The sequence below is a fragment of the Aethalodelphis obliquidens genome, unplaced genomic scaffold, assembly GCF_003676395.1.
Source record: "Aethalodelphis obliquidens isolate GAN/ISIS:26980383/991018 unplaced genomic scaffold, ASM367639v1 scaffold19, whole genome shotgun sequence".
Taxonomy (NCBI): domain Eukaryota; kingdom Metazoa; phylum Chordata; class Mammalia; order Artiodactyla; family Delphinidae; genus Aethalodelphis; species Aethalodelphis obliquidens.
This window is the reverse complement of record NW_020837963.1, coordinates 16,795,744-16,939,922: the sequence shown is the minus strand read 5'-3', so window position 1 is coordinate 16,939,922 and position 144,179 is coordinate 16,795,744. Positions and strand designations below refer to the sequence as shown.

Here is a 144,179-nt window from a genome sequence, read left to right as displayed (position 1 = left end):
CAGAAACTAGGAGAGAGGCATGGAGCAGACACCCCCTCACAGCCCTCTAAAGGAACCAACCCTGCCAATGCCTTGACCTTGGACTTGTGGTGTCCAGAAGTGTGAGACAATACATTTTTGTTGTTTAAGACATTCAGTTGTTGGTACTTTGTCATGGCAGCCCTAGGAAACTAATATAAGTCCTCAACTCTACAGCTGTAAAGTAAGATACAGTGTGTTTAAACAAATCCATTCTTATCAGAGAAGTGAATAAATTGTATCTTCTAAGGAATAACCAGGAAAAAAAATAACAGTGAAAATGTTATCTAAAGACCATCTCATTTACCCAGTAATTACAGAGCTGTCTGATTTATAACTAGCCTTATTACATGAATTGTCTCTTTGTGGACCTTGAACAATGCTAGGGTCTAAAGTGTGATTATAGTAAAGCAAGTTGTGTAAAGATAATGCTTTGATTAGCCCACCTAAAATCAAGATTTAAGTGATTTTAGTTTTAGGTTTTTTTGTTTTTTGTTTTTTTTTTGCGGTACGCGGGCCTCTCACTATTGTGGCCTCTCCCATTGCAGAGCACATGCTCCGGACGCGCAGGCTCAGCGACCATGGCTCACGGGCCCAGCCGCTCCGCGGCATGTGGGATCTTCCCGAACCGGGGCACGAACCCGCGTCCCCTGCATCGGCAGGCGGACTCTCAACCACTGCGCCACCAGGGAAGCCCTAGTTTTTAGCATACTTCTATTTACTAATTCTACCATGGAACCAAAAACCTTAACTCTCACTGTTTTTTTGCTGTTTGTTTTGTTTTGCTTTTCGCTGTCCATTTACATAAGTAACAAGATGAAGGAAAACTCTTCTTTTTCGTATAGCTGGTCTGAGAATCCCCTGGTGCTAGATATATATTCCATTTGCCCCTCTAACTCTTTGGTACACCCTTCTCCACTGGGCTTTATGTCCCAAGGAGCTGATCCATCAGACTGTACTGTCGGCCCTACCTGCTGCCTTCTGGCTGGGTTTGCTAATGGGAGCGCTCACAGGGGGCAAATGTGAGGTTAGGGCCCCATCCCCCAGCTCCCTCCCTCTCAGGCCACCACTGGTTGGCTGTGTCTACAAAGGCCACAGCTCTGGTCAGGCTGCCCTCTCTTTGGATCTGGGTGACTGCTCCTTCCCCTTGCCTCTGGGGTCTTAGGAGTATGCAATAGTTATCTAGTGCTGTGTAACATATTACCACAAATGTAGTGGCTTAAAACGACATGCATTTATTAGTTCACACTGTCCTAGTCCATTTGGGCTGCTATAACAAACTACCACAGACTGGGTGGCTTAAAAACAACAGAAATTTTTTTTTTTTTTTGGCCGCACCATGGGGCATGTGGGATCTTAGTTCCCCGACCAGGGATCGAACCCTTGCTCCCTGCATTGGAAGCACAGAGTCTTAATCACTGGACCACCAGGGAAGTCCAAACAACAGACATTTATTGCTCCCAGTTCTGGAGGCTGAGAAGTCTGAGGTCATGGTGCCAGCATGGCTGGGTTCTGCTGAGGGCCCTCTTCCAGTTGCAGATGGCCACCTTCTCACTGCGTCCTCACAGGGTGGAAGGGGCGAGGGAGATCTGTGGGGCCTCCTTTATAAGAGCACTAATCCATTCATGAGGGCTCCACCCTCATGAGCCACTCACCTCAAAAAGGCCCCACCTCCTACACCATCCCGTTAAACATGCGAATTTGGGGGATGAGGGGGCACGAACATTCAGTCTATACCACAGTTCCTATGAGTCAGGGGTCTGGCTCGGCTGGCTCCTCTGCTCGGGGTCTCCCACGGCAACAATTTAGGCATGGGCCAGACAGTTAACTTCTGGAGCTTAGGGGATTACTTCTAAGTTCATGTGGTTACTGGCAGAATTCGTTTCTTGCAGTTGTGGGACTAGAGGTCCCTGCTTTCTTGCTGCCTGTCGGCCAAGGGCCACTGCCAGCACTTAGAGGCCACCTGTACTTCCCTGCTACGTGGCCCTTTCCCAACAGGGCAGCCCACTTCCTCCAGGCCAGCAGGAGAACCTCTTCTTCCATCAGCCAGACAGCGCCTCATACCCTGTAACTCAACCACAGAAGCAACAGTCTTCACTTCCGCTGTATTCTGTTGGCTAGAAGTAAGTGGCGGGTTCCATCCATATTCAAGGGCAGGAGATTCAACCAGGTTGTGACTCACTGGAGGTCATCGTAGAATTCTGCCTGCCACAGGGTAGAAAGCCAGCCCACTCTTCCTACCTTGGAATTGTTAACCAGAAACCCTGCCTACGCTTTTGTAAATGGTCCCTCAATTAAATTCTCCTCAAATGACGCCAGTGGAGTGTCCCATCTGTTCCTGCCAGGACCCTTATGATAAAATCCCTCTGTAAGTGGCCTGCTCTGGTGACGTGCCCTCCTGAGTCTTCTGCGGGTCTGGGCCAGCTGGTGGCAGGGCTCGAGGGAGCTGAGACAAGCGAAACTGTTTAGCATCACAAAGAAAAGGGCAGCCATGATTTGCACTTAGCTGCAGGTGGGGAGAGGGGCTGAAGAGAGGAAGGCTCTGAGGCTGGAAGCCAAGCAGACAAACTGGGAAACATATGACTAAGGGGGACGTGGGGAGTGAGATGCTGCGTGGCATGTGGCGTGGATCCTTCTTACACGCTGCACACTTTACATGGCTCACTCCTGCCTCGGGCTGGCATCTTCTCCACGGGGAACAGAGGGAAGAGCAGAGCCCTGTTTTGAAACTGGTTTGGGGCGTGAACAAGCGCGCCTATAAAGACAGCCACACCTGGGGCGTGTGGCACCTCAGTCCCTGTGACACCGGCAGCCACGCTGCTTCCCATCAGCACTTTGAAAACTCATCGTTTTATGGTCTTCCCTTTCTTAAAATTTTCTTTAACTTTTATTTATTTATTAGTTATTCCACTTTTGAACATTTTTCATATTTTTTAAGGAAATTTTCTTGTCAAAATGTTTCAATGTTCCTAGGTCACAATGCATAGGGAGGCTCCGGCTGGAGCTTGCAAACTTGCCCTATTACTTAGCATTCCGTATCTGAGATCATTTCACTAAGTGTCACACGTGATAATCCCAAGATTCATCTTCAAGGATCCAAGGCCAGAAAAATAAAACTACTAAAAATACAGGCAGCCCAAACAAGGTGATGGTTCACATCTTGCAATGTTACATTTATGTGAGTATTTGAGAGACGTGGAAACTTCACCTTAAATCCCACTGAATTGCTTCCCAAGGGCAGAGTGCTGTGAGTCAGTGAGGCCATTCTCAGATGGCATGGAGTGTGGTTCTCAGAACACGGTCCCTAGAGCAGCAGCACCAACTTCACCTAGGGCACTTGTGGGAAACTCAAAGTCCTGGGCCTCAGAGACCTACTGACTCGGAAACTCTGGAGGTGGGACCCAGCGATCTATGGTCTAAGAAGCCCTCCAGGTGATACTGATACACGCTGTCCTCTGAGAGCCTCAGGCTGGAAGCACAAGGACTAAGGATTTAGAGACATGCACTTGTGTGTTTAAGGGTAGCGCCCTTTATTTATTTATTTATTTATTTTTGGCTGTGTTGGGTCTTCATTGCTGCACACGGATTTTCTCTAGTTGCGGCAAGAGGGGGCTACTCTTTGTTGCGGTGTGCGGGCTTCTCATTGTGGTGGCTTCTCTTGTTGCGGAGCATGGGTTCTAGGCACGTGGGCTTCAGTAGTTGTGGCTCGCGGGCTCTAGAGCGCAGGCTCAGTAGTTGTGGCGCACGGGCTTAGTTGCGTGTGGGATCTTCCCGGACCAGGGCTCGAACCCGTGTCCCCTGCATTGGCAGGTGGATTCTTAACCACTGTGCCACCAGGGAAGTTCCAAGGGTAGTGCCCTTTAAAAACAGAGAGAGGAAGAGGGAGGGAGGAGGGAGGAGAAAGGAAGGAGGAGGGATAGAAAGAACCAGAGGACTAGTCTCATCCCTCCAGTAACTAAGAAGCAGTGATATGCTGGTAAATGTTTAAAACCAGCTTTCCAGGGTGGGGAGCGTGGAGGCACAAAGCCCTGCTCTGTGGTATTTGCCGACTTCCACGGTGGAACTAACCTATTTCAAGCTACCAGTGTGAGGCTGCAGGACACAGAATTAGGATCTGTGGCACAAGAGGGCTTCACTACTTGGTCAGGTAGGAAGGGGGCTTGTGCTGTGGTCCCTGGTAAATCCAGTCAATCTCCCTGGGTTTGTTTATAAGGTTGAAAAATTCAGGGTTTCTCAACCTTAGCACAGCTGACATTTCAGACTGCACGATTCTCTGCCCAGTGTGTTACATGATGTTTAGCAGCATTCGTGGCCTCTCCCTACCAGATGTCAGTAGCACCCCTGTCCCCACCCAGCTGTGACAACCAAAAATCTCTCCAGACATTGCCGAACGTCCCTCTGGTGGCAAAATCACTCCCAGTTAAGAATCACTGCCTCATGTTGACATTTCAACCCTTTTCAATTTTTTATCTACATCCATCCTTTGGACTATTTTAGTCCCATCCCCACAATTCCAACTCTGACGGCTTTCCTTCCTCTGCTAACTCTACTTAGATGTGGAGATGACTTTCTGGCCAGTGTGGCAGACTTGGTTTATAATTCATTCTGATGAGGCTAATGATGACGATGATGGCTGCTCTGCTCAGTGGCCCGATTCTTGTTTCAAGTTTGGTGACTTACAGGCGATGCTATTTGTATGTCTTAGTATTTCATTCCCAGCAGCGTCAAGTCATGTGTCTTTCTCCCTGTTGCTGTCTCCTTGCTCTTTTCTCTTAGCCATCCGTGGAAGATTAGACATCACTCTTCCTTCTCCTTTCACCAGACTAGGGGGTAAAATGATTTGGTTTGTTTGTCTCTAATCTCCCTCTTCTTCTCCACCCTCTGCATCTCCATATAATGTATTGAAATAAAAGCCCTTCCAACGTGTTAGACATTTACCAATCCTGAACATTTTAAAATCATTATTAACTGATCTATTAAACAGCAGGAGTGAGAAAGGCAAGTAAAATTGATGCCCTCCTGATGACAGAGATATCAGTACCTCTAAAGTAAGGTTCCTAGAATGTCAGGCAGCGGGGCAAGCCTACAGCAGATGCTGCCTCTAAGTTACTAGGCAACACCACATCTCCATGCCATACCTTATCCAGTGCTTCCTTTTGAGCTTATTTTAGTATTGGAGTTCAACAGTTTTAGTTTAGCAGGTCCAGATATTGGAAAGCTCACTGTCCAATGATGGTTTAAGACATATGAAACTATTTTTAAAGGCATTTTAAAAAATGACCATCTAAAAAAATTATTGTACTTTAAGAACTGGAGGTTGGGACAGATGACCTCTGATAATCCCTCCCAATTTAGAATTCCATAAAGGGCAAATGCTACACCTAAAAATACTTTTAATACCATGATAAAAAACATCAGATTAACTAGCAGTGTAATGTTTTCTATTTGAGACATTTCTCAAAATTGTTTCTAATTATCGCTTTTAATTTCTCTTTTCCCAATCCCTTCCCACAGAAAGGGGGGGAAATCTGCATGTCATTTATTCATGCATTCATGCCATTAACTTTGAGGACCAACAACGTGGCAGGAATGGAGGCAAGTGATGAGTATACAAGGAGCTTCCAAACCAGTCAAAGAGAAAGACACGGAGACAGACCAGTACAGAGCAGGGCAAGGGTGTCACCACAAGCATGTGGTTCCAGGAGCTTAGGGTAGGGACCTTGAGGATGGGGCCAAAAAGGCATCAAGGATGATGTAAGTAGGCGCTATGGAGTTGGAGGGGAAGGGAAGGCACGGAGGTGAGGAAAGGCGTGGCAAAGGCAGTGGGATGGCCGCAGTCTAGGGCTGCTGTAACATAAAGGCAGGAGGTGCCGGCAGATGAGGTGTTTAGGGACCTGATCAATGAAGAAGCTGAAGGAGACAGGCAGCCACTGAAGAACGGAAAGCAGGAAGGATACGATTACATTTGCATTTAAAGATTATCTCTTTGGCAGCTGAGGGAAGGAATTAGGTAATAATAGAACTGAGCAAGAGAGACTGGAGAGGATGCTGGCACAGTGGTCCAGGAGAGAATGATGAAGGCCTGGATTGGGACAATGAGGGTGGAAGAAGCTGGGCAAACCTGACAAATACCCAGGAGGCTGGGCAGAACTGAATGAGTATCTGGGTGTTGATGATGAAAGGCAGGAAAGACTTAAAATGACACAGGTTTCTAACCTAGTGACAAGTGTGATACCATCTGTGATCAAGAATGTGGGAGGAATAGTTTCGGTTCTCTTTTGGCACATGTGAGATGTTTACCTATCTATCCATCTCATAGGCAACAGGATATCTGAGTCCTCTTCTTGGGGAGGGAAACAAAAATGCTAGAGAAACAGATCTGGGAGTTATCAGTGCATAGATGTTGAAACAATGAGGTCACCTAGAGAGAGTGTAACAAGGGCTGAGAGTGGAGGATTTAGCCTTGGGGGACACTAGAGTTTAAGGAATGAGTGGAAGACTTCAAGATTATGAAACAGAAAGAGAAAAAAGAATGATAAATGTCAGGAATCATAAACCAGGAAATGTCATGGAAGTCGAGGAGAAGAAAAGAGTGTCAGAACATAGATGGAAAAGCTGTCCTTGAACCAAAAGAGAAGACAGGATAGACTTCAGATGTAAACATTATAGACTCTGGAAGGATAAGAAGCAGAGGGAAACAATTTGTGGTAAAATTTGGCCTCAATTTTCTCAGTGAAAATAAAAAGAGAACTTGTCGCCCTTTGGGCTGCCAATTAGCTATCACTAGTGGTGGTGTTGTGAGGATGGATGGGTGGCCTGGACCACAATGGTGACTCATCACTGAGCATCCTCATCTTGGAGGGAGGGGCCGTGGAGCCCTCAGTTTGACTCCTGAGCAAGGAGCAGATGATTCAAAGTGCATCTGTTTTTCTGCAGTTTTCCTTGAGCTCAAAATAAGAAAAATCTCTCAAGTGGATTTTGCTTATTCTAAGACTTTAGAAGGTACTACAGTCTCTCAACATTACAGGGTCCTGGAGGCTGTGTTGACCACTGCCGTTAGTCATTACAAAGCTTCTAGAATTTAAGATGGCTGATCTCTTATCTGATCCCCTCTGATAATAAACAGTGGGGATGCTCTGTGGCCAGGAGTTAGCTTGGGTTGTAAAACCTGTTTAATCTCTCTCAGGAAAAAAATACAAAGTGAAATAAAACAATCTCCCAGCACGGACAATAAGAAAAACCAGCCCCCTGCACAGAAATGTTTACTCTTCCACAATTGCAGAAGACTCAGGGAATCCATGGACTCAGATCATCACCATCATCATCATGTTTGCTCACCTCACATAATTTTTAGAATGAGAGGAGATAGATGAATAACTGAATGAATGAGTGATTATTATCTTTATAAATATTAGAATTAATCAATTAAAGCAGGACTTCCCTGGTGGCGCAGTGGTTAAGAATCCGCCTGCCAATGCAGGGGACACGGGTTCGAGCCCTGGTCCGGGAAGATCCCACATGCCGCGGAGCAACAAGCCCATGCGCCACAACTACTGAGCCTGCGCTCTAGAACCCACGAGCCACAACCACTGAGCCCGTGCACCTAGAGCCCATGCTCCGCAACAAGAGAAGCCACCTCAATGAGAAGCACGCGCACCGCAATGAAGAGCAGCCCCTGCTCACCGCAACTAGAGAAAGCCCATGTGCAACAAAGACCCAATGCAGCCAAAAATAAATAAATAAATTTATTTTAAAAAATCAATTAAAGCATGATCATGCCCAGCTCTTATCCTGGGTCAAGATGGCAAGTGCGTTATCCCCCAAAGACCCCTAATTTGGAAGCCTGTAAAACACAGAAGTCTTCCTTTAACATGACTGATTACATTAGCTCAGAATATAAGATTCTCCTAATGTCACCCTGGAACAACAGAGCCTCTAATTAGACGAGGTCTGTAGGTTAATAGTAAAACTAGGGGCCCAACAACTAGAGGGAAGGAAGCAGAATCCTTTCGGGAAATCAGCCTTCTTTGGACCTCGTGTTCCTTCTACAAATGGCTCTCAGCTGGCCTGTCATTTGACCTCTCTCCACCCTTGGTTCTTCCAGCACAGAAATGTAGATTCCCGTATCCCTAGATGGGGCGTGTGGGTTGTTCCTGGAAATCTCTTTGATTAAATAGCAAATTATATATATATAAAATAGATAGACAATAAGGTCCTACTGTATAGTATGGGGAGCTATAATCAATATCTTATAATAAATTATAATGAAAAAGAATCTATATATACATATATATGTATAACTGAATCACTTTACTGTACACCAGAAACTAACACAATGTTGTAAATTAACTATACGTCAACAAAAAAATTTTTTTGACTCCAAAAAAAAAAGCAAATTTTATTCCCTTGTGCATCAGTGGCATGGGTTTGAGTGAGGCCATTAGGTGTAAAGTACGCCCAGTGGCCCCACTTTGCACTCAGATTATAACTGGCCCGTCCCCGCCTCATCCCTCCCGTGCGGGGCGCTGCCACCACCAACAGGGCCCTCCCTCCTCCCTCCCAGGCCCTAGAGAGCTGCGGTCACGGTGGTCACAGAAGTAACATTCTGGCCTTTGTGGGTTAGCCTACGTGCCTACTTGCTGTGACTCACGTTATTTCTATGGGAAAATACCTTCCGAGGCTTCAACCAACAACTTATAACTTGCTCGCGAGTAGTTATACTGCCTTTAGAGTGCCTCTTCTTGGAATTTTGTGTAAATGAATGTTCATGATCATCAAAACGAACCAGCGCAAGAGCTGAGCTTAGGGCTACAGTGCTCTGGAAATCTCAGAAACAACATACATAAATGTGTCACTAGGTAAAACAGTTAAGTTACCTTACTAGTACTATCTGGAGTCGGATGGGCTTCAGTTTTCTCAACTGTACAATGCGACCGCGGGGATTGAACGAAATCAAATGAAATCGCTTTTGAAGTTGTCAAGTGATACATAAATTCAAGTATTTTTTTAATCTATAGTGCACCTGTACAAGCAAAGCCTCTAGAGGAGGAGCCCCTTGGTTCAGATCCTGGCTTTGCATCATGCTATTCGATTTGAAATATTAACCCTTTACTCTATTTGAACTATTCTAGCTACGTGAACTTGTGCGAGTTACTTAACCGCTGTGCCTTCCTACCCTGTTGGGAATGATAATAGTAAATGTAGGAGAGGATGGTGGTGAGGATTAAAATATTCAACATGCTGGGCACACACTAAGTGCTGTGTAAGTGTCAGCTTTCATCCTCACCAGCTTCATCTTTACCACCAGCAGCAGCATCTGTGCGAGGCAAGTTGGGTCTAATGGAAACACAATGACCTGGAAAGACCAGGGGCTGGGAGTCCCACAGCGCTGAGGAGAGTGAATTGTTCTTATTATTGTAACTATATGCAGCTGCTTTATTGGTCATTCAAGAGGAAACTTGGTAACTATTTTAGGTTTTTGTTTCTTTAGGCTTAGGCATCTCCAGATAAAACTGTGAATTAGATTAATGTTTTTCTTTATAACTTGCTATTCATTTTTTCAGTCCACATGGCTAGGGTGTGGACTAAAAGCCTGAGGCTTCTCCGCATAGGCGCTGATAAGAACTCACCTAGGCTCGCCTTCTCACCTGCAGCCGTCAACCTCAGGTTAACCCTGCACAACTTTATCTCTACTCCCTCTCCAAACCCACTAAGATAGCCATAAAGGAATAAAAGAAGAGGAAGCGAATGGGAGAGGAAATGCAAAAAAAAAAAGAAGTCAACAAAATTTTGGTAGGTAATAAGGCATCTAATTTGGCTTCAGCTTTCTCCATCCTGCTAAGTGTTTATGCCTGGAGAAGCCAACAAACTGTAAATGGAATCCAGGATGAATCCTCAAAAGGCTGAGGATCTGAAAGCATCAGACATCTCTGAACCCAGGGTTTGGGGTACGGCTGAAAACAAGAGGGTTCACTCATAAGAAAGAGCTAGACCCCCAGATCCTCCCCCTTGCCACCACAGCCAGGGCCATCGCTCTTCCGCCGTCCAACAGATGACAGGTTTGCTCTCTGAGGAGGCTGAACCAGAGATATTCTGATCCAGGGGACATGAAGCTTAGTAGAGGGAAGAATACAAAGCCTTACTGAAAAGAGCAAGACTCCTGGAAGTCATGTAAGACAGGCCAGTGCTACCCACCCCCTGAGACAGTACCCTGGTGCACGGCTTTCCCTGCAGGGTCACTGCACTGCAGATTCTAGGGAATCATCATTCCACAGATAACATGTAAGCAGTGCTCCCTGGAGCTGTACAGCGAGGTGGCCCTGGAGAAGCTGGCTCGCTTCTGCCACACTCTTCCCTTCTCGGGCCTTGCAGCGGTGTTTCTATCAGGAAGAAGAGGGGCAAAATCATTCATGCCAACTATGATTCCAACTTACATCTCACTGGACAGAACTGTGTCACAAGACTGCATCTACCAAAAAGGGTGGCTGGGAAACTCTAATTAGGCATGTTGCCATCCTATGCATAGATATTCTGTTAGTAAGAAAGAAGGAAAGACTTATTAGGTAGGCAATTAGCAATCTCGACTACAGAAATAAACATGTCTTCCCAAATTTAAAGGTTCCACTGAGCACCTCGACTGGAAAAAACTTACAGTGAACCATAACGCTGTAAAATTTAAGACACCAGAGAGTTTTTTTTTTTAAATCTGAAAAGCTTTCAGAGAGAACAAGCAGGTAACATACAGGAACCAGAATAAGAAACACTGGTCTCAATAGTAACCTGGGGAGTGAGCCCTTTAAATGGCTTGGTCAGAATGTTTGTTGACATTTGTCATCCACCATGGGCGTTGTTGACCTATCACTGACCACACAAAAACCAGAAGGCACAAAGCTGCTGAAGAAATATCAGCATCTCTGTCAAAGTAGTATTTGAGAAGTAATTTTAAGTAGTTATCTCCCCATACAACAATGTGACATGTGTAGCTGTCATCGACATCACTCTGTGAAGCATGACTTTTTGTTTATATCAAATAACTATTCTCCTAAGTTAATTTTGCTTCCTTTTATTTCAATTTTCTTGCAGAAATGAGAAATGAGGCAATCACTGTTAGCGTTGGCTCTATTAGCAGCAACAAAATTTTACAGAGGGTTAATGATAATGGTTTGATATGGCATCACATGTCTCAAAAAGAAAAGTTTAGACCAATAATGGATTTTTCTGTTGCTGTTGTTGTTTCATACAATTCATGGAATCAGTGTAAAGTTTTTGTAGTTCATTCTGTTAAACATGAAATGTCTGATGTTACTGCTAATTCTATTGTAAATTCAGTTTCAGAGGTCACCATTAAAAATAAAATGAATTGTTTTTGCAGAAAAATGTGAATATAATTTTTGGAGGATCACTGCACCATGGGCAAAATAATACACTCACCCTTAATACTGTTAAGAAGCCAAATGGGCTGGGCAATGATTTCTTGGATATGACACCGAAAGCACAGGCAACAAAGCAAAAATAGGCAAGTGGGACTATGATAAACTAAAAAGTTTCTGTGCAGCAAAGGAAACAATCCACAGAGTGAAAAGGCAACCCACAGAATGAGATAAAATATTTGTGAATCATATATATGATAAGACGTTAGTATCCAAAATATATAAGGAACTCCTACAACTCAACCAGCAAAAAAACCAAACAACCCAATTAAAAAATGGGCAAAGGCTCTGAATAGACATTCCTCTAAAGAAAACATGCAAATGGCCAACAAGCATATGAAAAGATGCTCAACATCACTAATCATCAGGAAAATGTCAATCAAAATCACAATGAGATATCACCTCATACCTGTTAGAATGGCCGTTATAAAATAAACAGAAAATACCAGTGTTCACAAGGATGTGGAGAAATTGGAAGACTTGTACACTGTTGGTGAGAATGCAAACTGGTGCAGCCACTGTGGAAACAGTACGGAGGTTCCTCAAAAGATTAAAAATAGAACAACTATATGATCCAGCAATCCCACTTCTGAGTATTTATCCAAAAGAATTGAAAACAGGATCTCAAAGAGATATTCACATTCCCATATTCACAATAGCCAAGAGGTAGAAACGACTCAAATGTCCATTGACAGATGAAAGGATAAACAAAATATGGTCTATACATACAGTGGAATATTATTCCGCCTTAAAAAAGGACGGAGATCCTGCAATATGTATAACATGAAGACGTTATGCTAAGTGAAATAAGCCAGTCACAGAAGCACAAATCCTGTGTGATTCCACTTATAAGAGGCGTCTAAAGTAGTCAAACCCATAGAAGCAGAGAATACAATAGTGGTTACTAGGGACTGGGGGTGGGGAAATGAGCTGCTATTTAACCGGTAGAAAATTTCAGGCATCCAATACGAAGTTCTGTTGCTCTACAACAATGTTCATATAGTTAATACTGTACACTTAAAATTTTGTTCAGAGGGCAGTTTTCATGTTATGTTTTTTTTAAAACCACAGTTTCTAAACAAAGAAGCTGAATGGAGCAAACATATATTTGAAATCGTTCATGGCATACACATAATTTGTAATTGCATCCAACCAAGCTGTGAGAGTCTTCGATTCAACTGAAGTGGTAGTTGACATAATTTGCAAATATATATATACACAGAACTACAATATTATACACACACCCAATTTTTGTGATGAAGCTGACGTTAAATAAAAAATACTTCCTCCTGGGACTTCCTTGGTGGCGCAGTGGTTAAGAATCCGCCTGCCAATGCAGGGGACATGGGTTTGAGCCCTGGTCCGGGAAGATCCCACATGCCGCGGAGCAACTAAGCTCGCGTGCCACAACCACTGAACCTACGCTCTAGAGCCCGCAAACCACAACTACTGAACCCCTGTGCCACAACTACTTAAGCCCACACGCCTAGAGCCCGTGCTCCGCAACAAGAGAAGCCACTGCAGTGAGAAGCACGCACACCGCAACAAAGAGTAGCCCCTGCTCACCACAACTAGAGAAAGCCCGCTCGCAGCAACAAAGACCCAACGCAGCCAAAAATAAATTAATTAATTAATTTTAAAAAACCACTTCCTCCTGGGACTTCCTCATTGTCCCCTAACCAAATCTCCAAATCTACCTGCATCTGTATCTATACTCTGTGCCTTTTCTCTTACTACATGGATAAACTGTCCTTGGTCACATCAAAGGGCATCTTCTTCCCTGCTGCTATTAATTTCATCCCCTCTTCTTCCTCAAGAACTTCACTCCTGCAAATTTCTCTTCTCTCTCTTGTAGCATCAATTTCTCTCCTTCTATCAGATCAGTCCCATCAACGTACAATACGTTCTAGTACTTTCTATCGCTAATCTTTCCCCTTTGATCCTCAATCCTTCCCCAACTATCATTCCTACTTCTCTCCCTTTCACGGTAAAACTTCTCCAAAGAGTTCTTCATAATGGGTGCCTCTACTTAACTCACCTTCATTCATTTCTGTGACCTACTGCAAACAGGATTCTGACCTCACTGTTCCAGCAAAACTGATCTTCTAAATGTTGCAATGACCTCTATGTTGTAAATCCAATGACCACATTTCTGACTTTATTCTATTTGACTTTCTAGCACAACTGACCACTCCCACCTGCTCTTGGACTTTTCTCCTTGGCTGTTAAGATACCTACTTGTCTGGTTTTGTCCTATTTCAGCCCCCTTGATGGCTCCTTCTCCTTGGTTTGACCTCTAAGTGTCGGAGTGCCCTGTTTGGTCCTTTATGTTTATCTACAGATGCTCCCCTAGGTAATATTAATTCGTTCCATGGTTTCAAAACTATGTATGTGCTGACAGTTCCCAGATTTATATCTCTAGCCCTGAAATCATGTACTTGATTTCCTAACTTGAGTATCTAATAGATTTCTTAAGTGCAACCTGTCCAAAAAGAAAGTCAATTTCCTCTGGCCAAAACCTATCCACCCCAGTCTTTTTCCATCTCAGTAAAAAGCACCATCACCCATGTTGCTTCTCTTTCCCTCCACCCACCACATGCCATCCATTAGCCAGTCCTGTCAACTCCTCTCCAAAACTTAGCCCGAATTTATCCACTTCTTCCCATATTCATTACTACCACCCTGTGTCCCAGCTGGTACCATCTCCTCCCTGGACCTCAACAAGCCCTTCCTGACCCGCCTCCTGCTTCCCACTCTTGCTTCTTCTACAAACCATTCTCCTTGCAGAAGCTAGGATAGCATCTAAAATCACAAAGCCAGGCTTGCGGCTCCTCTATGCTAAAAATACTCCAGTGAGAGAATAAACTTCACTCTCTGCTCTGGCCTGCTAACGCCTAAGTGCCTGAGCTCCTGTGCGCCTCTTCATCCCCACCTTCTGCCTCTCTTCCTCACTATGCCCATCCATGCTGACTTTTGGCCAATTCCTAGAACATATTAAGATCCTTCTCGCCTTAGGAACTTTGCACTAAATTGTTCCTTTTGTCTGGAATTTTCTCCCCTCAGAGCTACACATAACTGGCTCCCAGGTCCTCAGAGAGGGTTGCTCTCACCTGCCTATCCAATGCCACTCTTCACCGTATTATACCTTTTTATTTCTCAATCGCATACATCACCACTGAAAGCATTGCTTTTTTAAGTAAGTGTACTTTTTTTGGTCTGTATTCCCCACAAGAATGTAAATGCCATGGAGTACCACTGCCAGATTTAGCAGATAAAAACACGGTGTACCCAGCTACATTCAAATTTCAGAAAAAGAATAACTTTTAGGATGTTTCATACAATACTTGGAACAACATTATACTAAAAAAAATTGTTTTCATTGTTGAGATTCAAATTTAACACGGTATCCTGTATTTTATCTGCAACTCTGTCCAAGAGCAGAAACCTTGACTACGTTATCATCCCAGCAGATATAGTGATATCTGGCAAGCACCCCATTAAGTACTGATGAAATGAAACAGTGACTGAATGAACAAAAGAAGGGAAAGGAATCAATTTGTGATGCTCAATCTAAAACCCAGTTCTGGTTATTGTGACAGTTAACTCTATGTGCCAGCTTGACTGGGCTAAGGGATGCTCAGATAGCTAATACATTATTTCTGGATGCTTCTGGTTAGGGTGCTTTTTGGAAGAGATTAGCATTTGAATTGGTGAGCTGAGTAAAGTAGATTGCCCTCCCCAGTGTGCATGGGCATCATTTAATCCACTGAGGGCCCAAAGAGAACAAACAGGTGGAGAAAGGGCAGATTTGTTCTCCCTCTGCTTGAGTTGAGACATCCATCCTCTCCTGCCCTCAGACATCGGTGATCCTGATTCTAGGGCTTTCGGACTCAGATCAGGGCTTCACATCAGCCCCTGATTATCAGGTCTTTGGACTCCGACTGAGTTAACCGACTTTCATGGTTCTCCTGCTTGAAGATGGCAGGTCGTGGGACGGCAGCCTCTGTAACTGCTGAGCCAATTCCTGTAATCAATCTCCTCTTATGTATATATATAGCCTATTGGCTCTGTTTCTCTGGAAAACCCTAATACAGTTATCCAGACTGTAACCCAGTGGTTCTCAAGTTTCAGCCTGTATCAGGCTGGCCAAAAAGAAAGAAGCCCCACGAGGCCCCATTTATGTTTTCCAATGTAATTAAATTTATTTAATCAGTTGTTTCAGAGCTAGTTTTCTGTCCAGGATTGGTAGCCCATGACAACAGACAAAGAGGACAAGGGCACAGCTCTACCAGGCAGCATGAACTGTGTCTCAATATAACTTATGAATGTGCAGGGACTCCTGAGATCCCTTTATTTCCATAAAATGATTCCTCCCCCCTATTCCTAAGCAACTTTAGCAATTTACCTTGGAGGGTTTTTCACCCCCATCTTCCCATTTTCTCTTGGTCCCATGTGGCAATAATAGTACCTTGTAAACTACAGTGAGGTATCATCTCACACCAGTCAGAATGGCCATCATCAAAAACTCTACAAACAATAAATGCTGGAGAGGGTGTGGAGAAAAGGGAACCCTCTCTCACTGTTGGTGGGAATGTAAATTGATACAGCCACTGTGGAGAACAGCATGGAGATTCCTTAAAAAACTAAAAATAGAACTACCATATGACCCAGCAATCCCACTACTGGGCATATACCCTGAGAAAACCATAATTCAAAAAAAGTCACGTACCACAATGTTCACTGCACCTCTATTTACAATAGCCAGGACATGGAAGCAACCTAACTGTCCATCAACAGATGAATGGATAAAGAAGATGTGGCTCATATATACAATAGAATATTACTCAGCCATAAAAGGAAATGAAATTGAGTTAGTTGTAGTGAGGTGGATGGACCTAGAGTCTGTCATACAGAGTGAAGTAAGTCAAAAAGAAAAAAACAAATACTGTATGCTAACATATATATACATGGAATCTAAAGAAAAAACAGTTCTGAAGAATCTAGGGGCAGGACAGGAATAAAGGTGCAGACACAGAGAATGGACTTGAGGACATGGTGGGGGGATGGGTAAGCTGGGACGAAGTGAGAGAGTGGCACGGACATATATACACTACCAAATGTAAAATAGATAGCTAGTGGGAAACAGCCGCATAGCACAGGGAGATCAGCTCGGTGCTTTGTGTCCACCTAGAGGGGTGGGATAGGGAGGGTGGGAGGGAGATGCAAGAGGGAGGGGATATGGGGATATACATATGCATATAGCTGATTCACTCTGTTATACAGCAGAAACTAACACACCATTGTAAAGCAATTATAATCCAATAAAGATGTTAAAAAAATAGTACCTTGTAATAAATTTTTTTGTGCTCACACTTATTTTATTTTATGAGCTATAAATTGAGAAGATTCCTATGTTTCTGTAATGGAAATAACCATGGCTGCTTCTGTGATTTTAGCCACAACTCCAGCTGCCCCTTCTCTTCTACTTTCCCAGTTTCCCAGGTTTTCAAGCTTGAAGCTATTTTCCCACTCTCCTATCAATTCTCCTACTGCACACCCTTGACATTCTTCTCTTTCACAGCCACACTGCCCTGGTTCAAGTCTTTGTCCCTCTTCCCAGGGTTCCCTGCTTCCACCCTTTCCAGTCCATCCTATGTCCATGTTTTCATTCATTCATTCTCTCAGTATCAATTACTGAGTACACACTTCATGTCAGATTGTGCTAAACACAATGAACAGGGGAACAAGATGATGCCCCTCCCTTCTTTCCAAAGCAGTTATGTGTTGTCTCATCCCTAAGAACCAATCATGACTGGGACACACCCTGAACTCCCCTAGGGTTTGGATCTTGCCTGAGCTTTCTCCTCCTGGGAAGTTCTCTGCATCTCCCTTTGTTGAAGTCGTGTCCCAACTTCAAGGTTTAGGTTCCCCAAACCACCTCCTTCACACTCTCTTCTTTCCCTGTCCTCTACAGCACATCGTTGCCCCCTGTAACCTAAAATGCAGCCTAGTCATTCATACTGATGTTGTGTCATGTGTTGGACCTGCTTCCTGGCTCCCCGTGGTATTTATCATCCCCTAGTTCCCCAAGAAATACTTCCTCTAGGATTCGTTTTTGCAGTTGTAGGGGAGGCAAAACTTCACCTCCACCCACCTTAGATTTTCTGCTGGAACTCTAACAAAAAGATTAACATGAGAAGGAGCAGTTTACGTGCAGCACACATCACATGGGAGAGACCTAAAGGAAAAGTAACTCAAAACAGCAACTTAGGGGCTCCCCTGGTGGCGCAGTGGTTAAGAATCCGCCTGCCAACGCAAGGGACACGGGTTTGAGCCCTGGTCCGGGAAGATCCCACATGCCACAGAGCAACTAAGCCCGTGCACCGCAAGTACTGAGCCTGCACTCTAGAGCCTGCGAGCCACAACTACTGAGTCCGCGAGCCACAACTACTGAGTCCACGAGCCACAACTACTGAGCCCGTACACCTACAGCCCGTACTCCGCAGCAAGAGAAGCCACCACAAAGAGAAGCCCGCTCACTGCAACAAAGAGCAGCCCCGGCTCGCCGCAACTAGAGAAAGCCCGCGCGCAGCAACGAAGACCCAACGCAGCCAAAAATAAATAAATACAAATAAATAAAATTAAAACAAAACAGAAACCGGCAACTTAGAATTCCAGCTTTTATATATATATATATATATATATATATATATATATATATATATATATAGCATCTTCAACAAAGAACAATCAATTTGTAGAGAAATGACAGGACAGAGGAGCTTGAGCTGGGGTAGTGACTTGTGGAGCAGTAACTAGGAAGATGAGGGTTAGTTTAGTGAGGTGTGTTTGTACAGATTCTCAGCCCCAATTCCACATCACTGGTGAGAAGAATGTCTTCCTCCTGGTACAGAGAAGGAACCTTTCACTCAGGAGTTTTATCTCCTGCTTTCAGGATGAAAAGAAGGGTCAGAGCGCTCTTCTTTCCACCTGTTTCTCAAATGCCTTTAGCTCAAAACAAGCAACATGCCAAAACGGTGTATTTTGGGGATGACATGATCTGAACTCCTTCACAGCTAAAGGATTACAAAGGGAACAATGGTACTACGATCCACTCCAAGACAGGGGAGAGGTCGTTAGCATACGGTGTGTCTGGTGAGAAAAAGTCTGACAGGCACATCTTTATTAAAGCACGTGGGACGCTGCTAAGTCCTCCCCCTCCAGCACATCACTAAACAATTAAACACGTCCTCTCCACGCTTGCGCTGGAGAACCCAGTATGACAAATGGCACTTAAACAGCATTATAGTCAATTGTGTCACAAAAGTGACTCGAGCTGAAAACTTCTGAGACTGACAATCTGTTGTCTTCTTATTTTGACTTTCCTCATAGTAGTTCCAATGTTGCATTTTATCTTTTTAAATTTTTACTTATTATAAAACCTCTATTAAAATAACACGAAAGAGGGGAGTTCCCTGGCAATCCAGTGGTTAGCACGCAGTGCTTTCAGTGCCGTGGCCCCAGGTTCAAGCCCTGGTCGGGGAACTAAGATCCCACAAGTCTCACAGTGCAGCCAAAAAAAAAAACCACGAAAAGGGATTTTGAACGAAAAAAGCCCCCCACCTCAATTCTAACATCTGTTCTGATTTTCTACATTCCCTTCCAGGCTCTGTTCTTGAGATACTGGTGTTTTATATATATATACACACACACCCATATACACACATAATCTTAGGGGACAGACAATTTTGTATTCTGTTGTTCCCAACGAATACTATATTAGCATAAAATTCTACTGGATAATATGCTATAATTGATAAAGCTATTCAACTAGTATTGAATAATTTATGATATGTCCTTTATTTTCACACCTATCCTTCCTTATAGATCCACTGCAAAAAAAAATCTTTAAGCAAAAATATTTCAAAATTAACAAAATATTTCTTGAGATCAATTTTCAGGAGTGAATGGGACTATGGTGTGAAAGGGAATGAACATTTTTGTGGTTCTTGAATCCATCGCTAAATTGCTGTCCTCAGGGATGTTATCAGTTTAAGCCGTAAATGTGTAAAATACATTGTCAGGACGCCCCATAACAGTGCAGGAAATGGTCCATCAAGCCAGTGTTCTCTGATAGGACTTTCTGAGGGCCACATCCCACATATGAACTGAGGAGTATCCGCGCCTCATATCCACTCATGATCCGCCAAAATGAGGCTCAATTTGTGCAAACCTATGACATCTGTTCCCAGGCAACTTCCAAAATACTGTATAGTTATTTTTTCCTTGAATATTGACATTTCTGCATACGTATGGATATATTTCCATTGTAACTCACCCAGGTCCAAAATACCAGAGAGGGGTGTTGAGAGTCCACAGAAACTCAGAGCCACCAGATTTTCCAAGATTGGCAAGAATTCAGAGAGGCTTGGTATGCAAGAAAGCACTAACCTTTGTGCTGTGATGGTTCCATATCTTAAATATTTTCTTCTAAAATCAGATTTGGCTCAAAAAGCATGTGGGTATTTAACTGATAAGGAACAATCCAAATTTTAAAAATGTCTCCAGTGGAGAAAAGAACAACGTTGTGCTCTCTCTCCAACATTACTCCTCCCTATCTGTGCGTTTCTCACCGCATTTTCCACCTGCCCTCCAAGCTAGGTCTCTCAGAAGAGCAGCTTATGAACTATGCCACCCTCTTCATGATAAACATTCAGCTCTTCATTCCTCTTGCTATTTCACAGATATGTATGAAGGTGAGATCAATGATATACATGAAGACTTTTAAAAACTAGAAATAAAGAACTAGGGCTCAACGAATAGATATTGATTGGTATTAATGATCATTAACATTTCCAAAACAGCAAGAAAAAGAAAGATAATATGGCTAAAAATAAGAACTTGGAAAAAATTGCTCATGTAGAGGTCAATTTAAGAATAAAGTTGAACATGATTTTGGAAGCCTGGTCATAAATATATCAAGTTGGTATTAAAAGTGTTGCATTTTAGGTCAGTCCAAGTAAATAGGCTTTTTTGGGCTTCCTCAGAAAATTCAAAATTTTAGTAAAAAATAGTGGATATCTTTTCCCCCCCAAAATCCTTTCCCCCTTCAGATAAATATGTATGAAATTTCAGCTGATGTATGTTAACACAGTGTTGAGACAGACATCAAGGCAATAACCGACAGCCCACTAGTGGGTAATATTCTGATATTCATCCAATAAACAGCCTTCGAATGTTTGCAATGCTCAGTTTTCTGTGGTCAGCCCTTTGGAGGATTAAATAAGAATAAAATTATCATTTCCAGTTATAAATATAACTTTTCTTCATAAGGAAGGATTTGATATTTAGGTGATGTGGTGTATAAATTGCTTGCTGCTATATTGAGGGCTGAGGGCAGGCTTATCATGCCTAGAAGCTGGAATTGAGGCAGTGAATGAATCAGTGGTCGTTATTGTTTTAAATCCCAATTTGCCTATTCTGAGATATTAAAATAGGGAAGCAGGGAACATTACAAACTGTAATTTGCTTATTTAATGTGATTTTTGGTGCACCAGGAGAGCTTCTTTGAGCAATAAACTCTCTCACTTGTTTGCTAGTCCCTAAAATACTGAGACACATGATTCCTTTGCTTTCAGAAACTGACCTCTTTGAAAATGTTAGAGGTAACTAGTTGAGCTGCGGGTTGTTGACAGCCAGTTACATTTGGTATGATGCGGTTTCAGGGTTTGTCTTGAGAGGTATTTTGTTTGGGAAACAGCTTAAGACCCAAAATATGGGAGAGAGACTCCAGTGACAGGCTGGGGAGCTCCAGAGAAAACTGTGGCTCACATCACACCACAGTTTGGCCTAGGATCGGCATTGTAGAAACCACCACCACCAAATCTTAAAAAAGAGGTAAATCTGAAGTCTTTCTCTAACCAGGTGGAACAACATGACATTCTACAAGATGACTACGTACATAGGGAAGAAAGTGAACGAACCTCCAGGAAAAACATCTGGACTCTTCTTTAGAGAACACTGCACTAAGATGAAGTTTGTTTTTTTTTTTTTTAACATCTTTATTGGAGTATAATTGCTTTACAACAGTGTGTTAGTTTCTGCTGTATAACAAAGTGAATCAGCTATATGTATACTTATATCCCCGTATCTCCTCCCTCTTGCATCTCCCTCCCACCCTCCCTATCCCACCCCTCTAGGTGGTCACAAAGCACTGAGCTGATCTCCCTGTGCTATCGGCTGCTTCCCACTAGCTATCTGTTTTACATTTGGTAGTGTATATATGTCCATGCCACTCTCTCACTTCATCCCAGCTTCCCCTTCTACCTCCCCATGTCCTCAAGTCCATTCTCTACGTCTGCGTCTTTATTCCTGTCCTGCCCCTAGGTTCTTCAGAACCTTTTTTTTTTTTTTTTAAGATTCCATATATATGTGTTAGCAGATGGTATTTGTTTTTCTCTTTCTCACTTACTTCACTCTGTATGACAGTCTCTAGGTCCATCCACCTCACTACAAATAACTCAATTTCGTTTCTTCTCATGGCTGAGTAATATTCCATTGTATATATGTGCCACATCTTCTTTATCCATTCATAAGATGAAGCTTTTACCATCCAGAGTAAGTCAGGCCTGGGACAGAGAGATGGGCAGCAGAAGAGGGGGCCCTCTTGGGGTGAGTACGTAAGTGCCATCGCAGCTGCCAGAAGGTGGTATTAAATGGGCGAGACTTTGGTGGGAACCCAACCCTGTATCACTTGAGTGTGCGGGTTTTACTAGAGTCTTGTGCACGAAAGAGACAAGAAAGTAGAGATTGATTGCCCAGTGACTTTCTTTTTCCAAACTTGCTTTTCTATAAAACAGTTTGGGACCGAACATGCAGATTCTTAATCACCTCGTCCCCCTCAGATGTGGTGACTCAGGTAGAATGTTCCCAGCCAGGTAAGCCATGGTTCTGCCTACCCCTAGTCAAGAGCAGTGCCCAGCTGTCCTCCTGGGAGAATCTGCTTCAAGACCCTTAATTTGCAAAGCCCTCTGTTACAGCAGCCTAAGGAATTATCCTTAGGACTCAAGCGTTGTAAAACAGCCAAAGCTCCCTTCAATTCTTTCTTGAGAGGGCCCCTATTATGTGGGGACATGCCAACCCCACCCTCCAGCCTGCTTCCTGCTTGGCAATTTAGAAAGAAAGCAGAACAGTTAGCTTTCCCAGTCCATTATTCACCTCTGAAAGGTAATCAAAGGGAATGCCTTTCCTCCTATTATCCCATTGTTCAATTTTATGGAGGACTGCCTCTGAATATAGATGTTGTCAAAGCAGCCAAGAACCTAATGTAAACAAGAGTTTCCTAATAATACTTGTTCAAACTATCTTATTCCCATGGCTAGCACTGCCGAATTCCTGAAGGACACAGTGAGGCTTCCATATGATTTAACCTACTTTAATAGCTGAACATCTATCTGCAGGACACCCTAGAAGGCCATGGGGGCACAAGCTTTAAACATCATACAAATGGAATCATTCAGTGTGTACACTTTGTGTCTGGCTTCTTTGTTTGCTCAAGCTCATGTGAGAATTCATTATGTTGCTGTATGAAGCTGTAATCTATCATTTTAATTTCTGTATATAAATCCCATCGTAGAAATTTAATTCCATCATAGGACTGTACCACCATTTATTTATCCGTTTTGCCTATGATGGACATTTTGGGCTGTTTCCAACTTGGAGCAAGTATTAGTTTCCCACTGCTACTGTAACAAATGACCACACATTTAGTGGCTTAAGATAACACAAAGTTGTTAGCCTGTAGTTCTGGAAGTCAGAAGTCTAAAGTGTGTCCACGGGGTTGCACGACTTTTGGAGCCTTTGGAGGAGAAGCCATTGTCTTGCCTTTGACAGCATCTAGAGGCCACATACAGTCTTTATCTTTAGCTCATGGTTCCTTTCTCTAACTTCAAAGCCAGTGACATAGCATCTATTCTCCTCTCTGACCTCTGCTTCCATCCATACGTTTCTCTCTGACTTTGACCCTCCTGTGTCCTCCTTATAAGGATCCTTGTGATTACGTTGGGCCCACCTGGATAATCTGCCCATCTCAACATCCTTAACTTTATCACCACCACAACCCAGAGATCAACAAGTCTCCCAGCAAAAAAAGGGAAAAAGTCATCACTGCAGCCATGGTCAGAGAGTTAAGCAACTCCATCTCAGAACTGCATCCTATTTTCTCCAAAGTCCATGTTCTTGCTATTTCTAACATGCCATTTATTTCATCTGTTAACTGCTTTTAAGGTCCTCCCTGACGGACTCCACATTTTCTATCTAATCTTATTTCCCCTATATCTTACCTTGGTCTTCCCATCATACTTTTTCAATACTCTTCTCCCTCTTGTTTGCAAATACCAAATGAATGCCCGATTGTGTTCCTTTGTTATGTTATTTCAGCCTCTCCTCACTTTTCTTTGAAATGTCTGCCCTTTGATTATTTTTTGTCTAATGTATAAGAAAATAGATACATAAGTATTAAAGTAAAAAAGAGGGTCATCTCTGTGTCACTGAAATTGCCTTGAACACCAGCAGTGGTACACATCACATTCTTGAAACTCTGAGCTGGGTTGAGAAGCAGGGGCTTCACCTCACTGTGGAGGTCAGAGGATTCGCAGTGAGCTGTCTGGGATGTTACCAAAGGGACTTATGCGTCTAACAGCATTACACCACACGACCTGTACAGTCCTTTACATTTTGAGATTCTCATTCCAGTTTCAAAATCTAAAAACTAGCACACAATTCTGGAAACATTTGTTTTATTTAAGTATAACTCAAAAATTAAATATATGCTCTACAGCCCTCCTCCAAAGCTAGAAATTACAGGCCTCCCTCGAAGATGGGTAACACTCTTAATTAGAGACATAAATAACTGTAACATTTATATCAATGGGTTCCACAGGATTGCTCGTATTTGACTGGATCCTGGGGAGAAGGCAGTCTGCAGTAATCGCTGGATTCCCCACATCAAAAAGCACGCAAACAAATTAAAAAACCCTGCTTTCGTGAAAATGGACATGGTGAAATGTTTGCAGTGTGACGGGTTTATTATTTCTTTGAGACTTATTTGAAGAGTAATGCCAACCATCCCAGGTAGACTAAAATCTATGTGAACTGCTAAGCCCATCAAGAGAAGACCCCTCCACTGAGCCCCTGTGTCACCCATGCCAAGACTCAGTCCCTCTGCTGTAGCCTCAGGCTATTTCCTCTCCTTTTCTCAGCAGAAATGGACATTAGCTGGTCACTAAGTCTGTAAAATAACCCCTGAGGTGCTGGTCACCACAATCATTAACCTGCCCCTCAATCCTCTCCCTCCAATAACCCTCATCTCTGTAACCTGTCCTTAGCTGGCGCTATGTGAAAACTGAACTCTAACCCATCCCTCATCTTGGAATCTTCTCTGAATCTGTCTCACCCTAAAGAGGACAGAAGTGAAACCAGCACTGGGTGTGACACTGGGACAAAGACAGGGACTGTCTCAGAATTATGCCTGCTGTGAAAAACAGGGCTACTCGACTGTGTCTTCAGAGGATATTATTACAATGAAGAAAACACAGCTCCTGCTGGATGAGATGCCTGACAAGGTGCAGCCAGCACAATGATGTCATACCCAGGGGAGGAACACAAACATCCCAGGGGTTGAGCACAACTCCCCAGGGAGATGAAGCCAACAGGGCAGGAGGCCCTTGCCAGCCAAACCAGTTGTAAACAAATCAAAGTAAATATGAATGAGCCCTTTTGTTCAACGAGATGCTAAGCCCTGGGAAAGCTGAGAAGCATCACATATGTGTCATATATCATAGAAGTATCACACGTCAAGACACAGATGACAAATACCTGCACTGCTGTCTTATACATCACAAGCAGGAAGTAAATGCACCAACTGATAACAAGAAGCAATTTCTTCAGCCCCCTTTCCTTAGGTGAAATTGAAGACATGCAGTCAGAGCAGACAGATGGAGGATTATCCAAGTTCTGCCTTGGTTTTCTACTTCTGTTAGGGTCTTTGAGGGGCCCCAAGAGATAACACTCTTCTTTCTTGCCTGCTTTATGAGCCAATTGAGAAACAGATCAAGAAAGATGGCAGGTGAAGGCTACAATGACACCTTTATTAAGCTGATACTGAGGATGGAGCTTATATCTGTGAGCAAATAAACTTTCCAGTACTGAACTGCAGTCACAGCAGCCTGGACCATGGCAGCCTCCCACCCGGCCCTGCCCTTCCCCAGCCCAATGCTCAGTTCACGTGCCCTGAGGGCAGGGTAGCTCCCAAAAAGGAAAACAGAGAGGGGCTGAGCCAGTCACATTGGTTTGTTCTCTCTAAATTTCCTATCAGCCAAATCACTCCATCTTCTCTGAGCAGAGGGTGAGACAGCCCCGGGTGTTACATAGCGAATAAATGAATGAATATGTAAGCAAGTGTAGGTGTGTACTGCGTGCATGTGCATATGTGTGCATGCACAGGTGTACATGTGTGTCTGAATGTACATGTATGCCTGTATCGAGCACTGGAGCCAGGTGTACATATTTGGGCAGATTCCTTTCAACAAGCATTCCTTGAGTACCAATGATTATGGCAACTGTGAAGAGGAGTATTACATTTCTCTAGAGGCAAAAAGCTTGTAAGCTGGTAGGAAAGATAGATACGTAAGCAACCATTTGTAGCACAAGATCAAAGATGCTAAATGCAGTAACAGCACAAAGAAGGGGAGAGTCGTTCTGATCTGCAGGACGGCAGGGATATTTGAGATCAGCTTGAGAGGAGATGGGAGGTGCCTGAGGGCATTCCAGGCAAAGGCGTAGCAGGAGCTCAGGCCAGAGGTGGAAATACAGGGCATGTTTAAGCAATAAGTCATTTGCCGTGCCAGGGCAGAAATTAATATGAGAGTTACCACACCAGACCAGACCAGACCAGGGATAACATCTTGCCTTTTTTCACCTGATTTCATAGGATACACGGTAACGAACGATGGGAGATGGCCAACTTGTGAAGAACCTCGACTGTTGTACTAAGAAATGTGAACTTCCTTTCTTAAGGCAAAGGGAAAACATTATGTCCAAGCGGAGAAAGGCCATGACAAGAGTGGATTGGAAATTTCAGGGTGAAGGGTTATTACATCGGCTTGGGTGAGAGAAAATGAGGGCCTGAACGAGGTGACAGAAAGGAGGGATCAAAGAGGTGACACTTTTAGCGATACACTCGAAAGTATTCTATTAGCACGAGGAGGCTGCTTTCAGATTGGGTGACTGGCTGTATAATGATGTCACCCGCACCAGGAGGAAGAGGATGATAGGGTAAGAGAGATGAAGTTAATTCCGAACTACTGTGTCTGTCCTGAACTTTGTAACCCCAAAGCCTACATAGATGTTGACTTCGGAGGACTGCGTCCTCTAGCTGGTTAGGCAGCAAAGAATGAATGTTTTCTCTCGTCACTATGCTTTGCCTTCCAGAGAAAACTGTTTACTTCTGGAGGAGGCCAATTCCTCTCCCATCTGGAACCTTTCGTCTCTAATGAATTCATCTCTGTAGCTCAAACTCAAGAAAAGTCTCAATGTGCACCCTCAGCGGGAGTCCCGAAGAAGCAGAGTTCCTGGAACAGGGGATGTATTGCTCTTGCTCTGGCCTGCTCTGCTCAGCCTAGCAAAGCCACTACGGTGGGCACGTCCAGGGGTGTACGACCTGAGAGAGTGAGAAAGGGACCTAAAGCACATCAGCTGTGAATAGGCACGTCTGTGGGTCCAAGGAGAAGTCAAGTTCCAGGAGACGACAGGCTGCCTGGTGGCTCCAGTCAACAGATGAGGCTCTGCTGGGCCAGTTGGGATGCAGAAGCAGAAGAAAGCACCCTCAGTCTGCCACACCAGCCTGGAAGGATGCAGAGAAGGCCTTCAGCTGCAGGATTCAGTAGAACCGGGGTCTGAACAAAGGATGAAGGTGGAAGGGCAAACAGAATAGCAACTGAGGTGGATTCCAAGAATGAAGAGTGGTTAGCCAGAAATATGGCAGCTAAAAGCCAACAGTGGGTAGGTTCCCAAAGTAGGGACCTGAAAATTGAAAGGGATTGAAAAATCAAAGATCCAGTGATACAAAGACATATGCACTAAGGGCTGCTGCTGGTTCTAAGGGGTGTGGGGCTGTCTGCGAAAGCTCAGCGGGCACTGGGGTCACTGGTCTGCAGAAGTTGATAGCTGTTAACTAAATTGTAAGCTCCTGGAAGGCACAGAGTTCAGAGGTGAGGTCTTGACCAGCAGGCAACCAATGGATCTTGGTTGATCAATTGCTTAAATAATACTTTCAAGAGGACAGTCTCTTAATTGCTACTTTACACTTTTGGAATGGCTTTGATTTTTCTAGTTTCTCTCTTTTTTTCCCCCTGGCAGCTGTTATTGCTCCAGCAAACTGAAGCTGCTGCTATTTCAGCATCATTGCTAAGAAGGGCATCGGAGCATCTTAATGTCAGGCTGAGCTCACTCATCCAGATTAATTCCTTAGATGTTCAGCAGAATTTCAAGTGAAGTCACCTTTTGGTCGGAACAAAAGGCAGATAACTCACTTTATCCGTGAGCCTTTTATCTTGTTGACAAACTCCAATTCTCATCCATTCCAATTTTCATGGCAATCCAAGAAATTGCCAGAAGAATCAATGTGGACTTTGGAAAGATACACTTTGCTCCTTGCTGTCATGTGAAGCCCCCATCGTCCTGGCAGTTTCTGATTCAGTTCCAAGAGGACCACAGAAACATGGTCACTGTGTTCCCTAAGCTTCTCACTGGTTTTAAAGAAGTAGCTGGTTTCCACTTTCTTTATGTAAACTTTACAAATTACCTCCAAAGGCCAAGAGTCCAAGAAGACATGCAGAATCTTGGAGTTTGAGAGGACATGTGAGGTCACCTAACCCCTCCTGTGTCAGATGGGTAAGCTGAGGCTCAGAGAATGATCCTTGCCTAAGGTCCCACTAAGTGGAATGTTGGCACTTGGAACTGAGCTTCCCATGTTCTAAATAGCATGACTCCTCATTGACAGAAATACTCACAGTGGATCCAAATATTAAAAAATGAATGCAAAGAATGATTAAAATATAATAAAAAAGCAATCAAAACAAAAAACGCAAAAATAAGGGGGGGAAGTCTTAACAAAATAATAATGCATATGGCATTTGCTGCCCAGACCAGGTAATCATTCTGCTTAACACACTTATGCATCCATAAGATAAAGCAGTCTCAAGCTGTCTATACATGTAGACCTCAAAAGGCACGTTATATTCCCTTTTTCTCTGCAAAAATGACAAGCAGTTATAATCTTTTTCTGAGCAAATGATGACCCTCCCTAGCACCCAGCATCATGAAAACTCAGGTAGATAAGTGTCACCTTTCACCTCTCAGTTTTTATCCCCAGAACAAAGGAAAATTATAAGGCATTGCACTAACAATGGAAACGTAACCTCTTTTTTTTTTTTTTTTTTCCTGTTTTTTTGTTGCTAGGGTATAAGATCACGTGTGCCATAAAACTCTCTCCCGTCTGGCTGGTTTTGCAAACTTCTCTGGGACCCGGTTTTTACAGTTGAGCAATTAATTCTCTCTAACACTTGGGAGCTGCTGAAATAAAGATTTCAGAGAGAGCAGTTTATGACCTTATGCCTTTACGAGTTGTACTGAAAACTGACTTCCTGCATTACTGGGAGAGAAAAATCTATTTAAATCTCTTGGGTGAATACTTCAACAGCCTGGTTTCATTTTGAAACTAATCCTTTGTTATAGTTTAGAAGCATGATGAATGACGCCACTTCAAATATTAATATTGTTATAACCCTAGATAACATGCTTCTTCCTCGATTCAGAGCTTTTTTACAACATGTCAACAATTCCATAAAGCCCCTCCTACAACATCTGAAGTCTGGTCCAATACAAGAAAACAAAAAACCCCGTTGTTTGATACTGTTGAAAAAGCATGAAAAACTGTTAAATGTCTATAAACCTAACCCCCCCAAATCACATGAAGTTATGGAAAAAACTTAAAACTCTAATGAAGGATATAAAAGACCACCTAAACAAGCTGACATATGTAGCATATTTATGAGCGGGCCAACTTAGCACAGAATAGACGATCATTTTCCTTAAATTAATCTCTAAATTAATGCAATTTAAATCAAAATCTCAAGATGATTTTTTTCCAGCTTTATTGAGATACAATTGACACATAATAGTATTTAAGCTTAAGGTGTGCAGTGTGATGACTTGATACACATATGTATATACTGTGAAATGATTACTGCTCTAAAAAATGAAGGTTATTAAAACAGAAAGACATTCTACAGCTCCTCCCATCAGGAGGTAGGTGGAGTCTTTTTTGCCACTTCTTGAATCTGGGCTTGGTCATATGACTTGCTTTGGCCCACTGGGTACTAACGATTTGAAGAAGCAGAGGCTTGAAAAGCATGTGTACATGGGGGCTTGCCCCGCCCCCAGCTGCTGGAGGCCCCAAGATCATCACGTGAAGAGGCCTGGGCTAGCCTCCTGGAGGATGAGAGGTCCAGCCACCCCAGCTGAGGTCCCCGTGATGTGAGACCATACCTCGACCATCCAGCCCCAGGAAGCAGGCCCAGTCCAGAAGGACCACCCTGCCAGCCCATCGTAATTCATCACTGTTGGCTTAAGCCACTATGCTTTGGATTGGGTCTGTTATTACAGCAAAAGGTAGCTGATTCAAGCAGGGGCACAAAAAGTAGAAACTGCAAAGGAAAAAAAAAGAAAAGGATGAATTTAATGACATCAAAAGTAAAACTTTTTCTTCAAAATAAGACAACCCTAGACAAAGGTAACAGAGAGGAGATGTGCTGGAAGAAGATATTTTGCAAAACTAGGACAAAGGATTAAAATCCAGAACATCTAAGGAACTCCTGCAGTTTAGCAAGAAAAAAACAGAAAAATGGGCAAAAATATGAAAAAGGATGCACAGAAGTAAATGCAGAATGGCCAATAAATAGATGAGGAGACTCTCAAACTCTCTAGTAATCAGAGAAATGCAGATTGTGTTAAAAATGAGATACTACATGGAGGTGTCTCAAAAAACTAAAAACAGGACTACCATATGATCTAATAACTCCACTCCTGGGTATCTATCCGGAAAAACAAAAACGCTAATTCAAAAAGATACATGCACCCCAATGTTTACAGCAGCACTATTCACAACAGCCAAGAAGACAAGGAAACAACCTAAATGTCCATCGACAGATGAATGGATAAAGAAGATGTGGTACATATATACAATGGAATATTACTCAGCCCTAAAAAGAGTGAAATGATGCCATTTGCAGCTACATGGATGGACCTGGAAGGTATTATGCTAAGCAAAATAACTCAGACAGAGAAAGACAAATGTTGTATGATATCACTTGTATGTGGAATCTAAAAAATATAACAAACTAGTGATTATAAAAAAAAAGAAGCAGACTCACGGATACAGAGAACAAACTAGTGGTTACCAGTGGGGAAAGGGAAAGGGGAGGGTCATTATAGGAGTAAGGGATTAAGCGGTACAAACTGTTATGTGTAAAATAAGCTACAAGGACATAACTTACAACACAGGGAAAATAGCCAATATTTTATAATAACCATAAATGGAGAATAACCTTTAAAAATTGTGGATCATTATATTGTACACTTGTAACTGACATAATATTGTACATCAACTAAACTTCAATAAAAAATGAGATACTACCTTATAACCATTAGACTGGTAAAAAATATAATGTTGTGTAACAGCAAGTGCTGACAAGGATGTGGGGAAATGGAAGTCCTTATTACACTACAGATGGGCGGGAGTCACTTGCTGCTGCCATTTTTGGAGGTCAGTTGGGCAATATTAGTGAAAACATGTATACGTATATTCTCCACGTGACCCAGAAATACTGTTCCTGGGTGACTGCCCAGAGGAACTGAGACGTGCTGAAAGAGACTCATGTCGGTGTGTCTGCACTAGCGTTGTCAATGTAAATGGCTGTAAACAGTCTAGCTGTCCTTCAGTGAAAGAGTGGACATGTCATCTGTGGTACATGCACAGGGTGGAAAAACTAGACAACAGTCATAAGCAGTAAATCAATTTGACTTATACCAACATGGTTACACCTCAGAAACATCATGACGAGTGAAAAAATAAGTACAATGAGACGTATAACACAAAACTGGTTATGTGAAGGAAAGTCTACTTTATATATATGAAGCTATGCAAGGTGAGTTAGAAGAACACGTGATAAAACCCAGAATGGATGTTTATAAGAGGAGAATAATATGAGCGATTAAATGGCTATAATAAAATAAAATCAGAAATTTAGTTTTATACGTGTACCTACTGCTATGAGTTTTACTGACAAAGTTGTGATTTGGAAGACCAAGTAAAAATATATTTCTAAACCAAAAAAGAGCTTCGTTTATGTAAGTAGAAAAAAATGCAGAGTGATCTCCCCAACTTTGGCAACATTTTGCTGGTCCCACTAGCATCACTATTAGCCTATAACTCTAAATAGATGCCCAGTGGAAAACAAAACAGGACAAAAGGCATCTGTCCTCTTGTTAAAGGAAGAATCCATGTAGCTAACTCCCAGGTTTGTTGCTGAAATCATATACTAAAGGGCTAGTGGTCCCCTTCCCTCTCACCACAGGCTGGCCTCCACAGTGCATTCTGTTCTACGGCTGTGCTTTGTAACAACTATTTCTTTAAATATGAATTCAATACCTATGCAGGGCTTCCTACGCTATACCTCTCTTGAGTATAATTTCATTGAATTTACATCCAGAGGTGAAACCAAAATTATTTTATATTCCTACCTGAGAACAGCCACTCATGTAAGAAATAAGGTGTTGTTTCTTGGGTTAGTTAAGAATTTGTCCTGGCTCTGGTCTTATTACTTTGGTTATACCTGGTTGAGATTTTTACAGCCATTTGAATTTGTGAAATACACCCTCCTTTGCCTTCTTCCCCAGAGAGCAGCCCATGATGAGATCATAGGTGTTCGTGTAGTGGGTTAGGATGGGGGAGAGCGCTAAGCATGAGGAACAGACAAAATCCAATGTAATGACACATAATTAACATTATGTGTCAACGTGGCTGGGCCATGGTGCCCAGATATTTGGTAAAACATTATTCTTGATGCTTTGTGAGTGATTTTAGAGGAGATTAACATTTACATCGGTGGCCTTTCATTGAACTGCCCTCCACACTGTGGGTGGGTCTCATCCAATCAGTCACAGGCCTGAACAGCATGGAGACTGACCTCTCTCCAGCCTGATGGCCTTTGGATATGAGCCTGGCAGCTCATCCTACAGATTTTGGACTTGCCAGACAATTCTTCAAAATAATCTCTCTCTCTGTCTCCATATGTACATATCCTACTGTTCTGTTTCCCTGGAGAGCTCTAATATACCAAGGAACTCCTGTAAGGAGCTGATCAGAAGAAGACAAAGAGCGTGCGCCATCAGCTTCTGACCTCAGGGTTGGCGGTTTGGGATCAGTGATGAGGAACAATTTCAGAACAGCACAGTGGAAAGATGCTCAGATTTTGTGCAGGTAGTGCTCAATTTCCAACAAACAGAACTGTTTACATAAGAGGGGGAAACATCCCTAAAACAACAAGCACCCCCCCCCAAAACCCTATCCATTTTAACCACAACGATTCACCAGATGCCTCAGCTTGACTTCCCAGAATGTGAAACAATTCCATGAAGGAAAATGAGCTGATTTTAAAAACTGGAAATAACATAGGATTTCTTTTTTCATTTGTTTTGTTTTGCTTTTTACTCTCATCACTCAAGACGATCCAGTTGCCGTAATGTACGAGTCCTATGTGGGTCAGGTTGGATGCCAGGTTAAACATGAAGAAGTCAGAGGGAAATGTCAGGCCAGTGAGCGGAAAGGGAAGGTGGGTCGCTCAGCCTGTCGGAGAAATAGGATCACAGGGAATTTTTCCCTGTTGTAAATTTCTAACATTGCCATCATGAAACTGTTTGACCAATAAATAACCTTGTCTAGATTTAAGCATTCCTTAGGAGAAACAAACATGCTAACCTTTCCTCTCCATTGTGCTTTGGAGAAGCTTGACTGACTTCCCCACGAGACCACAATCACATCACTTTTTCCTCGTCATCGTTACGTTTAACTACAGGCAAAAGAGGACACGAACACTAATCAGAGTCATAATAGACGTGTGGACGGAAACAGAATCCTAGGGTCAGAAGGAAACTTGGAAAAGTGTTTGGTCTATCCCCACGGCTCTTGGGCTGCACCTAAACCCTTTTTTTTTAACATCTTCATTAGAGTATAACTACTTTACAATGGTGTGTTAGTTTCTGCTTTATAACAAAGTGAATCAGTTATACATATACATACATCCCCATATCTCTTCTCTCTTGCATCTCCCTCCCTCCCACCCTCCCTATCCCACCCCTCTAGGTGGTCACAAAGCACCGAGCTGATCTCCCTGTGCTATGCGGCTGCTTCCCACTAGCTATCTATTTTACATTTGGTAGTGTATATATGTCCATGCCACTCTCTCGCTTTGTCACAGCTTACCCTTCCCCCTCCCCATATCCTCAAGTCCATGCTCTAGTAGGTCTGTGTCTTTATTCCCATCTTGCCCCTAGGTTCTTCATGACCATTTGTTGTTGTTGTTTTTTTAGATTCCATATATATGTGTTAGCATACGGTATTTGTTTTTCTCTTTCTGACTTACTTCACTCTGTATGACAGACTCTAGGTCCATCCACCTCACTACAAATAACTCAATTTCGTTTCTTCTTATGGCTGAGTAATATTCCATTGTACATATGTGCCACATCTTCTTTATCCATTCATCTGTTGATGGACACTTAGGTTGCTTCCATGTCCTGGCTATTGTAAATAGAGCTGCAATGAACATTGTGGTACATGACTCTTTTTGAATTATGGTTTTCTCGGGGTATATGCCCAGTAGTGGGATTGCTGGGTCGTATGGTAGTTCTACTTTTAGTTTTTTAAGGAACTTCCATACTGTTTGTTCTCCATAGGGGCTCTATCAATTTATATTCCCACCAACAGTGCAAGAGGGTTCCCTTTTCTCCACACCCTCTCCAGCATTTATTGTTTCTAGATTTTTTGATGATGGCCATTCTGACCAGTGTAAGATGATATCTCATTGTAGTTTTGATTTGCATTTCTCTAATGATTAATGATGTTGAGCATTCTTTCATGTGTTTTTGGCAATCTGTATTATCTTCTTTGGAGAAATGTCTATTTAGGTCTTCTCCCCATTTTTGGATTGGGTTGTTTATTTTTTTCATATTGAGCTGCATGAGCTGCTTGTAAATTTTGGAGATTAATCCTTTGTCAGTTGCTTCATTTGCATATATTTTCTCCCATTCTGAGGGTTATCTTTTCGTCTTGTTTATGGTTTCCTTTGCTGTGCAAAAGCTTTTAAGTTTCATTAGGTCCCATTTGTTTATTTTTGTTTTTATTTCCATTTCTCTAGGAGATGGGTCAAAAAGGATCTTGCTGTGATTTAGGTCATAGAGTGTTCTGCCTATGTTTTCCTCTAAGAGTTTGATAGTGTCTGGCCTTACATTTAGGTCTTTAATCCATTTTGAGTTTATTTTTGTGTATGGTGTTAGGGAGTGTTCTAATTTCATTCTTTTACATGTAGCTGTTCAGTTTTCCCAGCACCACTTATTGAAGAGGCTGTCTTTTCTCCACTGTATATTCTTGCCTCCTTTATCAAAGATAAGGTGAGCATATGGTGCCGCACCTAAACTCTTAAAGCCCTCAGGAACTTACTGTGCTGAAGACCTCCAAGGACAATACCTCATGTGTCTTTGAAACTCATTCTAGTGTCTAAGAATACGTACTGTCAGGAAGTTCGGTGTTGTGAATAAGTTTGGGCTCCGCTCACACCCACTTCCTCCAGCTCTGAGCTCCGGTGGAGATGGACAGCAGCTGTGCACACAGTCCAGCCCAGTACACATGTGACGGTCGTCACCGAAACAGCCCCTGCCCACCCCCGCCCCTAGCCTTCTCTTCTCTGGGTTAAATGACTGCAGCCCCTTTAATATCTTCTCATTGGTTTCATTCTCTGGATTTAGGCCTACCTGTGCCTAACCTTGGACAAGTTGTCCAGTGGAGCGTTGGTCACTATTGGCTCTCTGGTGACCAACTGTCCCAGTTTGCCAGGGCCTTCCAAGGACATGGGACTTTCAGAGCTGAAACCAGGACACGCTGGCTGAGTTGGCTCTCTAAGGGGGAGAAATGCCTCACCCCCAAATTTCGAGGACACTGCAAACATCACAGATTTGTACCTGTGCCTTGGCTCAAATCCTCAGAGTGCGTAGAAAGCCTGGCTTCTCTCGCTCAGATTCATTGCCCAAAAGGTGTCCCTCTTGTTGGAAGGGTTACGGGCAATGAGCCGTCCTCCGGTGCTAAAACAGAACATCTCAATTAATGACGTGTCACTGTCTGGACCCGGAAAGACCAGTCTTAAGGTTCTCTTTTGTTGTTCTGTCCTCAGCACAGACCTCCGTCTGGAGGGGACACGGCAGAGTGCTTGCCCCGCAGGGCACAGCACCTGGGTGTCCTCCACCAGTCACCTGGGGGAATGGACACGTGGGGATGCAGCACATGTGACTAGAAAAAAGAATCAGGAGCAAACACAGGAACAGAAATGAAGTGTGTGAGGGGGAGGAGAAACAGAGCAGGGGGAATGAAAGAAAACAAAACAAAACGTGGGGCATGGAAGGGGGAGAAAAGGGCCAAAAGTGTACAGAAGAGGAAAAACTTAACTTTGTTTCCCTCTCCCCTCCTAGGTTCATTGGCTGGGGCCCTGTGAATTAGACTAACAAAAGACAGATTAACAAGAGAAAAACGAACAAGTTTATTAACATGTGCATCGCACGTGCACAAGGGGGCACTCAGAGATGAGTGATTAACGGGGTGGTCAGAACTTGGGCTTGTATGGCGTCTTAATGAAAGTAAAATAAACGTCTAAGGAAGTGTCAAGACAAAGGAAAAGGCCTTTGAGTTTCTAGGGTGGCAAATTGTGCGAAGGTTAAGTATATGGGGAAATAACGGAAGATAAGGGTTCGTTTGGAAGTTTGTAACCTAGGTTACTAAGAGTATAGAGTTGTCACCAGTGCTGAACTTCTGTCCTTCGTGGCAAAGAGGGGAGGGGAGACATCTTTACAAATTTATGTCCTGCTTTTAGGTGAATACGGGGAGGGTGGAGTGCTTTTCTTGTATCTGCTTCTTCTCCATTGCCTTCAGCTCAAAATAATCCTTCTGCCAAAGTGGCATGTTCTGGGGCGGCATATTCTGCTACCCTCCCAGGGCGGGAGCAAAAGCAATGGAGAAACTAAGGCTAGAAACATACTCAAAGGCAGGGAGAAATTGGCCAAGGACACAAAATGAATAAACAAGGAGGAAGAACCTGAGAAGCCTGTGTTGGTAGGAGAAGTGAGAGTCTCCCCCGACCCTCTCTGTGTTTACCTTACCTTTTAGAAGAATGGTTCCCATTCTTGGAATTTCATAGACCAGAAAAAAAAAAAAAAATCAAGGCTGCAAAGAACATGAAACTAAAAGTACCTCCTACTATGCTCGCTATTTCCAAAAGCAAAGGGCTGTACATTCTCTGAGTAGAGGAAAAAAACCTGTCCTCAGCAACCAAGTGCCAACATGCACGCACACTCAGGACACTGTCCTCACCCCTCCCACTTTGCCAAGGGATGCTGAAAACTCTGTCACAGGCTGGTGCCGGTCAGGTGTCAGCCTGGCATTTGGGAGGCCCTGCTTCAGTGAAGCTGAGTTCAGCCCTGCACTTCTTTAGAAGAGTGCTAAGAGCTAAGGTTTATCGAGCACTTACGTGCCAGCCCCTGCCCTCAGTCATTGTCATCTCGTGAAATCGCATCAATGATCCAGTTCTATTTACGGTCCTCATATTCCAAATAAGAAAACTGCGGCCTGGAAGTGTTAAGATACTTGTCCACAGTCAAGTGGTAGAGGAGGGATTTAACCCAAGTCACCTGACTCCACGGCCAGTGCTTTAAACCACGATGCTGCCCTTCGTAAACGTGCTCCTTGACTGAGGGAGCCTTCTGGACTTTCTGGACACCTCTGGAGGGTTTTCAGAAGCTTGACATCAGTTTTGCTTATGCCTCCAAGTGAAAAAATACGAGGGTCTCCCTACGGCTATCTTTCCTGAAGCACAACTGCTTAAGAGACTTGAAAGCAGCAACTGCAGCCTCTCCTTTGGTCCCACGTCCCTGCCCTGGCTGGATGTCAACGCCTCACTTTCCTCCCAGGGTGGAGCCTGTCCTCGCCAGTCGCTATTCATATCTATGTTTGTTCAGGGCCTTCCTTCCTGCCTCCCTTTTTGCCTTAAGATCTTCCCTTTTCAGCTGTGCTGGCCTTGATGCCCCAACTCCAGCTGCATTTCAAAATCAGGACCACAGAAAGATACTGTCAGGTAGAAGTTTCTCACTCTTCTGCATTGGAGACTTGGTGCCCACGGAATGAGTGCTCGGACAAAAGCTGTGGGTGCGCAGGGGCTTAAGTGACAGGACAACAAGAAACTGGATTATCCTCCTGTTCAAACCCAGTCTTGTAAGTGCAGGAACATTTTATCTGTTCACCATTTGCTGACTGTTTTATTAACAATCTAATAACGAGGGGAGCTTTCATTATGGCTCTTCTGGAAGCTTGAGGGCAACAGTCTGTATTAGTTTACTATCCTGTTGTGTAAATCAGAACATCAGCATCGGGGCTGGAAGAGAGTTTAAAGTATTCCCAACGTGGTTCCAAACAGATGAGAAGTCCTCCTAGCTTTAGAACTTTCTGGAGAAGAATCTTCCAGGATTGACTCTTTTAGCCCATCCCAATGTTTAATCATCCACTTTGCTAAGAAATTTTTCTTCCTTTAATCCAAATCCTTTCTGCTGTAAACTTGTGTCTTATGGGTGCCCTTAGAGCTAAAAGCACCACCATTCCTACTACTTTTTAATGTAAATTTCTTATCTGAAGGAGAGAATTCTTTAATTTTTTCTCATCTTCCAAGCTTTAGAAGTTAACTTCTCTATCCTGTTCTGTACAATTGGAAAGGGACAGCAAATAGGTCTGGTTTAGCAATTCTCAGACCTAGAACTCCCAATTAACCTGCAATGCCAGAGTCCCACCTCAGCGATGCCAAACCACAGTGTTTGTGAGGGGACTCCAGAATTTAAACCCCAGGTCATTCTGATACTGACACTGTTCAGACAGGCACCTGGGAACCCTTGACCCAGTCCAGTTCATTCTTAGATTTCCTCACGGCATCCAGGTGGAACACCTTCAGTGAGACTGCAATCACTACATCCCAAGAAAACCCTTCCCAGAGGACGGCCAGAGCCCTCCAACCAGAAGAACGTCTTTCCTTTTACCAAGCCAAAATTTGCCTCCTTGAAGTTCCTATGACATGCTACATGCGGCCTCGGATGCCAGAGTATTTCTAATTCTCTTCATTAACTTTTCCAACCCTGGTAGTATACAGATCACATTTCCAGGTCAACGTTAAAATAAATAAATAAATAAAAATAAACAGTCCCGTTTTCCAGGAGTTGGTTACCTGCACCGGGAAACTACGTACCCGATTGTCCAAGAGCCCTGGTTTTGTCATCAGCACGTCAATGAAAAAGAAGCTGTCGAAAGATCTAGCTCACTGGTTCTGAGATGTTAGTGTGAAGCATCCTAAGGGCTCCAGCAGATTGCTGGGCCCTACCCAGCTGTATCTGACTCGGAAGGTCTGGGGCCCGGCCTGAGAATGGGTTCTCTAACCAGTGCCCAGGTCTGCTGCTGCTGGCCTACAGGCCACACTTTGAGAACCACTGGGCTAATTCCTGCACTTACCACGCCATGGAATGAAAACCTGCTGGATCAGAATCAGCTGGGGAAGCTTCAAAACATACACATATCTATACGGCTCAGGACTCTGGAAGTGCAAGCAACATTCCACGCAAATCTTCTTGCTAAAATCTGACAATCCCTGGTCTGTGGTTTTGACACTTTAAAGAGCTTTGGGTTTGAGGCCTGTGGTTCTCAAAGTGTGTGGTCGCCGAATCAGCGGTGTCAGCATGACCTGGGAACTTGTTAGAGATGCAAACGTCATCTTGTTTTAACAAGGCCTCCAAGGGATTCTGAGGCACAAAACGCTTGAGCCATGCGCACAGGCTAAGCTCACAGACAGGGTCAATCTCTCACTACCTCCCCTGCTTCTGCTTCTTCCCAGTCTTGTTTTGTTTTGTTCCGTTTCACTGGAGAACATGTTAGTTTATTCTTTGGGAGGTTCCCAAACGTCAAAGAGTTGACAGGCCAGGTGGGGAAGGTGGCCTGGGAAAGAATTTTGAGTTTGAAGGAAGCTTTACCTACTCTATTATGGGTTAAAAAAATTTTTTTTACTATAAAATATACATAACATAAAGTTTACCATTCTGACCATTTTTAAGTGTTCAGTTCAGTGGCATTAATTACATTCACATGGTTGTGTAACCATCACCACCATCCATCTCCAGAACTTTTTCAACCCCCTAAACTGAAACTTGGTCCCCATTAAGCACCAATTTTCCATTTGCCCTTTCCCCCAGCCCCTGGCAACCACCATCCTACTTCCTGTTTCTATGAATTTGACTGTTCCAGGTACTTCATATGAATGGAATCATACAGTACTTCTCCTTTTGTGACTGATTTCAATCAGCGTAATGTCCTCAGGGTTCATTCATGCTGCAGCGTGTGTCAGAATTTCCTTCCTCTTTCAGGCTAATATTCCGTTGTATGTATAGGACACATTTTGTTTAGCCCTTCCTCCCCCCATCAGCGTGCAGTTGGGTTGTTTCCACCTGTGGCCACTGTGAATCGTGCCGCCATGAACACAGGTGTGCAGAATCCACTGGAGACGTCTGCCCAGTTTCCCCAGCTGAGTCCAAAGATGCTCTCCCGCCCAGACAGTCCCATCTTGTTCTGGAGCCAAATATGGTGAAGGCAGGAACTGATTAAGAATCTGGCAGGTTGAGAATGAAGTCACTAGCTTAGGTGTCGGTTCCGGGGCCCAGTTATAGCTGCTAAATTTTGCAGTGGAGCCCATCTCCCTCCTGAAAATCCTCCTTCACAGAACGGTTCTTCCACAAGGCCAGGAGCTGTGCCTTTCTTACTCACTGCTGTGTTCCCAGCTCCCAGGACACGGACCTGCCATGAGAGGAGCTCAGAATAGATGCTGAATGAGTGAACCATACTAGGGCAAGTGTCTCCCAATAGGGATTTCTGGGTCACAGAATCTCTCTCCTCTGCTGACGCGGATTGGCAATGCAGCCCAGCCTAGAGGCTGGTTCTCTCCAGAAGCCCTTCCTGCTCGAGGCCCATCTTTTCTTGCTAATGTTAGACCCCTTCCCTGGTCCCGATGGCCAGTGGACGGCTGCCCTGTGGGTGCTCTTGGGACTTCTGAGTGCACATCCCCCCCTCATCCTTTGACACTGGTGGGGTTCCTGACTTGCCATCTCTTTGGCCCCTGGGAGCAGTGACTCAGAGCCAACACGGCTGAGTCCCCCACCTGCTCCATCCTGCTAGGTGTAAGGTCTGGAGCTCAGGTCATGTAGAAAGTTGGGAGAAAAACAAAACAGATACTACTTGCCGGCTGACCTGAAGCTCCTTGGCCTTAGTGCAGGCAAGCCACAGTGGTCCAAGCATGACTTCTGGGCAGCAGAAGACAGCCGCGACATATAAAGTTGTCTGGACTTAGAAGGTCGTACCTGGGGCTGGTGCAGTAGAGTCAGGGGATGGGGGAAGATGTTTTGTACGACCCTAGATTCACTTCAGTCACTTAAGCTGATGTCCGGGGAGCCTACAAATGGGACAGATGATGTCTATCTTCCAAAGGATGCTTCTTCATTTGTCTTGAATTTGTGATTCAAGTTCTTTGGTGGGGAATTAAAAATTCTAGTGGACAGTGGAAGACAATTCCTGCCAGTTCAAGTTTACCATTTTATAAATGCTAAGCCACCTTCTTCATCCCTATTCACCCAACCCTTTAGATGTTTCTGTCCATCAGCAAAAGCTTGATTTTGAGCTGTAGGCTGGAGGATGGCCATGGTCTCCTGACATATTGAAGACTCTGCTAATTCAACCAGACTGCCTCCTGGAGACTTAGACTAGGAGGAGGAATCCGGGAGAAAATGTTAAGTGCTGGGGTCTGTAATAAAGTCAGAGGAATGCAAAGCATTTAGACTCAAAGCATTTGCCAGAATTCTTCCCCTGATACCTTAGATGATTTGCTGTATGGGTATGTGCTGCACTAGTACATAATTTCTAAGAGTGTTTATCATTTTCATCTTTACAATATTTATTGAAAGCTATGAATTAATAGCACTGCACTGAAAGCTCTTTATATGATCGACACCTATAGTGAATATCTTTCGCTGGCCATGCCAACTTTAATTCGTATACTAAGCAATAGCAGTGAAATCTGTGACTTTCAAGTACCACTCAGTTGCCAACAGCACCATCAAGTATTCAGAAGAATTAATTTGATAGGCAATGCTTCCTGGTTACATTATTGCCTTTAGCTTCTATGGTGCCGCACACAAAACGTTAAGGAAAATTACATTTTCTGAACCCATTTTGACACGCACAGCCCTTGGAAGAGAGAGAAGAGACCGGTGCTATTTTAGGATCTGTATTTTCAAAGAACAGCAGCTCCCTAAGTGACGAGAGAGCAAGTAGAACCAATTTTAGAATGAAAGGATGGGTAGGTAGGAGGAAACGGATGATGCAGGTTTGGAATGATGAATCAGACACAGTCTCTGCTCTTAATAGGCTCGCATTCTAGTGGAGTGGGTGAGCCAGATATACCAGAATAGTAGTAACCATACTTTCCAAATTCAACTTGGGGACACATGATCTGAAAGGAGGGGTGCCCTTTATGGGGACAACTGGACCAAATGCTTGAAATGTTAGCAGATTTAGGACACGTGGTTGCCATACTTAGAATGGAAGACAGGGGAAGGAAAGCTCTTTAGGAGCCCACACAGAGCCTACGTAGCTTCGGGCTGGAAAGGCCCAGGACACCGCACTCTCCCTACTCCTCCCACCTCCTGACTGGCTACCCTTTGCCACGCCCTGAATTAAGGGTTGTGGTGGACGCACCCTGGGTCAGCCATACACGTCCCTTCTGACCGGTCACATGCGTTCCTGAGCACGCCTGGGCTTGGGTCTTGAAGAGACTTCACTCTTTGGTTCAACACATGCACGCCATGAGGCTGTCAGGATGCAGAGGTGGCAACAGAAGCGCAGGCTATACCCTCGTTTCAACTTCAGAAATGCTAAAACAATTCTTTAATGTAATATTGCGTATCTATTAAACAAAAAAGGAAAGGAAGAGGCAGAAGAAAGAAGTGGGGTTGGACAGGGACAGAAAGAGAAAGAAAGAGAAAACTCTGTTAGGTCCGAAGAGAAACTGGTAATTTATAAATTGCTAGTGGTACTAAGAATAGGTTTATTCTTGCAGATGAGGAATCTGACAATATGGGATGCAGTGTCAAAGGCTTTACACACTTTTTCACCCAGTAGTTTCACTTTGGGAAACGGTACATCAAAATGGAAACAATTCTAGTAAAAAAATCCATTGCAGCCCTATTTATAAAACAATAATGGGAAACAGCCCATACTCAATAATAGGAAAATGTTAATCAATAAAATATTTTTAGCCACTAGATACTGTGAGAATATACCAATAAATGGAAATGTGTAAATGAAATATTTGGTGAAGAAAAGCGGAACCTGAAATTATAGGTACATGTTGATTATAGCTTTGTAAGCTGATGTGTGTATCACTATGTAGCCAAAGAGAATTTTTATGAAACAAATAGCTGTTTTGTTTCATCAAGTTTTTCTGTAAATCGCTTGCATTAATTTTTTTTTTAAGGGAAGAGTGAGTATGCAAGGGTACTGGCTGAACTATCACAGTTTTCAGCCTCACTAGGATTCTTACAGGTTCATGTACTGAGAGGGCTGTTGCAGGTAGTTTGTTACTAATAGTTAAAGTATCAGTCTTTGGTTTATTCCAATAGTTTAATAATAAGTTTAGAGGTGATTCAACCCTGTTGTCTGTATAGTAAAGTCACTACCGCATGTGACTGTTTTGAGATGTGTATGTTTTGAGATGCTTTCTTTAGCGCGGACAGAAGGGACAGAGTCACACGTCACTCCCCGGCTAAGAGTTGGCTCCTGGACGTGTGTCACACATGTGAATGTCAGCTGTCACGCGAGGGAGGTTGGAACTGATGAACTGTCGTGATATGTATGACAGCCCTGTTCCCAAAATACTAATATCTAGTGCCTCCTGATCGCTTCAGTCTTAAAAAAATTACATTTCCTCCTTCCTTGTCATTCAAATGCCTTCACTGGGTTCCCCCTGCTCCCATCTGCCTATGTCACGCCTTCTCGGCCAAGATCCCCAAAGGAGCCGTGGCCAGCTGTCCTCTGCAGAGTCTCTGTCTCGGGGACTTCCTAGTTATGAGATTTGGTAAGTGCTTCCCTGAGCTCTCTGCAACGTTGAATGCTGGGGACCACTGGTCTCCCTGAAACCTTCCCCAGCTCAGGATTCTGCCTGACTTGCTGGCACTGGGGAGAAGCTAGTCCAGAGGACCAGCCAAACAAAGGCTCCCTGGAGGGGCTTCACCGGGCGAGGCCGCAGAGCCACCCCCATGGCTGGCTGAGAAAAGAGGAGCGACTCAGTCCCCTGGGGGCTGCTTCCCTGCCAGCCCACCCCAGGACCCCGCCCCCATCCCCGCTGGGCCATAGGCAGGTGACAGCAGTTCAGGAGACTTCTGACACCAGGAGGACCCAGGAGCAGGGAGCCTGTGGAAGCGTCAGCCCTGGCCACAGGTTTCCCTGCACCTTCCTGCTCCTTTTCCCCTCCGAGATGATGGGATTGAGAGCTGGGCCTCAGAACAGTGCTCTGTGTACCTGCCGGGTAGCCAGGACTTTCTGAAGGAAGTGCTAGAAATTCCCCCTGGAATTGCTCAGCTTCTATCAGCTGTGTGTGACACGGATGGAAAGGCTTCCTACAACCCACCTCTCACCCCCCAACTCCTGCAGAGTCGCAAGGGGCTGCCAGGAAGGGATGCAGCCAGGACAGCGGAGGGGACTCCGGACTCTGGGAGCCATGGGAGGGCGGCAGGCTCTCAGCTCACAGTCTGCAGGGAGGATGCAGCTGACCCCGACTGGCTCGGGGCCTCCCCAGCAACGAACACCCCCGGGCTGTGGTTCTGCTCTGCGGTCAGAGGCTTGTTCCCAGCTGCCCTGGCTTAGTGGGAAAATCTGGGTTTGAAACGGCAAGCCCCGGCAGCTGTGGGCAGGAGGCCAAGGAGGGTGCCTCCTTCCTGATGTCCTGCGGCCGATGGCCCAGGCACACACCCTGGAGGGTGTCCACTCCTGCACCCGGGTCTGGCTCTACTTGAAGCCTCCTCTCTGCATGTAATAAAGCAGACACCTGTCTCTGGGATTCCTGTTTTGACCCTTGAACGCCAGGCATGGAGCTAGGCCAGATTTCCCTGCACAGCCCTGGTCTCCATGGGCCTTAGAGCAGGACTTGCTGCTGGTGGTGACAAGGACCACCCAGCACAGGAACCCGGAAACAGAAGGAGGGAGAGGGGAGGAGCGGGCTGGGGGGCGGGAGGGCCCTGAGCGGATGCCGGTGCCAGGTGGCCCCAGGCACCAACAGCCTCTAGGGGACGGCAACATCGTAGCCTTTCTGACCATTCGCCGGCTGCCTTGGAACCCTGAGAAAGAGCTAGAGAGTCACTTCTCCCATGTTTAGAGGTTGAGGATACCAGACGGGCAGCCCGCAGAGCAGGTCAGCTGGCAGATGGCTTCCTGCTTCTCACCTTCACTTGCTGATGGGAGCCTGGCCCGGCTGCTGTGAGGGCGGGTGGTCGGCAGCAGGTGGGCCCTGTCCGCAGCCTCAAGGACAGCCTTGAGCCCTAAAGCCTCCCCTCTCCCTGTGCCAAGGCTGTGGTTGCCCCATGATGCTGATCAGCACAAACGGCTGGAGAGCCGCCAGATCTTGGGAAAGAGCCTGCTCTGCACTGAATGCTTCTGTCCTCCTGAAATTCACACAGTGAGATGCTACCCGCCAAGGTGATGCTATTAAGGGGTGGGGCCTTTGGGAGATGCTTAGTCCTGACGGTGGAGCCCGCGTGGATGGGATCAGCTGCCTCATTACGGACGCCCCACAGAGTTCCCTCCTTCCTCCCTGCGAGGACACAGCCAGGAGCCTGCTGTCCGTGGCAGAGGGCCTTCACCGGAACCCGACCAGGCTGGCCCCCTGACCTTGGACTTCCAGCCTCCAGAATGGTGAGAAATAAACTTCTCTTGTTTACACACCACCCAGTCTGTGGAGGTTTATTACAAATGGACCAGGACAAAGCCCACCTCGGGCAATCAGCCCCTCCACGCACCCAGCTCCCCGTTACCCACCCCCGTGTCTTCCCCTTCCTCCCCCCCGCCCCCCCTCACTCCGACTCCGCCTTTGGGGTGGTCTCTGCTGCTCTCCTCTCCTCTCGTCCCCCGTCTCTCGGCTCTTTCTCCTTCCCTCTTCCCTGGTGCCGGGAACTCCTGGTTCTAACATGACGGAGCACGATGCTGTGGCCTAATGATATCCAGCCCGGGGAATGTGGCAACACACAAAACAGAGACAACTTCACACACACACTCCCACCCGCCAAACCCCATCCCAGCCACCCACAGCTGCGCCCAGGGGCAACCGCCGTGCAGACCAGCTGCTGCCCATCTGCTGTCATTCCCCCTCTTTTCCAAATGACATCTTCCAATATCAAAGACACTGCCAGCTGTCAAAATCAGGTTCACATTTTCATATACGGGACAATGACTGCCGAAGAGAGACTGATGCAAACACATAAACAAACGGAGGGGAGGAAGGAGAGGCCGCTGGGTTGCCTCCCTCCAGACTCATCGTTTCTACAGAAGCAGGGACTGAAGTGACCTCTGAGTTGTTAAAACAGCAACTGACAAGCACAGCCTCGCAGCCATCAAGGCTCGCATCAAAGGAAACTAGAAAAAGGCATAAAAGAGTTTGATCTCTGGAGGAAAAAGGCTGGGAGGATGCAGAGTGCTGGGAACAAAGGGAGGCCAAGCCTGGGAGTGGATTATTCGTTCTGCCGCCAACATAACGAACGATGTGTCATGAGCACGGAAGAAAGCAAAGTGAATTTCTAACCAAGATAATGAGGAAGCCAAGACTGGGGAGCAGAGCCATTCAGGAGGGGGGTGACCTTCTTAATTAAGCATCTAAGGATGTCATCCTTTCTTTCTTGAGAACCAGCCCTCGTGGACACATCTCCCTGCTAAAAGTGTAAAGAGTTGCTCCCGCCAAGCTAAAGGTCCAGAATAGGGTTAGAAGTTAGGAAGTTAAAGTCCTTATTCGTGCCCTGTTACCTTGAACAAATCACTTAAATGTTCTCTGCCTCCGTTTCCCCATTTATAGGATGCAGAATCCTAAATGTAGACTCGAGGATGGTTTGGAGCACGGCTGGGGAAGCAGAGCGTACAACTCCAGGGGCCCTCAGAAGGGGCGGGGGGGTGGTACCGTGGATGGAAATGGTACCCCACTGACCGCTTGCCAAAGGGACGTGTTTATTTTTAAAGGGCGTTCAATTTCATAGAACATGATGACAGTCTGCAGTGTGTGTTCCCAGTGCCTGCCCCACCCACAGCTTCTATGATGAGGCTGTCCAGCCTACAATCATGCAACAAGGTCAAAGTCAGATCCAGGAGGAAAAGCACTTCAACTGATAGGCTCTTATGCCCTTCCCCACCTCCACTAAAATGGGGAGGCCAGTCCAGGTTGTTGGTAAGCAACAAAGGCCTTAGGGCAGTGGTCTTTTGGATCTAGTTGTGGCTATGACAGCTGGTGACTCCAAAGTGTGTGGTGATCCAAACGCCTGGAGAAGCAAAATCATTCATCTATAAGCCAAGAGATTCCAGAATGGGAACTGACGGGCAGCCCCCAGGGATTCTGCAGGAGCTGTAGCATCATAAAAGTCCTCAGCCTAATAAAAAGGGGTAGGTCTCACTCAAACACTGCAGGGAATCTTGGTCCCTCAATTTATCCTGAGACCTCAGAACAGAGCTGGAAAGCCAGGTAGCTCTCCCTGTGATGTAGTGGCACAACCCTGTCAACAGGCAGAAGCTCCGGAAGTCCCACTGAGCAACCGCAACTCACTGCAGTCCAGAGAAGTGAGTTCACGTGGGGTCTCCCAAATTCTCCCACCACCCACAGGTGCTCAACCTGACAGCGGAGGTCCCACACCATGAGGCTAGGATGGCGCCTGCAGGGCTCAGGGCAGTCTGGGGACAAGTCACAATGATGGTGCTGTCCCTGCCATCACTGGAATTTGTGGGTCCAGGAACCAAGCGGAGGAGGTGGTTCCCTTTCTGCCCATGCAATGGCTTCATTTCTGTGCCACTGTCATATGGGATCTATATTGGCTGTGGTTACGTGAGCCATTTAGTACGTGGATTACAGAATGGAGAGGGATCTCTAGAAGGGATCTCAACATAGCCCAGGATGAAACTGACTCTGCTGAGCAGGTGCTTTCTGAAATGGCCCTGCCTGGTGATGCTAAGGCAATAACTAGATGTGGCTGTCGATGAGGTGTGTTTTGACAGCTGGATCATATTAGAAGGGAATATATTGAAACTACATAGTGGAAGGCGTGTCATGGGGCCTCAGATCCACGCCTTTCCTGGGAGCAGCAGGCTGTCCCCACTTCTCACCGTGCTGTATCACGTAAGCCACACTTCCGCACAGCTGACTGGAACAGAAGTGGCCTGCGCCAAGGGCAGCCCCAGAAAACTATCACATGGGCCAGTCCACCTGCCTCTCTCTTTGGAACTGGAGCTAAGAGGCTGTTGGCCATGGAAGGGGAATCTGAGGTGTGATGCTGGGAGGTCGGGAGGGAGCGTGATAGGCCACCTCCTGAGGAAGTGGCTCTGTGGACGTTGAGGCAGTGGGGCGGAGGAGAGAGGAACACCCAGCAGAGGGAGAAGCAGAGGCTCACAGCAGGAGAGCGGGGTCCTGCCGGCCACCATGCAGAGCCCTCACAACCCCCGACAGTGACCCAGGCCAGTTCTCGCTGGTCACGGGTATCCTTAAAATAAACCCCCTTTTATAAAAATAAATAAGTAAATAAATATTTTATTTTATTTCATTTTTAGTAACTTAAGACTCTTGCTATGAAAAGAGCCTAACCAGAGCACATTTCCTACTGGACTAGGAAATGATCTATTCTACACGGGTGCTAGGAATCTGGTGACATAGTAACTGCCTAGAAATCAGGCTTTGGTTTTCTCGTCAGAACACGAGCCTGGTTTCTCAGCATATCCAGCCTGAGGACATTTTCACACCCTAAGGACCTGCTTTACTTTGGCATTGCTTATTCTTGTCATCATCGATAAGATTAAGGGCTGCTTTCACTGTAGTTACTCTATGGAGAGCTTTTTCATTTTCTTAGGTGAAAAGGGGGGATAGGAGGGGACGGGGAGAAAGAAAAAGGATTGTTTCCTTTCCAGAGAAAGAATCGAGAGCGAGAAACAATGGCTGGGTCTCTCCAGCATTAAATGAAAAGACAGAGAAATCCAGGGACTCCTGTGGGATCTCGAAGAATGAGGCACTTTTGGCCAGCAAGCTAATTCAAGGTTCTGCTAATTCCCGAGGGTATCTGCTGCAAACCTCTTCAGAAGCCTCAGACAGGCTGCCCTTCCTGCTGCCCTCACAGGTGTTAAGTAGTGGTTTCCAGGTGCAGATGGCTGTTACTTTGGAGACTAGACAAGAGCATAAGGCATCCTTGGAGGAGCTCTGCCCTGGGGTTCAGGGAACGAAGAAATCCTAGCCACCCCCCAGCCAGGCCTAGCTTCTTGGAGTTGTGTCCACAGAGAGGGGTCCCTGGAAGCTTCCCAGACAGGGCTGGTCTGATGAGTGCTGACGCAGCCCCGAAGGGTTCGTGGGCAGGCCAGGGGACCTGCTCAGCACCTCTTGGGTGCAGCAGGACGCACCGTGAAGAGCCCCGAGCTGCGGCGGGTGGCAGTGGCACACCACTGGCTCCCACTTCCATCCACCGTCTCCTCCTTTGTCCCGGTGTCCAGGCAACTGCAGGGAGATCCCGACAGGGCAGCAGGGTGCCCAAGTGGCAGCTTAGCCACCTGGCCTTAGTAACTGGGTGCTGGTCGTGGTCACGTCAGAGCGGCTGGACCGTTTCGTTTCAGGATCGACGTCCAGCTCACCTCAGCTCCGCCTCCTGACAGAGGCCACAGGGCAGGATGTGTCAACCTGAGGGCTCTGGATGGGTCCCGAAGGGTCCACGGTCCCTACGATGCACAGGCTTTGTGCACTGCACACTCTTCTGGGGAAAATCCGCAGACTTTATCCAGCACCTTGAAGAGATCTGGGAGCCCAGAGAGCAACATGGGCTCTCCATAGTAGAAAAGGAAAGGTGACTGGAGTCCTGGAGTTTTCTGGAACAGGAGGCAGACAAGCGATTTCCGTGTTTCTCACAGAAAAGCCTGGACTCAGAGGAAAGAGTCCAGGCTTTGGCATCAGGACCGCTTCCCTGCCCCTGAGTAGTCTGGTGACCCTGGGTGAGTTTCTTATCCTCCCTGAGGAAGGACACTGCATTCATTGAACATCTACGATCCAAACCTCTTCCCCACTGCACAGAGCCTTCCGTGGGCCCTGTGACCCCATCTCCACCCTCCCCAATTCCCCAGTTCCTACATCTGCAACCTCTTCTCTGAATGTTCTCTTCACCTGCACATGCGAACCTCAGCCTGGCTCTGTTCAGCAGGCGCTGCGGCTCCGGAGCCTCTCAAGTGACACCTGTCCTCCCGCCTCCTTGCTCCTGCTTGGCGCCCAGGACTTTCCCCTCCTCCCTAAGCCGGCCACACCCCCCCATCACCTCCCCCAATACGCCTTGGATTAGTCAGGGTTCTCCAGGAAACAGAACGAAGAGCATGGATGCAGATATACACAAAGAAATCCATTATGAGGGCCTGGCTCATGCAATGGTGGAGGACGAGAAGCCCCACGATCTGCGCTCCGCAAGCTGGGGGCCCAGGAAAGCCGGCGTGTAGTTCCAGTCCAAACCTAAGGCCTGAGAACCAGGGGAGCCGACGGCGGCAAAACCCCCAAACGCGGTTAAATCCAGCTCTGCCCGCTCCACGCCCATGCCCACGAGGCTGCGCTCTGCCGAGGAGGCACAGCCACGACCGGGACGGGCGGGGGGCGTCCCTCCTTAAAGGCATGACCACGGCCGCCGCGGGGGGGGGGGGGCTTCCTGCTGCTCGGCGCCACAGGTCCCGAGGCCACCCGCGCCCCGCTCTCCCGCCACTCCTGCGCGGCAGTTCCCTCTCTCCTCGGACCCCCAAGACGCCTCTTCATCCTCACTCTCAGCTGCTGCCCAGGCTCTACTTTCACTCCGCACATTTCACTTGCCCGGGCTCTCGCTGCCCCGTCTCCCGGCAGCTCCGGCCACATCCTCTGCCCCGTCTCAGGGCGGTTACCAGGGGCGAAGCGTCCCTGCTGCCCTTGCGCACCAGACCCCTGCCCACGTCCCCGCTCCCCTTCACAGCAAGACCACCCTGTCCGCAGTCACATCCACTCATGTTCCCCTCCTGCTGTCGGCTGAGCCCACTTCAGTGGGACCGTCACTCCAGCGCTCCACAGGGAACAGCTCTCGCCCAGGTCACCGACGACCACCTCAGGTGTCCACCCTCAGTCCTCACCCTACTGATCCCTCAGCACCACTGGATTAGTTGAGGACACCCTCCTCCCTGAGACGTGTTCTTCTTTCTTATTCTGAGACACCACACTCTTCTGGATTTTTATTACCTCCCAGGTCGTCCTTTTCATCTCCCGGCTTGTGGCACGCACCCCTCGTCCCCACCTCTGGCCACTGGAGGGACCCAGGCTGAGTCTTTGGACCTCTCCTCTTCTGACTACATGTGCCAGCCTCCTGATAAATGCCAGCCAGATGGTGATGGCTCCCCACGTCTCTCTCCAGCCTGGACTCCTCCCCGATGCCAGGCTCCTACATCCAGCTAGTCTACATCTGTGCAGGGATTTCCGGTCGGCATCTCAAATCTACCCTTCCCAGAGCTTTCCCTATCTCACTCAGCCCACTACCTTTCTGAGAAGATTATTGCCAGAGAAATCACAAAGTCACCCTGAAAATGTCTTTGACTATGCATATAGCAGACTTAAAACATCCCTTTGGGTTCCATGAGCAGGAAGAACGCTTCAAGAACCAGGTGAGGGAGCCAAGGAGAAGGGCTTACGCCCCAAGGAGAATTTCAGGTGTAGTCAGGGAAGATGATGAAATAGGAGAAACTCCTTTGAGATGAAGCTGGGGTGCCCTTTGCAGGCCAGATCAGAAACCTAAGGGAACGTTCCCCTTGTCAGGGCTGGGAACCCTCACAAAACCTGTCTCTCAGGAAAGAATCTGTCACTTCTGTGAACGAGGGGCTACTGCGCCCTCCCTTTGCTCAATGGGAATCTGTCACTTCTATTTCAGCTCTGTACGTTGGGTGTCAGGAGGGCAGGCAGACAACTCACCTCCCCTTAGTTCACTGGTCACCAGAACACAGGATCGGAACCTAGTCCTGCTGGAGAAGAATGTGTGACCCGGAGATCCTGGATGTAACTTTGGGTTGTCTCCTGAGAGAAGGAGATGAGACTGTGTGTGGAGGGGAAGAATGAGATGGCTGGTCACCAAAATGTACTGGGGCAGAGACAACGCAATTTCCTTTCCTTCTGGGCACCCAGGAAGAGGATGTTTCCCAGTCTCCTCTGAATCACAACTTTAGGTTAATGCAATACAGGCAAAGACTGGTCCCTAAAACGATGCCCTTGTGTAATCCTCCCTTTTATCCCATCCTTTGGTGACCTTGGAGGCCACATGTTGAGGATGTCAAGTGCCACAGGATGGATGCAGCCAAGGTCCCTGAATGACTATGTCACTCAGAGTCCCCAAAGGACATAGTGTCCCTCCATAAGTCCTGCCCTTCCCCCACCTCCGCCTCAGACCACCATGGACTTGAAGTAAGCAAGCAACGTTTTTATTGTACTAGGTCATTTTTAGGGTTGTATGTTAGAGTAGTTACCTTACCCCAACTTATACAGCAGGTACTCAATAATTACGGTGACTGAGTGTTCTAATTCCAGAGCCCAAAGCTTTTAACCACCACACTCTCTTTTAACTGGCTTTCTATATGCATTTTCCCCTTTTCTTCATAAAATAAAATTCTTTCCTGATTTTATAAGTAATATGTGCCCAGAACCCAACACCAACAACAGAAGCAAACAAGCTGATGAAAAATGGACACAGGCCTTGACTAGACATTTCTCCAAAGAAAATATACAAATAGCCAACAAACACATGAAAAGATGCTGTCGACATCATTTTTCATTAGGGAAATACAAATTAAAACCACAAAAAGATACCACCTCACATCCATAGGATGGTTGCAATCAAAAAACCAAAAAATGTCAAGTGCTGGCGAGAATGTGGAGAAACTGGAACACTGGTGCACTGCTACTGGGAATGTAAAATGATGCAGATGCTGTGTAAAACAGCATGGCAGTTCCTCAAAAAATTAAACAGAATTATCATATGATCCAACAATTCCACTTCTGGTTATTACCCAAAAGAACTGAAAGCAGGTTCTCAAAGATATACCTACATACCCATGTTCACAGCAGCATTATTTACAATAGCCAAAGGTTGGAAGCAACTCAAGTGTCCATCGACGGATGAATGGATAAACAAAATGTGGTTTAACATACAGTGGACTATTACTCAGCCAGAAAAAGGAAGGAAGTTCTCACACGTGCTACAACGTGAATGAACCTTGAACACATTATGCTAAGTGAAATAAACTAGTCACCGGGACAAATACTGTATTACAGATTCCACTTACATAAGGTTCCACAGTAGTCAGATTCACAGAGACATAAAGCAGAATGATGGCTGCCAAGGACGGGGAGAGGGGGGACTTGTTTAATTGCTACAGAGTTTCAGTTTTGCAAGCTGAAAAGTGTTCTGGAGATGGGCTGCGCAACAATGTGAAGGTACTTAGAACGACTAAACTGTATGCACACTTAAAATCATTTGTTAAGATGGTAAATTTCATGTTATGTGTATTTTATCACAATTAAAAAAATTTTTTTAAGTATTATGTGCTCATTTTTAAAACATGACAGAATATACAGGAAGTTTTAAAAACATCATCCTCTATCACTCCAACAGAGTCTACCACTGTTGAGAGAGTCCTTTTATGTAGCCAAAGTGGAGTAGTTTTATAAAACATTGATTCAAAACTATAAAGCGAAAGCCCAGTCTTGGTGGAGAAAGCAATCCTGTTATAGAGGGGGAGAATTAGCCCACTTTTTGCTTCCAGGCAGACTGGAACAACTCCAGTATTTCTTTCTAAATCTTCACATTTGAATTTGGTGAATATTGCCTTTGTAACTAACAGCGCAGAGGCCTCTGGTGTGTTTGGATGACTATAATTAGCTTTGGATTCAGGACCATACAAACTGATACCTGGGGCATTTCTTCCCTTCATTCACACATGTATGCATTCATTGAATAAACATTTGTTGACTGTCTACATATGCTAGACAATGGGCTAGGGGTTCAGGAGACAGCAGTGAACAGGAGAGTTCAGGTAAGACGACTCTCACCTTCCAGTTGGGGAGACAAACAGCAAACAAGTAAACAAATTGCAAACCCTGAAGGGCTCTGTAGGAAAGGCACAGGATACCGCTATGGATACCGCTATTGAAAGGAACAGGAGAGGAGATGACATCTGAGCTGAAACCTGGAGGCTGGGAATGAGCTCCCAAAGAAAGTGCTGGAGACTCCGAAGGATGTTAGGACATTTATAGGAACAGACAAAAGGAATCTGCCGCGATGGAGGTCGGAACAGTGCTTACCTCTGGGGAGGGTACTGACTTTGGGAGGTACGGGGGCAGGCTTCGTGTGCTGGAGATGGTCTGCATCTGAATCTGGGTGAATATATATGCATAAAAGTATGTAAAAATTCATCCAGCTGCACACTTTAAGGTTTGTGCACTTATCCTACAAATAAAATTAAATACCCCTTCCCCCAAAAAAGGGAAACAAAAGTGGGGGTGGCTTTCCAGGTGGAGGGAATAATAAGCAAAAGCAAGAGGCTTGCAGGTGTATTGTCCCTCGTGGAGAACAGCCAGAAACCCGCAGCTGGAGCTGCACAGAGGTCAAGGAGCACCATGGGGTGAGGTTACACCTGGGGAGGGAATTAAGACTGGGGCTCTGGGGCCAGGGATTTTAACTGTTTACACTTTTCAGAAATACATTCTTTTTGAACATATCTTCATGTTTTACGTGTATCATTTTTAAAAGTAAATAAGGCCATTTGCTTTTGTTTTCAAAGCGTTGCTTTCCGCCTTTCCTATCTGCTTGTTCTAAGGAGGTTAATGGCTTTGAACATCCTTTTCTCGTCTCAAGGGGGGGGGGAACCCCAGGAGTATAAAGTCCTCATAATTCTTTCTCATTAGGGCTGCGGTCCTAGAATGCCCACTCAGAATACACTCGTCATTTTCTGGTTTGTGGAAGAACAAAGGGAACAGTGCCGGCTGGGGGACGGTTCCTCACTTCATTCATTCCTGTAACATTTACCGAGAGTCTGTTAGATAGAGACACCGCTTGTCTTCCAGGTATTCCCAGGTCCAAATCTCTCCCTGCTCATTTCAGGATAGAACCAAAGGCTGTGACGCTAAGTCTGAGGCATTAGGATCCGGGCTGCGGGCGGGCCGCGTGCACAGAGGGACAAGCCCATCCAAGGGGAATGTGTCCTGGCCTCGCGGTCAGGACAGTTCCAGTTGCGGCGCCGGGAACCAGTTGAAGGGACGGGGAGCACTTTCTAGACCAACCCTGGGGAAACTGTGCTGAGCCTCTTGGAAAGGCCCATTTCTCACCGTCTTCGAGACCCGCACACACTGATGCTCCGAAGGGCAGGTGGTGCCGGGTTGGGGCCCACCTGGTTGGCGCCCATCTCCCGAGCTCTTCGGCTCTTCCGGGCCGCCGCGCAGGCAGAGGGAGCGCGAGAGGGCGGGGCGAGGCGAGGCCTCCACATGGACGCCGCGCGGGAGGGCGGGGCTAGGCCTCCACGTGGACCCCGCGCGCGGGTGGGTGGGGCGAGGCCTACACTTGGACCCCGAGCGCCGGCGGGCGGGGTGAGGCCTCCACAAGGACCCCGCGCGGGCGGGAGGGGTGAGGCCTCCACGTGGACCCCGAGCGCCGGCGGGCGGGGCGAGGCCTCCTCCGGGGCCCGATCGCCTTTCCGGAGGGACCGTCCTTGGTGGTGCGGGCCTCTGTCAGGACATTTAGCATCCTCAGCTCTGGCAGGACAACATCCCTGGGGGCGGCGCGCCAGGGGAAGATCCCCTGGGCGGCTCTCTCGGTCCTAAAATGGGTTAGGAGAAGCGCAGAGGGGCATCCACGCGGCCGGCGGGAGGGGGGCAGAGGCCGCGGGGGTCGCTGAGAAGGCCCCTCCTCGCCCGCCCCGCCGCCGCCCCCAGCCCTGCAGCCGGTCAGTCCCTGGGCGCCCGAGGTCAGCCGGCTGCACCTGCCGCGGCACCTTTGTCAAAAATCAGTTTTGGGCATATGTGTGGGTCTACATCCGGACTCTCTAGTCTCTTCCAGGGATCGATTGACTTAAATAACTATCTGTGGCTACTGGCTACCAGATTGGACAGCTCGGGTTTAGACTGAGCATCTCAGAAAGGATACTGTTTGTAAGGCTCGTCAGAGAAAACATTGTTCTGCCTTGGGCTCCACAATGATAATCATCTGAACATTCCATGCTTACCATGTGGTTGCTGAAGAGGAGTTAAACTTCCACTGTTAAACTTCCACTGTTTCCCAGGAAGTGGACTTCCATTTTTCTCTATCAGTTTACTGTCAGGTCTTTAAGGGCTAGAGGCCCAAGAAGAGAGCTCCAGGCTCCAGGTCCCGCATTCAAATGCAGACTTCGAAACTGAGTGGGCAAGTTCCTTAACCTGTCCTTGACTCGATTTCTCCATCTATAAAGTGGGTATCATAATTATACCTATTTTATAGGCTTGAGGGTTAGTAATACGTGGAAGTGCTCAGGATAATGCCTGGTGCATGATATGGACTCAAATAAAAGCTAGTCATTATTACTTCGTGTAAAACAAACAAAAGCCCACAGTAGAGGAGGGGGACAGCCTACACTTTCTGAAGCCCCCTTTCTTGTCTTCTGAGGACCTCTTGTGTGTATCAGTACATGTTTCAAGCACTTTAGCTTTGGTAGCTGTGCAGGCACTGGGGGGTCTCCACGACCCCATTGCTATTATTCCCATTTTGCCGATAAGAACGAAGCCATTTAAATATTTGTCCAAAGTCACACGGCTACTGGGTGACAGAGTCAAGATCTAAAGCCAGCTTTTTAGGCTTCTGAAGTTTGTGCTTTTAACTTAATGATTTTCAAAATTTTGTGCATCGGAATGGAGAGCTTGTGAAGGGCTCGCTCTTGCGCCCTCCGCCAGGCATCCTGTGCAGGGGGGGCCGGGGGGCAGTGGTGGTGGTGCTGGAGTCTGTATTTCACAGGCCTCCCAAGGGGCTCCCCGGACGGCACTGGGAGAAACAATGCGCTCCACCAATTTCCCTCCACGTGACGGGCCTTTTCCAACTGTTTTCAATCAAGAGACCATCTTTGCTAGAGTAAACACACCTCCACTTTCCAGTAGGTGGAAAGTCTGGCTTAAGAGGAAACTGGGATTCAGAACGAGCTGGGCACAATGATTTATTTCCGCTTGGATCACACACACTCTAGAGTAGTTCACTTCCTCCTCACCAGGGTTTTCAATGTAGCCAGAAATATGCCTATTTCGATACTGAACTCCAGAGAAGATACTCAGCTATGTGGAAGCATTAAGGCATTGCATCAATTTATCACGAGATGGGTGGGTGGGAGGGGAGATCTGAAGACCCACAGGCAAAGCCCCTCTGTGGAGCTGAACTTCCCGTCTGCTGCGGGGTGACGACTTTCCATCCTGGGGGAAGCACTATTGTCTCTTGTTCCGCCGAGGCCCCACCAAGGTCTGTTTGTGTCTGGCGGAAAGGAAGCTCATCCACACCGAGGAGCACAGGCAACGCCGGCAGCCCTGCTTGAAGCCCGGCGTGGAAACGGCTTGCTTCCTTTGCCGTGCACGTCTCTGTAAACACACTGGGGAGGAACTCGGTCCTCTGTGTCCCAAATAAGGTTGAAGAAGTTACGAAGGGATGTCGCTGTAGACCCACAATTTCTGTTCTCTGGGCAAGTAATAAAAGGGCCAGTGGTGGCCCAGCCGCTTAATCTTGCCGGTTGTCCCTTCAGAGGAGGTACTTGGAAGCCTCCAGGGTCCCACCCCAGTTGGCAAGTGCGCCCCCAGCTCTGCATTGAGGACCTGGCAACCACTACGGGATCCCGCTTCTGACATGTTGCCGGACGCCCGCTGGAGATGTATGGCGCTGCGTCTGAGAAGAGTAAAGACGCAGGGGGACCCTCTGGGCTCTGTGCCTTGGTGGCCTCACATTCCCGTTTCATCCCAATAAAAAGAAAAAAGCGTTAAAAGAATGCTTTTAAGGAGAAAATATTTGCAAAGCACAAAGCATTGGTGTCCAAAATATACAAAGAATGCTTAAAACTCAATAATAAGGAAATAAACAGCCCAATTTAAAAACATCAGCAAAAGATCTGGACACCTCACCAAAAATGACAAACACGTGAAAAATGCTCCACATCTTATGTCATTAGAGAACTGCAAGTTCACACAATAAGGTGCTACTACGTACTTATAACGGCTAAAATCCAAACAAGGACAACACCAAGTGTTGGTAAGGATGCAGAGCAACAAGGACTCCTGTTCACTGCCGATGGGAACGGAAACGGGGCACCCCTTTGGAAGACAGTTCGGCAGGTTCTTACAAAACTAAACATAGCTTACCATATGATCCAGCAATCGCACTCTTTGGTATTTACCCAAGTAAGATGAAAACTTACATCCACACAAAAACCTGCACAGGGATGTTTAGAGCAGCTTTATTTATAATTGCCAAAACCTGGAAGCAGACAAGATGTCCTTCAGTAGGTGAGTGGATAAACAAACTGGCACATCCAGACAGTGGATTATTCAGAGGAAAAAAAAAAAAAAAGAGCTATTGAGCCATGAAAAGAGATAGAGGAAACTTACAAACTTACATGCATATTACTAAGTGAAAGAAGCCAATTTGAAAAGGCTACATACTGTGTGATTCCAACTATATGACCACCTGGAAAAGGCAGAACTATAGAGACAGTAGAAAGATCAGTGGATGCCAGGGGTGGGAGGGAGGGGTAAATAGGCAGAGCATGGGATGTTTTGGGCAGTGAAACTATTCTGTATGATACTGCAATGCTGGATACACGTCATCATACATTTGTCAAAACCCCCCGAATGTTCAAGACCAAGAGTGAACCTTGATGTAAACTGTGGACTTTAGTTAGTAATAAAGTGTCGATATTGGCTTATCAGCTGTAAACAAACAAAAAAAGATATAAAATGCGTGTATAGGATGACTGCAATTATGTAAAACAAAAATAGCTAACAGGAAAGAACAAAGCCCAGTCATAATCCAAAGGGAGGCATTCCTAATTCTGACAGCCCCTAAAATAGGAAGGCAGGTTCTGAATAAGAAAGTATTTTTAAAGGAAATATAACATTGTGTCAGTGCTCCCTGTATGCCTGGCACCACGTTGGAACGTTTTAACCCTCACAAAAACCCCAGGAGGTTGACACTCTTGTAATCTTTGTTTACAGGCAAGGGAACTTGCTCAGAGGCCCCGGCTCAAGTGACAGCCTTGGGATTCAAAGCACTACATTATACTGCCTTTAAAAATAAGTAGCAACTAGAGTGAGGTTAGTTGTCCACCCTCACATCCTTCTGTCTTCCTCTGGCTCTCCTCACAATCCCCCGTAACTGTCGTCTTAAAGTTACCAGTGACCTCGTGACTGTCACGCTCGTGGCCATACCTCCTGACCTCTACTGTATGTGGCAATAACGACCATTTCATTCTCAAAGTTTATCTTCCGGTCTTCAAGGGAACATTCTCCACTATCTGGATTCTCCTTCTCAGGCTTCTTTGACGGATCGGCTTTGCCCTCCCCTGCACCCACCAAAATAGACATTGCGAACTTCCATTCTCTAGGTGTGTGTCTGCGGGGAGGGAGAGTTGAGGAGTGTGTGTTTTAGTTACGCCCTTCAGGTGACTCTGCTGCAGGTGACCCAGGGCCACGCTGTGAGACAAACACTGGATGACCAGGTGTCACTCAAGCACCACAAATTCAGCAAGAGCAAAAGAATCCATGTTTTTTTCTTCCAAACCCTTGCCCGTCTGGCTCCCTCCCGTCTTCATGCCCTGCTGCCCCGCACCTGCCCTTGCCTGTTCCTCCCACCCTCTCACCTCCCTACCCAGCACTCCTGAAGTCGATGACATTTTCTTTGCCATCTCTTTAACTCTTCACTAAGAATATCTCACTTCTCCCTTTCTGGCCCAGCAGAAATGTTGTCCTTTGAAAACCCTTTCCCAGTTCTCAGCAGGCAGAGTTCACCTGTCCACCCACTGGGACCCCACGGCTTGTGACCAGGCTGTAGCTGGTTATGCCCCTTGTGACACTCAGCTCCCAGCCAAGAGATATTTGCTAAACAGCTGATGGAATGTGTGCACCAGAGGTGATCTCATTTTGCTAAGAAGACCCAGCAGCAAAAAGGAGAGTGAAATTCCTGCACTCGCACGTAGGACCTGAAAGACACCGGAGAGCGCACCTTTACTTGGAGAAGGTTGCTATGTGTCAGGGGTCAGCAAGCTTTTTCCATAAAGGCACAGACAGTACCTCAGGCTCTGAGGGCCACGTGGTCTCTGTCGTAACTGCTCAACTTGACCATTTCTGACGAAAGCAGCCACAACGAGACAAACGAGTGGCCGTGTTCCAGGAAACTTTATTTGTGCACACTGAAATGTGAATTTCATATAATTTTTTTATGCGTCATGAAAACGTATTCTTTTCAACCATTTAAAGATGTAAAAACCATTCTTAGCTGTGGACCGTAGTTTGTCCATCTCTACGTGTTGTGGACCTGTGAGCTACGGCTAACCCTGTGTCCTTCAGCACAGGACTCGGTACGCGAGCTTCGTTTTTTGACTGGAAGGCCCCCCCAGGTGAAAACTTTATCAGTACAAGTAGAGGAGAACCTAGAATCTTGAGGACAGGACAGAGCACCTGCTCCTCCGCTGGACCAGACACAGTCAGAAGCCGGTGCTGCCACCTAGTGGGGCCCAGCCAGCCCCAATTGGGGTCTTTTCTCTTGCCGCTCCCTAAGGACCTGGAAACATTTCCTGTCCTGTTAGCACATGGTGACAGCTGGGGTTTGTGCTCCTGGCCACACCCAAAGAGGACTTCAAATCAGTTAAAACAAAAGTGTAAAGGTAAAGAATTATAAAAACTTGATAAATCACTTAAAGTGAAAAAGCAAGCTTCAAGCCACAGAATTCTAAGGTCATTTAGCTCAGTTTCTACCACTCTTTTCCAAGCAACACTTAGCTTTCGGGTAAGAAAAATGAAGGTCCAGGAGGGCCAGGTGTTCAAGACGACAGAGTTTACGGCAGAGCTGGCCTGAGTTCTGCCTACCTTACCCCAGTGCGGGGTGCCCTGCACTGTCACACCATGCCTGTAGCATCCTGTGACCCGGGCACAAAGAATTGGAGGAGCCTGGGGGCTAAGAGCGGCAGGTTCCAGCCCCAGCCTTGCCACTGAACCGCTCTGTGCCCTCAGACACTTGTGCGGCCTTCATGCCTCAACCTCCCCAACGGTAAGATGGAGCAGAGTACCCACCTCATATGGCTGTGGTGAGGTTGACACGTGCCTGCCCCCCGCTGGGCATGAAGGCGTTCGCCACCATCACGAATGTCCTGAGCACCTACTGTGTGCCAGACACTGAGTGCTTTATGTATTTTGTCAGATTCAATCCTTATAACTATTCTAACAAAGTGGATGTTATCCCCATTCTGTAAATGAGCCTGAGAAAGGTGATGCGTACTGTGGGTGGGTGCTGAAAATAAGGCTTTACCAGCGCCACCTCTTTGTACAAGTCCATCTGATGGAGGCTTCCAATGCAAAAGTGAGTTACCATGTCACAAATACCCAACCCTGATACGCTAGCAAGAATGAGCACCGAGTACTAGGTGACCTGGTGGCATTCTTAACATCCAGAAAGGCTTTTGGGGCGGGTGTGACTGTCACCGTTCCTGCTTGAAGGTGACTTTGCCTCTGTCATTTTTGGTCTTTGGAGTGTCTTTGAGTAGTGGTGGCGGGTAGAGGGAGTGCTTGGGACAATCTATATATAACGGTCAGAGCTTTTCAAATAGCAGCAGTGAAGTATCTTTCCTGTGTGCCCTGCTACTGCACTTCTTAACTTCTGAAGGCTTAAAATTATGGACTGGCCACCAAATGCTCAAGAGTCACCGAGACATCTGGGGACAATAAAAACCTTTTCAGAGCAAGATTCAGTGTTCCAACAGAGCATACTGCTGCATGTTTCAAACCTTGGATGTAGGCAACAGCTGCTGCTCCTTGAATTCATCTGAGACAGGCAAACGCCGAAAGCCTAGTTCTAAAAGTACTGAGGTCTCCCAGTTCTGCAAACTTTCCCTCACCCCTTCAACAGAGATACAGAAAAGAGACATTCTGACTGACCAGGACCCAGCCCACTCCTCTCTCAGGAACCCAGAGGCCCCATGGTTCTTAAGACCATGGGTGCCTATCGCTTTATACGGTTTAAAAGGTCATTGCCCTGGGGTCAGTGAAGAAGCAGTTGCAGGCCAGGAAGTGGGGCAGGAGGTAAGCACTAATCTGAAGTTGGGGCCTGGCCTTCATCACTGGTGGCATGTCTGTGGCACTTAACCCCTCTGAACCCTGAGTTCCTAGTCTGTAAAATAGGGAGGAGGGAGACCCCATACCCTTCACAGTTGTGCAGGCCAATGAGCCCAGAGAAAAGTGCAAAGGAAACTCTAAAGTACCATCAACGCGTTTAAGATGTTTATAACAAACTGAGATTGCAATGTCTGAAAGAGGAGACCGCTCAAATTACTTTTATGGCCAGTTGCCTGCATTCTTTAAGGTTTTGAGCACAGGTTTACAATCTCAAACGTTTTCTGCCTTACGTTCAATTTTCTCTACATCAGGTCAAGTGGGCAATGACGTCCGCTTGCTTGCATTGTCCTCGTCCCCCACCAGGCGGCGCTGCTTCCCAATTAGCAATTTCTTTTGGGGAGAGGCTGGCCGAGCGAGACCTTTTACAGTGGATCAAGTCGGAGCTGCAAGAGGAAAAAGAAAGACAATGAAAAACCACCCAGCCCCCCACCTCGCCCCACCCCCAAAGTTCAAGTAGCAAATCAGGATCTTAGAATTAAGAGCTCTGGAGACTTGAGGCCAGCAGTCACTGAAGAAGAGGTGTGACTGCAGGCAGGCAGGATTTTTGATGCCTACACTTGTGATGTACCCCACTTTCCAGAGCAGGAACGAGAGAGCCTAAAGCCATCTTGCTTCCAAGATGGACAGACATTTGCATACACACAGAGTTCACGTCACGTGTGCCCATGCTCCAATGTAGGGGCTCACAGTTTTCAAAAGAGGACAGCATTTAAGAATTAGGTCTATTTTTCCTGAAACGTGGAAAAGTTATTTTTGCACATATGAGTACAACAGCTGTGATTCATAGGCAGTGGTATACTAAAATACTGATGTTCGATTGACCTTAGGTATACAAACCGTGCGAGCGGACGGGCGTGCTCTGGGAAAGGATGGTGCTGCCCTCTGCAGGCGGTCTAGGGCACTGCAGTGAGAACACGCCCTCATCTGAGTTTACACCTGCCTCTCAATCTCGGGCCCTGGAGCCCTTCATTCTCATAATAGAACCCAACTTCAGACTGTCTTCCATCCCCGAGGAAAGGTCCAGAGGTGCAGCCACCATGTTTACGGTCAGGGCACCTCTTTCTTCTTTCATCCCCCAGACCTCAACTCATTTCTCTGGACAGAAACGGGCCCTTTCTATGGGTGGGGTAGGCGGAGGGAGTCAGCATTTTTCTTTATCCTTTGAGAGGAAAGATGGAAGGGTTATGGGGTTAACTACTGTCACAGCTTGCCTCCATTTGGTTTCACTGCCTTAACCTTAAATGTTTTTGTAATCAGTATGTAGAATTGAAAAAAGGTGTCCTCCAAGCTCAAATGGATGGTGGTGCTCAAGTACTAGATGCTACCTGTTAAAAAAAAAAAAAGAGAGAGAGAAATTACTTTATACTGTGCTTTAACCTTTTTGGAAACTTCTCAGAAAAATTAGATGTTTAGCACTTACATAAAAACTTAAATGTGGATTTGCCTTGTAAGACCTTGTTCTACTTTGGTACTGCAAGACTCAGCCCATGGATATAGAGCCCATAGCTACCTCCACATAGATTTAATTTTTGAGCACAAGAAATATTTTGTCTTTTATAAGTGGACAGAGCGGAAACAACTAAGCTTAATATAATGAAGAACTACAGTTACCAGGCTCCTTGCCACCCAGAGAACCACTGCCTTCACACAGACTTAACTCTCATCCACATTTTCCTCGTCTCTGAAAACAGAATCACAGTTCTCCTGTGCGTTGAAACGGAATTCAACTAACATTTGGGTGCCTCCTTGGTGCTACTTCATCATGCTGGACCTTTCCCATATATTATGTAATCCTCACAGCCGTAACTTAGACCAGCTCATCTTCTATCTGGGGAAAACGTGGCTCTGAAGCCCGGGGTTCCTTCCATCCTCTTCCTTCCTGTCGCCTCATCCTAACCGGTCTCTCAACTTCCAAGCCTTCTTTCAAAAACTATCGTCAACGTATTTTTTTCTCTACTTAAAAATGGCAACTTCCAATTTTTCACTCAATCAACTCCAAATTCTCCAGTCTGGCTCTATTTTACCTACTGAACCACAAATCTCATAACTCTTTCAAGATGTTCCCTCTATGACAGCTGCCTGTGTCACCTCCCGACCTCACAACCCATCACCTCGGGTCCTGTGCCTTTCCACACACCTTCTTCCTAGAGCGCGCCCCCTGGTCCACACTGGTCCAAACCCTGCCCGTGCTGTCATGTCAGGCTCTCCTCCACACTCAACCTCCTCCATGAAGCCTCACACAAATCCCTCCAAGCCTACACTTATTTCTCCCTCCCCAAGCCGCCCCGGGCACTATCACAGCATCAGGATATGGACTGAGGGGCATGCATGCTGCTGGTGAGAGTGTAAACCACTTGGAAAACCACATGGCGAATCTGGGAAAACTGAATACTTGGCATGTCCTACAACCCAGCACTTGCATTCCTAGATGTATATCCCAGGGAACTCTCGCACATACAAGCCAGGAGACTGGTACAAAACTGCTCCTGTTACAAGAGCAAACGAGTGAAAACCACCCAAATGTCTGTTGACAGAATGGATGTGTGTGTGCGTGTGTGTGTGTGTGTGTATTATCCTCCCCCAATGCAATGGAATATTGTAAAGTTAGTGAAAATGAACAAACTGAAGGAATGCAACATCAGGACTGTAAAACCAGATGAGTAGAGATAAGTCACAGAAGACGAGGTAAAGGGTACCCTTTCTAAAAAGCTCAAGAAAAGTAGAAATACACTGTATATTTGGGGAAGGAGGATGTAAAATGTGAGGGGAAAAGAGGAATAGTGAAATTGAGAGTAGTGGTGACCTTGCGCAGTGGGGGCAGGAAGGAGAAGGGTCGGTTAAGGGACACAGGTGATGATAGGAGGTGTGTGAGTTAACTGGAGGCGGGTCCATAACTGCCGTGTGTTACGTGTAGGTGCCTGTTTGCTGGCTAACGGAAAAGCCATCAGGGGTCCTGTGATCTTTTCAAACCCACTGCCCAACTGGGTACAGAGGGAACGTGTGTTAGGTGGCTCAGGACAATCATTCTTAGTGTCCATCACTGCACGGAACGTTGGGGACAACCGGAGGGGCTGGGCCGAGTGACATCCGTCGTCACCAGAGGACATGACTGATGCATGGATATGTGGAAAGCACCTCCCCACAATCTCTTATAAAATTACTGATTGTGTAAAGACTGACTTGAGACTGGATTATGCAAGACAGAACCAATGTAATTCAAAGGTACTCTATTGGGAGAGTTTCCTGGAAAACAAAATGGTATTAATAAATTTGAGGAAGTAGTTAGGTCCTCTACGCTTTTGGTGAGGGAGGGCCTGAACCAGAAACACCGCTCTTGGGTGATAAGGACTCTGTCTGAGCCACCACGGTGCCTCTGGCACACAGTGTGTGCTCAGGAAGCACAGAAGTGCAGACTCTTCTTTCAGCGGTCACACAGGTGCCCCATATATATAGTAAGGCTGCTTGTGGGAAACATTTCCAGATGGTAAGTAACTTGGGGATTCACTGCCCACATTGCAGGAAAATAACGGGTTGATTCTTTAAAAAGGGAAAAAACCCCAAACCCACGAGGTATGATGTCCTCCTATCTTTCACTTTTACAAAATTTGCAATAAAGCACAATTCTTAAGCCATTTTTCATTTTTTTATTGCTGTTAATTCAAGGAAAAAAGGTTGCATAAAATCCAATCTGTTCTAGAAATATAAGTGGCCTTTCCAGTACATAACATTTCAAATATCAAAGTATATGGTAAACATACAAATAAGGAGAAGGTAACATACCTCCTATGTACAGTACAGTCTTTTAAATCATAAAATAAGCTCCATAAAGTACAACTGGCAATGGTTCACAATGCGGTCCAGATGGGGCTTATCAAAACTCTCACTTGAACAACTCAACTGCAGCTCAACAATTAATTTAATAATGTGGTCCAAAAATACCCAGATCAAACAAAATACATTTAATCAAAATAATTTCCTTTACTCGGACTTCTTCTCTTTTTAAATTAAAGCTTTCGTCTACCCCCCCTTCACACACCCCCCTTCCTTCCCCTTTAACTCCCACCCTGGAAAGAAGGTTTCAAAATGTACATTGGTGCTATAAATATAAATTCTATCTGTGAAGCATTACACGAAGCTTCTTTCTTCAAGTGTTTCCTTTTGTCTGGCAATCTGTTAGGCTTCTGAACCGAGACCAGATATTCAAGTTCCTCTGCTGCACACCAATGTGACCCCACACAACAAACATCTGTCGATTCTGCCCTGTACTGAGGATGGGGAAACAAACCCAACCCCAAGCCCTCAACCTGCGACTCTACAGTGGTAGCTGCTCACTGCTGTTGAATGCAGCAGTCCAAACCTGCACCCCGTTCTTCCAGATAACCTCAGTGCACTTTAGGAAATCAAAAATTACCTGGAAGCAATTTAGTACATAGATTGGCTTTAAAAAAACTTTTGTTTTTAAACAGCAGCATTAAACTTAGTGATGTGACACTGACGTGATTCATACCATCTTAACACACGCAGAATTCAGTCTTTCACATTATAATCAAGCATAGTGGTAAACTGTTAAAAAAGTGACTTTGCTACGAGACAAGTTAGGGAACAAATACCTGACTTTTGTAGAAACGCAGAGCTTCTGTTCAGATTGCAATAAAGCATACACATTTTAAACACAATGGAACACTGTAACAGTTGGTGTAGGAAAAGAAATCTTGACTCAAGTGTCTCTTTTACATGACACAGTGGTAGACTACAGGTAAAATTGGCTGTTGATTTTCATGACAAACACACACACAGAAGAACCACACTCACACTAGTTTGTTCACTTTATGTCTCTCTGAAGCAACAGGCTAAAAAAGTATGATGAAGTAAAAAGGTTTTGTTTTTTTTTAAAGAAAAAGCTCTTTGTCCACTTCATATGTCATATTTTCTCAGTTTCATATGATTTTACTTCCTCCTCTCTCTTCCACTTGTTTTAATTTTTATTTGGACAACAAGCACTGCATATATGTATTTACGTGGTGCTGTTTATTACATATATACACACTATTTTGGGAATGTGATTCTCCCTTATGATTAAGGTGAAACATTCTACCCTCAATTTATATGCAGAGCAGTTTACAAAGTGTGGACAATGCAGTGCCAACCACTCCTGCGGCCACTGGAAAGAGTGGGGGTGGGGGAGAAAAGCGGAGTGTAGGACGAAAGTGAGAAAAACTGGGGAAGAAGCAAAGTTTTTTTCCAAAACCATAGGACTGTCACCAGTGTTATTAAAAAAGGTCAAATACACAGTTTTAAAGATTCAGTAAACATTGCACACAGCAAGTATTCAGTGTAAAAAAAAAAAAAAGCACGCATCAACATTTTCCTTTTGGTAGTCTGTTTGGATGTTTAAATTACATGTATCATACAGATAAGCCTGTTGTTGTACCAGGAGACCAGAGGCTCAAAAGCAATGCATTCTTTTTTGTTTTGGACATTTTGGTACAAGAGAAATGAAAACTCCCAACTGCATAGAAATCTAGGAAATGTATAGACAAAGAAACACAAACAAAATACCTTTCCTTTCCTCCCCTCCACACCCCAACCATGACTCCCCACACTTCAGTGTATTAAGTAGGCAAGCTTTACTTGTTTCAGTCTGCAGAATCCAACGTATCATTAGAAGGGGGGAGGGGAGGTGCGTATCTCAGTCTGTAAGTGCCTAAAATGGGAAAGACAGAACTGCTAAGTCACTGCGTACAATGCAATGCATCACAAACCACTACAAGATATCAAATGGGCATGCTCCTCAGCCGCTGCTCCTTCGGCAATACTCGGACCGCAAAATGGTCCATAAAATGACTTTAAAAAAGTAATAATGAAGTTTGTGCTTTAAGTTCAACCTAAAGCTATCAAACTCAATTTTCCCTTAAAAAATGTCAAGCACATACTCCCAAGTCAAGCCTTTTTTCTGTGTGAGATCTGGCAAAATGACAAAAGCCTAATGTGAGTGAAAGGTAACAGTTTCAGGTCTACACTGAACTTGGTATCTTACACGTACTTATTGAAGAACAATTTCTTTATTCTGGTGGTAATGATATTAAACTCAGTTTGAATCTCCTTACTCCAAAAACCAGTGCTTAAATATTTTGTGCCTTTTAAAATGCAATAGCACTGAAAAAAAAAAAAAATGTCTGCTGGGAAGGAAGGGTGTAGCATGAGGCCAGTTGGTTATGCATAGATAGACCCAAACAACTAAAAATCTTCCATGTCAGATGACTATCACTTCCTAGTTTTTCAGCATTTAAAAATTTTGCTTACTCTATGACACAGGATTGTAGCTTTAAAACAAAAGTGCTGCTAGCAAGAGATTCGCAAATCCCCATTATATTCCTTAAGAAGTGCCTTATGGTTTATTCCTTAATTGGGAACTGAATTTCTCTGAACTTCCTTGTGCTGTGTGTGTGTCCTGTGTGTGTCCACGCTAGGTTTTGCCGTTTGCATTTTATGATTTGTCACTGAGAGCACAACATCCGTAAACAAACACACAACACCTCTTTCTGCTTCAACAGGATCACCGTGATCACCAGGGGAGGGAGGGACGGGCACACTCAAAAACAAGTCCTCTGGGAGCTCTCATGATTACCTTGTTGACTGGCCTCCATGGACGACTGCTTACACTCCTGTGCATAGTGCCCGCTCACACCACAGTTGTAACATGAAACGTTCCCATTCTTCTTGGGCCCCGAACCACTCGTGCTGGCGACTACATTAGGTGCTGGATACACAGGATAGAACCTCCCGAATCCTGCCATCTGCTGCATGCCATAGTTGGCTTGGACTGGGTCATGCACCAGTCCATTTGCATATGGAGTCTGAGGCAGAAAAAAAGGAAGTTGGTTTCCATTGCTCTGATGTGCTTGGTTGAGGTAGCTGCCATTGCAGATGGATGGCAGAGTAAAGAACGATGGGACTCGGTACATTGGTCCAGGCATTGGATTAGGATAATAGTAACTATTTAGCTGAAGGTTTCCATTGGTCCCACAGCTGCACCTTCGCCCACAAGAACCACAAGGACCTGAGCCCATCTGCTGTGGAGGCAACACTGTCCCGTTGGCGTTCGTGTTTCCCACAGCACTGATGTAAGACGTGCTGTCGCCCTGCGCAGTACTGTGTGTTAAAGCAGGGCTCGGGCTTGGGGCGGGACCGGGGGTGTGGGTAGGAACCGCGGGAGGAACACTCGACTGGGCCTGGCTGATGCCTGCTCCCGCGGACTGGGCAGACGGTGCCGCCGTGCTGAGGACGGTGGAATTCTGGCTGGGTAACACCCCGGCAGCAAGGGGAGAGCCTGGCAAGGGGTAGGAAGCTGGTGGCTGTACGGCCGAGAGGCCAGCTGCTGGAAGAACTACCTTCACATTGGTAGGCTGAGGGGCTGTCCCTGTGTTTCCCTCAAGCTGAGGCACCATTTGACTTAGTCCTACCACTTGAGATGCAGATTTTGTGATGGGGTCTGTGGTAGCAACAGGAGATCCTGGAAAACTACCTGGATTATGAACAGGAATAAAGGCAGTGTTTGGTGATCCGACGCTCAGACTCCCGGTTGGTTGCTGGGAGAGGTTCACCGTGCAACTCTCGGAAGATCCCTGCGGCGGCGGCAGTTTCAGCCTCTGAATTGTGAGGTGCAAAGCGGGAGTACTACTATGTGGAAGGAATGTTGATGGAACAGGTAAAGGGGACGCCAGTAATTCAAGGTGCTTTTCTGATTCTGCAGTAGAAGCTGTTGACCCTAGTATTCCGACGGGGGTTGAGTTCGTGGACTCCCTTATTGCAGAGAGAGCAACAGGGCTAGGAACAAGCATCCCTATTGTTTTACCATCAGCAGATTTGGGTGGAGGAACGACCACCTCAGACTTCTGGGCACCATTGTGCATGACACAGTGTAAAGTTGGCATAAAAGAAATATGCTGATACTTGGGTGAGCTTAAGGGATCTTCTAAAAGGTTTGCATCGTCGTTTCCTAATGAAGCAATCTGAACAGGTGGCTTGACAGTGACAGTCTGGTTGACAGAACCATAACCTGTAAACCTGGTTGTGGATGGATTTCCAGAATCCTCAGAATTGCTGTCTGTGTCTGAGGGAAACAAACATAACTAGATGTTAACACAAGCATAATCTCCCAACCTTCTTGCTAGAAATAAACTTTAAGTATATCTAAAATAAACACTGAAGTTTGGACTAATAAATGTATCCCTAAGCTTCCTGACTACCAAGCTGACCTTCTTTTAATTTTTGGCTTTCTGTGGACTTCACTGTAAACATATGGAGATTCTGGAAAAGAGGCAAGACTATGGAAACAATAAAAGCTTGGTGGCTGCCAGGGGTGGGGGCCCCGGAGAAGGATGAACGGGCAGAGCCCGGGGTGTCTTCAGGGCAGTGGAAGTACTCTGTGTGATGCTGTAATGGTGGGTATGTATCATTACACATTTGTCCAAAGCCACTGATGGTGAGCCCTTAGATAAACCATGGGCTTTGGGCGATAATGATGCGTCAAAGTAGATTGGTTCATCCTTGGTAAAACATGTGTCATTCTAGGGAGCAATTGTTGATAACAGGGCAGACTATATATGTGTGAGAGCAGGGAATATTTCTGTATCTTTCTCTCAATTTTATAGTAAACCCAAAACTGCTCTAAAAAAATTAAATCTTAAATTAAAAAAAAATCCATGGAGAGGTAAGAAACAAAAGGTTAATGGAGACTGAATGAAGCACAGTATAAAATACAGACCTTTATTACAGAGAAAGGGATCAGATATTTTTAACCTTAATCAATTTTAGGCAATTCACTTGATTTATATTCTGTACTACTAAACCCGAGGTCTTCACATTTGTCTCACATAAATAATACAATTTAAAGGAGTTCAATCAAGACTATATTTAACTCGGGACTTCCCTGGTGGCGCATTGGTTAAGAATCCGCCTGCCAATGCGTGGGGACACAGGTTCGAGCCCCGGTCCGGGAAGATCCCACATGCCACGGAGCAGCTAAGCCCGTGCACCACAACTATTGAGCCCACGTGCTGTAACTACTGAATCCCGCATGCCTAGAGCCCATGCTCCGCAACGAGAGGCCACCGCAATGAGAAGCCCACACACCACAACTAGAGAAAGCCCGCGTGCAGCAACGAAGACCCAACACAGCCGAAAATAAATAAATAAATTTATTTAAAAAAAAAAAAGACTATATTTAACTCAAATATCCAGAGATAGGGAAAGGAAGAGAGTTTTCTTAGAATGGAATAAATATTCTTACTTTTAAATATTTCAGTGGGGGAAAGAAAATTTAAAGCTACCATTATGGTCATAAAACAAGTGTGCTAGAGCACAAGAAGCAGTGCCATTTCTCCTAAAACAAAACAGCAAAGTGGCAGATACAAAATTGTACTGCATTTGTTTTTATTACTGCATCACTCTTCTGCTTGTAAACAGAAATAACTTTAATCTAGACTTCCCCTGGATTTCTTGACTTTTGGTATAAAGGGGACAAAAGACAAAATCTAACTCACAATGTTTAAATATCGTAAACCCAGATACTGCAGTACTATGTATAGAGACCATTCAGTTAAATGTAGTACCTAATTTAACATCTTTCTGCCCATAAATATAAGCAGAATTGCACTGTGTACTTAAAATGTTTATATTTGTTAAGGTAATAACTAGTTATATTCAGTTAAGATGCTAAAATCTTCTGAAACAATACTAAAAACAAATCATACTAGTCTTCCTGGAGAAAGGTTAAATAGAACCTTCCTGGAGAAAGGTTAAACCTGAACCAACCTACAGAATGTCAACAATGTTATTAATTCAACAATAATAATTTATATTAGAAGAGATTCAACTTATGAGTAAGTGGTTCTAACATATACTCTCCTTAATAGCTGAGGAGTTTCTGGTTAAACTTTGCAAAACAAAAAGTATCCAAAAATTAGTAACTTATTTAAGGCACTGTATTTATATCTGTACCTTCATACAAGTATAGAGTTAAAAATAAACATTTAAGTTCAAAAGAAGCTGTAATATTTTTCAGATGATCAATTCAATTTCTATAGGAATTGGGCTTTGTTTAAATCTTCTTAAGTCATAGCAAATGGCCCCATGATCCCAAATGGTTTTCTAAGCATTATAAGGACTTACCCAGCTATTTAGAGAGAGGTCCTCCTTTTTTGCACTGACTCTGAAAAGTATAAAGTCTTACAACAAAACCCCTTTATGACCAACAAGAACAACAAAGCCACATGCTTTTCAAAGCAACCTTTCCATGCACTCAAAATTCTAAAGATGATCAACACTTGTTATCACAGTGGACATTTTCCCCCCTGGTTGGTTTCAGAGAGCCCTTAATGATCCTTCATTTAGGGAAGGCTCATTTAGTCATGCGATAACAGAGCCTATCTGAAAAAGGGCAAGCTCCTCTATACAGGCCCACCAACTCACCCTATCTGATGACAGGAAAGGACTGCTGCAAAGTCATCTAGGCATGCAGATGTACCCTTAATTCTGACAAAGAGGCAAATCTGCACTGTTAGCTTAAGAGCCATGGATTATTGGTACATCCTACAGAATCGAGCATAGCATATTGAAAGCGTCTCTATTCTGGATAAGGCATAAAAATTATCTCGTTTAACCTTCATAAGAGCTCTGGGCAGTTACTTTCATTTTTCCTCTTTCATGAGGAAACTGCAGATCAGAAGTGCAGTGTTGCCTCAGATTAGTAGAACTGGCAGTAGTCACTGCATGTTACATTTGTTATGACTTCAAAATAACTTCAAAGTAAAAACTGGCTTTAACTGTATGTGATACAGCAGAATCACTGTCATAGCTTCCTAAGATGTGACCTGACGGTATAACACAAAGGCTAAGGTCTCGAAGAGCTGTGGACTGTGCAGGAAAAAGCCACGTCTGAAATGCTGTTGTTAAAGGATCTTTATGATCTTTAAGTGGCCCAAGAGAAACCATTTATTACTGCCCACCAGCATGGACACACCTTATAACCAAGACACTATTACTAAGACGTTTATAGCCAAGATGTTATCAGATAACATTATCATTGTAAAGAATGACATCCTCATTCAGCATATACATTTTTTTGTGTGTCTGTGGACCACTTTTAAAGTGTTTATTGAATTTGTTACAATATTGCTTCCGTTTTTTTATGTTTCCGTTTTTTTTTTGGCTGCAAGGCATGGGGGATCTTAGCTCCCCGATCAGGGATCAAACCCCGCACCCCCTGCATTGGAAGGGGGAGTCTTAATCACTGGACTACCAGGGAAGTCCCAACATATACATTTGTGATACCTCATTTCTGGAATGGCAGGGTAAGAGCCTCTGACACTCCATTCCTCCATAAAAGCAACAAAAATCCTGGCAAAAACTATCAAAATCAACTTTTTTAGAACTCTGGAAATCAATTAAAGGCTCGCAGCAATGTGAAGAGTGTTTATTAAAGAAAAACAGCTGAATCTTGTAAGAATAGCAACCACTGCGGTATTTCACCTTGCCCGAATTCTTGCTCACATTCTCCACCTCTGAAGTAGCTTTGTAAACTAATAGTCTTGCAACTACAGTAGCTACGAAAACAAGCAGCCTAGCAGCCGCTCTAAGAAACATGGATTTGGAACTCTATAAAAGCACCTTCCTAAGGAACCGTCACTATCTGTCTGGCAACTTGAGTTCACTCTGTGTTAACAGCAGCTTACCCACAGGGCATGTGTCACAATCAATCTGCGGCAACCGTTTAACAATTTGGCTGCCTGGGCTGGCATGACCAGTTGAGGCTAACAATAGTCTGACCAAAAAACTTAAAAGGAAAAACTGAAGAAGCGGATGTTCACAGGGAGCTCTGAAAAGCTTCAATATATTCCTGGGAATCTAAAAGGCCATGCTCATATCTAGGGCTATATATGCATGCCCAGGAGAGACCTAAGAAGGCTCTATACTCTTATTTCTGGCTGACTCTGAGCCTCCATTTAAGGAGGAATTGAAGACATAGTACATACAGAAAACAAAGCGCAAAAGAGCAGATGTAAATCCTACCTTATCAGTAATTACAGTAAATTTCAATAGGTTAAACACTCCAATCAAATGGCAGAGATGGGCAGAATTGCTAAAAAACCATAATCCAACTATAAGGTGTCTTCAAGAGATACTTTAGAGTCAAAGACACAAATAGGCTTAAAGTAAAAGGATGGAAAAAGAGGTACCCTGCAAACACCCAAAAGAGAGCTAAAGTAGCTATATTATTATCAGACAAAATAGATTTTAAGAAAAAAATTGTCATTAGAGACAAAGAAGGATATTTATAATGATAAAAAGGGTCAATCCATCAGGAAGACATAAACGTTATAAATATATGTGCATCTAACAATATGCAAGCTTTCAATCTTTCTACATTGACTCTACATTTTGTTGTGACTGTCTTCTTTCTCTTTAATTTCATATGCAGTGAAATAGGTTTAAAAAAATCAACATCACTAGGAACTGCTAAGTCAGTGGTCTACACGACACCCTTTTATACCAATTAAAGTCAATAATGACATTTACAGTACCATAAAAATACTTATGTTTGACTGATTTTAAGAGCACACATTTTCCTCTGACACCCCCAAATCCCTCCAAAGAGCAAACCTCTGTCTTTTTCTTCTTCACTTTCAAAACTTTCTCTTCCATCATGTCTTGGGCTAGACGGAGAACTGTAACTCTCTGAAGATGTTTCTCCACATGTGTCATGTCCAGATCCAATGTCCAAATTCACATCTAAAAATAACGTGATTTTTAAAAAATAGAATTGTTTAGTTAAATAAATTTCTGAATTGAACCATCAGAAATTAGTTACACCCTTAAATTTTTTTTCCCAAGTTTTTCTATAATTACCTAAAAAAGCTGGCCTCTGACCTAGGTAAAAATTCATTACTGAAGCACAATTTTATTTGAAAATAATTGACAACTTTTTTGCGGGGGACAAATGCATTCTTAGGCAGAGGCAGAGGAAAAAATCAATATAACAGACTTTAAAAAATCAGAATTAAGATTCTTTGCAGGATCTGTCCAATATTAGCACATTGAGCCACTTTTTAAGTCTATACATTTTAACTCCTCAGAGCATGTTGTAAAATTCTTTCTTTAAAAGAACTCAAAAATAGAACTGACTGCCAAAAATGCCTATTCAGTTAAAATTTGTATGCCTGAATATTTAAAAAGAGTAAATTGCTTCCCATGAAGTAGACTGAGTAACCCCTGAGTTCTAACCAGAAATGATGGACTGGGAACAAAACAAAACAAAACAAAACAAAACCATTGGGATAGAGTGAGCCAAGATTTGCTCACTAAAATGCAGTGAAGACTTTGAAACTCTAAAGAGTAAGTTTCAGAAATGTAAAAAGAAAAAATAAAAAGGCAGCTATTTCTCAAAATGAATTTATGAAATGATTTTGTTTAGATTATATAGCTAGCAAATATTCTAACCACCAAATGTCATATATTAATTTGCAATTTTCAAAGAACTAAATACATAAATGTAAATCTATGCTGAACATAATTTTCCCTTTCTGATAATCCAGGTGCTTCAGAATTGTGTAGAGTCTTTGGAATTTTTATAATAAAAAAATATGTGATCCTTTGGAGTCAGAGGTGTGGCTGGAAGGTGAGGATGAAATAACTATGCCAAAGGCTATTCCACAAATTGCCCTTTTAAACAGAGAGATAAACTGTTTTATCTATCATGTCTCAAAGAGATATTAAAAGCAAACACACTGCAAAACACAGATGATGAACAGCACTGACTGCTTTGGGGAGAAGACAACATGGAGGGACGCAGTGAGGGATTTATTTTGTTCCCTTTTGTACCTTCAGAATTTTGAACTACATAAATGTATTTTACTCAAAATAGAAGTTAAATTTTAAATTAAAAATAAATAAGGGCTTTCCTGGTGGCACAGTGGTTGAGAGTCCGCCTGCCAATGCAGGGGACACGGGTTCGCGCCCTGGTCCAGGAAGATCCCACAGGCCACGGAGCGCCTGGGCCCGTGAGCCATGGCCGCTGAGCCTGTGCATCCAGAGCCTGTGCTCTGCAACGGGGGAGGCCACAACAGTGAGAGGCCCGCGTACCGCAAAAAATAAATAAATAAATAAAATTAAATAAAATAAATAAATAAATAAATAATACTTATCTTTAACTGAGTTATTTAAAATTTTCAGCTTCAATATAGTATCTACATTTATGATATGCGTGATTGTTCTATTAAAAAAACCTTAAATATATCTTAAGTTTACTGAATGCTTAAAGGTAATCACCTTCTTAAAGGTAATTCCTTAGTATTTCAAAGGGGAATTAATAAACAGAGGGTTTTCCCTTTAAGTTGGAGCCAGCAAACATCTGAGCTATACTAGACAATAAGACAAGTTGTACAAAGTATTGATATATATATTTATAGTCGTACTCTATAAATGTAAATATATATGAATCAGTGACATATATAGAGAACAAAATAGACAGAAAAGGTTAATCTTGAATCAAAAATCCTGAGATTGTACTTTCATAATATTTGAAAATAAAGAAATAAAGGAATTAGAGCCTGAGATGTTATCAAAAGTTCTTATAGATAGCTAGTAGGAAGCAGCCACATAGCACAGGGAGATCAGCTCGGTGCTTTGTGACCACCTAGAGGGGTGGGATAGGGAGGGTGGGAGGGAGACGCAAGAGGGAGGGGATATGGGGATATATTTTTATGTATAGCTGATTGACTTTGTTATAAAGCAGAAACACACCACTGTAAAGCAATTATACTCCAACAAAGATGTTTAAAAAAAAAGTTCTTAATAACCTATACAGCATATGTTTTCTTCTAACTTATTAGAATAGGGAAAAGGAACCACATTACTGAACACCTCTGTGCTTGATACTAGCTAAATGCTTTTCATGTTATCACATTTAAGTTTTACAGTCTGGTGAGGTAGATATTCTTCTTCTTTTACAAACTTAAGAAAATGGTGGAGTAAGGATTCAAACCCACATCTGTCTGAGATCAAAGTCCACACACTTCTCTGAAAATATGAAGCTAAAAGGGAAAGAACTGTTACAAGCTTTTTTGGCATAGTTCCCAAATCATGTGAGATACGAGAGAGTGACGTCATGAGGGTGGTATATATTTGACAGGAATTTCAACTATAGAATGACCTGATTTAGTGTGTGCTTTAGAAGACAGTGCAGAAAATGAACCAGAAGGAGGAAACAGACAGGGAGGCCTGGCAGAAGCTATTTCTAATCATCCACTGACAGAGAACTCTTGTCTTCCTTATTTTAGCTTCTCCCCCTCCTTTTAGCTGCCATCACCACAGGAAACCTCAAAGATACTGAAGTGTTACAATATACTCATAAACATGGTTTTTTCCCATGTCATTTTCCCCCCAAAGACAGCTCAGTTAATTAATTCAATGAGTGGGCCAGATGATTTTAGAGTCAAAATGCAACTATATTTCCTTATCAATATTAAATCTCTCTAAACATATAGCTAGTTTAAAAATGTACTCCATTAAGAAAATGGATATATTCTGGTTATTTATGTTGCATCACAACTGAAGGTACTAACATTTGAATAAAATTTAAATTAAACAAATCTTATTTGTAGGGGCAGCTGTCAACATATGTGTTAGAAACAGACACGGACAAACACTTTCCTAGAGGTCTGTGAGCTTTTATTCTTTTTTTAAAAATCTTTACTATTAGTGGTGAAGGTAAATGTAACACAGAAAAGTTACCAATGAACCAGCACAAGGGACATTTCTCAGTCAAATGAACACAAAATCTTTCACTTAAAAATAAAAGGACCTTAAAATAATGGTGGGTAGATGGAGACCACACAAATCGAGTACAACGAAAATCTGAGGGTCTGAATTCCCCTGAAGTCCCATAAAACTTCACAAAGGACAGTCATTAAAACATGAAAAAGTCAAAAGTGACTTTATACAAGAACGGGTACAGGCTTCCACGAGGGTGGAAAGACCCCGCAGGCCCTGCAGCCTCTGCTCTGGAGCAGGGATTGGCTGAGAAGGAAACAATCGAGGAGACTGCTGCTACCAGGAGAAGGAAGAGGTGCCAGAGTGTCACTGTAGCAAAGGAGAAATTTGCCTCCGTGGCCGAATCAAATTTCCTGCATTAAACAATTCTGAAGTATTAATGGAGTTAATTCAGAAATCACTATTCTCATCAACGCAGGAAAAAAAGTGTTATCAGGCTTTGACACAACAGCCTAATACCTCCTGCAATAGGTACCCTGCTAAATATATTTAGGTGACGTGTATTTGAAAGAAAAACACCCTTACCTTTCACAGAACCACCGTGGGTGTGCTGAGGAGCGGAGATTCGAATACCATTTATTCTACTATTCAATCTGTTGTCAGTTTTCTTAATTTTCTCCCTAAGCCGAAAGTATACATGTTACCCACATTGTTTATGAGTCCCTAGAGAACAACACTAAGTACAGTATTAATAAAATTCCCCTCAAATTTTTTTATAATTAAAAAAAAATGTTTAGTAAGGTACAATGTAAATCCAAGATTCATCCTTTAGTTTACAGGGCTGAGAATTTTGCCCCTCCAAACTGAATATAATATTTGACAATAGCTTTATTTTTATCACCTGCATGTGTTGATTATTTAGAACTGAAAAAATTAAGTCCAGAGTAAAAATATAAAGAAAACTAATGGAAAAATATTATTTATACTACATAAATTAAACATGCCCATTATCAAATGTTGTCTCCTCTTACCAATTTCTGTTACTGGAAAGATTAAATTGCACCTACTTTTCTATTTGTGACTTTCCTTTTTTCTTATTTATTGAAGATAAACTTCGTTTTTCAGTTGAATGCTAGGGAAAAGAATAAAAAAAAAATCCGACTAAAGCGAGACCATACTCGTGTAGGTATCCTCTTATTCTGATAAAAAACATTAAAATAATGCAGTCCCAGTTGTATATTCTAACACGTTTTTATTTCCAACCTCTTTTTTGAAGTTACCTACTTGACTCACTAAAATCTGCATATTCTGACAAATACTTAATATTAATTATGAGTATAATATTTATTTCGTAGTTTGCTTTTAAAATGGAGGTGTATTTTTTCTTCTCATCACAAAATAAAGCACAATCAAGTAACCGGTATTTGCTATACGTTTACTAATATTCTCGTAAAGTTCAGGTTGGTAAAACTGCAACACACAATTGCGTCAACTCTAAGAATAAAAGGTGCTAGTGCTGAAGTACAGGGGGAAAAAGTATAATCACATAGACCTAAAACTCGGCCATTAAGTAAGCATGACTCTGATAACACACAATTCCTCAAAGTATGCTTTAATGCTTTAGTTCGTAAAAACACATTCCAGGAAAGGTTAACATTTGGATCTGAGTGTTGGCCAGTAATAAAAATCAATTTTCTAGAGAGAAGGTGGCTCTCTCCATAGCTGTACCAGTATCTCTCATGTATCTGTGGTGCCATGTTACCTAAACACACTTGAGAGCATTCTGTTCTCTGATTACACCAACTCCTAAAAACCAAGTATTTCCTAAGTACATTCAGGATTTGCTGGTAAACTGGCCCAACAACTCATGAGGGAAGGTCCGTTTCAAAATTCACATCACCAATAAATAGCAAGACAGTGACTGAAATGTGAATAATTCAAAAGCAAAAAACCTGGCATAACAATGCATCCCTAGTGAAACATTTTAGGCATCACAATAAAATGTACTAATATTTTTGAGCAATAAAAGTAATACAGGGCTTCCCTCGTGGCACAGTGGTTAAGAATCTGCCTGCCAGTGCAGGGGACACGTTCGAGCCCTGGTCCAGGAAGATCCCACATGCCATGGAGCAGCTAAGCCCACGTGCCACAACTACTGAATCTGCTCTCTAGAACCCGCAAGCCACAACTGAGCACACGTGCCACGACTACTGAAGCCCGTACGCCTAGAGCCCGAGCTCTGCAACAAGAGAAGCCACCACAACGAGAAACCCGCGCACCGCAACGAAGAGTAGCCCCCGCTCGCCTCAGCTAGAGAAAGCCTGCACGCAGCAACGAAGACCCAACGCGGCCAAAAATTAATTAATTAATTAAATTAAAAAAAAAAAAAAAACCAAAGTAATACATATACACTTCTTCAGGTCACAGAGGAGCTCAGATCATGTACACCAATTAACTTTGAAATCTTACATTCAAACATTCCTTCATTTCTTCTTACCAGATACACTATCTGACATAATAATGCTTAAAGAACTCGACTCTCATGCAGTGACAATGCTTGAACAGTATGGCACGAAGACAAAACAAAGCCCCCGTACCTGGTCAGCTAAGGCCACACAGTGCTCCGGGTGCTGAATGGTGGTGCAGGTTTGCTTCCTCCAATCCATGATTCCATTCTGTTCAGAATACTGCATGGTGAGCCCATCCAACGGAGAACAACTTGTACCAATAGTGCTATCAAAAGAAGAGTTCACGCAAGTATGAAACTCTGTCTTCAATCAGCTAACCTTCTCATCTCATAATGAAGAAGCTATACTAATCCTTTCTTCAGTGTATTAGTTTTTTATAGAATGCCTAGCAACAGCTCTAAGGAAAGAAGTCTACTATAAGAATAAACCAGTTCATACCTCTCTTACCTATTTAATAATTAATACCTGCCTCTGAGGAGGTTGACAACAGAGGCACAGTCTGTCTTTAGACTCATCCTGCACCATGCACAGCTGGGGTAACTCCAATCTCAAGAGAACCACTATGTACTGTGTGTGTCTAAGGCAAGTGAAGGGACAGGATAATGTGACTGAAAACCAAGAGAAACACACAACAGAAACAGACTCAGAGAGAATCCAGAGAATGAAGTGATTGGACACGGACTCTGAATTAACAGTGCTTCACATCGGTCAAGGACTACGAGACGACGGAATTTTGGAAGAATACTGGAATATATAAAAAAAGAACCAAATTTAAATTCTAGAACTGTACAATAAACTGAAATTAAGAACTCAATGGATGGAAACAGATGAAAAAAATCACTGAAGAGGAAATTTGATCATGAGAAAATAGACTGGAACACAGAGGAAAAAAATGTGGAAAACAAAAAAAATTTGAGAGAACACCTAGGATATGGTGAAAAGTCTAACCTGTAAGCATCCCGAGCCTCAGAAGAGGGAACAAGAGAACAGGCAGACGCAATATGTGAACAGGCAGACGCAATATGCCTGGGCTTCTCTAAAACAGAACTGTATCAAACTTCAGACTTAGGAAGCAGAACTCATTCAAAGAAAGCTACAAATATATCATAGGAAACTGCTGAAAACCAGACAATGGGAAAATTCAAAAACACAGTCAGTTTGGAAAAGCACACTAACTTTCAAAGAGCAGCAATAAGATTGAAGAACAGTGTCCACTGTCCACAGTACCCACTGTCCACTGTTGCCCCTAAAAGCAGAATCTGGGGATGACACAGTTGATGTGGGAGGTGATCCAGAAGTGGGAGCAAGGAGTGGGGAGAACGAAACAGGAAAGGAGGAAAAACCAGCGTGTGGGTCCATTAGTGAGGCTGCCGCTATGAGCGACAGAGGCTCAAACCAGCTGGGACCTCCCAGAATTATCTCCCCAAAGGGCAGGAAGCTGGAGCTCCCCACCAGTTGAGGGCTGACCCCTGGGGCAAATTAATGTGCAGCTCTGAACTGGGCTGGTTCAAGGGCTAAGCAGGCTCATAGAATCAGCGCGGGCCCTGAGGCAGGAGGCGGACAGTCACGAGGCAGGGCCTGCGGAGGGACGGTCGCAGTGTGAGGGGGGTTAGAAGTCACGTAAATGATTTTATGTGGCTTGCAGCAGAAATCAAACTGGGCTGAGAGGATATGATGTGAAGGACCAAGGGCACTAGACCAGAGACAGCGACACTGGAGCTTCCGAGCACTCACAGAAAGTAACTGCTAGCCTGGAGCCCTATGTCATATGAGCAAAAATGTCTTTCAAAACTGAAGGCAAAATAGACATTTTTTCCAGATAAAAACAAAGTGATTTCATTACTGGCAGATATGACAGGGAATTCTCAAGTGTTCCTCAGTTAGCAGGATGCTCAGGCACACTGGAGGGAATGAAGAACAGTGGAATGGTAGAAACCTAAATGATTAATGCAAAAAGGTTTCATGAGGTTTAAAACAGAATTAAGATGCATGACAGCTACAGTTTATAAGCTGGGAGGAGGTAAGTGAAGTTACAGTGATCCAAGGTCCTCACGTGGGAAATGGTACAAGCACAAATATCAGACCTTCCTAAGTCAAAGATGTAGAATAAAACCTCTAGGTAACCATCAGAAAAATCGAAAAACAACGTATGGAAAACTATCAAGGCTAATAGAAGAGAAAAACAGAATTTTAAAAAAACGCCCAAAAGCAAGAAAGGAGAGAAAGGAAAACACAGAAAAGGTGAGACAAATAACAAGCGAACAGTAAACCGGCAGAATTATAGCCAAATACACCAGAAAGTAAATGTGATGCTGATTTAAAAACACACAAAGTCATTCATGTTTTAGGAACTAGATACCTACTTCACAAGGGGATTTTTCCCGGTATGTTTCTTGTGGATTATGGTGTGCTGTAATACATCTAGAGTGGAGGAAAAAAACAATTTATTATACCATATGCTTCTACAAAATCCAAAAGGAAGACGCAACTAATGTATGTAACCATAACAGTGTTGACAGACCACGTAGAGCACTTCCAAGCATTTTTCACAGAAAATTCCTTAAAGAAACAATTTTTCAAAGGCACAGTAATTTCCTTAAATATCCTCTCAAATATGTTCCACCTAATAGCAAAATCAATTTTGTCCAAGACTACGAAATTTGACATGAGCATTATGCTGCAAAACCACACATTCAATTTCAGGCTCTTTTTTAATCATTAGAAAAAAAAAGAAGTGTCTCAAATATCAAAACACCACATGTTAATAAAACCAACACCCATGTACCCACCTCCCAGGTATCTCTGTATTTGCCTCTTTTTATTAGGAAAGGAAATATCCAAGAAACAACCGAAGGCCTCCCTCCATTCCATTCGGCTCCCTCCCTCTACGGAGGTTAACTAGTTGAAATAATCTAGTGCATGTTTTTATTTTAACTACCCCTGTGTGTATTCAAACACACAGTGGTGCTACATGTTTGAATATACTATAAACACGCTTTATTTTAATTGCCACCTAGCATGAATGTACCACAATCTGTTTATAACTTTATTAACATTTGAAACATTTGGGTTAACATCCAAGTACTTGCTGTTACCCATAAGCTGCTGGGAGAGCCTGAATCCCTGGCCCCTGAACACACGGACGACAATTTTCATAGAAGCAGAACTGCTGGGTAGGAGCATTAATCACCTCCAACTTCACGAGAGTGTCAAATTTTTGTCCAAAATAGTTGTACCAAGAGTTGTACCAATTTAAATTCCCATCAACAGTAGATGAGGATTCCCATTACTTCATATCTTTGATAATGCCAGACTTGAAAATGGTTTGCCAATCTGATGAGTGTGAACTAATCTCTCATTGTTTTTTTGTTTCTTAATTATTTTATTTATTTATTTTTGGCCGCATTGGGTCTTCGTTGCTGCGCGCGGGTTTTCTTTAGTTGCGGCGAGCGGGGGGCTACTCTTCGTTGCGTGCACGGGCTTCTCATTGCGGTGGCTTCTCTTGTTGCAGAGCACGGGCTCTAGGCACACGGGCTTCAGTAGTTGTGGCACACAGGCTCAGTGGTTGTGGCTCGCGGGCTCTAGAGCACAGGCTCAGTAGTTGTGGTGCACGGGCTTAGCTGCTCCGTGGCATGTGGGGTCTTCGTGGACCAGGGCTCGAACCCGTGTCCCCTGCATTGGCAGGCAGATTCTTAACCACTGCGCCACCAGCGAAGCCCCTCTCATTGTTTGTTTGTTTTTTCTTTTTTCTCATTGTTTTTAGTTTTCATTTTCTGGACTGCTCGTGAGGCTGAACCATTCAAGTTTCTTCTGTGAGAACTGCCTATGTTTATCTTTCCCCATATTGTTGACCAGACTGATTTTCTCAATGATTTTTAGAAGAATCTATAGTCTGGACGTATAGTCTTTACACCTGTAAATATCCTGCAAATGTCCTCTGAATGGTAACCTCTTGTCACTTGTTAAGCTTTCATTTAGATTAGAAAGATCTCCACTATGGTCATGCTCTGGCCTGTCAAGAAAGCCTTCTCATCCCAGACTATTAACATTTAAAAATTTAAGTTTTACATTTTACATATTACATTAAGTTTATATATGTTGCAAATAATTTGTTATTCATTTGAAATTTTCTGGGCCCAAAGAAGTAGGGATCTAATTATATAACTTTTTTTTTTTTGACTGGAAAGCCAGCCAATACCATTTATTGCATATTCTTTCCCCACTTTTCTGTAAGGCCACCTGTCACATTCCAAGTTCCCATATGTCTGTTTCTCAGTTCCTTAACCTGTTCTAACGGTTTGTTTACCTATCCCTGTGACAACATCACGCAGAAGGACTTTATTCCAGTGAATCAGCGTTTACCTTCTTCTTGACTTGAAGCTTCTGAGCTGTCTTCTTTTAAGTGTTCTAATATCTTAGAGGTCTTCAGAGAGGATTGTAAGTTATCTGCGGGAAGTATTAAATACCATTAACTTTTAGGGAAAATTATAATAGTGAGAAAAACAAATATAATAATTACTCTTCTCCCACGGAGGATGAGAGTGGAGAGTTAATGGTAAAGAGAACATGTCTAGTAGTTAAGACTTTGAAGAAAGCTAGAGGACATAGCACAAAACCCTGGACTGGGAGTGGGGACCCTGAAGCATGGAGCCAGCTCTCCCCATAAAAGCCACAGGAGTGAAGCAAGCTGCTTCATGTCTGCCTGCCCCCGTGTGCTCTTGTGCAAAATGAGGAGATGGACTAGATTAGTGCTTCTCAGCTATCTGTGCTGTGTAAGGTTTTTCAGAATCTCCAGTTTGTGTGGATCGCTCCTTTTCTGAAAGACAGTATAATGTGGCAACGTCAGATTACTCCCAGCGTCTCCTCTCTGTTCCTGTTCTTCTACCATAGACCAGTGACCAGCAGTCACGGACCAGCACTGACCCATGGAACCCACTCTGATGCACTGGATTACGTCTCCATTAAAATACAGACCAGTAGGCTTCTGGAGGTCAACATTTTAAGTCATTCAGGAGTTTAACATTTGTTCTCTCAGCTGTCAGATATGGAATATTGCTCTCTATTGTGGGGGCAGGGGAAGTTAGAGCTGTCATTTCTTAAAAGAGTAAGTGCAAATGAACTTTGCCAATGGTGTGTTCTTTGGAGAAATAATTTGAACATCCTGACCAGATTTTCCACAATCTCAAAACATGTCCTTTACTTTATTTACTTATTTATTTATTTTTTACGGCACGTGGGCCTCTCACTGCCGTGGCCTCTCCCGTCGCAGAGCACAGGCCCTGGACGCGCAGGCCCAGCAGCCACGGCCCACGGGCCCAGCCGCTCCGTGGCACGCGGGATCCTCCCAGACCGGGGCACGAACCCACGTCCCCTGCATCAGCAGGCAGACTCCCAACCACCACGCCACCAGGGAAGCCCTCAAAACATGTCCTTTAATACACTATTTTGATTTCACAACGATCTGATATCTTAAAATCTACCAGCCTCTTTAGCATTGCTCATGTAATTTAGATACTGCCAAACTCTGCAGACGGGTTTTCTGTTATTTATGTGTGTACTACTCACTTGGGTACATTTTCCTAGGCAGCCTGCTAAAATTTGAATTAAAAGCTTAAGTTCATGCTTCAGTGCTTTTTTAGAATTAGACAGACGCTATTTATAGATATTCATTAAAAACCACACTTGGTTCAAGCGGAAAGCACTGACTGTTAAATCTGTTATGACTCTAGAATGATCAGGATTCTCTTTTCAAAAAGCTATTGCCACTATTCAGACATGAATTTAAACATGGAGTTGTTCATCTCGTCTTAGTCATGAAGAGTCATTAATTCTAGTTGCTACTTTTTGTTTAAATTGTTTAAGAGATATATACATACACACAAATGATTAGAAAAACTAAAAGTTAACCCCTATGTTACAATAAATATCCAATCATACTATTTTTTTTTTTACCTTTTTTTTCTCCCACTTCGAACTGAGGAAAAATGCATTTTCTTTCCCCTCTAGATACAGGGAGACATGGCTTTGTTGAAAGCAGAAGGAAAGATTTGAAAAACAAGAAAAATACAGAGCGACTTGCCACAGTGGCTGTGCTTAAAGTTAGCAGAAATTCTCCTAAAGCACACATCGATGTTACTGGCAAAATATTTGTTAAAAAAGGCAGCTAAGATACACGTGTATAAAACTAAACTCAAGGTAGACCATGATGAATGCTGAAACATGCAGGCAAAACCAAACCACAGGAACGTAAGAGAAATCTAGGGAATCCTCACGAGGTGTTATTTCAGTTGGGTCCTGAAACAGGTGTGATTTTAACAGACTGTAACAAAAGATGGGGTGCAGAACGAGCCAAGACCCTGGGACAGGAAAAGGCAGGGAGGGTGTCCTGAGTGGCTGCCAAGCCTGTGAGCCCGAGAGAGGCGAGAGGCGGCTCAAGGGGCTCACGGCAGGGCTTGAATTTCACAGCAAACGTTTAAGGTTCTAAATAGAGGATTAACAAATTGATCCCCGAGACAAGCCCAGGACAGGTTATAGTACAGTAAGAAACTAGAATCTGAGACAAGTGAGGCTTTGCACAGTCTGTGCATGAAAAAAAGACCTAACTAACAATGGAATTGGTGAGGAGGGGTAAAAAGGATGATGTCCTTTGTCTGGCATGACTTGGCCTTTAAATGACTGAATACAAAGAGGAAAAGTGAAAAGAGTAAGGCCAGAGTTTCCAGCCTAAGAGGCCGGGGAGGTCATTATGGGAACAGGGGCACATCATGAGAGGTTATCCATCATGCAAGCAGCACTGCAGCATCTCTACAACCTGTAAGCCAGATCTCCCAAGGAACTTGAGGATCCAGTATGCCCACGAGTTTGAGATACTTGGCCCTTGCCTTGGAATCAGTCTGTTTTGTGACATTAGCTTTTTTTTTTTAATTTTTTACTTTTTACTAGAGTGTAGCTGATTTACAGTGTTGTGTTAGTTTCTGCTGTACAGCAAAGTGAATCAGTCATATATATACATACATACACTCTTTTTTATATTCTTTTTGCATATAGGTCATTACTGTTTTGTCACATTAGCTGTTGTAAGTTATTTTCTTTAAAATTGCAGTGTAAAATTCACTAAAAACTACAAATGTTTCTAATTTTGTATGCCACTATTCCTTGACCTTAACTAAAGTGACAATCCCATACAAGATGGCATGGTAAAGCAAGAAATCCAAGCAAGGAAAAGGCCAAATTTCTACAGAGAAGCAGAGGGACACTTACTGAGGCTGTGTAGAGGGTCTGATGATATGGACTGAAAAAAGCTGTGTACTTTCTGATTCTGTAGAAAAGCTCGTGATGAAGTTGAAAATAGCTGCCTGCATATAAAAAGAAAAGACATTCATTAATTTCATGTACTATAAATCCACGAGATAGTTTAGATTGTAAACAAACCCAGTGGCAGTTTAATTCAGGTATAAAAAACTGTTTTCCTAAGGAAAAGAATATTATTTGCTAATGTATTTCCCATAGGAGGAAGTGAATAAAAGACTTATTTACAAGAATCTAATAAACAGGCTTATTTTTAATTTTATATAATCTAGTGGTAATGCTTCAATTCTAACCAACTATGTATTACTTCAGCCTTTTACCCAAGTGGTCCAATAGTCGCCTTTCTGCTCAGAAAAACAACTTCAGTTTCTTTACCCTTCTTCATAGGTGTTACTTTTCATCATTTGGGTGTACCATGAAGGCACCTTCCCACAGTCTGAACGTAAGAGGTTCGGGATGCAGGAGTTCTGGAAACTACGAACGGAACGCAGCGGCCAAGTTAGTTACAAGTATTACTACAGACTAAGGTATGACTGATGATTCACCTCAATATGTATCATACCATAATTCTAAGCTGTTATCTTTAAAAAACAGCTTTCCTCATGCTTTACTAATGTCATTAGAAGATTCCAACTGGAGGTCTTCCCTACAAAAGGGACTCTGCAAAAAGGGGCATAGTTACAGCACTGTCTAATGCAAAGTTTACTTGGGATCTGAGTACCAGCTCAATCGCTTAAAAGCTGAATCACCCTAAACAAGCTATCTGGCCTTTCAGTTCCGATTTCTTCTTAGGGAATATACTAACATTCTTCAAGATTATGACACTCAAATAGTATACGCATATTAAACTGTCACCCTGCTCAACATCCAAACCCCCTTCCATTACTTTTGAACATTTTAAATGCTCATTTAAAAATTTAATTCTTAATGTCTCCCCAAGGTTTTGGACCTATCATTCAGATTAGTTATAAAATCATCAAAATACCATATCAAGAGATGACCCTTATGGACCAAAGTTGCCTTGTGCATTAGACAAAATTGCTTCTTGGTTCTCAAATGTGGAGGTAAATATTCAATAGGAAGACAAAGGGAGGAAATGAAGAGATGGAAGAGAAACTGAGATACAAAGTGTGGAGCTAATCTAAATTTCCAGGTCTGAACACATTACCTAAGGCTGAGGATTAAAATCCAAAGGCATCTACTGCCCAGTTACATTTACAAACCAAATTAACTGGTCAAAAGTACAGGCATATCCAGTATAGGAAAACCACACCTGAGATAAAGGCAGGGGCTTGGCTGGAATCAGACTCAAGTCAGGGTTCATTGCTGCATAACCACAAGATGGCAGTTATACCCAACTAGAACCCAAAGTGGCCATAAACTACTCAAGCAATCAAATAAGAAAAACAGGATTACATTTTTTGTTTGTTTGTTTTTGTGGTACATGGGCCTCTCACTGTTGTGGCCTCTCCCGTTGCGGAGCACAGGCTCCGGACGCGCAGGCTCAGCGGCCACGGCTCACGGGCCCAGCCGCTCCGCGGCATGTGGGATCTGCCCGGACCGGGGCACAAACCCGTGTCCCCTGCATCGGCAGGCGGACTCTCAACCACTGCGCCACCAGGGAAGCCCAGGATTACATTTTGACATAACAGAAGTCATCCAACCCCAAATGTACATTTCAGTGCCATATCTTCATTTTCCTAATTTACAGTGTACTTGGAAGTAAATGCAGTATGTCCTGTACCAATCCAATCTCCACTTCACTTATAAATTCATTACCTACCTCTCGCTTTCATTTCTGCCCCTCCTTTATAACTGCTACATTTCTTAAATGAATTATAGCGATACTAATCTAAAATTCACAAACTGAGAATAAGTGTCCTAAAATCCAATTAATGGTGTTGAGACCACAGGCTAGCCATACAAAAGAATCAAAGATGTTTTTAAAAGGAAGTATTACGAAGAAAACATTTTAAAAATATAATTTTTGAAGAGAAAAAGTCTTTTCAAGCTGGACACAAAACCCTGAACCCATAAGAGAAAAGACTGATAAATCCAACTACATAAAAATTTAAACCTTCTGCATGGTCAAGAAATGACAAACAGTGCTCCTTTCTTTTATCTAACAAATAACTCTTATAAATTAGTAATCAATAAAAAAGTGAAAGCGACTGAAAAATTCATTCACAGGAAAGTACAAATGGCCACTCAAATACAGATTAAAATGAGATACAGTCTTCCTTTTTGAGAGACTGGCAAAGATGAGAAGCTGAGAGTATTTATGTCTGCTGAGGTGTGGAGGAGATGCAAAAACAAGGCTTCTGAGGGTATAAAGTGCTACTGCCTCCTCAGAAGTAATCTGGAAGTACCGCATATTAAAAAATGCACACTGTACTTCTGACCAAAAATTCCAATTCCAGACATTTCTCTTACAGAGAAGTGTGTTAAGAAACATATATGTGGACAGTCACTGTAATATTCTTGTAGCTTTAAAATATTTAGGAAGAACCAAAACAGCCATAAAATACACTGATTAGTTTAATTATGGTACCACTAAAAATGGAACATTACGTAGCAAATAAAAAATGAGGCAGCAATCTTTTTTACATGTACTGATGCTTTACCATGTCCAATACATTTAATGAAAAGACTAAGTGGCAAAAAAGTGTGCAAAGGAGATTCATTTGCGCAAAGGAAATACACACAAATACACAAATTCAGGGATGTGTACGTGCACAGAAAATTTTTGGAAAGGTATGTAAGTTTTTAATGAAGGCCACTTCTAGTGAGTAGACTTGAAGAAAGAGATATTAGGGACTTTTCACATTACACCTTCCTTTGCATTCTCCACAAATAGCTTGAATAACATCTTTAGAGTAAAAAGGCTATACACACACACACACGAGATCATATGAGGAGAATCCTAAAAGGTATAACAAGGAGTCCAACACATACTTCTTAATTGTGGTGTTGGCCAAGAGCCAAATTTCTGAAAGTGGCTCCTTGTGGAAGTATTTTTTTTCCCTCTGAAAACCTCAAACTTACGAAGTTGCAAATAAAGAGAATTTTCTTTCTAAACCATAAATAACTGACCTCTGCTGCCCCAACACCGGGTGAAACATGAGTATTCCTACAAAGACATTCTCCTACAATCAAAATCAGGACGTTAATACTGATAAATCGTGACCTCCTAACCCCCAGACACCAGTTAAATTTTGCCAATTGATCCCAAAGTATCCTTTTTACCACAAAGACCCAGTTCAGATCCTGTGCTGCATCCAGCTAGCCGTGCTATCTTCTCAGCCCTCCCTCAACTGTCCTGCCTTTAAGAGGACAGCGCAGATATTTTGTGGAATGATCACAATTTGGGTTTGTCTGCTGTTTCCTCGAGATTAGGTTCACAGCAGGAATATCACAGGAGTGAGGCAGTGCTCCTTCGGTGCTGCCTACTGTGTGGTAGGCAATCCTGAGTCAAGTTCACTCTCCTGGATCCAAGTAGCATCTGTCAGACTTCTCCACCCAGGGTTACTCTCCCTTCTTTAGAAGTAAGAAGCTCTGGGGAATGACTTTGACAATGTAAATGTCCTAGTCCTCAAACATTCAATCTATTCGTTTATTATTTATCTCAACATGGACCCATGGTTTCCTATTTTATTCAATGATACTGTTCTTATTTATTTTGATGTTCAATTTGCTCCAGATTTGACCAGTAGGAGCCCCTTCAAGCTAGCCTTTGTCCTGTGACCAAGCCAAACATTCCCTGAGCGCTTCCTTGCTCTCTGGCACGACGGGCTCATCTTGTATTTTTCCTCCTCCAGCCCTGCAATCAGCTTCTCCTCCAAGGAGCCCTAGCTCTGTTCAGTGGAGAACGGAGTTACAAGTCAAGCTCTGGATACCAGGGATGCCCACCACTACTGGGGTGTGGCTGCTTCCAGACCCTTTCAATGACCAGAGTCAGGGAACACACGTGTACACACACAACCACATTTATTTCTGTATCTACCTATATATACTGAAAATCATGAGTCTGCACCGGTATCTTCAATTCCAATGAGACACTCCACGGTTCATTCTGGTTTTCTCCTTTCCATACCATAACTCTCTTCTCCAACAGAGAAACTTGGTTCTCATGATTCTTAATATATACCCTAACTAGGCCCATCCCCCTGTAGTAAGCTTATCTGTCTCCCACTGTCACTGCTTCTCCCTTCGGAGCCCTGAGCATGCGCCCTCCTGACCCCGTCTGGGCCCCACGCCCTGCCGGGCCACCTGTCATGTGTGCACCCTCTGGAACATTAGGCCACGCCTCCCACCACCATGCGGGGGGGGGGGGGGATGACTTCCCTCCCCAGAGGCTGTCACCCAGCGCAGACACCAGGCTCGCGCTGCCACCCCCCACCCCCGTATCACAGCTGCACAAGCCCCTCCTGAGCCACCTGTATGTGTGGGGGCCTGGGAGCGCGCCACCCTCTAAGGCGTGCTCTGTGGACCACGCGCCTCCAGCAGCCTAGAATCCCAGCACTGCGCTCACCCCAGAACTGTGCGGCATGACTCTGCCCTTTAACAGGCTCCCCAGGGATGCACACGCCCACCGATGCTTGAGCAGCAGCACAGGGGACTCAGAGTTCAGCCAACTCTTCCTCACCCAACCCCACCCCATCTCAGCCCTGGAATGCTCTCTGTGCCCACCCCCAAGAGACCCAGCCCCTCCCACTTCTCCTCGGCCTTCTCTGGACCCTCCCACTGTGCCCTCTGGGATGCCCGCCCTTCAGTGAATGGGCTGGTGCCTTCTGACTCTAAAATCCCGCAGGCCCGGCCCGCTTTCCTCACAGCCCATTGTGCGCCGGGCTGCGCGGGACAGGCGCTCCCCTGAGGCTGCTCCCCGGCCACTCCACGTCTGGCTCCAGCCTCCAGGTCGCTCTTCAGTCCCTCCACGCCTTCCATCGTGCTCGCGCTCGCTCGTAGGGGGGCCTCGAATCGGACCCTCCAGCTCTCTGCTCCGCTGCCTTTCCCCAGTCACTCCCTCCATCTCCTCTCTGGTTTCCCTCATTTGCTTCCAAATCACACCCTAAATCTTGTCATACAATGAAAATACCCTCCCTCCCGGATTTCTGCTTCTGTCCCCAGCCCCACCCCATCCTGAGAATACTCAGGGGGCCTGGGGGCAGCAGGAGGGTCACTGCATGAAAAGGCTCGCACCTCTGCCTCAGCAAGTCTTCCTCCCAGGCTGGGCCGCTTAGCTTCAGAGGGCAGATCAGTCTCACCTAAGCCCCGACTCTAAGCCACATATGCGCCAACACTGCTTTCACTTATTTTACTCATTAATAACTGCAAGTTTCCAGTATAACAGCATTTGTTTCCTTGGCCGTTATTCCTTAGTTTCTCTCTCCTAAAGGGGGGCCCTCAGAGAGGGATGAGCGCCAACAATGACCAAAACCACACTGCAAACCTCGGCTGCCCTTCACTTTCCCACCCATTAGCCTAATCTTACTCAGCAACTTAAATCCAAAACCATCTCCAAAGTTGAGCTCTTGGACAAGGGCCTCTTCCAATAAATATTTTATGGTGAAAATAAGAGGTTTCACTGAATATCTGCATACTTCAGAAATGATTTTTATGATAACAGACAGCTGAAAAGTACAAGGATATGAGAAATTCGTTTGGTGTCTACTACTAGCCTAGATCTAAATAACACAAGGATAAAAAGTCCATTCTGAAAAGTACTCCAGAGGAGGAATCTCTGTGATCTCCCCTAGAACTCCATCCTCAGCCCCGGGACGGCCATGGCCCAGCCTGTGAGGCTGCCGGGGAGGTGCCAGTAAACTGTTACCTCAGGATGGGCTCCAGGTCAGGGTGCCGCCATTCTTCCCTCTTCAATGAGCCCTGATTCAGGGCTCTTAAGATGGTCTTGTCAAAAGTCTCCGAGGACAACTCCTTTGGAAGCTAGGAAAGAAAAACGGCACGACCAACGTTAAGTTTCTCACTTACTGACAAATATGTCACACACCAGAGGCACAAAAGGAAGATGAATGCCTCCTACTCAGAAATCATCCCAAAGCAGTTCCTTTTCTAAATCTTCCCGAAAAGCGGCACTGCACAGGGCACCGCGGGGTCCCGAGGGAAGGGGAGGGGCCGAGGGTGCCGGCAGCACTAAGCCTGCTCTGGGCCCGCCGGCACTCCCCTCCCATCCCAGGACACCGCACCAAGGTTCTTTAGTGAAATGGAGCCTTTTGCAGGGCACAGGGAGTATTATTTTTGTCCTCAAATAGTATTCTGAAAACTGCGATCTCCGCCTTTGTAGTTATCACTTTTGTGCCTTCTGTATCACGTGTGAACCTCAGGCCATGTCAGACTGTCAACGCTACACACCAAATAAAGACCTGGGTGTGAAAGATGGGATGAACACTCAGAATCTTACATAAAAAGATGAATTGGAGGTTTAGTAACCTTTTCCTCAGTGTGATGGAGGTGGCCTCAGAGCCATGTACAAGAAATCACAAAAAAATCATCAGTTGACCAAGAAAATTTTTTAATTAAATAAAATGACTTAAAACTTTGTTTTTATTAACTAGTTTACCTATTAAAATGCCTAATAAATTGATCCCTTATAAAACTAATTTTCCAAGTCTTTCAAGAAGTCAAAGTTTTAAATTTGACTTTTGATAACTAGTCTTTGCAATTAACTTGTGAACTGCAGTCACTTTCACTAAAATTAAGAATAGAACCATTAACACATTTATCTAAGGTGCCACAGGAATATAACAATCTATACAAATTTGTCCGTTTACATATTAATGTTTAATTGGAGAACCCAAAGTAAGTATTCTTCTGACAAATAAGCATTTTGAGTCAACAATTCAGAAATGGAAAATTTAACAAGGGTTGCGTAAGTATTACTATTTTAGGCACAGTAAGACTATGGAATCAAGATGTTATCACAGAATGAAGCTCTTCCTGGCCCTTTTATTAACGTGGTAGGGTCAAACACTCTGCTGGCATTCCACACACCCACTGTGTAAATCACATCCTCAGACCACTAACAGGAAGAAACATGTTCTGGATCTACACATTTTTCCAAACAAGGAAATGACCATTCATTTCAGTATTTATACTTTGATGTTATCATTTTAATACAGATTTAGAACATTAGGCATATATCACATTAACCATTTTAAACACCATTTCTCCTGAATATCTGTACACAGCCAAAACCAGCTTCAGTGGAGAAGCTTATTTCAACTACCGAATGACTGATGGCTCTTCTAAACACAGGAAGGTGAGAATATATTCATTTTCACCTGGTCAGTGACTGCTCACGTGACTGGGCAGAGTGCGGATATGCAGCCAGTGGAATTTGCAAACTGATTTATTTTCAAGTGCTTTTACCTTCAATATCCAGGGACTACTTCCAGTCCTAGAGGAAGGCATATTTGCTAAAAATACATGTCTCTTCTATACCAGTCACTCGAACTTTCTCACCTGCCTGGTCTTTGTTCCAGCATACCCAGTCCCCCACCTCCGGGGCCCCGGCTCAGCCACAGCACAAGCTCAGCGTGCTGGAAGGCATTCACACCTCGGTACAAGTTCTTCTTTAAAAACACTGAGGCCTGACGGATAACCATCTACAAAATCTCATTACAATTTGGTTTTTGCAACTCTCCTCATTAATCCATTCATTCATTGAGTCAACATATAGTTCAAACTCCGACCCTGTCCTAAGTACTGTTTCTGGCACTGTGGATACAGCAGTGAGGATGAAACAAGAACCCTGCCTTCATGGAGCTTCCTTTCTGGCAAGGAGAAACAACACAGGTGCCAGATACAGCCGTCAAGGAGCAGCAGGGGAAGGAGGCCAGGATGTGGAGGACAGAGAGGCTACTACTGATATGGAAAAAAGGATTGGAAAGCACTGACCTCAAACTCACTACAGCAAACTCACTGACCCTTCTCACTATAGCAAACTTTAGGTGCAGTTCAACAGCCTCCACAGAAGTTAAAGACTGTTAGTATGTACAGGTTGTCAAGCAGACAGCTTATGCTCTTACCTTTTGTAGATGATTTTAAAAGGAAGATGAAAAGGAAAAGAGACATATGGTAAACTTGAAAGGATATTTCATAATCAGCAATTCATTCCTAGAAGTATGCTAGTTGCCAATTATTTCATATAACCTGATAAGGCATTGGTCCTACGAAAAAACCACTATATTCAGATGTTGGCTAAGTAGGGGGACCATTAATTACTGTGATTCTGAAGAGCAAATTATTTATTTCGGGCTGCATTTTTTTTAAAAAAACACCTAAGCCTTTAGAGAAATTCTGTGACTGAAAAATGAAATCTGTCAAGACAAACAGTAGATAAAGTTTAGGGAAACCCAGAGGAGAGACCCTGTCGGGCGCCAGGCGCAGAGTCACCAACAATATACATCTCAGCAAGGAACCAGGAATAAGGTTCCCCCCCCCCTTTTTTTTTTAATGTGGAAAACCATCAATTCCTTATATTGGTAATGTAAGGTAACAAAATCTATGTTTAGAATAACATGACATTTTCTACATCAATGTTCATGAAGAGTTGTAAGCCAGCCTCTATATACACGCTTTAATTTTCCTGGTGTTTGTTTTGGTACTAAGGTTTTTGGATTCTGTATACCAGCAGTCCCCAACCTTTTTGGCACCAAGGACCGGTTTCGTGGAAGACAATTCTTCCATGGACCGGGGCGGGGGGTCGTGGGATGGGATGGTTCAGGCAGTGATGCCAGCGATGGGGCGCAAAGGGGAGCGGCAGGGGAAGCTTCGCTCACCGCCACTCACTTCCTGCTGCGCGGCCAGCTCCTAACAGGCCGAGGACCGCTACCTGCCCGCTGCCCGGGGGTTGGGGACCCCTGCTGTATATCACATAAAAATCGTTTTAACAAAAAAAATCTATACTTTTACCTTCAGCAGAAATTCCTGTAGTTCTTGGTGGGTTTTTGTTACTGTTGTGACTGAAAGATCAGACCAATTTACCTGATTTAAAAAAAAAAAACACGTTATACAGTTATTTCTTAGGCAGGAACTGACTGGAAAAAAGCCATGTGTAAAACAAATGACCTTACTTTAACTTTATCAAGATTAACAATTAGAAATATAAAAATCTGGTATTGTCATAATTTCTTCAAAACTGTTAAAATTAACTGTATATTGACATTCTACTTTAAAAAATTTTAATAACTCATTTCAAAGTGCATGGTTTATCAAAACAAGCTGTCTTCTAAAAATGTGACTATACTTTAGTAATTTTTCAGAAAGGGAAATGTCTTACGTTCCTCTTGGTGACATTGTAGGGACTCTAAAATGACACTTCGACAGCACAGATCTATGCCCCAAGAAAAAAGAAAAACTCGATCTCCTGGAACTTTAAATATACATTCTTAAGAGAAATACCAAGTTTACTGCCCGCCCTTCTTTGGTAGTACTGTATTGCATTTTTATGGGGACTTATGGTTTATGAAAAGATTTCATCTTTATCTTAATGCTTTACAATCCTATTAACGTAGATGGGGCAGACATGACTACCTCTGTTTTCAGATGGAGAAACTAAAACTCAAAAAGGCTAACTTACTTAGATTCAACTCTAGGTAAGCAGAAGAGCCAGAACTAAAATCTATTACCCACCTACTTCTTGGATACCTTTAACTCAGTGGACTCGATGGTAACCCACTAATAATTTCTACTTCACAATTATTTGAGCTGAGTGAATACTTGAACTATGCTAATACATAAGCCTTACCAACCAATCATGCCACAGTTAACCAGATACTTAAGAATACATACAAAATTTTATCTAGCAACCCTCAAACAAATATCCTTATTAAGTGACACATCTTTTAAATGATTTTTAATTATTCAAATGTTTGTTGAGCAGCTACTTGTGTCAGACACTGTTCTTATGAAAGGATACAGGAGTGGACAAGACAGTGAAGCCTCTGCTGGCTGAGGTCAGAGTCTAGTGCAGGAGTCAGATTAGAGCCAATGAATGTACAAGGAGTTCCATCAGTGATCAGTGCTCCAAAGAAAACGAGCTGGGCATGCAGCAGGAGCTGGGAGAAGCACGTCAGAGGGGTGCCAAGAAAAGCCTCAGAGTAGGGGCCGTCGAGCCTGTGTGTGACCTGAAGGGACGTCAGCTGTGCCAGGGTCTGGGGGAATATCGTTCCAGAGCCAGAGGACAATGAAGGCCTTAAGGAAGGAATGCGCTTAGAGCTCCAGCAACAAAAGGAGAGCTGGTCTAACTGAATGACGAGAGCAGGGGGGCTTGTGTTAAACGTCACAAAACGTAGGTGAAACATGGAGATAAGGACTTAAAATTTGAAAACTGAGAATATTTCTCACAGAAGAAGGCAGAAGCCAGAGTCCTGAAACTCCAACTAATGTACTAAGCAAGTCAGATATGGCGAGATGCAGAGGATGAAGATTCCTGCTCTCTATGAGATGACAGCCTTCTGGAAAGAAAAATCATGTAAACCAAATTAAGAATCTGGGAAAGGAATGATGGTGGTACACCTGGGATGAATGAAAAAACATTCTGCTGGAGGATCAGAAATGACTTTGTGAGGCAAGTACAGCTAACGTTGGGCAAGCAACACCTTTGGGTAGGAAGTGAAGTGAGGATGCACAGAAACACAGCGTCCTTCCATGTGGCTTCAAGGCGTGGGCAGTCCCACGTCAGAAGAAAGTGCTTGACAGCAAAGCCCGAGCAGAGAGGAAGGAAGATGCCAACACGGAATGCACATCATAGTCAACAGGCAAAAAGGAGCGGCAGGGACTAACAGAGCTGGGCTCTGCAGTTAATCAGAAAGCTGTGTGAAGGACAGAATGACAGCAGAGCAATTAGAGATAAGAAAAGCCAACAAAGGCCAGAAAATAAAAGCCTTGGAGAAAGAAGAGGAGGAGAAAAATACCAGGAAAAGACAATGCCTGTGATCTTGATTTTTAAAAATACTGGTGAATGTTTACTTTCACTTTTTAAAGATATATCTTACACCTTAAATCTAAGGCTCTTATTTCTTTTTAATAAAACTGTCAGAGTAACTTTAATGTGATACAATTTTTAACACTTGGCAAACCATGCAGTATATACTGAAAACAGTACATTCCCTTAATTCAGACAAACACAGACATGGGTATAGCTTCCCTTAAATTGGCAAACCTGCCATTAAGTTGTTCCAAAGATCAATTTTCATTCTTTCCAAAAGATCATTTAACATAGTATGAGATATCTTTTTGGGTGATGAGAGTAGCTTACTTTGAAGGTGTACTCCCAATATTTGTCAGCCCTTTTTCTCTGGACTCCTTTCAACATTATCTTCTCAATGTGTACAGCTGAAAGAAAGAAAACATGCTGACTTGTTCTACAGAGACTAGATACATATTTCAGTTACCCAACCTGACAAAGCCAAACGATTAAGCTATTTATCTTCATCTTTACTACTAGCCTTAATCATGAAATAAAACAAAAAAAACCCAGAAGCACAGCAATGTGCTGTCCATCCATGAAGTAATTTGTTTCTATATCCACTAAGCATGCTGAATGGCTGAAGTCATTTCAAGCACTCTGCTAAGCACCAAAGATAAATAATAAAAGGCGCCTGCAGTGAAGATTATTTTTCTAGATGAAATCTTCAGAACTGTTAATTCAAATTACCACAAATACAGCACTTTAGAGTCATTCAGTTATTTATGCATATTAGGTGTAAACTAGAAAATGTTTTTTGGTTTTTTTAAAACTGGGGGGGAAAAACCCTTCAAAAGTAATATGAACTGGTAAAAATTTCCTTCCAATTGAGAATTTAAAAATTGGTTTTTTCGAATGTGACCCTTAATATCATATAACAGTAACACAAACATAACATTATAATAAACTATGATGGTTCACTGTAGCAACATTTTTCACAATTTATTATACAGATAAAATAGTGATTATAAATTACATTAATGGCTTAAGAACAATTACTCTGAATTGAACTAGATAAGATGGTCAGCTTACTCGTGAAGTAATAAGCAAAAGTGCAAATCCCCAAACTACTCATTTCATACATCCTTCAGTAAAAGTTATCACCTTAGCAAGTAAATCTCTTTACAAATTGAAAAGAGCCAGTCTACTAAGCATAATATAAGGACTTAAGGGGGAAAAAAAAAAAAAAGATTGTTGCTCACAGTGTAAGTAGAAGAAATAGTCATGAAGATGATAAAGGTCACAGGGAAGAAGTTAGGAAAGTGACTCAACAGAAGGTCACTGTTGGATTCAGGGGACAGGAGATGGAGAAGAAAAGGGAAGGACTCACTCTGCCTTAAAAGAATAAGTTAAAATAGGCGAAGTAGAATATACAAAGTAACAAAAGTATACAGGAAGAATTAAGATTGCTGTAGATCACAGAAGGTGGGCACTGAGAAAGCAGGAAACATAAGATTACAGAAATTTGCTGGTAAACAGGTATAATAAACTAAGGAGATACCATTACCAGTATTTTGTGTTAACTTTCCAAATGTATAATGTTTGGTGGCCTGCTTCTGGACCAATTTCCCTTGGTGGGTGAGAAATGTTGAGAATGGGACAAAAGAAAATCTCAGAAGCCAGGTTAGAAGCCTTCAACTGCTCACAACTGCTGCAGTATGATAAAAGCCAAAGTGGGGAAGTGAGAGAGTCTGCTGTTTCCAAAAGCTGTTCTATTAAATCATGTGAAGGATGATGCTATTAAATAAAAACCACCTGAACTAATCAATGTTCCAAAATATGAAGCAGCTTTACTTCTAGGGAAGGGGACCACTGGGGCAGTGTGGGTACGGGAACACGGCTATGGCTTCAGCCTTGATTTCAAGTTATACCTGCTGTGATCTATCAGAATCAAGATGAGGAAAACAAAGGAGTATGTGGTGAGGAATGGCTGATAACGGGAGATCCCCTAACCCTCATAAATTAAAACTGAAAAGCATGGACTGTGTACATTTGTTTACAAATTAAGAATAAAGGAAAAACCATCTATGAGTACGTTACAGTTAATTGTTACCTTTTTGATGTAGTCTTTATGTTTTTTTTTTTTAATATCTTTACTTTTTTTAAAAAAAGGACCTTCACGGCAAAACCAAACTCTGCTCTAGGTTACTGGTAGGCTCACTGAGCCTGGCTGAAGCAGTTCATTCATGATTCGAGTAGTTTAATAGTCTTGAATAGAAGTGGTAATTCTGTAAACATTTTCTAAACATTAAACATTCACACCTATTTTTCCTCCGTGAGGAAAAATGCATTACACGAAAGGATTATTACTGGAATTAAAAGGAAGCAAAACGACATCAATTCAAAGCTGTTATAACTGAGTGTGATGCTAACTGTACATCCTTCACCCTTCCAAGACCACCCAGGTGGCAGTCAACATTTGCCATTTCAAATTTCCCTCAATACAGGTTAACGGACTCCCCAGATGTGAGGAGAAGAGAATATCTGAACTCTTTTCTTTTCAGGTGGCAATGTCCTTTCACTCCTCCACCCAGTCCCCCTGAAAACTGCATTACTGCAGGAAGAACGGGCTTGTAAGGAATTTCTTCACTCTCTTGCAGTGAGCTTCTGTAAAATTAATTTCTTCAGTAGACACTGAGCACGTTCTACAGATAAAGCACTATGCTAATACTCTGGGAGTACGTTAAGGTCTTTGTCCTCCAGAAGTATGCAATCAGATTTAAGACAAGGGACCACAAGGCAGAACCATGTAAGCATGGGCTGGGACAGGGGCTGCAGAGCCAGAGCCCAGACACAGAGTCAAGGAAGTGGGAGGGCTGGCATTTGAGCTAAACCCAGGACCTGTAGGATTTCTCTACTTCAAAAAGGAGAAAGAGGAGTGAGTTAACCAATGTCAGTAGCGCTCTGCAATCTTTTCGTGTACAGATGTTTTAAAGTTGAGGAAAAACACAGCATACCTTCTCGCTGGGTTCTATGAGGTGCCACAGTAAGTCCATCATGAGGTATCGGGGCTTGTTCCATTAAACTGGCCTCATTACTTTGCATATAATCACCATGAGCAGAGTCATTCTAGAGGAGAAAGAGGGGCACATGTTAATCTATATCAGAGACTAAGAATAGTGAATGCCACAAAAATAAACCAGATTAAAGTCCTACTTTTAATAGCAATAATTTTAATAGCAATTTTTAGAGATAAAATAGGTGATTACACATTAAGAGCAGAAAGGTACAGTGTCAGAGCAGTGGGGAAAGAAGTATCAATATTTATCTTAATTTAATGGCAATATTCTATCCATTATTTACTGTCCCAGTTTCCTGGGACACCTTGCAAACTGCTATTCAGAACTGCCAATGATGTCAATTCTTTACCTAAGTGAACCAGGATCGAAGAAATAAATATAAAAAGATGGTACCCTTTATGCTATTCCCCAGATGTAAGGGTATTTGTATTTTTTATATAATTATGCAATTTTTATTCATTACTTGGTCTTAGTGACAGTCTAACAAGACGCTTTGTTAGCAAAAGTATCATCAATACACAATTCTAAACAAGAATGTGTGTGGACAATGACCTTACTATTAATGTTAAACCATCTAATAGCAACCGGGTGCTCTAAATCTGAATTTGCTCAGCCAATCGCTACCATTAGTGAACTAGAGGTAAGTTTCACCCCAGAACTGCTACTTGGAGTAATGAAGAGCATGCTAATCTTACACACAGCTCTCAGAATTCAAGTATTGTCTTGTATATATTGTTACTCTAACCCACTGGGTAAGCCAAAAATTAAAACAGCTTTATCACAGTTCTTTATCACAACTCACACCTTATTCTCCCCTTTATGTTCAGAATCTCAAAACACTACTCAGACCCAAATTATCTCAGTTACAGGAACCAATTACAATTTTGCAAATCTGCAATAAATAATATACGTTAATTTTTTGAACTGTATAGAAAAATGAAGTAAACAGAAGACCCTAAACTTTCCAAGAATCCTAATTTAAAGACACAGACACAGAGAATGGACTTGAGGACACGGGGAAGCAGAAGGGTAAGCTGGGACGAAGTGAGAGAGTGGCATGGACATATATACACTACCAAATGTAAAACAGATAGCTAGTGGGAAGCAGCCGCATAGCACAGGGAGATTAGCTCGGTGCTTTGTGACAACCTAGAGGGGTGGGATAGGGAGGGTGGGAGGGAGACGCAAGAGGGAGGGGATATGGGGATATATGTATATGTATAGCTGATTCACTTTGTTATACAGCAGAAACTAACATGCCATTGTAAAGCAATTATACTCCAATAAAGAAGTTAAAAAAATATATTTTGTTCTATAGTCTCATCATTCATTCTGGCCTGTCAATGAGTGTGGGTTGCCAGTTGACACCTCTATTTCTAGGAATAAGGCACCATAATAGGTACTCTTGGGAGCAAAGCTTCAGCCTTATAGTATGTCTTGTTCTAGAAACCCAAGGAAATAAAGACTGTCTACACAGAAACACTTAAGAAGGGGAGCACTGACCTCTTAAGTCAACATCCAACTTTCGAATGGCATTCACCAACTTTCAATATTACTGAATAAAAAAAAAGTGGATACAGGAATTCTTCTAACAATAACAAAATCATGTATTTCCTAACCCAAACCATATAATCATTTACTACAAAGTAATACAACCACATTGGCCTAAAATTGCTGTAAATACGTCAAAAATCAATATAAATAAAGCACTGTAATCCTCTCAAATACTTGTGTAAACTGGAAGTTTAGCTTAATAGGTCAACCATTTTATAGAGAGTATTTTCCACACTGTTCATATGTAGTTCATGAATTAAAAATAACACCTTTAAATATAAATGAATGCAAAATATAAAAGAAACAACAGTTTTCATCAGGGAAATGAGAAGCAAAACTACAATGAGATACCACTTCATACCCATCAGAATGGCTATTATCCAAAAAATGGACAAGTACTGGTGAAGATGTGGAGAAATCGGAGCCCTTGTGCATTGCTGGTGGGAGTGTAAAACAGTGCAGCCACTGTGGAAGACAGTACAGCAGTTCCTCAAAAAAATAAAATTATCATACGATCCAGCAATTCCACTCCTAGGTATACACCCAAAAGAACTGAAAGCAGAGGCTCAAGCAGATAATTAGTACTCCAATGTTCATAGCAGCATTATGAACAATAGCCAAAAGGTGGAAACAATTCAAATGTCCACTGATGAACAGATAAACAAAATGTGGTATATATACAACTGAACATTACTCAGCTTTAAAAAGGAACAAAATTGACACATGGATGAATCTTGAGGGCATTATGCTAAGTGAAATAAGCCAGACACAAAAAGACAAATACTGTATGATTCTACTTATATGGGGTACCTTAGAGTAGTCAAATGCATGGAGAAGGTAGAATGGTGGCTACCAGGGGCTTCAGAGAGAGGGGAACGAGGGGTAGTTGCTTAATGGATACAGAGGTTCAGTGCGGGATAAAAGAAAAGTTCTGGAGATGGATGGTGGTGATGGTTGCACAACGGTGTGAACGTACTTACTGCCACTGAACTGTACGCTCAAAAAAGGTTAAAACAGCAAATTTTGTTATTATATTTTACCACAATAAAAATTTAAGAAGAATAATTTTATCATGTTGTCTCCACAAATTTTATATTGAAGCAATTGTGTGAAAGTAGTTTGCTTCACAATCAAAATCACATTTTTAAAGCCTGAAGTTACTTTAAAGAACACAATTTAAAAACCAAGTAAAAAGCCTCCTAGTTTAATAAGATAGGCAGAAAAATGGTATTTGACCAAGGACTGAAGTTCGTCAACCCATGAAATATCTACTAATTAAGTTTTCTGCCCCCTCCCAACACCAAGTCTCAGCATGTACCAAAGCTATAAAATCATTTAGACTAAATTTAGAAACTATAAAATTTTAAATTTTATTAATTTAACAAAAATTTAATGCCTCATGAGCTACAGAGATCAGAATCACGGTGTTTATTGGTCCCAGCGTGAACGGTGGTCAGTTCTGCCGTTTCCCCTCTCCTTGTCACGCGTGCTTTGCTCTGCGTAGAGGAAGGTGCCATAAAATCTGAGAACTACTGGTTCAATGGAATCGTACAGGAAGGAATTATGCCCACTTTTTCTATTAAGTTCAGATTCCCAAGCAAATGCAATATAGATGACATGCCAGAATTGGCATTTTACAAAAAGAATCAGGACCAAGTGGAAAGTGGTAGAATTTTCTCTGCTTGGATTAAGAAGACGAAGTTTAAAAATTCTAAGCCGGCAAAAGAATGCACAGGAACAAAAAGAGCATTGGTATGTGTGTGCCCTTCTCCTTTCTATAACTCATTTGAGTGTGTAAAGCTTTTTCTGACCTATGGCGTGCTCCTGGTTAGCTCAAATCCACATGTCACGTAATATATCTCGTTCATTCTAGAGATTGCTCAGATTTCAATTTTACGCATGTAGAGCCATCACAGTTACATACTTGAGATCTCTTAAATGTGGAGAAAGTTTGTGAAATAGTCAAGTGACTGGACAGTCCTAAAAAGATTCTTCTCTGAAAATACATCATTAGAACAAAGATCACACTGGTCTCATTTTACTTTAACAAAGGTCAAACTGTAGGTTTATTTTAGCTCATCTACCAATGTTCTACACATTCCCTCTTGTCCTTTGATGCGGACTGTACATTTTAAAATACCAAGACATTCTTTCTAAGAAAGAAACAAAAAACAAAAGCAGAAAATGAATTTCTTAGTTTTTTTTTTTTACTAATTTTACTAACTTCAGAAGTTTTTACACTCATCAAATCAGACTTAGAATTTAACACTAGTATATATAACAACACCACCTTATTAAGCTTTTGTGGAAGATGAAAGATAGCGAAAAATACTTTTGATACTCCTCCCACTGAAAGGTGGGTCTAATTACCAACCAGTGGATCTGGGCTGACTTTAGAGACCTGACTGACCAGTAGGATGGGATGGAAGGGATGTTCCTGGATGGCTATAGATAGGTCATAAGAAGCCTTGCAGCTGGGCCTCTGGGAACACTTGCTCTTGGAGTCCTGAGCCAGCCTGTGAGGAGTGCAATTCTCCTGAGGCTGCCATGCCAGAGACCATGTAGAGAGAGGAGAGGGGTAGAGATGCCCCCAGTCCCCAGCTGTGTCTCCAGACATCCTGGAGTAGAGACAAGTCGCCCCTGCTGTTAGTTACCTGTCTAAATTCCTGGGCCACAGAATTATGAGAAATAATAATAAAATGGCTGTTGCTTTAAGCCACTAAGTTTTGGGGTAATCTGTTACAGTTCTAGGTTTTAGATTCTCTTCTTTAAATAACCAGGATTGTACCTAAAGCATATGCTATTATTTAAGCAAGATTCATAGGAAGTCTTCCTTTGAATGTCAGAAAATGATTCATTATTAGAAACATTACTGAGATGTCAAATTTCATCTCTTTTGGTAGAAGAAGAGGGAAGAAGCTGAGGCGAATTTAAGAATTATTGTCTGTCTCTTTAATTGAGAGGATGTGGTAGAAAAGCAGATATCTGTCTCATCTTTACTCAATGAAACAGTATAACCCAACCCAAAGAAATGCCTTGAATCAATCTATAGCATCTGATAAAAGGCAAGTTCCGGTGTGAGAAGAAACATGGATGGTAAATGTATTAAAGTTATGCCGCAAAGAACAAAACTGACCCAACAGTGCAGAAAGGAGGGAGCAATGAATCAGCAGCTTAGAAACAGTATGCCATTTGGGTTTCTGCTATGGATTTCAGTATGGATTTCTGCTATGATCATGGACTCACTTCCTATGTAATTTACTGTTTAACTAGAAATGTGCGAATAAGGTGATTCAGCAAGACGAGTGTGGTAGAATTCACTATGTTAAAGCATGGGTAAGCGCACTCTAGTTATTGAATGTGGGAGGAAGTGCTAAACTATGTACTGAATCCGTGTATACACTTTGCCATCACAGCCCACAGACCAGACCTGGCTCTGTTAAATTCTTCCTAACATGACATCTCTGAACTGACAGCGGCTACCTGTGTAGAGCAGGAGTGGCCTGGAACTGGGTGCATCAAACAAAGATGGGAGTGGGAAACTTGATTCACTGTAACTTTCTATGTATTCTGGGGAACTCTGAATTTATTACAAATAAAAAACATTAAAATTGTCGATGTCATCGTCTTTTCTAGAGAACTGCTCTTGTAGGATGCACAATTAGGGAAGATCTAGCAGAAGAACACTGATACAAAAGCCTACTGGGGATGAGGGGAGTATAGAATGAAAGAAGTGAGGGCAGCAGTTTTTACCTGGATGTGATGTTTACGAAACTCCCTTTGTGTTTCTGCTCTTTGAACCTCAATGGCGCCATCTGTAGCTGATAGGTGGACTGGTGAAAAAATATAAACTGTATTGGACTAGAAAGGTATAGAATGCAGGGAGTAGTGGTAATGGCTTCTGGCCTAGACCAAAGCTGGGGTGCTCCCCTCTTTAACATCAGCGTCTGTTTCCTTTACCAACCTTCTGCTCTCCTACCACAGAAGGGGAAAGACCTCTTCTTTTACCCTGGAATTAGGAGGCTGAACAAGAGCTGCTACATCCCTGGGCTAGCAGCCCCCAGATTTTTAAATCCCCACTTTGCCAGAATGTTTCTTGGGTGAGTTGAAAAGAACGCACCCATGAGCATGGGTACAAAAGGATCTAACGAGGATGTGTCTCTCCTCCCTAGCCCGTATATGACCGAACTGCCCTCTCCTACACAGCCCCACCCCACAGGAGACACCAAAGGATCTTGGTAGGAGGTGAGCCTGGGCTCAGGAGCCTGACCGCCAAATGGCCCTGCACGGACTTCTAGCTGAAGCACAGCCTTCACCCCCAGTGGAGAAATGTTCCTGGGACCATGTGGAAATTGTAGCTTATAAAGCTTATGAAGCATCCTTGACAGAAAGTGACTTATAGGTCGGTAATTATTAGTGTTGGGAAACACTGCATTAGGACTTGTATTCAATACCAACTGGGAGAACAGGCACCTTCCCCAAACTAACAAAACCACTCAACATCACCCTCTCTGTAAGTGTTTGATCTCTTTCCTGAGGAAGTCTTCTCCAAACACCACAGCACTGTGGCTGACACACGACCATGCTGTTCCTTCCAGGACCACTAGAGAATTTCAAGCATTTGATACCCAAAACAAAAATCAGTTATACTGAGGGAACATTATGCTTCCTAACGCTCCCAATTTAAACGTTCCTAACAAGAAACATAAAAACCCCACAATTCTTAGATTATAAACTGCTCACTTGAGTGACCAAAGTTTTTAACTTTCAGATCATAAGCAAGGTACTATCTCAATTCCACATCTGGCTCCCACCACCCCTCAAGCAAATCACGGATCAGAGATCAACACTGGGCGACAGTAACTACGATTACCCAAACAATAATACAGTTTGTAAGTTGTGACTTTCTCCATCCTATCAAAACATCACCCATAGGTTTGCACCAATATGCACCCCTACACACAAAAACTTAGTTCATTTAGGGAGTGCTGTACATAACACACGACCTGATTTTGAAAGAATAATTAATAAGCACAACTATTCAGCATTCACTCATTGAAGCTTCAGTTCAAATCTATACTGTTCCATGCTTTCTACCTAAAGGAACAATTCCTTCTATTATTTCCAAAACAACTGTGCCTATACTACATGGCTGCAAGTAACCATAAGGTAGCTGATAATTCACCAACCCCCCCCACCAAAAAAAAATCACTTCCTGATGCACTTTGTCTTACAGCAATTAATCATAATGGAATTTTTCAGAGCTATATTTTTGTTTGTTTTTTTGTTTTTGTTTTTGTGGTATGCGGGCCTCTCACTGTCGTGGCCTCTCCCGTTGCAGAGCACAGCCTCTGGACGCGCAGGCTCAGCAGCCATGGCTCACGGACCCAGCTGCTCCGCGGCACGTGGGATCCTCCCGGACCGGGGCACGAACCCGTGTCCCCTGCATCGGCAGGCGGACTCTCAACCACTGCGTCACCAGGGAAGCCCTCAGAGCTATATTTGAAATATCCTAAGCAGACGAAATTTTGACTGAACACTTACAATATATGCAATGTTGACCAAAAAATGAGACGTGATGCCTGAGTCTTTGGGGAACTTATAAAATTGACCTTCCCTCCTGGATTTTAAGTTAAAAATAACTCAAAGTAAAAGAAAAAAAAAAAGAATCATAGGATATGTAGCGAAATTGTAACACAGAATATACACGCTACTGGAATGCAGAGGCAGTGAAAAGTCTTAGGAGAAGATTACCACACGGACAATTCCAGAGAACAACATGCAAGAGGTGATGGCATGAGTCAGCCTTGAATAAAAGAACAGACGTGAGAGGAAGGAGCAGAAGAAAGATTTTGAGTCCAAAGACCTAGTAGAGACCACGTCCCATCAGTCACTGTAAGAAAACATGGTATGATTAAATATTGCTTTAGGAAGATGTATCTGGCAGTGGTATCCAACAGGTAAGAAGTGGGAAGGCTGAAAGCAAGGGAATCAGAGGTAAAAGTCCCAAAACAGAATGGTGTCAGCAAGGATGAGAAAAGGGGGGATCCAGCATATGAGGGGTGGAGAGGATTAAGATTATCAAGCAAATCAGAGTGACTAGGAATATGATGGTACCATTGAGAAAACTGGATGAGTCTGGAAGATCTTTTTTTTTTTACAAATCAGTGATGCATTCTTTTCATACATATGAATTAAAGTGACAGTGAACATTTCAGGGAGACACACAAATTTCCACTTGCTCCCACTGCAACCAGTTTCTTTCATCTGACCTTCAAGGCCCTCTGTAACCCAACCCCTATCATCTCTTCAGGCTTCTGCATTTCTGTTCATCCACTGCAACCAAATTGTGCTATCCACTCTTGGAACCATCAATAGACAGATGGGTTGACCTATCTCACTCGTGTTTACCAAGCATTTTCATGTACGTTATCACGTTCATCTTCACGGCAGTTACATGCAATAAATGGTGATGAGATCCCTATTCAATACTAGGCAGTCTGAAACGTGAAAGGCCAAATAACTTTCAAAAATGACCTCTTCAAAACCTAAACCTGACCTCAAATGATTTCTTGAACGAGCATTAAACAGGCCCAATGAACTAAGACATTTAGAAGGGCATTAAAGCCAAATGTTCCCTGGAGCATAGGAAGAACAGAAGGAAACGGACTACCGAGCACCCAGCAGCTCTGCCACCTGTAACATAAACACCCGATTAGGCACTTCCCTTCTGGAGTGACTGTTTACACAGCCTGGATGAAGGTGGCTTGTGTAACAAAGCGCTCTCTGTGAAGAAAGGGAGTGCTGTGACAACACAGTCCTCCATAATGGAAAACACAGTTGATAAAAGTGAAACTCAGTCTGCTTTGAGGGTAGTTCAGGCTTTTTCTGCTTTTCTTAAAAAAAAAAAAAAAAAAAAATTAAGCTTAATATTTCTCAAGAATAACAAAAATATTAAATATGCTTAAACATCAGCCAATTTAATAGCTTCTATAAAAAAAGGCATAAAAATGTTTAATTATCCATGGATTCCAGGCTGCACTCTGAAATAAACGAAAAATTACATAACTTAACAAAACTGCAAAATAGCTTTACATCATCCTAACTAAATGTGAAAAAGATTTAAGCAGATTATGGTTGCACGGGAGTTCATGATAACCCAAATTCAAAATATGTATTTTCTCTATTCCCATCCCCAAATCCAATATGGGGAAAATACATATTTTAATGATTTGTGACCCAGAGAAATGCTTCCTTTGGGCTTATCTGTAGCATACCAGATCTTTACAATGTAAGAATTAACAAAACTGCCCCAAATGTGTCTCATACATCAGCTTAATTACTTAACCTTCCTGAACACCAATCAATTTAGAGGTATGGTAATAGAGAATACAGAAAATACTATTATGTATAGACTTCTATTAGGCTAAAAAAAAGAAAAGAAAACCTACTCCTGAAAACAACTGATGTAACAATCTGGATGGCTGCATCTTAGAGGAAAAGAAAACGCACTGAACGTCATTCTCAAAGAATTTGTGCTCAAGACAATGTGAATTATTTTGCATCATATCCCCTTAATTCAATCACCATAACCTTAAAAATAAGTTATTATTCCCATTTTACAGATCAGAGTGAGGCTCACGGATTTAAGTGTCCTGGTTAATATTACAAAGTAAGTGGCAGAGCTGGAATTTAAGCCTCCAAGTCTAGTGCTATACTAAACATGGCTATCACTCTTCAAGGCTTTGATAGCCTCTACAACACACTTCCTGTCCCCTATCCCATAAAAAAACCCCACAAAAGGTAATTAAAAACAAACGATATATATTACATTAGTTAATTTGCAGAAAAATTAATGGTATATTAACTTACGGTATAAGTGAGATTTTCCCTGAGTTCTCCTTACCTGAGAAAACCACTGCAGAGAAAAATGTAAGTAACTGGAGGAGGATACCCAATAGCTCCCATTTGCTACTAAAATAATCACTGCTTAACTGTGATCTTCTAAAAGCCTCTCCCCAAAGGCATTTATTAAGTGAGCTGTTTGTATTCTTTGCTGCAGCCAAAGCAACCTAAAACTTCCCGTAAGTCATGGCTAGTACACCCTTACTCTAACAGAATTAAAAGACGATTAGCTCTACTTCATCCATTTAATATAGCTGATGCTTAAGACACTAGTGAAGAAATACAATTATTCCTAAGCAATGAAGAAGTTACAAGTATGGGTCTGAAAGGTTACTTCCGGGGCCAAAAAAGGCTGCCACAAGAACTCCCCTTTGCCATTCCCAGAGTGCACCATGCAATCCACAGGGTTCTTCGCTCGATCCTTCAACTCCGCCTCGCCCAGCGAAGGCCTAAGGGACACCCCCTTGGAAGCGCGGCCCGTCCTCAGCCCGCTCCCTCGGGGGCGGGCCCAGCGCCAGTCACGTGGGAGGCGCGCGGCCGCCATCTTGCAGGGCGGGCGAGGGGAGGAACCCCGCAGGACCGGCCCCCAGTCGCCGTCCGCCGGTCCGCGGCGGCGCGTGACCGCGCGGCCCTCGAGCGCGAGCCTCGGGCACCTCCCTGCAGACTCGGAGGTGGGCCCTCCCTCCCCCTAGTGCATCGACGGTGCAAGGCCGCGGTACAGCTGGGTTGGACTGCAGTGAACAGGGATTGAAATCAATCCACCCCCATCTGCCGCCTCTAGAGAGCGAGCCTGGGAGCAATAAGATCCGCGGAAATGTCTTCAAGTCCATAACAAGCCACAGCTGAGGGCCTCCGAGTCCACGCCAACAAGCAGAAAGTGTGGGGCAGTAACAATTTAGTGAGACTTAAGTGACTTGTTACGGTAACCCTAAACAACTACTGGAGAAAAAAAGTTCATCACAACACCAACGTCTAGAAATAGCTTTCAGTGTCACCTGTAGTGTGTGTATCCCCTATTATTTATTCCCCCACTTCTACTGATAGCCACAGCACAAGGCACTGCCTGAGAAGTAATGATGTGCTGAAATTAATGGCAGGATGCCCAGCCTCACTCTGTCCACTCTTCTCAGCACTCACTGGTTGCCAGAAAAGGCCACACACTGCAGTCACGATAAAAATTTCATTACTGTGGTTTTCGTGCTTCTCTCTCCTTGTCTAGTCACCTTCCAACACATTATAAGCAAATTTTAAAGGCAAAAAAAAAAAAAAAAGACTCAGCTTTAAAACCAGAAATCGGTTACCCTTGTTGGAATGATACGAATGAAATATAAACTGCTCCACTGTGGGACATTTTGATTATATCTACACTCTAAGGTTATCTCTACAATATATACTATTACAAGAAAACAATTTTTTTAAAGATATATAAGTACTGCTTCTGAGTTCAGACTTGCTTCTCTAAATTTAATGACGGGTGCAGGATTTTTTTGGAATTATTTTAGTGAGTAGGCTGAAGAGTGGTAAGGGCTTATACCATCAGTATACACAGTTGCATGCTAGTAGTAGACATTGGAAAATATTTCAAGCTCACCAAGAAAATTCTGGATACTAGCGTTACTACATCTGAGTTTGATAAAGTATGTCCTAAAATGTGAGTTAGTCACTTCACAGAAGCCTCGTTATAAAAAGGAGGGGTTCAGCCTAGATTATCCCTAAATCCCTTCCAGCCCCCAAATTCCTTTCATTCTATGGGTGCTGGGTCCACACAGCCATTAGAGAAATACAATGCCCAGTTTAAATTCCAAGGTATTGAACGTCAGCAGATATATAAGTTTAATTAACTTTCAAGCAAGGAGTGAAAAAACTCCCCCTTTCCATCCTGGAGATCACCTAAGTTAACACGGCATCCAAATAAATACTTTTTAAATAGTTGTGAACCACGAAAATAAACTTACTGTACAGGTTTTACTCTAAATAAAAGCTACTACTCCATAAGATTGTGACGCTCAAGGACTTTATATTGGGCCTAGATTATTATTAAATTGCTTTCGTGGCCAAATAAATTAATTTTCTTTAATGTTTGCGACAAATGACTTATCTTAATTCTCGTCTTCTACACTTTGGTGTTTAATAACTTTTTAGAAAACACTTATGCCTCAGTAAAGGACCAACAAACATCCCCGTACTCAAATGTGTAAGCACGGCTCAAACCCGTTAGAAACTAGGACACGCCAGAGGCAAAGAGCATAACCAACCGCCCCAGGAGGGGTTTCTTTACCCAGACAACCAGCGCTACGACTTATCTAATTTGAGTCATTTCGCGGGTCTCCACATCTGACGTTTTTCTGGGAACATCAAGTTCCCTGAGCAGGAGCCAAAGACCCTACGACTCCCTCTAACTCAGGCATACACTGAGCAAAAAGAGCCCCTCTGTATCAAAGACAGTGCCACACGCCGGGAGCGCACCTTTAGGACGCCTCACCGAGGGGCAAGGCAGAGCTTTACAACGTGTGACCAGAGCGCCAGGAGGCAGGAAAGGGAAAGCTCAGCCCAGGGCTGACTGCGGCCAACACACAGGCTCCTCTAGCGCTTCGCCTTTCCCAGCACGTCGAGATGCTCAAAGCCAGAAAGGTCCCGAGACCCTTCATCCGAGAGGGGGACGGGGCTGAGCGCTCCATGTTTTCCGTGGCAACTCCGGCACGGAAGAGACTTCTAGAGCATTCTGTTATGGCGGGTACCCGTGTGTGTAGGGGCGGGGGGGTGGGGAGTGCAACTGAGCGGCCCAGCAAAACGCAGATTAGTGCTCTGGGGCTGGGAGCCTGGGCTGGGGATGCCGAGCCACCTGCGCCGGGGTGAGGCTCGGTCAAGGGGCGTCCGAAAGGCAGGCGGGGGAGGCCGCCGGGGCAGTGACCGCCCCGCGGGCGTAGGGAGGCTGGCGCGCCTTACCTGGGCCCTGGGGCCGGCAAAGTTACACAGCTCCGCCTCCCCGTCTTCGGGGCTCCCGCGGAGCGCGGCGCGGAGCCTCTCCAGGTGCTCCCTCAGGGTGACCCGCTGGTGGAAGGAGAACGCCGGGTGCAGCGAGGCCATGGTGAAGAGCAGCAGCAGTTCCTCCTGGGCCCTGAAGCCCAGCCCGCCGCAGGGCTGGGGCTCGGCGCCGCCGCCTTCCGGGCCGGAGCCGTCCTTCTCGGCGTCCTCCTCGTTGTCGCCGTCCTCGCCGGGCTCGTCCTCCGCGCCGCCCCGCGAGCCGTCGCCCCGGGCCGCTCGCAGGCTCTTAAGCACCGAGTCCACCTGGGGCAGGAGGCGGTGCAGGCGGCCGGCGGCCTCACGGTTCTCGGAACCCAGCAGCGCCAGGTAGACGATGAGGCGCGAGCGCACTGCGGGCTCTCGGAAGTCGGCCAGCGGCCCCGGGTCCGAGAGACCGTTGGCCTTGGCCTCCGAGTCGCGCAGGTAGTGGTAGTCCTTGCGCGCCAGGTCCTCCAGGCACGAGCCGAGGAAGCGCAGCTCCAGCGGGTTGCACAGGTCCAGCAGCCCGCACATGAACTCCAGGCGCTGCGCCGAGCCCAGCACCAGCCCGAACCACTCATACACCCGCTCCTGCTCGCGCAGCGCCGCCGTGGGCCCGCCGCCGCCGCTCGGCATGCCCGCCCCCGCCGCCGATCCGCCAGCAACAGGCTGCCCGAGCCCCCCGGGTGGCGGCGGCGGCGGCAGCGGGGGGCCCCGCGGCGGGCCCGAGAGCGGCGGCGGCGGCGGGGGTCGGCAGTCGCGGCGGCGACGCGGCGGCGCCTTAGCGCCTGGCCGCGCGTCCGCCTCAGGCTCCTCCGCCTCGGGCGGCGGCTCCGCGGGGTGCGACGGCTTCAGCGGCAGCTTCATCCTCAGCATCCTCGGCTAAGGCGGCGCGGACATGCGAGCGGGGGCGGGAGGGAGGGGCCAGGAGGAGGGGCGGGGGCCGAGGCGGCGGCGCGGCCGTCAGGAGCGGGTCCCCTCCATGCCGCCGAGGGAGGGCCGGGGGCGGGTCTCGGCCGGCAAGGGGGGCGGTGGCCAGCCGGCGGGGTCGCTGGCGTAGTCTTCCCGGGCCAGAGGCGGGGCGTGCCCGCAGTGGCTCCTCCCCCTGGGCTCCGCGCCGGCTCTGGGAGCCCGGGTGCGGGTGGGAGCGAGCAAGCGAGCGAGCGTGTCCTCCTTCTGCCTCCCTCTCCCGTCGTCCGCACTGGGCTGTGGCGGCGGTACCTGAGCGGTTCCCTCGCGAACTGGTGCGGACCGATCGGCTGGGAGAAGAGGAGGAGCGGCTAGTCGGGGCGGAGACGCTTGCGGACTCCACTCAGGCACTTCAGCCAATCAGCAGCCCGAACCAATGGTTGCGTAGATCTCCCCGCCCCCGAGGCCCGCCTCTCTCCGAGAAGCCACGCCCAACTGGCCTTTAGGCGCCTTCCCTCTGGACGGCTTCCGCGCGGTCCTAATGTCTGGTGGTTGCTGCGGGTCGGGGGGAGGACGCTGTGGGACCGTGGGTGGCGGCTAGATGGGCAGGAGCGCGGCGAGGAGGGTGCAAGCCCCACGTGTGAGGAGGGAGGTGGGGAATTGCACCTTTTCCAGGGGCCCGAGCACGGCTTGTGACTACCGACTCTGCCCTACCTCCTCACGGGGGCCGCCGCCCCAGAGCGCCGCCGGGTTCCCTTCGCGGCCGCGTGGTACGCGTCCCAGGAACCGGGCTTCCTCCGGAGGGAGCGCGCTAACCCGCACTTCTTCGGTTCACAGCCCGGCCGACTGTCTGGAAGTCAGCGACAGGACAGTTCCCACCGCAGCTTTACCGGGATCTCTGTGTCGGCTCTCCGGATTGCGGATCGGGGAACAGGGTGGGGAAGCTGGGCTGCGGCTGTGGGTTGGGGGGCCAGGACACCTCGATCCCGGGCGAGCGCTCACCCGGGGCGCGGGCGGCACGGGTCGACGCTGGGGGCGCAGGGGCGACCCGACCCACGGGAGTTCCACGGCCTCTGGACCGAGGCGGGACGCTCTGGTGTGGACGCCTCTGGCCTAACAGTTGCCTCTGGTCTGTAACGCTCTTTGGAAATTATTTCCACGACAGTTAGCAAAAGCCCTCCAAAGCCCCCATCTTTGGGGGATTATTTTATTTTCTACAAAACGTAATATTTTGAATTCCCATTCTGGGAACAGGCTTTCAACTTTTTTTTTTTAAGTTTTCATTTTTAAGGTTTAAAGACCTCCAAAATCTCTTCCCTCTCTGTTTGCTTTTTTTTAAAATTTATTTATTTTTGTTTGTGTTGGGTCTTCGTTTCTGTGCGAGGGCTTTCTCTAGTTGCGGCAAGTGCGGGCCACTCTTCATCGCGGTGCGCGGGCCTCTCACTATCGCGGCCTCTCTTGTTGCGGAGCACAGGCTCCAAACGCGCAGGCTCAGTAATTGTGGCTCACGGGCCTAGTTGCTCCGCGGCACGTGGGACCCTCCCAGACCAGGGCTCGAACCCGTGTCCCCTGCCTTGGCAGGCAGAGTCTCAACCACTGCGCCACTAGGGAAGCCCCTGTTTGTTGCTTTTTAAAAACCAATGGAGCCTAAGTTTTTACGGTCCCACTGGATCTTTTGAGGGTTAACTTTAAAAAGGTGGGTTTTAAAAAAAATCCTTAATGTTTTAAATTAGGAAGTCCTATTATAGCTATATTGTGGCAGTATGTAAAAAAAGAATCACTTTTTACGAAAGTCTTTCTGAAACTATTCGGACATCTGTTGGGAGAGCATATGCTGAGCCCTCTTTACCCCACAGCTTTATGCCCTAAGAAGCTAATTTATAATTCAGTAAAAGGCTGAACTAAAGCCTAAATCAGTTTCAGTGATAAAATAGGGAGACAACTGTTTTCAACACACTTGAGATTAGTAAAATATATGAAAGCCATTCTTTCCTGTAATTTGCTATTTCCTTGTGTTCTTTTGGTGTGATGTAGAAATCATTACAATCAGGAGAAAACTTTACAAGGACTTTTATTATTACAGTCCTTGCCCCTGTTTGCTGTCAACCTCACCTGCCCTGGAATCTTCTATCCTATCTCATCTGTTCCCACATTTCTGAAGCTTAGGGTGAAATACTTTAGGCAACCAATAATAATCTTGCTAGATACTCACAGGTCCACAGTGAGTCACCCTGTCTAGATGAGGATCGAGGTGATCCAGGCATATGGTCTTCACCTCTTCCTTGGCAACAAGAAGCCATTTGGTATGAACTCCCCACAATACTTGATCCATAAATTTTGGGTCTGAATTCAGATTTGTAATCAATGATGATTACTTTTGTCCTTCTATCTTTCATCCATATTAGAAAATGCAGTGATCAAAGTGATCAAATCACATACATGACACACAGTGATTTAATGATTCTGGTCATCATCCATCAGCTGGATAATTTGCTATTTATGCCCCAGTACATGGTTTCAGAGGTCCCTCTCCATACCGCTACTCATTAGACCAGGCCTCTGTTTTTTTCCACCCCACCCTAAGTGAGAGAGAGAGAACACCTTCAGTTAAGACTAATGTACTACAACAGGGAGGGGCCCAGATGGAAATCCCAAGATGAGGTGTAGGCGTGTTTATTGGAAAAAACTATCCAGATGATTCTAAAAAGACATCCTAGCAAGGTATTCCTCCCACCGGACCTACCTATTGGGAACACCTGCTCTAGATTCCCTGGTATTTTATATATTTTCTATATAATCATTCAGATGGGCCAAATAGTATTGCTGTGGTAATGGTGTGTGTGTGTTTGTATCCAGATCTTTCAGAGGAATATATCCTGTAAAAGACATCTTTAAGGACACAAAGTGCTATTGTGTCTTGTCCCTAGATGATACTTATGCATATTCAATATACTTTGTTTTATTTGCCTCTTTAACAATGAAAGATGGTATACCCAGAAGACTGGTTTCAAGTTAAGATTATACTTTGGATTAAGAACCAGCCAGTGTTTGAAGATTGAGGAGACTTTGTAAGCCTTTTGCAGTTGGGTTACTGCAAGAAATTTCACTGAAACCACAATTAATTGGATGGTTCAAGGCAGACTGGTAATGACATCTACTCCATATAAAGGATGCCTAGATACAGCCACGTCTACCTCAGATGATATCCTGCAACAGCTAACCTGATCCGTACCAAGAATTTGTTCTCTTAGTCTTTGTGAATGTTGACCTATCTGCCCCCTTCCCCATTATACCTCCCTGTTTCCTCCATTACAATATAAATATCTTAACATCAACGACCATGTTTTATTCACTTTTATATTTTCACATCTGGAACACAGTAGCTGTTACTAAATGTTTGTTAAATAATGAATGAATAACGCTCCAGGGACCAAAAGTAACTGCTAACAGCTCCTGGGATCACCTGAACCCTTTTCACCTCTAGCAGGGAAGAGAAAACATCGGCTCCCAACCTTGCCAGGCTAGTTCTGAGATTTATTCTAACTGAATTGGCTTCGGTTACATGCCTGTTCCTGATCAATCCTGGAGCCAGAGAAGTGGAGGCAGCTTCTTCAGAACTGTGTGGATCCCCCAAAAGAAATCCAGGGCTTTTGGAAGGAAGGGAAACATGGATGCTGGGGAAGCACCCAACATGTGTCCAGTGTCATTGTACTTACAATCTATAGTTTTGATCACTTAAGTTGTCATGGGTTTAAGGTACCTCAAGAACAATTTTTTGTTTAGTTAGGTCACATATTTTCCTTTTGTTACATCATATTTATTTTAAGAGATTAAATATTAAATTGTCTTTAGAGATTACAGTTAAAAATCTGGTCTAAAGGTCTTGCAAACAACACAGGTAAATTATTCATTGACATACAACTTAAGGGAAAAAATATTGCGTATTTAAAATTAAAAGGATAAGTTTTTGTAAGGTTTACAAAAACACCCAATATGACAGATTTGAGATAAAAAGAAATCCTCAGTGTTTATGCTGTGGCAGTATTCTCATTGATCAGCTGGCAGTCCATGATCTCATTGATCAGCTGGCAGTCCATGATCTCATTGATTAGCTGGCAGTCCATGATCTCACTGATCAGCTGGCAGTCCATGATCTCATTGATCAGCTGGCAGTCCATGCCCAATACTGGTATATGGCACCTTTTCTGGAAGGCTACCATTGGGTAAAATTCGGAGTCTCCCTGGAGTTATGGTTCCACTTGTCAGGAAGTTTCTTAGGGACTTAGATTGACCAGGCTGCCTGAGTATTCCCACTTATAAATCAAAACTTTTAGAGAAACCCTGAAATCCACCAATCTTTGAGCCCTGTGCGGAAATAAACTTGATTCTGAAGTGGTTTGGTTTGCAAAATCCTCAGGCTTCTGATTTGTGTTAGAAATTAAGGAGCTGGATGACCTTAGGCACTTGTGTGGTTCTTTGGTAGCTTTGCAAATAGACCTTGTACCCAATCGCTCAAAAAGGCAAGGGCTGTCTCTCCCCCCCCACCACCCCCCGCCAAAAAAAATCACACGGCCTTCTAGGGACCTGTGGAAAGGTAGAATTGAAGTTCTGGAAGGCTGACTTGCTAGATAGAAAAATAACCTCTGCTCCAGCAGCATCTCTGGAATAGAATTTGCTGAATTCATGTACTTCTTTAAACATATGGTAACATCATATTATTGGTGAGCTGTTGATTGTCAACCCACCTTAAACCCACCATCTCTTACCCTTTCATCTTCATAAAAGAAGCCTCATTTTTTTTTTTTTCAAGTATCCAGGCTTCTCCCAAAGACCCTGTGTGGCTTGGGGGATACCTTTGCCAGCTCCGTGGATTGAGCAGTAACCCAATCAGGAAAGCCCATACTTCTCTCCAATTGGTTCAGAAACCCAGAATGACTGGGATATATCAAATGGACATACGAGCCAAGAAACTCTATAAAATTGGTACGTGAAGGGGCTCCCACTGGCCAAATCTAGCAGAATTTGAATATCAAAAAGAATAAGATGGAGCCAGTGAATAAAAAAGAATCCAAGTTCATAGGGATTCTCAAAGAAAAAGGGCTGGAGAAGGGTGCATGGAAAGCGCTTCTTTATAGAAGAATGCGAGCTGAAAATTTTAGAAGGAAAGTATCATTTTGCAACCACCAAATGCAATAATTGATCCAGGCATTTTCACCACTGGGTGCAAAGTTGTTGGGAAGCAAAACATTCACAGGTCCTCAAAATAACACCTCACTTAGTTAAAAGGGAGGGATGGTACTTTTACATTAATAAATCTGATGGATACCACCTTAACCATGTGGTCGCGATTAGCATCACCAATAATGAGACAGTCTAACATTCCTCCTCCTGTCATGGATGTCATTGGAAGCACACACTACTTGCAGTATTCTTGCCAAAATGTCTACACTGAATCTAGTCATGGGGAAAGAGACAAAATCTGGATTGGGGACATTATACGAGACGCAGGCCTGAATCAACCAAAATATCAATGTCATAAAAGCAAACACAGGCAGGGGACTGTTGTATGTAGCTTAAAGAAAACTAAAGAGACATGACAACCAAATGCAATTCATGATCTATGATTGGATCCTGGGTTTAAAAAACTCTAAAAGACATTTTGGGAATAATTATGTAAATTTGAATATGGACTTCTTATTTGATATGGTTACTGTATCAATGCTAACTTTCTTGGGTGAGAATGACATCATGGTTGTATAGAAAAATGTTTTCAGTTGGTTCATGCCAAAGTACTGAACGTTGAAATGTCATGATATCTACAATTTTATCTTTTATTATATAGAGAGAAATAAAGCAAATGTGACAAAATATTAACAGTAGACAAATCTAGATGAAGGGTATATGCGTGAACATTGTACAATTTCACCTTTCTTTAGGTGCGATTTTTTTTTTTTCAAAATAAAGTGGGAAAAAATGGCGATTGCAAATACACATCCACAGGATGAGTAAAAAAATAAAATTTGTTAATTTAGGAATGGAGTTGAGCACATTTAAAGTCGCTTTTTAAAAACTATTTATTTATTTATTTGGCTGTGCCAGGTCTTAGTTGTAACACACAGGATCTTCATTGCCGCGTGCAGGATCTTCATTGCTGCATGTGGGATCTTTTAGTTGTGGCACGCGGGATCTAGTTCCCTGACCAGGGATTGAACCTGGGCCCCCTGCATTGGGAGCTCGGAGTCTTAACCACTGCACCAGCAGGGAAGTCCCTAAAGTTGCTTAATTAACTGGTTTTGTCAATGGGACAAAACATTAATCAAAGTCCCCTTAAAACTATATATAAAATAGAATAATAAGATTTGTAAAAGGAACACAAGCCTAATGGAGAATGGGTTTTCTGAATTTGTTACCTCAATATATTGACCTTTCAAGATATTAGAGAGTAAAGCTGGTTAGAATCAACTTGAAATGGCTTGCAGAGTTATAAGGTGTCCCAAGAGTCAGTTTGTCAATGCATTCTGAAGGAAACCTGGGCCACAGCCAAATGCAAGCAAGGTCATCCTCAGATGGAAATGTTTCTAAAGAAGAGTGCAAAATCAGACTTCCCTGGTGGTGCAGTGGTTAAGAAACCACCTGCCAATTAATCTTCGTAACATTCTATAAAATAGTATATGCCATTTTATAGATAAAAAAAGCGAGACTAAAAGGTTAAGCTATTTTCCCAAGGTCTCATGCTAGAAGGTGACTGATACATGTTTCAAACCCTGATTGGTCACCCTACACTGTTTTCAACCATTATACCATCTAGATAATGAATAATTTACCACGTGTTTCCTGACTATAAAAGCCACACACAGTCACTATTAAAATTTTGATTAATAAAAAAAATTTGATTAAAATTAAAATTTTTAAGTAAGCCATAATTCCACTGCCTAGAGGTAACTTATACAATTTATTTCCAATATTTTCCTGTGATTGTATGTGTTTGAGTATGCACACATATATGTGTGTATATTTGTGCAGGGTATATATATTATACACTGTAGTTTTGTGGGTGCTACATTTTTAACTTAAGACTATGTTGATTTCTGAATTTTAATTTTGGATTGTTTATTGCTAGTATATGGAAATACAATTGATTTTTGTATGTTGATCTTGCAGTTTGCACCTTGCTGACTTGTTCATTCTACTAGTTGTGTGAGTGTTTGTGTATGTGTGTGTTTTAAGATTTTTTACATACAGGATCATGAGTCTGAATAAAGACAAGTTTTATTTTTCCTTTCTGATCAGTATGCCTTTTTTTTCTTCCCTGTCTGCACTGGCTAGAATTTCTAGCACAATGTTGAATAGAAGTGGTGAAAGTAGACATCCTTACCTTATTCCCAACTTAGTGGGGAAAAAATTCAGACTTTCATTGCTGAGTATGATGTTAGTTGTACATTTTTCATAAATGCCCTTTAATAGACTGCAGAGGTCCCTTTCTAGTCCTAGTTTGCTGAGAGTTTTTATCATAAATAGGTATTGGATTTTGTCCTATACTTTTTCTGGGTCTTTTGAGGTGATCATGTGGTGTATGCACTTTATTCTATTATATGGTGTATTATATTAAATGATATTTAGATGTTGAACCAACCTTACACTCCTGGGATAAATCCCACTTGGTCATAATGTATCATTCTTTTTATATGTTACTGGATGCTGGCCTGCTCTGGCAGCTGTCTCTCATCACTTACTCTGCCTCTCCATGAAGCTGAGGAAAGGGGTGGCTGGGAGCAGCCCCAGGCTAAAATGCCACCCACTTCCACTGATCTCACTGAAGTTCAATAGTTGTCTCAGATAAATTCTTCTCAACTTTTTGTATTTACAGAGTACTGAGATGGTTGTTTTTGATAATTTTGTCCAATTTTATTGTTGCTGTTTGGGGAAAAGATTTGCTGTGCTTCTCCCTCAGTCATTTGGGTAATCCTGCCCCTGCCTTACCCCCTGCCCCCCAGTTCTTTCTATAGGGATACAATACACATCCCTAACTTTTCATTCCACTTTATTTAATGTTTCTACTTCATACAAAATGTAGAAACCTTGTTATATATAGGTTGATTTACTACTGCTTAGGTTCCTATATAGGTTCCTTTGTCGTGGAATATGTAGGTTCATTTACCACTTAGAGACTGTAAACATCCCTACCTCCTGTCCTTTACACTGTGTTATCATATATCTACACACATGTACAAACAACTTTCAGGATTTAGATTAAATAACTAGTAAGCCCCCTTTCACTCAAAATAAGACAAATGCTTTTAGCAGAGAAAAAAAGTTATAACAAAAACTCTTTACATGTGTCCTGCATCTATAAATAGCACGTCTTTGCCTATAGTTTAAAATTCTTCAAAGAGGAAAGAATGCCTTTATATTTTAGGAACTAGTGCCTAGAATAGTAGCTCTAATTCTTTCACTGTATAAAAGGTGCAGAAGGTTATTTGGGGCAAAGGTATTGTGTGCAGAGTGAGTGATCTGTGTATATTTGTAACACCTTTGCTCTCATGCAATCTCACAGAACTGAACTGACATATCTTTTACACCAGGAGAGAATCAGTATCAGTATCCAGTATTTTGCAACAATGTGATCACTAATCATTAATATCCCTTAGGCTGTTCAGGAAATGGTATATTTTCTATTCCAGACTATTCTAGTTTATAGCAACACAATTGAGGAAAAGTTTTCAGGGTGTGTTTTTTGCTTTGTTGTGTTTATTTTTTTGAGGACAAACAGTTTATTTTTCAGTTCTATCTTTTAGAATGTATTTTTCCCCTAGCCCTAAAAATCACCTCTTGGTGAGGTGTACTGTTAATTTTATCCTATGTGTATGTTCACATGCCTCTGTGTATACCACAGTTCTCTGTTTAAGAAAGTTAATTTTTAGTGATCAGAGAGCACGTTTATCTAACTTGCCAAAAATAGGCACATTAGACTTCCGTTTCATTCCTTGTCTGTAATGTTTCTTACATCCTCCTAATTCTTCTAAAACTTAACCACTCTCAAGGACCAATGTCAAATCTTCACTCTTTCAGGAACTCTCCCATTGCTATCCCACCTGGAAATGGTCTTTTTTTCCTTCCTTCATTTATTTGTTTAGCAAATATGTATTGAGTACCTACTCTTTGTAAGACACTGATTATATGACAGAAGATAGGTAAAAGTTATCTGTATCAAAGTTATCTGTGTATCTGTATGCACATTGTAGATATATGTTTCTAAATCTTATTTTCTCAGTTAAATTGTGAGTTGCCTGGGGCTGCACCCTCCATCTTATTATTTATTGCATTCCTCATAAAATTTAGCAGAGTGACTTCTATTAAGACTTAAAGGAAAAGTTTAATTTGTATGATTATATTTGCACTCTTTCTTTAAATATACTTAAGTATGCAAGACATAAATAGCTCTAATATTTAGTTACACCATTTAATCATTCCACAAAAAATATTCTAATACGGGTATGGAACTAAACTTTAAAGTTGATGAAAACTCAGTCCCCTCTTCACATCTATATAATCACTCCTACCTGGCACTCCCCTCCCCCCAATTATTTTCCCAGGCTCTGTAAGAATGTTGTGTGTGTGCGTTTAAACATATAAATATAAGGCATTAAATAAACCTGGTCTCTGTCAGATTCCCATCTGGTCTGCCGGAGTGTAGGACCCCACAGAAAAAGCACTGTCCTAGGAATTAGGACATACAGCTTCTAATCCTTCACTCTTTCCTACTTCCTCCTTTGAAAAATATAGAATATGGGAGATATTGGGCTGAGCTAAGATCTCTTCTAGCTCTAAAATCAGATGAGCTTATGTGGACTGACTTCTTTGAGTACAAATCAGGAGATGGAACATCAGAATTTAGTGTACAAATGTAGGTTACATCACTTGTAAATTTTAGCCTACTGTCTCCTCATTTCCTTTTATGGCAAACCTTCTTTGTAAATCCTGTTTTCCCAGTCTCGAAGGCCCTCCTCATCTCATCTGTGTTTATCTAGGTCTTACCATCCTTCAGTGTCAGATTCCACCACTGCCAGAGGAATAGAACTCACCTGTCTCCCCAGGCATTCCAGTCCCCACGAGTCTCATCTCCCTCTGAACTGTGGGGGCCCTCACCACCCAGTTCAGCAATGCTGTTTTCCCCCAATTATTTCTATATGTAATTCTTGTCTATCCTATGGGACACAGACCACATTCTATACTCCTCTTTAGGCCTCCATGTCACACAAATAAACTGATTAAAGCTTGATTTTTAAATTCAAATACGGTCACAGTAGTGAACTGCTAAAAACCTTTCAGAGGCATAAGTAAAATAAAGGACATTTTTGTATAAATTAGATGTGTGGGAAACTTCTTTTAAGGGAATATTTGCTTCAAATAACTTTAAGTAACTGATTTTGCTAGGAGCCTTGATGCTAAATAGGTTAGAGTGTAAACTGCTACAATCATTTCGTAAACAACGTGACACTATGTGTCAAGGATCTTAAAACTTTTTGTACCATTTAGTATAGGTTCCAGAACCCCCTTGGATACTAAATCTGAGGATGCTCAGGTCCCTGATATACAACGGCACAGTATTTGCCCATAACCTATGCATATCCTCTCGTATACTTTAAGTCATCTCTAGATTACTTATAATACCTAATGCAATGTAAATACCGTGTAAATAATTGTCAGCCTATGGAAAATTCAAGTTCTGCTTTTTGGAACTTTCTGAAATTTATTTCTTCCAAATAGTTTTGATCCAAGGTTAGTTGAATTGTGTATGCAGAACACACAGATACGGAATGCCTGACTATATACCTATTTCTGGGAATGATTCCTAAGGAAATAATTCTAAAAAACAAACAAAAGAAAACAAACAAAAACACAAACTTTATATGCAAACATGTCCATAACAGGATAATTTGTAATATTAATGTCCAAAAATAAGTGAATGGCAAATGCATTATATTCAAATGAGAGAATATTACATAACCATTACAAAAATGGGGTTGGTAAAATGTGTACCAACACAGGGAAATGCTATAATATAACGTTAAGGGAAAAAACTCAGGGTATAAAATTTTACAAGTAGTATGGTCAAGATAATACGCCAAAAATAAGAGTAGAAAAAAGAAATGGAGAAGAATACCTGAAAATGTTAAGAGGAGTTATCTTTAATGGTGAAATTACAATTTGAATTTTTTTCTCCTTCTCCTTTCATCTGTTTTCCAAATTTTCAAAATGGGGCATATATTAATTTTGGAAAGGAAAACCATGTACTTTCAACTACAGGGTCATCGGACTTCCCAGGTGGCACAGTGGTTAAGAATCTGCCTGCCAATGCAGGGAACACGGGTTCGAGCCCTGGTCCGGGAAGATCCCATATGCCTCGGAGCAACTAAGCCCGAGCGCCACAACTACTGAGCCTGAACCCGCGAACCACAGCTACTGAAGCCCGCGCGGCTAGAGCCCATGCTCTGCAGCAAGAGAAGCCACCGCAACGAGAAGCCCGTGCACGATAACAAAGAGTAGCCCCCACTTGCCTCAACTAGAGAAAGCCCGTGCACAGCAATGAAGACCCAACGCAACCAAAAATAATAATAATTAGTTAATTAATTTAAAAAATACAGGGTCATCAAGGATTCAAGTTTCAAGCAGAAATTTTTTAGAGTTTAAATATCTTAATGATTTAGTGTCTGAAGTATGTGTTGGTTATCTAAATAGAAGTTCAATCTTTCTTTTCCCTAAGTGCTGTCAAGTCTGAAGAGCTTTCTAACCACTTGGTCACTATTTCGAGTCCTTTCCTCACACTTTCCAGTTCATGTTGTCCCATGGAGTCCTTGGCCTGTTTGGCTTTGACAGATTTGAGAATAAGCTGTGAGTAACGAGGCTCACAGGCTCCTTTCCTCCACTTTACGGTCAGAATATCAGCAAGTTCAGGAAGTTCTCAATCAGTCCTTTTTCTGGCAAAGGCAGAAATCCTGGATATGGTTCATTCACAATAGGCTGATTAGGGTGTCAGAGATGCCTGGTGGCCTTTTCATATCAAGCAATGTATAGATGGGGTAAGTTAAGCCATGGATGCATAGATACCAAAGCAGCTACTGGGAAACTTTATGGTGATAATAAAGTAGATGCATTTTGCTCAATGCTAGAATAAATATACATGATGCTAACCTTTAAATCTGTTTAAACTTCTTGTTTAGGAATATCTGCCATAGAATAACTTGTGTATCTTAATCAGGTTCAAGGGCACAAATGAACAATTATAATAAACAGGATCAGATAAAACCACTAAAAAGGGAAAGAGAATATCCTGAGAACAGAAATGAAACTTAAATAATAGAAAGAAAATGAAATGAAACTGAAACTGAGCCAGCAAAGCTATTTGAAAAAAAAGTCCTGATCTTAACAGAGTTCTAGCAGGTAACTATATATTATCCAGTATTACCAAGAGTAAAGATGTCTTAAGTTTTCCTAAGTTACATTTAGACTCAAAATGAAACATGTATCCAGCTGTGTGATCTTGCTGAAGTTACTTAACCTCTGAGTCTCAGTTTACTCATCTGTGAAAATAGGGATAACAGTACACGTCAGCCTAGATTCAATATAGACTCTCAGGGTTTTAAGGGGACTTAGAGACCACCAGGCCTGACCCCCTCCATTGATTCAGGGCCTCAGTCTTGCCATGCTTCCTCCCAGCCCCCTCACATTCAGGGCCCATCTCTCCTGTTCCTATAGTGAGTTCTAGAGGCAGCCGAGGTTTCTGTTGGGTCCACTGAAGTTCTCAGGCAAACTGAATGCCAAGCAATGTGAGGGAGGGGGTGAGAGGGGAAAGGCTGGGAGGACATTAAACTGATCTGGCTTCGGAAGGTGGCTCTGGGGGGACAGCTGAGTGGTCCCAGGCAGCTTGGACAGGATACAACATTCATTGTTGTCAGAGAGGGGGTCTATATAGTGCTATAAAGTGACGACGGAGCCAGAAACAGGAGACAGGGGTGGGGTACCACCAGGGCACATGACCTGGGCAGACAGAACACCATGCTCAGAAATGAAGAGCCCTGTGCTTCTTTGGATGCTCTGCTATCCCCATCTTGAAATTCTTAATCTTTTCACAGAGGGCCTGGCAATTTCATTTTGCACTGGGTTCCCCAAATTGTGTAGCCAGTCCTGACACAACGTCCAAGATTTCCTTAGCAGAGGGCTGGTGGGGAGACAAAGAGGGGGGACACAGGGAGACCAGGAACTGCCCTGGTGTGTGTGATTTTTTCCCTAAACTCCAGTAAATGGTAGGACAGGGCTGCACTGTGCTTCCTGCCCCCTGAGGATGGGCTGAGCACCTGCAGGAGTTTGTGGAGCCTGAGGCTCGTTCCCATAGAAGCAGCTCCACAGAGGTACCTGGGAGAGGGGCAAGGAAGGGTCTGGTTGTTGTCTTTTTTCCCCTTTATTTTGTTGAAGTAAAATTCACATAACATAAAAGTAACCATTTAAAAGTATAGCATTCAGGGAATTCCCTGGCAGCCAGTGGTTAGGACTCTGCGCTTCCACTGCTGAGTGCCCCAGTTCGATCCCCGGTGAGGGAACAAAGATCTCACAAGCTGCGCAGCGTGGCCAAAAAATAAAGAAAGAAAAGAAAAGTATAGAGTTTAGTGGTATTTAGTACACTTACAATGTTGTGCAACCGTCACCTCTATCTAGCTGCCTCACCTCAGAAGGAAACCCTGTACCCATTAAGCAGTCGCTCCCTATTCCCCCTCCCCACACCCACTGGCAACCACTAATTTTCTCTTCTGTCTCTATGGATCTACCTATTCCGGACGTATTGTATAAATGGAAGCATACACGACATGACCTTTTATGTCTGGCTTCATTCACTTAGCATCATGTTTTGGGGGCCCATCCACACTGTAGGATGCAGCAGACAGCACTGTAGTATGATGGCTGAGTTAGATACCCTTGTGTGGATATACCTCCTTTTGTTTATCCATTTATCCATTGAGGGACCTACGGGTTGTTTCCACCATTTGGCTATTGTGAATAGTGTGGTAATGAGCATTCATGTACGTGTATTTATTGGAGTATCTATTTTCAGTCTAGGATCATATGGTAATTCTATTTTTAACTTTTTGAGGAACTGCCAAACTGTTTTCCACAGCAACTGAACCATTTTACATTCTCACCAGCAATGAATGACGGTTCCAATTTCTCCACATCTTTGCCCACACTTGTTATTTTTTTGTTTATTTTATTTTTGTAATTGTAGCCATCCTCCTGGGTGTGAAGTATATCTCATTGTGGTTTTGATTTACATTTCCTTAATGACTCATGATGTTGAGCATCTTTTCATGTGCCTGTTGGTCATTTATATATTTTTGGAGAAATATCAGGCTCTTTGCCCATTTTTAAATTTAGTTGTTTGTCTTTCTGTTGTTGAGTTCCAAGTGTTCTTTATATGTTCTGGATGCAAGTCTCTTATCTGATACATGTTTTTTCAAATATTTTCTCCCATTGTGTACATTGTCTTTTCACTTTCTTGATAGCCCTTTAATACACAAAAGTTTTTAATTTTTATGAAGCCCAATTTGTTTGTTCTTTTGTTGCCTGTACTTTTAATGTAATTTCTAAGAATCCAGTGTCAAATCTGAAGTCAGGAAGATTTACCCCTATATTTCCTTCTAAGAATTTTATAATTTTAGTTTCTAAATTTAGGCCTTTGATCTATTTTTATTTTTTAAAATAAATTTACTTATTTATTTTTGTCTGCGTTGGGTCTTAGTTGTTGCACGCGGGCTTTCTCTAGTTGCGGCGAGCGGGGGCTACTCTTCTTGCGGTGGGCGGGCTTCCCATTGCGGTGGCTTCTCCTGTTGCGGAGCACGGGCTCTAGGGTGTGCGGGCTTCAGTAGTTGTGGCTCACGGGCTCTAGATCACAGGCTCAGTAGTTGTGGCGCCCGGGCTTAGTCGCTCTGCAGCACGTGAGACCTTCCCAGACCAGGGCTCGAACCCGTGTCCCCTGCATTGGCAGGCGGATTCTTAACCACTGTGCCACCAGGGAATCCCTGATCTATTTTTTAGTTAATTTTTGTATATGCTATAAAATAGAGGTCCAGCTCATTCTTTTGCTTGTGGATATCCAGCTGTCCCAATACCGTTTGTTGAAAGACTGTTCTTTCCCCATTTTATTGTCTTGACATCCTTGTCAATTAACTGTAGATCTATGGGTTTATTCCTGGACTCTCATTTCTATTCCATTGATCTATACGTCTTATCATTTTTAATTGGTGTGGATAAATATGCATAAGAATGCCTTGCACTGAGTCATGGTAATGTATCAATAAATTCTGGCTGAAGATCAGATACGTAGCACTTGGTAAATTTGATAAAATAGTAGAGCTGTACATGCCCACTACTGTTTGGGAATAATTCAGTTTCAATTTATAGAATTGCATCATGTGTTTTAGGGCTGGAGAGAAACTTGATGGGTCCTCTATTGAACGTAAATAAGAATGCATTGCAGTAAGGTGCTCATTCAAAAATCAAATAATGATGTGAATAAGGTTGATCATCTCTATTGGAGGAAGAAAATGCTACACATTAAACACATTACTCATTACATATTTATTTAACAATCTTGGACTTTATTAATAAAATGCTTTGTAGCAAAAAAAAAAAAAAAGAGTAGAGCTGTCAACATTAAGCATAAATACTGCAAACACGTATACTGAGACAGCAATTTAGGGACCTTTGCAAGAGCCTGAAATAAATATATAAAGAGACAACCTGAGGAGCCTTACTTGGAAGGCCTGGCCTAGAAGCAATGGTGTTTATCTTGGTGGTTGAACTTGTTCTACAAATTCAAGCAAACATCTTACGGAAGGGCACATCCGTCAAGGACACTGCAAACAACTCAGAACACAGTGCTCCGTATGCTGAAACCAGGAAGGAGTTACGATGCATTTGCTGGCAGCTATTTTAAATCACCCCCTCTTTTCAGTTTGGTAACATGATTTGCTTTTCTCTCTCTTTAGATGAAGTGGTGAAGCTTTCTAGGAGTGAATTTAGTTTAAATAAATTCAATGAAATGGTCTAAATAAATTGTTTACTATTTAAATTTTAACTAAATTAACAATTAATTATTAATTATATTTTAATTTTATTACCATGTATGCATATTATTTATATAATTATATTATATTTACAGGTAACATTAATATTTTTTGTTAATCACAGTTATTAGCACTATTTAATTAATTAAAATGCTTAATTCTTTAACTCAACAATTTATTAGGTGTTTACTTGGTGTAGCAGGCTAGATGAGGACATTTGTTCGTTCACTGAACAAACATTGTCTGAGCACACACACGCCCTGGGCACGGGGGTGGGACAGGAACAGACCCTGCTTTCCTGAAGCTGCTGTAGGTAGCAGAGGTCACAAAATGTTTCCAGGGCTCCACCTGCCCTGGCTACTGCCTCTGTCCTCGTCCCAGGGCGCTGACCTCACCACTTACTCAAGCCCACAAGTGCACCTCCCCCTTAGCCTCTCAGCTTAGCCAAGACATATAGGAGTTTTTCATATGAAATCTTACTTGGATGCTAAGGGAAATCCCAAAAGAACAAGAACAAAAGAAACAACCAAAGCAGAGAAAAAGACATGGATCACTTATCTTGCGGGAAAAAGAGTTCTTCATTTCAGTCGTACGGAGAGAATCTTTCCCCAAACCCCAGTTTTCCACACACCATCCCCAATACCCCTAGCAAACTCCTTCCCTGGCTACCAGACTCTTAGAAGGCTCTCCAAGGGAGGGATAGGACATTTTCTGGGACCCAACAGGCTGCTCTAGATAGGTTTCAGAACCTTCAAACTATCTCTAGGGGTAATTAACTTAGGAATAAACTCCCCTCCAGTCCTAGGTTCACCCCTAACCTTTGCAGGGGTGCAGGGGAAAGGTACAAAGGGAGGCCCGCATGCCATAGGTCTATAAATCCAGATATAAATCAAGCTAACAAACTGTTAAATGGTATTCATATGTTCCTTCCTTGACAAATATAACTTCGCAATGACATGGCAAGCATGTTCCAATTTAGAATCCCCTGCCTCTGCCTGGGGCCTACCCTGTCACTCGTCTCGTCTTACACCAGGAAGGACCTTTCATGTATGTGGGTGGACACTCCAGCCAACATGTCCAAGTTCTGCATTAATTGCTTACAACTGCATTTGAATCTATGATTATCTCAATAAAACTTTTAATTAAAAGAAAGAGAGTGTGTGTGAGTGTGTGTGTGTGCGTGTATGTTTGCAGCATGGCCCATATACTCAAACTAGATGTGCCCCTGTGCTGGGCTGTCTGCTCTCAAGAGCCCCCTCTGGTCACTTTCAACCTGGCCCCTCCTCAGAGGACAAGAAGCCCACAGGCTACGGGGTCTTGCCTAGGGCTGCTGGGTGCTTCCCCTTCCAAACCAAGGCCTTGGAATTCCCTGAGGAAACAGCCTCCAGCCCACTTCCGGGGGCCTGCGTGGCCTTTCCCTTTTGCCGTCCTCCTGAGCGAATTGTCCTGCACTGCCGGTGTGTTTGCACTTCTAGGCCCAAGGGTAGCTTGAGGGGTGGCTGTTTGTGGAGCGTATGAACAAAGCTTGATTTGGAAAATGAAGGCTTAGAATGTTGGTAACCACTCATGGCCGTGACCAGTGAGGGGAAGGGGAGACAGGCACATGGTTTCTTTCCCTTTAAGATTCTGGAAAGGAAAGTGAGAAGACAAAGCCAACCTTAACACACACTCTCTGACCTCTAGTGAGTGGGACATGGTTCATAAAACACAGAGACAAAGATCAACTGTTCTGCTCCAATCAACCACAAACTATTGTGACATCCAGCAAAATGTCAGGCACCAATGCAAAGAGTAAAATACTGAAACCTGAAATTGAACAAGGGATGCTTCATTATTTCAACCTTCAAATCACAAGCTGATTGTACTCCTCTGGAAAGAAGGGCTGTTGATTTTGGCATCCAACGCCCAACAGTTCAAAGCACAGTAAACTTTTCTACGTCCTTCTGGCCCCACCAGGACATTTGACCAGGAGGCCCACAGTGGAGAGCTGTTTCTTATGTTAAATCCTGTCAGACACGAGGATTTCCTGGAGCGTACAACAACCCCATTCTCTGAGGAAAACGCAAATCTGAGACCTGACTGTCGTGGCACAGAAGGAAGTAGGACATACGGGAGAGCTGATCTCGGAGTACAGTTTAGAAGTTTCTGGAGGTTTAATATTAGTAACGGAATCATCTGTCAATCACCAAGTGCCGAATGTTTTAGAGTTTGGAGCATTCCTTTTTCTATTCCAGACTAATTATACTTCACAGTGGAGTTTTGGAATTACCATCTTAGGTATTTATACACTGCCTCATTCCCCTCCCAAAAGGATTCGAGACAGCTTATCTCCCTTTAAGATTAATGTGTTTGCATCCTAGAACTCTACAAAATGCATTTGGTTTTATATTAGTCAGCCAGAAATTCTCTTGAGAAATTGTCAGAGAAAATAAATAACGGCACGGGGAAAGGCAGAGTTAAAGCAGAGGACACTTGGGTATGAGTGTACTGGAAACATGTTTCTGCTGTGTCTGTTCTGGGGGAAAGGGCAGCACACTTCAAAAACTAATTTCTAGGGGATCGTTCTGGAGAACACAGCCTGACACACAGACAGTGCTCAATAAATATTTGTTGAATGGAGCAGAGTCTCCCAATCAGCGTGCTACAGCCTGTGGAAGGGATGGGGTGGCTGGTGCCCTCTGCCACAAAGATTACAATTTCCTATGTGAGCCATGCTGGAAATCCATCACCTGGTCCAGCCCCGTCATACTCTCCTCGCTCTGATAGTACCATGCGCTCCTCCAGGGCAGGGAAGAGAGCTCGTCTGTATTTATGTCTTAAGAACAAGGCATCATGCCTGGCATCTGGTAGGTACTAAATAAACGTTGAGCAGAATTTGCAAGCATGCTTTTTATAACTTCCTCCAAGTCATCTATTAGAATGTTGAGCAGTAAAAGATCAAGAACAGAACTATTGATCCTCCAGGTGCCAGGCTGACAATAATTTATTAATCCATACTGGAGGGAGGTGAGGTCTAAAAAGGAGGAGACTTTGTTGGGACATGACGGTTTTGTTCAAACACTAGAACAGCTGTCCCAGGGGCAAGCTGGGCACAAATGAGTGAAAACTAGAAAAAAGGTGAAGTTCTCCCAAGAAGAGTATTGGGGGTAAGTCCTGGGGAAAGGGGCATTCTCATAACTGCTGGAATTAGGGTAGATGTTCAGTTTTTCTGGGACAGAATTTGGTGATTTACATGAAAAGCCTTAAATATGTACCAAACCTTTGACCCAGGCATTTCACTTCTAAATTTTGATCGCTGAAATGAAATCAACTTCACAAAGATATATGTACGAGGATGTTTGATGGTGTATTGGTTATAATGGTGAAACATTTAGAATAATGTAAACTTTCAACAACAAGACCTTAAATAACTCATTGAATATAGTCAGTGCATGTAATATTACACAGCTATTAAAATGATGATGGAGAGGGAATTCCCTGGTGGTCCAGTGGTTAGGACTCGGCGCTCTCAACGCCAGGGGCCTGGGTTTGATCCCTGGTTGGGGGACGAAGATCCTGCAAGCTGTGGGCGTGACCAAGAAAAAAAAAATGGTGATGGAGAGTCATACTTATTTGAATGAAAATGCATTTGTACGATATGGTTAAGTAAAAAAAAAAGTGAGATACAAATGGTGCCATTTTGGTTTGATAGAAATATATATATATTATATACATTATATACATTATATATATATTATATACATTATATATAATATACATTATATATATATTATATACATTATATATATTATATACATTATATATATTATATACATTATATATTATGTACATTATATATATTATATACATTATATACATTATATATACATTATATATATAATATATATGTGGGAAAGAGAGAGTGAGAGAGAGAGAGAGAAATTCTTGAAGAATACATATCAAAACGCTTCTGGTGATTCTCTCTCTGGGTATCAGGAATACAACTAATTTAATATTTTCATTTTTATCTGTTGTTTCTCAACTTCTAACTACAGATATGTAATACTGTAGTAATAATAGTAATAATAAAAGTTAGGACTGATGAAAATGTGTCCCTGCTGTTCATTAAATTGGTGCGCTTTCTGCTATCCAAAGCACCCAGCTAGGGCTGAAATGGTTACCTGGCTGGATGTTCTGGGAGGGAAGCTGGAACAGAAGAGGCTAAAACCACTTCTAGCTGTCTATACGCTGATCCCATGAAGGAAGACGGTGACATTGGAAAATGTGCCTAAGTCCCTGGCACGCTTTGTCAGGCAAATGGGGTTTTTCAGGACTAGTATTTTAAAATTTTTGGCAAGGCTGTTTTGTTTTTGATGATGAGAATGTCCTTTAAAATCAGAAGTTATATTCTTAGTATTTGCCTCTTTCTATGCCTTCTTAATGAGCAACAACATGAGAATTGGAATCTTCTCACTTTGTTCCCTGCTTTGGCACATAATACCCTATACAGATACTTGTGTCTGGACCTGGAAACAGAGATAACATTTGCCTCTCATCCCACAGGGTACACGGTAAGCTCCGTGAGGCCAGGGATTTTGCTCGTTTTGTTTCAGAGCCCAGAAGGGTACCTGGCACACAGAAGGCACTAGGTAAATATCTTTCGAATGAGTCAGTGAACGTCGGCAGAAGGAAATAGGCAACCTGGAAGAAGCTGGTCTGCAAATACATGCTTTTGCTGTATTCACTTTACTTAAGTTTAAAAACATGAGTTTGTAAACAGAATTCCAAAAACTCATTTTTTGAATGTAATTAATTTTTCAAATTACTAACATTCTTTAAAAAGCAGGTATGATCATCATACAGCCATCTATTAAAAAATGAGAACTACAGGTTGTGTTCTAGATAACCACGTTCAATAGAACTTGCTGTGACAAAAGAAATATTCTGCATCTGCGTTCTCCAGTATGGTAGCCACTAGCCATATGAGGTCTTGAGCACTTGAAATGTGGCTGGTTGAGAATGAGGAGGTAAATTTTACATTTTATTTAAATCTAATTAATTTACTTTTAACTTTGAATAGCCACAGACGGTTGGTAGCTGCGATATTGGGCAGTACAGTTCAAGACTGAACTTCTCATCCTAGTGTACGCGACATGGTAAATACCACGTGTTTGCCAAGACACTGTGTATAAACATGATTGGGTCTTGCACTGAAAGAAGAGGATGGAAATAACCCCAGGAAACCAGTATGCATGACAGTAGAGTATTTTTCATAAATTTAAAAAATGTCTCGACCACACAGCCTTCCTAATCTCCAGTGGTCCTGCTACCTTCTCGACATGCCACAGATTTATTTGTATCCAAGATAAGGTTTAGAAGAGTTACAAAATCCAGAGCAAAGATCTGTGCAGTGCACACTGTCAGCATTAGAATGAAAAGTGCAATTTGTATGAAAAGTCTTATTTTTACTCTAGATTAGTGGATGATTCCACAATACTGCTTTGGTAACGTTAGTGATAAAGGTTTTTGCGTGTTTGCTTTCACTTAAAAATCCCCACATTACCTTCAAAGCAGATAACAGCATTGAGGAATTAAATGAATGTAGAACTCAGGCAACCAATCAGAAGAACCCCCCCCCCCCGCGACTGCCTTCCTCAGAAACCTTCATAAAACATTCATGCAAAGTGTTCTCCTTTAAATTAACTATTTATCTTAATTCTTCACCTTCTTGATGTATGACTGTCCTATGGCCTTTCTTAGTGATTTAGATATTACTGTAGGTCAAAGAACAGAAGGCAATTTCAGAGAAAAGCAAAAATGGAGGAAGAACACAAAGTGAATATATTTTTGTGGAATTAAACTGAAAAAAATTGTCATAACTTTATGATGAATTATAACCAGTGGTTAAATGAGTGCAATCACTTCATTATCACTAAGCCGCTATAACAAAAATACCATAGACTGGGTGGCTTATGAACAGCAGAAATTTATTTCTACAGTTCTAGAAGCTGGGAAGTCCGAGTTCAAGACCCTGTCAGATTCAGTGTTTGATGAGAGCCTCGTACACAGACTTTTTACCATGTCCTCAGGTGGCAGAAGGGGTGAGGGAACTCTCTGGGGTCTCTTTTATCAGAGCACTAATCCCATTCATGAGGACAGGATCACCTATCAAATCACCTCCCAAGGTCCCCCTCCTAATACCATCACACTGGGGATTAGGCTCCAGTGTTTGAATTGCGGAGGGGGGGGAACACATGCACTTTGAATGGATATTCTGTCCACACCCTTGCATAATTTTATAACATCATGCATTGACTATTTTGAAAATATTGGTTCCCTGAGTTGTGGACTTCTTCCAAATGTTGACCCATTTCATTACACAATATCAAAAAACCACATTCATTATTATCCACAACAAACTCATCTGAAAAGTCTTTAAGTATTGGGATGCTGTCAAGCTTATGATGCCTGATACGAGATTTTTAAAAATCGAACTTTTGCTTAAAAGCTCAAAGAAACAAATATTATCGGTTGCTTTTCCTTAGTGTGACAAGCTCACTTGGTGCATTTTCAAGAAAATGCCCACCATGCAGTCAAGTCTGAATAACCCGAGTTGCCAGCTGTTCTTTCAAGTAAAAAGGATATGCCATGAAGAAAGCAGTTGGTGCAGCTCACCACTTAAATGGTGGTACAAGTACTTTTTCTGGAGATAACCATGATGGTTGGATACACAGCAGAGTGCTTTATGCATACTTTCTATTCCATCTTCTGTGACTTTCAAAGTGGGCGCCTGTACCCTATAGATGCACAAGGAACCCTACTGGGGTCCTGGAAGGAAATAACAGAACTTCTACTTATATATATTTTTAATCTCATCCTTTTGTCATTTCTACTTTTGTGTATGGTTTATAACATACCATACAGGAGCTTATGTTTATAATTCATTTATAAATAAATAAATGCACACTGGGGTGCATGCTCCAATTTTTTATTGGTGGAGCAGGCAAGCAAGAAAGTTTGGGGACAGCATTATGAACAGCCAGGGTAAAAACACCTCACTGAAACAGGCTGGATGGAATCCTGTGGATGTCAGAACACAAGCAGCAGGTCACTTTGCCTTTCCTGGCCGGGAAGAGCATGAAGTAGGTGGTGTAGTGTGAGAACTTCGCCCATCCGCCCTTAGGGCCTGTGCTGCCTTCCCAGTGGAGTGAGTGATGGAAAGTCCCTCCTTGGGAGCTACTGTCAGGTCTCCTGGACTGTCTGTCGCATTGAAGGACTTCCTGGTGCTTCACTTGAATGTCCACCTGAAGTCACTGCCCTCCACTGTAGCTTTCAGGGCTGTACCTGCCCTGCTGTTTCCACTGCTCGGGCCCTTGAACCTTCTGCCCTCCCCACCTTCCAACACCACCCCACTGAGCCTGGCCCTGAAGCAGTGACATCTGGTTGCAGTCACAGAACAAAGGCTTCCCAGAGCCTGCGGGATCTTGTGGCTTCCGGTCCCACAGGGCCTCACCCGCTGGTACCCTTGGGGGCTTGTGGGGAGACTGTGGAGTGCCCCAGGGCTGACCACATAGCTCAGCCCCACCAGCTGTGCGGCCACTTGGCACAGGCAAAGCGTCTCGACCTTCCGCAGTCTCTAGCCAGCATCCCTAACCCCTACTTATGCCCCCAAGTGTGGGCTGTTGGCCCCAATGGACAGACTGCTTGTTGTGTTCAGACTCACCCATTGCCTCTGACAACTGACTTTTAAAAATTACTGAAGCTTACTGACTCTTTCCCTGAGACTTGTCACCAGGTTGCCTTAAACACCAGTGCAAAGAATCCCTCTCAAGATGGACCCCCCTCAGGTACAGTGGGGCGACTAGAACTCTACATCTCACTCTGAGGGTGGATGATATAGTTGGTCAAGGCCTTAAATGCTTTCCAGAAAATTCTTTCTAGTATTCATTTCATTTCATTCCCTTTCCCTCACAATGAGCTGTTAATGATTCCAGTTATGCAAGAATGTGATTACCTTTTCAAGATAAGAAGAGCTTTTCTGTTCTCTAATCTTTCTCAGGTAATATACTTCTGTATTTTCTTCCCTGGCTCCATCTCCTGGCCCAGACAAAGGCCTTACACATGTGTTTACATTTCATTCTAAGACACTGGTTTTAGCCTCCCCATGGGGTTAGGGACCTGATAGGAAGGAACAGTGTATTGAGTAGCTTTCACTTGCTTTTCATCTTAGTTCTTAAAAATGCTTCACCTTGACAATGATGCAGTTAGTGAATTGTTTATATGGGAGTGTGTCCTGTTGTTCTCCTGAAAGACACATGACTGGACTCCCTCTAGCCTTCCAAGCTTTCTTTTTCTCTTCTCTCTTTATGGCTGGAGGGGAGGTTTCCCTCTCAGGCATTCTGACTCATTCTGTTGTGCCTTTCCCTAAGAGCCTGAAGCATGTTTATTGGAGGGTGTGGGACACAACTGCATATTCTGTTTCATATCTCAGCAACGCCAGCAAGACTTTCTACCCGCGCGTTACCACTCCTTCCAAATCTTTCTCTTTACCTGCTTTCTAGATCCCCAATAAAAATCCAATGGATGCAATAAAAGGTTATATTTATCTGTATCTACAAAAGGTAGAGTGTTATAATAAAAGGTGAAAAACATAAGCCTTGAAGACACAGAGATTTTAAAGGTATATGAAATAATAAAATAAAAATAAATTCACCATCAAATACTAGAAACCCATACATGGTTGAAGAAAAAACAAGAGCAGGGCATGAGGCTCATATTGTAATATTCAACTTTTTTCTCATGAGGCTCTTGTTTCACTGTGTTCGATTTTGGTAACTCAGGGATAAAAACCAGGTTTTGTTTATCTCTGTGTCTCCAGTACCCAGCACTGTGCTTAGAAAACAGTGGATGCTCAATTAAGGTTTATTAATGGGAAGAAGAAAAGAAAGTGTTTCTGAGAGAAGAATGGAGAAAGCCTATTGAGAGAGAAAATCGGAGTCTAGCACATTAACGAAAAGAAACTCAGTGACTTTCTGCACCACAGAAAAGGTTATTTTATGCAGCTACAGTGCCATGTTTTCCCTCCAGCTTATTGGAAATGCACCAAGGATTACCTACCAAACTGAGAGGGGAGGGGTGACAGAGTGGGGAATGGCATCAGACTCATTGCAGTTCGTGAATTTCAGAATTAAATTAATCGCCAAGTGTAAAATGGCTTTGAATTCACCAGGAATCATTTGGGGATATTTTGAAAAGTTAAGATGAGCAAAAGGGTCAGCCCAAAATAGTAGGTAATTTAATGGTCTTTAACAGGAGCTGGAGGAAAGAGAACTTTTACCATCATCACCATCATGATTACTGTCCTCAACACCATCATTAAACAAGCAGAAAACAATGTCACTGTTAGTACACAGGCAAACATCCTCATTAGGAGATTGCATGTCAGAGTTAGACGCCCTTTTCATCACTACATTCAAGAGGCAAATGAGGTAGAGAGGTAATGAGATGTAGCTTAGTGCTTGTTTTACACTGTGATTTTAGGAGAGTCATTACTGAGAACCTCCACTGATATAAGATTCCCCAAGGGGTTATTATGCTGTTAATATGGAAGGAGATGGAATTCAGGATTTTTATATCTTCTGAAACAGACGGTTATAATTTAAACTTCATGAAATACCGGAAAGAGGAAATGCAATCAAAACCCTTAAAGTCCTAGTTTCTTATTTTCCAGGCCAAAGCCTGCTGTATAGTTGTATAAATAGTTCTGAGACTCTCTTCTATTTTTCTTCCTTCCTGAAGATAAGCCACAATGTGTCTGCCTGGACACATCTAATGGTTAGGCAGATGGCATTCCAACATCCCTTTTCTAAAAGTCTGAGCTCTTGTCAGATACATTGGGATGATCTTGAGCTGGTGAAGCAGAAGCAGCATTAAGTGTAGAAGCTTTGGAATGAAAGGAAGGGAAAAGCATAAAAGAATGCCTTGGGAGGGATATTTCCTTTAAAAGGCAGAAAGAACATTTAAGGGTGAGATGAGTAAAACCCCATACGTATTAAATCTGTCATGATCCTTATGACGCAGTGTTGCCCTGAGCCAGTCTCAACATTATCAACATATCTTAACAGCAGTGTAAATGCTATATTAGGGTTTATAAATATTTCACAATCAGGCTTGTTAACTGCATGACTTTCCTAACTGAAGTCAAACAGGTTTGAAAGCAAATTATAATGGTTTAAGCAAAGCTAACGAGCCTTCCCTTTAGGAACAGCCAGATGCTATTCCAGGAGACCCCAAACCTCACTTCAGACTCATGATTTAAGGTGGGAAATTAACCCACAGCTTTAGTATTTTTTTTTATAAAGCATTTTATTTTATTTTTAAAATTTTATTTATTTAATTTTGGCTGTGTTGGGTCTTCATTTCTGTGCGAGGGCTTTCTCTAGTTGCGTTGAGCGGGGGCCACTCTTCATCGCGGTGCGCGGGCCTCTCACTATCGTGGCCTCTCTTGTTGCGGAGCACAGGCTCCAGACGCGCAGGCTCAGTAGTTGTGGCTCACGGGCCTAGTTGCTCCGCGGCATGTGGGATCTTCCCAGACCAGGGTTCGAACCTGTGTCCCCTGCGTTAGCAGGCAGATTCTCAACCACTGGGCCACCAGGGAAGCCCAAGCTTTAGTATTTTAATTTATGGCTCTACTGTCTGTTAAAACACACCCTTCTTATAACCACTTTTTATTCATATCCTCCCAGAGACAGTACAAAATAAGCTACAGACTGATCACTTAGAGGTTAGTGAATCACTCAGCACTTCAGGTTTGGTCCTGAGTATAAGTTTTTGAAGTGTATACTTCAATGATTTTAGTACATTCACAGATTTGTGCAACCAAACTCTTTTTTATGGCTGAATAATATTCCATTGCGTGGCTATACCACATTTTGTTTATCCATTCACTCACTGGCAGACATTTGGGTGTTTCTGCCTATTGTAAATACTGCTGCTACGAACGCTCATGTACAAATAGTTGTTTTCAGTTCTTTTGAGTATATACCTAAGAGTGGAATTGCTGGATCATATGGTAATTCTATGTTTACATTTTAGAGGAACTGTCAAACTGTTTTTCACAGTGGCTGTACCATCTTACACTTCTACCAGCAATGTACAGGGGTCCCAATTTCTCCTTATCCTAACCAACACTTGTTATTTTCTGGTTCTATTTTTGTTTTGCTTTATTTATAATGGCCATCGTAGTTTGGTATGAAGTGGTATGTCACTGTGGTTTTGATTTGCATTTCTATAATGACTAATGATGTTGAGCATATTTTAAGGTTCTTTTTGTCCGTATATCTTCTTTGGAGACAGGTCTATTCAAGTCTTTGGCCATTTTTAGATTGGGTTGTTTGTCTTTTAGTTGTTAGAGTTCTTTAAATATTCTAAACACTTACGGAATACACTACAAATATTTTCTCCCATTAGCACAGATCACTATTATCTGGGATGAAAAGGAGACACTGCTAAAGGTCTTACAGACTTGAAAAAGCTACTATAGGGACTTCCCTGGTGGTCCAGTGGCTAGGACTCCGCGCTCCCAATGCAGGGGGCCGGGGTTTGGTTCCTGGTCCGGGAGCTGGATCCCACATGCTGCAGCTGAAGGATCCTGCATGCTGCAGTGAGGATCCCGTGAGTCGCAACTGAGACCCAGCACAGCCAAATAAATAAATATTAAAAAAAAGAGATATTATAATTCTAAGATAATATGTGTGCACTAAAAGACATGTTCCAGAATGGTCATAGTAGCATTTTTCATAATGGCCATAAATTGGAAACAATCCCAAACGTCCATCAACAGTAAGAGGGACAGTTCTATACTCATGCAACAGAACATTGTGATGTCCGTGACAATGAACTATTGCACCCAAAGTAACACTGACATATCTCACAAGCATAATATTGAGCCAAAGAAGCCAGATCGTAAAAAGTATTTATGGTACCATCTCAGTTAATTTACATGTAAATGTAATACCAGGTTCAAAAACAAATAGGCAAAACTAATCCATTATGTAAAAGTTAGGTTAGTAATTATTTTTTGAGGTGTCATTACTGGGTGGAGGATAGGAAACGAACTGGGAGATTTGGGGGTACTAAGAATGTCCTATTTCCTGTCCTGGGTAGCGGTTCCACTAATGTGTTTACTTTGTGAAAACTCGTCAAGTTGTGCATTTATGACCTGTTCACTTTTCCATATGTTATGCTACCATAAAAAAAAAATTCAAACAAACAAATCTTCACTTTAGCCCTCTGTACATGGGCTCCCGGGACCTGAGTTCTGGGCAAATTAGCTGTTACCTAACTTGAATCTCTCTTCATCTGTTTCCACTTTATTTTCCTTTTGCCCTGAGCAGCTGACAGACAGTCCAGCTCTCACTTCAGAATGTGTGGAAACTTCTCGTTCCCAGTATGTCTCCGTCTCTTTCTGTCTCTGTCTCTTCGGAAACTCCCAATCTGCTTCTGTCTCCTCCTTTGCCCTCTCTACTTCCTGCTCTTCTGCTCATGCCCTGC

At 43.5% G+C, this 144,179-nt stretch overlaps 1 protein-coding gene across 2 annotated transcripts; it reads right to left on the bottom strand.

Annotated features, from left to right (window-relative positions):
- Nucleotides 1–66,229: 66,229 nt before the first annotated feature.
- ZCCHC2 (zinc finger CCHC-type containing 2) lies at nt 66,230–115,867 on the bottom strand. 2 transcript variants are annotated; one of them, XM_027118699.1, is made up of 14 exons: nt 114,565–115,867; nt 102,097–102,208; nt 99,431–99,507; nt 97,084–97,155; nt 93,983–94,095; nt 88,105–88,199; nt 85,207–85,290; nt 83,208–83,265; nt 80,974–81,109; nt 79,444–79,508; nt 78,962–79,056; nt 75,269–75,397; nt 69,234–70,718; nt 66,230–68,309 (listed from the first exon to the last, which is right to left on the bottom strand). In XM_027118699.1, the coding sequence occupies exons 1-14, from the start codon at nt 115,495–115,497 to the stop codon at nt 68,242–68,244; spliced, it is 3,522 nt and encodes a 1,173-aa protein (XP_026974500.1). In that variant the 5' UTR covers nt 115,498–115,867; the 3' UTR covers nt 66,230–68,241. The 2 variants fall into 2 exon arrangements, with proteins under 2 accessions (XP_026974500.1, XP_026974501.1); XM_027118700.1 differs by lacking the exon at nt 85,207–85,290.
- Nucleotides 115,868–144,179: the final 28,312 nt, after the last annotated feature.

What these genes read in the sequence shown, in the direction of transcription:
- ZCCHC2 (XM_027118699.1), bottom strand. Translation starts at nt 115,497, where the DNA reads ATGCTGAGGATGAAGCTGCCGCTGAAGCCGTCGCACCCCGCGGAGCCG. An exon ending in ATTGGGAGTACACCTTCAAA is followed by an intron (nt 97,156 to 99,430) that starts GTAAGCTACTCT and finishes TTTTTAAATCAG; the next exon opens with GTAAATTGGTCTGATCTTTC. An exon ending in GTGTGGCCTTAGCTGACCAG is followed by an intron (nt 79,509 to 80,973) that starts GTACGGGGGCTT and finishes TCTTTTCCCTAG; the next exon opens with CATTCAACTGAAAAACGAAG.